The sequence below is a fragment of the Antechinus flavipes genome, chromosome 2, assembly GCF_016432865.1.
Source record: "Antechinus flavipes isolate AdamAnt ecotype Samford, QLD, Australia chromosome 2, AdamAnt_v2, whole genome shotgun sequence".
Lineage (NCBI taxonomy): Eukaryota > Metazoa > Chordata > Mammalia > Dasyuromorphia > Dasyuridae > Antechinus > Antechinus flavipes.
In genome coordinates, this window is record NC_067399.1 from 75522165 (window position 1) to 75651081 (window position 128917).

Here is a 128917-nt window from a genome sequence, read left to right on the forward strand (position 1 = left end):
AATAACAAAATTCATCTACAAGAACAAAATCAAGAATTTCAAGGGAATTAAGGAAAAATGCAAATGAAGGTTGGCCTAACTGTACCAGACCTAAAATTATAAAGCAACAGTCATCAAAACTATTTGGACCTTGCTGAGAATAGAGTAGTTGATCGGTGAAATAGATTAGCTTCACAAGACACAGTAGTCAATGACATTATGTAATGACTATTGTAATCAAGTGCTTGATAAACCTAAAGACCTCAGCTTCTTGAAGAAGAATTTACTATTTGACAAAAATTGCTGGGAAAAGTACAAATTAGTATGGCAGAAAATATGCATTGACCCAGACCTAAAAACATCCAATACCAAGATATGGTTGAAATGGGTCCATGATTAGACATAATGGTACTATATTAGAACAAAGGATAATCTACCTCTCAGATTTGTGGAGAAGGGAGGAATACCTTACTAGAAGAACTAAAATACATTACAGAATGCAAAATGAATAGTTTTTATTACATTAAGTTAAAAAAAGTTTTGTAGAAACAAACCAATGCTGGCAAGATTGGAAGGGAAGTAATAAATTGAGAAAAAAATTAACATACAAGAATTGTGATAAAAGCATCATTTCTAAAATAAGCCATTCTTTAATTGAAAAATGGTCAAAGGATATGAGCAAATTATTTTCAGTTGAAGAAATTAAAACCATTTATAGTCATGTAAAAATATTATTGATCAGAGAAATGCAAATTAGGACAACTTTGAGGTACTACCTCACACTCTCAGATTGACTAGGATGAGAGGATAATATAATCATGAATGCTGGAGGGAATATGGAAGAACAGGGACACTAATACAGTGTTGGTGGAGTTGTAAACTGATCCAACTATTCTGTACCATATAAAGAATTTGATAGATGAATGACTTCTTTTCACATTATTTCAAAGAATGTGTATATTAGAATTGTTGGTTGCTTATATGATTGATAGAATATTCTTGTAAATCTATCTGGTCCTGGGAATTTTTCTTTTACCATTGATCTTATTGGGAATGGTTCTAATTTATCCCTATTGAATATGGTGCTTGATGGTGGTTTTAAATAGATGTTACTGATCACTTTATGGAAAAATCCATTTGTTCCTATAACCCCTAGTAATAGAAATGAGTGTTGGATTTTGACAAATGCCTTTTCTGCATCTTTTAGGATAATAATATGATTTTTATTTGTTTGGTTATTGATAAGGTCAATTACATTAATAGTTTTCCTAATACTGAACCAGCCCTGCATTCCTGGTATAAATTCTATTTGGTCATGATGTACTATCTTGGGGATAACTAGCTGGAATCTCTTAGTCAATATTTTATTTAAGATTTTTGCATCAATGTTCATTGGGGAAATTGGTCTATACTTTTCTTTCTCTATTTTGACCCTCCCTGTTTTAGGTATCAGCACAATTTCTGTTTCATAAAAGGAATTTTTAGGACTCCTTCTTTCCCTATTTTCCCAAATAATTTGCATAGTATTGGAATTTCATTTTTATCTTTAAATATTTGGTAGAATTCACATATAAATCAATCTGATCCTGGATATTTTTTCTTAGGGAGTTGATTAATATTCTTTCTCATTTTTTTTCCTTTTTGATTTAATTTTTCTTGTACAGAATGATAATTGTGGAAATACATATAGAAAAATTGTGTATGTTTAATATATATTGGATTGCTTGCCATCTGGGGAGAATTTGAGAGGAAGGGAAGGGGAAAATTTTTTAGCACAAGTTTTTGCAATGATGAATATTGAAAATTATGTATGCATATGTTTTGAAAAAAAATTAATATAAAAAATAGAAGTGAATGTAAAACATCTCATAAAAAAGAGAAAAGGAACTACATGTGCAAAAATGTTTGTGATAGCCCTTTTTGAAGTGTCAAGAAATTGGAAACGGAGTGGATGCCCATCAGTTGGAGAATGGCTAAATAAGTTATGGTATATGAATGTGTTATGGAATGTTATTGTTGTATAAGAAATGAGTAGCATTATTTTTTTTTTGCTCTCCAAGCTCAGGAGCTCAAAAAGGGAATGAAAATCGTAGAACAATATTCTTAATGTCTATTGGTACAAATATTTTAAATAAGCCATTAATAAGAAGACTACAAAAATATCACAAACACTATTCACTATGGCCAAATTGGATTTATACCAAGAATATTGGGCTAGTTCAATATTAAGAAAAGTATAAGCATAATTGATAATATTTAATAAAAGAACCAACAAAATCACATGATTATTACAGAAGATATAGAGCAAACTTTGAGAATATATAATACCTATTTTTGTTTTTAAAAACACTAGAAAGCATAGAAATAAATAAAGCTTTCCTTACAATAAGTAATAGCTACCTAAAAGCAAAAGCAAGTATCTGTAATGGGCATAAACTAAAGTCATTTTAAATAAGACAAAAGTGAAATCAAGAATATCAATTAACAGTAGTCAATATGTTGCTATAAGAAAAGGCAATAAGAAAAGAAAAAGAAAATGGGGATAAATATAGTCAAAGAAGAAACAAAATTTGTCATTTTTTACAAATATTATGATAGTTTACATATGGAACCCTAGAAATAACAAATTGCAAAGTTGAAGGAGACAAAATAAACTCATAAATTCCAACAAAAGTTAGCAGGAAGAGACAGAAATAGACATTCTGTTTAAAATTACTATAGAAAGTATAAAATGTTTGAGAATTTATTTTCCAAGATATGCATAAAAATTATAAGAACACAATTACAAAATATTCTTTACAGAGAAATAAAGATAGAATTAAAAAATTATAAAAGAATTAATTGCTCATATACAGGCAAAGCCAACATAATAAAAATGTGAATATACCTAAATTAATTTACTTATCCAGTAGAACAGCATTCAAACTACCAAAGGATTGCTTTATAGAGCAAGAAAATAATAATTACAAAATTTAGTTGGAGGACCAAAAAGATCAAGAATATAAAAAGAATGAAAAGAGATCTATTAGTAACCAGTTCTCAACTATACAACAAAGACATAATCTAAAAAGTTTCTACATATTAATAAATAGATAAGTTGATAAATGGAACAAAATAAGTATAGATGGTGTTAGATGAATCCAAAGATCTCAGTAACTGGAGCCAAAAAACACTCCATCAAAAAATGCTGGGAAAACTAGACAGTATTCTGACAGAAATGAGGTAAAGATCATTGTCCCACACCCTTATACCAGGATAAGCTCAAAATGATTATATAATTTAGACATAAAAGGTGACATTATTTTTAAAATAGAAGAAACAAAGAAAATTTACTTGTAAAATACTTTATATGTGTGGGCAACCAAATGAGATATTAAAGATAACCAGAAAATAAAATGGACAATTTTGAATATGTAAAAGTTTTGTACAACCAAAATCAGTCATTAAAATTTTAAAAGAAACAAGCATGTAGAGACAAAAAAAAATCTTTGCATCAAGTTTTTCTGATAAAGGACTCATTTCTAAGATATACAAAGAACACTTTCAAATGCATAAGAACATCAACCAATTGATAAACGGTAAAGGGATTTGGTTTCAGAGGATGAAATGTAAGTCTTCAATAACCAAATGAGAAAAATTCTCTAAATCACAAATAATCAGAGGAAATCAAATTAGAACAACTTTGACGTTTCATTGTACCCATTAAGTTGTAAAAGTTGGCCCCCAAATTTACAAATGCTGGAGGAGCTATGGGAAAAAGAAACACTTTTAGTGGAGCTTGCTCCAGTTCAGATATTGTGGAAAGTAATTTAAAACGATGCCCCAAAAGCTACTGAACTAGCACACATCCTTTGACCTAGCAATACCACTATGTCTTACACACACACACACACACACACACACACACACACACACAGAGAGAGAGAGAGAGAGAGAAGAAAAGAAGAAAATGAATAATATATACAAATATATTTAGAGCAGATTTTTTATGTTGGCAAAGAATTGGAAATTGAAGGAGTACCCATCAGCTGAGGACTAGCTGAACAAGTTAGGGTATATGTATACTATTTTGCTGTAAGAAATGATGAAGGGGATTGCTATAGAGAAATGTGAAAAGACTTGCATCAAATGATGCAGAAAAAAAATGACCAGAACTAGAACAATTTATGCAATAACAGCATTGTAAAGAAAGACCACTTTGAAAGACTTAGGAACTTTGATGAACACAATGATCAAACAGGGGATTCAATATAGAATATGCTACATATCCACCTCCTGATAGAAATCTGATGGACTCAGAGTACAGACTGAGACTTTTTTTTTTAATTTTTATTTAATAATTACTTTATATTGACAGAATCCATGCCAGGGTAATTTTTTTTTACAACATTATCCTTTGCACTCGTTTCTGTTCCAATTTTTTCCCTTCCCTCCCTCCACCCCCTCCTCTAGATGGCAAGCAGTCCTTTATATGTTGGATATGTTGCAGTATATCCTAGATACAATATATGATGGCAGAACCGAACAGTTCTCTTGTTGCATAGGGAGAATTGGATTCAGAAGGTATACATAACCCGGGAAGAAAAACAAAAATGCAGATAGTTCACATTCGTTTCCCAGTGTTCTTTCTTTGGGTGTAGCTGCTTTTGTCCGTCATTTATCAATTGAAACTCAGTTAGGTCTCTTTGTCAAAGAAATCCACTTCCATCAAAATATATCCTCATACAATATCGTTGTCGAAGTGTATAATGATCTCCTGGTTCTGCTCATTTCACTTAGCATCAGTTCATGTAAGTCTCGCCAGTCCTCTCTGTATTCATCCTGCTGGTCATTTCTTACAGAACAATAATATCCCATAACATTCATATACCACAATTTACCCAGCCATTCTCCAGTTGATGGGCATCCATTCATTTTCCAGTTTCTAGCCACTACAAATAGGGCTGCTACAAACATTTTGGCACGTACAGGTCCCTTTCCCTTCTTTAATATCTCTTTGGGATATAAGCCCAATAGAAACACTGCTGGATCAAAGGGTATGCACAATTTGATAATTTTGGGGGCACAATTCCAGATTGCTCTCCAGAATGGTTAGATTCATTCACAACTCCACCAACAATGCATTAGTGTCCCAGTTTTCCCGCATCCCCTCCAACATTCATCATTATTTTTTCCTGTCATCTTAGCCAATCTGACAGGGGTATAGTGGTATCTCAGAGTTGTCTTAATTTGCATTTTTCTGATCAATAATGATTTGGAACACTCTTTCATATGAGTGGTAATAGTTTCAATTTCATCCTCTGAAAATCGTCTGTTCATATCCTTTGACCATTTATCAATTGGAGAATGGCCAGACTGAGACTTTTTAAAAACATAATCAAGATAGTATTTTTTTTATTATTATTATCTATACAGTGTTTATTACATGGGTTTTGTCTTTCTTGCTTTTTCAGTGAGGGAAGGTAAGAGGAAGAGATATGGATTTGTAAGTAAAATCAAATTTTATTTTAAAAATATACATAATAAATGTATCAAGAAATAAAAGTAAAGTGCTATGTTAAGTCTAGTGTAGGAGAATTTTATAGAGATGGCATTTTAGATTTAAAACCTGATGGATTTAACTGCTAGGAAAGAAAGGATTTCAGTCTTTGGGAACAGTGTGAGCAAAATTAAGCAGAGAATAATGCCTCAGGCCTCTTCAGAGAACAGAATACCAAGTTTGACTGGAATGTACAGTTTGTAGCAGAGAGTAGAGTAAAATAAGTCTGAAGTAATTGATGTTAGTATATGAAAAGCCTGAAATTCAGCTTAGGGAGTCTGCGCTTTACTCAGTGGGCAATAAGGAGGGTTAAAGAGTTCTGAGCAGAGGAGAGACATGATCAGATCTCTATTAAGAAAGCTGCATCTGGCAGCTATATGAAGACTAGTTTGGGAAGGAGAGAAAATAGGTAAGAAAACTAGCTAGAAGGTTACTGCAATAGTCCAAGAAAACGTAAAAGTGAAAATTCTTACTAGGATATTGATTGTTGGAATGTAGGAGAGGGAATGATACCAAAAGATGATGAAGAGCTAATCCTTATAGGATTTGACAACTCATTGATGGTGGGAGTCAAAGGATACAGAAGTATAAATGATATCACAATGGCTCTCCAAAACCCAGCTTCTTATCATGGGAACAGGAATTCATCCTCTGATGCCCTATTCTTGACCCAATACCTTTCACTAGACCTTCAAGGCAAAAGATGAATACTTTGTAAAGAAGAGCAGATCTCAAAGTAGCAGGTACTGAGGTAGTTTCCTCACAAAACTGCATTAAATAAACAAGTCTGGTGAGGTTATAACATATAGAAATTGCCAAGAAGTTTCCATGGCAAATTCAGTCTAAATATTTAATGGATTAGTAGAAAATTACTCAACAACTAACATCTATTCTATTTGCCTTTTCCATTCAATATACACAAAGAAATACATACATGCTTACCTGGCTCTAGTTCTAGGGACTATGTCAGGCTTTTGATCTATATGTTGTATACCATAAATAAAACATAAACTATAACATAAAGAGTGGAACTCTGGTGAAGTATACTTGAAACAAGGTGTTAACTCAGTGGAATTGATGAGATTATGGATTTCTAATTCACATATATACTTAGTACTTAGTTTGGTGATGTGATGGTTCTCTAAGTTCACACATATTCAGTATACTGTAATGATATAATTACAATAAGGTATATAAGGGCTAAGAAGGACTGAGAGACATTCAATCTTTGACCAACCTTGTGGTGGTTCTCATACCCCCTGCACTAAGATCAAGACTGGGTCAGAATAAAAAATCTAGACTCTATTCCTAACCATTCTCCTGGTATTTATCCTGCTGAGACCAAGGCCCTTCTGAAGGACCTCCAGAAAGTTAGCCTGAACATTACATATAAGAACAGAGAAACAGATGAGTATGCAGAATTCAGTTTTCTAATCTAAATTATATAAATTATAGTATAGCCCAGAGAAGACCAAGTGATTAATACTATTAGAAATATCTGAATCTAGTTCCTTTCTCTCAATTAAATAGAACCTCTTTGTAAAGCTCTACCCAAATCTATTTTCAGCTTTTTTCTAACTATCCTGTGGTCCCTAAGGGAAATGTTAGATTAGAATATGAGGATCAGGATTCCTGAATCTAAGTCTAGAAATCTACCCACTGTGCCATTTAGCAGAAGTTAAATTTGAAAACAGCTTCCAGAATCAGTGCTCTTTCTATTGTATCATGTGGCTTTCCTTGCTTGGATCATAGCTGAAGGAACAAGTTGCTAAATGGCTTGATAGACCAGAGAAATCAAAAACTCCATATTGCTCTATCAAAACCAAAGCATAAGGAAATAGACTCATGCTACCATTCCATGACCTCATATGAGGGATATAAGGAGTTATTGGTGCTTTGGGATGCAACTTAGAATAGACAAAAATCTCTTTGGTTTGAGGGTGTAAATTTCAGCAAATCATATCATTCAGAACCTCAGCATGGGAGCCCTTTGGGAATCATTGAATCTGGTTTTCCTTTCTCTGCTTTGTGCAAAGAAATTTTCAAAACTGGGATATATGGCTCTTTCTTCAGTATTTAATCCATCTCTTTACAAGTCTGTCATTTTAAAGATTTCTGTTATTTAGGCTTTAAATCACCATATACCAATTAGCTCAGATTTTGGGTAAAGGGTGACTAAGTTTTCTTGGCCTCCTTTACAAAGATTGGAGCACAAAGATCATAGCCAACTGATGAGAGAATTTCTATCCTGGAAAGTTGTGATATGAGGCTAATTTCCGCTTTTCTCTTCCTTCATGTTTTCTTAAGTCACTGATCATCCTCTGAAGAAGCAAACAAAAAAAAATAAAAATTATGTTATGGATCCTGAATTCTAGAGAGCCAGATTCAAGGTGAGTTATGGTTTCCTTCAACTCTCTAGAAATTTCCCCTGTGGTCTCTGTGGATAGAAACATTTCCCTTCCTTGTCTTGGAGCATCTTCATTTATATATTCAAAAAGTAATTATTAAGATTCACTGTGTCCCAAGCATTGCATTAGGGAATACAAAGACAAAAATAAAATACTCTTTATCCTGAAGGGCTTACATTATACTATAGGAAATAAGATATATACACACAAATACAAAGTATATTCAAAGTAATTACAAAACATTTTCAAGGGAAGGATAGAAAGGTATTAACAATGCATAAACTAAGGATGATAAGCATAGCTCTCACACAAAAGGTAGCATTTGATCTGGGCCTTGAAAAAAAAGATGGGTTTTCTAAAGGGTTAAGCTAAGGATGGACAGATTTCCAGACATAAGGGAGATAATGTGGTAAAGAATGATACAAGGGTAGAGAAAGTGGAGGTAGAATTTTGTTTTTAAAGATATTAAGTGAACCAATTTGGCTTGATTGCACAATGTGTGAAAGAGAGTAATGTGAAATGATTCTGAAATTATGGGCTAAAATCAGATTATAAAAGTTTTACATGCCCAATGGAGAAATTAATATTTTATTGCAAAGACAATGAGGACCCACTGGTGCCTTTTGAATAGGAGAATGACATGGTCAAATCTGAGCTTTAAAAATACCAATGTAACTATAAGGAGAATGAACTGGAGAATGAAGAGACTAGAAGCAGAGAAACCAATTAGATAGATACTTTAATGGTCAAGGTGAAGAATAATAAAGCTCTGAATTAGGTTGGTAGCTATGCAAATAGAAAAAAGAAGAGAAAATCTAGAGATACTATGAAGATAAAATCAAATTGATCACTGATGGGGGTGGTGGTAGAGGTGAAGTGGAAAAAAGAAACGGATGTGAAGAGCCAAAGACCTAGGAAAGTGGATCAAAGGCCTTCAGCCGCAACTGTTTTTCTTTGGAGAATGGATTTTATATGGTTGATAACAGACTCAGGAAGTGTTAACAACTTTCAGTTCTCTATTTCAGCATCCTTTCCTCTGTATCTAATATCTTTTTATTCATTTGACAGGTTATTCTGGCCTATTACATACTTAGTTTCATGCTAGAAACTGCTTCTGAAACTAAAAAAAATAAATAAATAAATGTGGCAGCCTTTACCAATGATGAGTTTGCATTATTGATGTCTTTGGGAAATAATTATAAAAGAAATAACATGGCATAGTGGAGAAAGTGTTGATATTAAAGTCAGAAAAACCTGATTTCAAGTTTTATATCAGAAATACACTGGCTGTATAGTTAAGCTTAAGTCACTTAATGTCTCAGTGCTCCAGATGACTCTCTAGGACTGTAAATTATAGAATAATGACCAGTTTTAATCAATTCAGAGTTTTCCAACTGGGAATTTCTTAAAGCAAGGAAATCACAAATCTAGACAATCATAAATAATACATGTGATTATTATTTTCAATTGTACCAAAAAAATTTGCTCCAACGAAATATGATGATAAGGAATAAAACTAATGACATAGACATTAGTCAAAGTGTTCAGAAAATAAAGAGGTTCATGCTAGAGCATTTATAGAAAGGCTTCCTGGAGGAGATAGGATTTTACCAGATCTTCTGGTTTGGAGAGTTGGAGGGGAGAGCAGAGTTAATTCTAGGTAGTAAGCATACCTTGGACAAAGACTTTTAAATTGAAGTAATATCTCATCTCTAGGAACAAATGAATGATTTAAGCAGGGAGTTCACACTAGAAAGAATTTGAGAAAATAGCCCCAGATGGTACAATGAGACTATATTGGGAGAGAACCTTTAATGCTATCCTAGAGGTAATAGGTATTTTTTAGAAAAAGAAAGAGAGCAACATGATATACTTGCTAGTATTTGAAGGGAATATATATATAGGAGATGCTTAATATCTGTTTATTAAATCTAAGTAGATCAATTATTGATTATAAATAGGGAAGGAAAGGAAGGAAAGGATCAAAGGTGACCAGGGTTTCCATACTGAGAGACTGGCAAGATGACCTTAACAATCCTCATAATATGTGAATTGATCTTAAAAATTGCTGAATGACTTGAAAAAAGGTATGTCATAGCTTCATCTTAGAAGAATGGTCAATTGTCCAAAAATGTAATTCAACATGATCATAACTATCTGAGAAACCTGAAACTTGTTGGTATATTACTAGAAACTGAATATTTACACTTTGCCAAATAAGCAACAAAATGCCAGGAAGCAACATCTCAAAGGTGAGGTTAAATATATAATTAAAGCTTTTGTAACCTTATTGTCCATAATGAAACATAGTGTGTTCATAATTTAGATTTTTCATAGTTGAACTTGTACATTTCTATTGCTGCTATGAAATTATAATATGTATGTGTATATATCACTGTCATTCTGTTAGCCAAAGGCCTTGTGCTTTCAAAATAGGTCTGTTCAATTTTTCTGTATCTTAACTTGATTTTAATTAGATACAATATGTACTTTCTGTTAGAAACACAAGAGTGGGCAGATGTTATACAGATTGCAAATTGCTTGAGTCAGCTTAACTTCCAGTGTTGATATAATTTTTCCCCAGAGAATTATATTTTATTAGAGTCCAAATCTTTATATCTTGTCATCTTTTTTAGGTTTAAGGAGATAAAGCTAGAGAGAATAAACACAGCACTATTCATAGAAAAACATTTTTCTTCATGAACCAATGAAAGTTTTCTTTTGTAATTACCATTCTCCAAGAGAGGAATAATTTTTGTATTAAAAGAATTTTGAACTCTTGTTGACAAGACAATTAATGAATACAAAAGAATGTACAAAGAGATATTTGTTGAATACTTACTATGTGTTAAGCATTGAATATTGAAAAGAAAGTTCCAAAAGTTTTAGCTTCAAAACAGATAGAAAGGTTACATGGTCTTCATGGAGCAAAAGTGAATCAGATATTAATGTTTTCACAACTTAACAAAAACAAATTAAAATCTAGAAGAGCTTAGTCTATTTGGCTTTCTACCGAAATGTATGAATTTCAGACATTTATGGTACCCTATATTGATGACATTATTTCTTAAAGATGTGTTTTTTTCCTCCAAGATTCAAACATCTAAAACAGAAACCTATAGTATATTTATCTCTTTCTATGAAATTTGCATTTACCAGAACTTTTTAAAAGTGCATTGTAGATTCTCAGGGTGGAGCCAAGATGGCAGAGAAGACATACTGGACTTTCTAAGCTCCTCTCATTCCCCTCACAACCAACTATTAAATTCAGCCTCAAAAATAGCTCTTCACTGCTTAAATTCATGAAGATTAGAAGCACACAACTTATAAACCAAAGATAATCTGGAAGCTCACCAGGAAAGGTTTGTCCTGAGGAGTCAGGAACAGACTAATGCAGGCAGCAAGAGACTAGCATCCTGAGCAGATCAGGGGTGGGGGTGATCTCTATGGCTAGAGAAGTTATAGAGACGACTGTCTCTCTCTCTCTCTCTCTCTCTCTCTCTCTCTCTCTCTCTCTCATATATATATATATGAGAGAGAGAGAGAGAGAGACAGGCTAACTGCTTTGCCTTGACTACAAAGCAGTAAACTGGCAGAGAAATCAAAGCCTAAAACAGAGGGTACTCTAAAAAATGCCAGAACCTAACGAGATCTGGCTGTAACCACTCAAACCTGGAAGTGACTCAGACCCTTAACACAGCCCTGCAGCCACATCCTGCAGTTCAGGGCTTTGCAGGGGAAGTTACATATCTGCATGGCAGGGGGGCACAGCCTGGGCAGATTCTAATCTGCACAGTGGGGGACTCGGCCTGGGGCAATAGAACTTCCCTAGAAGACTGTGCTTCCCAGGGCAGAAACACTTCTGGTTCCTGCAGGGCTTTTCACTGCTCAGCCACTCGGCCCTGTAGGCCTGAATTACTTCCGGGTGGGGAACTCTTTCCCAGAGCACTCCAGTACCTCGCTGCTTTTTGTAGCCGGCTGGCAGGACAGCTACCCGTCCATACACCTTTCACTGCTCTGCAGAGGAAGCTGGTAACCTCCTAGCTCTGAAGGCAGACTCTACAGACTTTAACAAAATGAGTAAAAACTCAAAAGGGCAATTGATAGTTTCTATACAGAAAGAGAGCAGCTTTCAACCCTGAAGAAAATAATAGCAGACAGTCTCCAGACAATTGTTGGTCCCCAATACAAAAGGCTCTCCTAGAAGAGACTATTAAAAACCTTAAAAGAGAACTAGAATAAAAATGGGGAAAGGAAAGAAAAGCTATGCACGAGAGCAACAACTTCCTGAAATGTGAATTAGAAAAGGTAAAGAACTCCTAAGAAGTGCAGGGAAACAGAATTTGTCAATTGGATAAAGAAAATAACTCACTAAAAAAAAAAAAAATAGTGAAATGGAAAAAAATTCCATAGAACAAAACAACTCAATTGGACATATACAAAAAGAAGTAAAAAAATCTAATGAAGAAAATAACTCACTAAAAATCAGAACTGAACAAATAGAAATGACTGATTTATTGAGACATCAAGAATCAGTCAAGGAAAACCAAAAAAAATGAAAAATTGGAAAAAAAATGTCAAATATTTACTTGGAAAAACAACAAAACTGGAAAATAGATCTAGGAGAGATAACCTGAGGATCATTGGACTACCCAAAAATTATGATGAAAAAAAGAGCCTAGATACTATTTTACAGGAAATCATCAAAGAGAACTGCCCAGAAGTAATAGAATTAGAAGCTAAAATAGGCGTTGAAAGAATTCATCGAACATCTTCTGAAAAAGACCCTAAAATAAAGACTCCGAGGAATATTGTGGCCAAACTTCAGAATTTTCAGACTAAAGAAAAAATTTTACAAGCAGACAGGAAAAAACAATTCAAATACCTAGGAGCCACAATAAGGGTCACTCAAGATCTGGCTGCCTCAACATTAAAGGATCAAAGGGCCAGGAATCTGATATTCCAAAAGGCAAAAGAACTTGGAATGCAACCAAAAATAAACTACCCAGCTAAGCTGAGTTCCTAATATGGTAGAGAGTGTGTCATTGGCTAGTATTCTTTGTCGCTGAGTAGATTACAATGTAAATCCAGACTCCCAGCCAATGGAAAGAAGGGGTAGGAAGAATGGAGTGGGACTTCCATGTTAGGGTCTATATAATCCTGTGTTTTGCAGATTGTATTTTGCACTTATGCTGACAACACCTTGTCTGTTGGGAATTGCCCTTTCTCATCAGATTGTAATAAATCTCTTTTGCTTTTTACCTTAAGAGACTCTGATTTTAATTTGGGTAAGGATCACTATCCCACACAGTTTTGGTGGCTCACTCTGGGATATTCCCTGTTTGTGAGGAGTCTCTCCCATCTTGAATCTTTGGGCAGGTAACCCCCAGAGAATTCTCTGTTGGTCCTTGGACTTGGCTTGGGAACTCCCAAAAAGAGACACTCAGAAAAAGCAATAATAAAAGTAAATGGAGTTTTGGGACAGGGCTGTGGAAGATAGAGGATTAATTCAGCTCAGAGTTAAGCCATCAGAGAAAAGTTTGGAATGTCAGATAAATTGTATGCACAAGAAACTAGTGGAGCCAGGGAGACTCTAAGTAGTTAGAATCTGTAAGAGTATATTACCTTTGACAAGAACTGGTGAGTTGCTTGTATGACTGGGACTGGAAGACTCTAAGTAGTCTAAGTAATTACTAATGTAATTATATAACATATAATTATATATGATATATATTATATATATATATATACATATATATATAATATATAATATATATAATCCTGTGTTTTGAAGCTTGCACTTTGCGAATGCATCTGATCCTGATGACACCTTGTTTGTTGAGTTATCCTTTTTCACAAGATTATAATATATTTTATTACTTTTTTACCTTGGGGATCCCTGATATCAATTTGGTTAAGGATTGCCCCAAGGAAAGAAAAAAGTATATCTAAATTGGGACCTTTTACTAGAGATTTGGAAAGGAGACTGAAGACAGAAGAAAGAGAAGATCTGGAGTTTGCTGTTGTAGAAACTAACTCTGATGAGTAATCAGGATGAGTGAAGAGCATCTGCTTGGGAAAGGGAAAGATGGTTCATAGCAAAGAGGCAGAAATTTCAGAGTATGGCATATCAGAAAATAGGCAAGAAGAAAACATGAACTACAACGCTTGTCCTCTTCATTGTGCCTTCCTCCATAGGTTTTTCTTCAGCTCTTGACAGAAGTATTCTCATTATTACATGAATCTCCCTAACTAGTTTTTAGGGACACCTGTTCTACTCAAGGTGAAATTCAATCCATTTTCCTCTGATAGAAGGGGTATTCCATTGCATGTGTTTTTTTCATTGTGTCATGATATGGAAAAAATGCATTTACTATTTCTGCTTTTCAGCATTGATTTTAAGGTTTTTATGCCCTAATACATGATCAATTTTTGTATAGGTTCCATGAACCACTGAGAAAAATGAATACTCCTTTCAGTCTCCATTCAATTTTCTCCAAAGATCTATTACACCTAACTTTTATAAAATTCTATTTACCTCCTTAACTTCTTTCTTACTTATTTTGTGGTTTGATTTATCTAATTTAGAGAGAGCAAGGTTGAGAACCCCACTAATATAGTTTTGCTGTCTATTTCTTCTTGCAGTTCTCTTAATTTCTCCTGGATCTGGATGCTATACCATATATACATATATGGTACATATATGTTTACTATTGATATTGCTTCATTATCTAGGATACCCTTTAGCAAAATATTCTTCCTTACCTCTTTTAATTAGATCTATTTTTGCTTTTGCTTGGATCAGGATTGCCTACCCTGCTTTTTTTTTTTTTTTTTTTTTTTTTTTTTTTTTTTTACTTCACTAGAACCATAATAGATTCTTCTCCAGCCTTTTACCTTGACTCTATCTGTATCACTCTGCTTTAAAAGTGTTTCTTGTAAACAATATACTGTAGGATTTTCCCTTTTAATCCAGTCTGCTGTCCAGTTTCATTTTATGGGAGATTTCATTCCATTCACATTCATAGTTAAAATAACTAATTCTATATTTCCTGTCATTTTATTTACCCCAAGTATGCTTTTCTTTTTCCTTTCCCCCTTCTCTACTCCCCAGTATTTTCCTTTTAATGACCCACCTCCTTCAAATAGCTCTCCCCCTTTACAGCCCCTTCCTCATTTGTTACACCTTTCCCCTATACTTCTGTTTCCCCTTTTATTAGCCTTCCCCTTTCTTTTCCCATTGAAGGGGTTTTTCTATTGAACTGAGTGTGACTAGTGGAAATACTGCTAACTTATACTGGAAATGTGCATTTTGAATTTTTCTGTGGGCACTTAATAGCTATATAACAATAAACAAAGTCATTTATCTCTCAACCTAATTTTTCCTTTACTGTAAAATGGAACTATTAATATTCACACTTACTTACCTTATAGGGTTTTTCTGAAGAAAATGCTTTGCAAACCTCAGAGTTCTATATGTGAAAATTATTGTTGTGCTGAGAAAACCAAAGGAGAAATCTAATAGATAAAGGAATAGGAGTGATATATATTTTAAAAAGCAATGAATGTACTTATCTAAATGTAACTATCCAGAGGTGGATTGACTGATCCAATATGTAGATATCAATTCTCTTAAATTGTTAATTGTGTATTGAGATGAATCAGTACACCTCTAGTTTTATTGGGGGGGGAGATAGCATTGCTTCAGTGCCTACTAACAAATAAATTCGTCATAACACAAATAATCATTTTATTCCAATTATAGTATCATCATGACTATCCCTTCTAAAATAACAGGAGTATTTTTACTAGATACCCTTGGGTAAAAACAATAGAAGAAGCAGTTTGCCATAGCCTCAAAATATGGTGAGTTCAACGAGAAAGAATATTTTAATTCTCAAAGTGTATGTTCAGTATTCTTTAGGCACTCTTTCTCTGCCACTTATCTTTTTAACAATAGTTTTCTGTTAACTATTTTTATGGTAAGAAACAGTTCACTTCCTTGAAAACCCATTTTTCTAAAGATTGCTACTATTCTGTCTGTTAATTTGTGAATAGGGCTTTTCCCGTATAAAGATGTTTTGACTTGTGTTCATTCATTTTATCTTCACAAAGATCATGTTGGATTAATATTATGTTCATCTCATGGAATTTCAAGTTTGGAAAACTCTAATGAACTTTATAATTAGTTGGTGATGGAACCAGGATTATAAACCAAGGCAGCTAGATTTATTTTTCCAGACTTTCCATTAATCTAATGTACACATTTATAGGGAAACCCATGCTAAGGGGCCACCTAAAATTGTCTACTTAGTCGCCATGTTTTCCAGAAACACTGGATCTGGAGTATGCAAGACTCCCTGAACATGTCAAAGATGAAGTCATTGAACTAACATAATTTGTTGTTTGTACCCTTAGCTGAACTCCCTTTGTGTCATTAGGAGTGGAACTAGTTAGGAAGAGAGACTAAGAAATCCTATTTTCACAATCTAACAATTCCCAAGGGAAATGAAATGCTGTTTTATCATCTAACTTTATTCATGTTCTACTTCTCTTTCCTTTATCTTTTTCCTCCCCTTCAGAAGAGAATTAATTCTTTCCCCATCTCTATTGCTCTTTTCCTACTGCCATGCCACTCCTATTTGGATGGGTATTGCTGTAAAATCCACCCATCTTTGTTGCAGTTTTACAAATATGCAAGCTGTTTGATTTGTGAACTTCATGGTATAAGAAGTTCTTATATGAATGTGTTTTCTCTTGTAATAAATCAATCTATTAACCATATTCCATGGAGTTTTAATTTCTGGATGATATTATTTCCAATGGTATCCAATTTTATTTTTTTTAATGGCTTTGATTATTAAGGTTTTTTCCTGATATCAAATATGTAGAATTTTGTCCATTTCAGTCCACCCTCAATTCTGAACTTATTAATTTTTTTCTAACTATATTTACTAGTAACAAAGATAAATAAATTTTGAATCAGTATTAGTTTGGCAAATAAGATAATGTTTTGTCTTGGACATGTGCATTTTGAGACAAAAATAATGTTTCCTTCAGCAAGTAAAAACTAAGAACTAGAAAGGGAAATAAAAGGGCTTATAAGAATGGTATGAGAGTCATGTTCTTAAAGATGATAAAAGAGAGTGATTTGATAACATTGGAAAACTAAGAGGGAGAAAAAATCTAGAAAGTAAGGACAAAACCTGCTAGAATATAAATTGCAAAGTAAGCAGAAGGAAAACAAAAATAATATTATTTCGTGTAGACCAAGAGAGATGTAAGCTTTCTGATAGAAGGTATAGTCAGTGGTGCCAAGGGAATTTGAAAACTATTGGAAAAAGTAATTGGATTTGACTAGAAGAGTAGTCACTAATGACATCGTGAGATTAATTTCCGTAAAGTAGAGATTATAGAAAGTAAATGAAGAAACAGGAGTACAGGTTGCTCATTTGAGGATAAAAGAAACTAATAGAAGAGGGAAAATATATTTTTATTGATTTCTAAATATGTTCAGGCTGAAGGAAGGAAGATCTCATGAAAAGGAGAAGGTTGAATATTATGAGAAAAGCAAGGAAGTTTAGGGACTAAGATATAGGAGGAAAGGGAGAATTGATATAATACAGAACACGGGGGAATTGTTAATTCTAGAGAGGAAGAAGATATTTTCTCTTCTGCTGAAGCATGAAATACAGTAGTTATCATAGTTGAGATGAGCATCTGAGGAAATTCAGGTCTCATGTCTTATCTTCTCTGCAGAGCCAAGTATCTTTGAGAGAATTCCATATCCATCACATCACCCACACACAGTACAACTAGAATGTTTTTTATGATTGAATCTTTCTATCTATTCCTCACCACCTACACTATTATCTCATACTACCTCTCTACCTTCAGTTTCCTAGAGTCCTCCGTATTCTCTTACTGGATGAGGGAAGAACCAGGCTTGAAATCTACAAGACCTGCTTATGGAGAAAAAAGGGAGAATTGGCTGTTTGTTCTGAGAATTAGTTTCATGATATTCCATAGATCCCAAAAATTTGAGATGTCCATCATAGAACTATTTTCCCTAGTCCCAATCCCTTGGTCTGTAGGGAACAAAAAAGAAATGTGAAATGTTAAAGATGATAAAAAAGAAACCATAAGTATGCAAGTCCTACTTTCCTTTAGCTTTTGTATCAAGAGAGAACCTCTTGGAAGGGGTAGATCAAACAAGGTTCGAAAGTATATTAAAAGAATGACTACAATGCATCATGGAACAGCAATAGTACCAGACCCAATATTTCAGCTGATAAAAGGTTAGTGTAAGAATTGAAAGAAATCTGCAACTGTGGAATTAAAACCATATGCATTGTCTAAGCTGATGAAGATAACTTATTGATTTGGCATTAGCCTATTGTTCCTGACAGCCCTCCATCTAATCAGGAAGCCATCGACATATAAATCATTTTTCAGCAAAATATCCATTCAGGCTACCCAGCTTCACATTAAACAACAACAAAATCTTCACCTTAAGATGCATAAGAAAAGGAGAGATGAGTCTAAAAGCCATAAGTCAGTAATAAAAAATAACCAAGTAATTTATTCGCTCAAAGCACTGGTGTGTGAACTCTCCACCCTCTCCCCACACACAATCTGAATATACTCCTGACTCACCCAGCTGAAGAAGCTATGAATTGAATCATGAAAGAATTCTGATGAGGCAGCTAAAGTACCCAGTAGATAGAGCACTGGTCCTGGAGTCAGGAAGACCTGACACTTAATTCTGTAATCCTGAGCATGTCATTTTACCCCATTTGCCTCAGTTTCCTCATTTACAAAATGAGCTGGAGGGACAAATAGGTGGCATAGTGGATAAGAGCACCGACCCAGAAGTAAAAAGGCCCTGAGTTTATGTCCAGTCTACTTCTAACTGTGAAACCCTGGACAAGTCACTTAATTCTGATTCACACACACACACACACACACACACATGCACAATTAAAAATGAGCTGGAGAAGGAAATGACAAATCACTCCAGTATCTTTGCCAAGAAAATTCCAAAAGTGGTCAAGAAGAGTCAGACACAACTGAAAAATGACTAAACTGAATAAAATAATTCTGAAGAATTTACAAATAAATATAGGGGAAAACTTAGAAGTAAAAAAGCGATCTATGGACTAAACTTTTCTATGATTAATTCCAGGAGACCAGAGAATCAGAATAGTGTTTCAACTATAGTATTTTCCAAATATTGAGAGATGCTGCCACCTGGTGTTAATTTATGGTAATTACTAAATTTCTCAAATTTCCTTAAAATTAAAATCCTACTGAAAAGGTTTGCAAAAATAAAAATAAAAACAAACAACAAAAAATATGTTTGAATTCTGCTTTATTTGTTTTTAAAAATCTCTGCCTCATTCAACATCAAAGGATAGTGTTTTCATTTCTTGCCTGATTCATTTGAAATAAATTTTTATTAGTAGATTTTTCAAGGTCTATTTTTTCAGTCATTTTGCTTTCGGTTTATTTTCATTTCCCATCCACTTCACCCCATGTCAGTGTCTTAGGAGTGCTTTATTCGACCTACTCACTTTACTCAACCCAAAACTGAAAAAGAAAATTGCTTAATTTCCAGCAATTATGTTTGCTTCTGTAATTTGCGGCATGTTTTTTGGACCACGAATTGAGAGCTTGTAATATTTTAAGAGATCACTTAAGTATAAACACAAAGATAAGAAGGATGAGATAGGAATGAGAAGGAATTTGGCTATTATATAATTTTTGTTAATATTACCACAAAAATGTTAATTAAATGAACAAATACTATGTTATATGCTGTATGGAAAGATTGGCACCAGACCCTACTGGAGATACACCCAAGGTATGGAGTGGGAAGAGACTGTCGGTACTATGGTATGCTTATTTGTAGTTACAGATGTCCAGAAGACATGTTCAATAAATAGATGACCATTCCAATAGCATCATTATGGATAAGCTTGAAGCACCTACAAGAATGAGGAAATGAACAGAATCATTCATAATCTTTTTTCAATTAAAATGCATAATACTCTTTGAAGATGTTCATATGAAAATTGAAAGTGGGTGTCCAACAGTTCCCCAGTAGACTTATAAAAAGCAGCATAGGATTAAGTTTCCATGTTTAACTCTCTGAGATCTAGTGATCTAGGTCAAGATCAGTCCCCCTTCCTATTTTCACTATCCTTAAAAAAAAAAAAAAGAAAAGAAAATTGAAGGAGTCCACATAGATATGGAAATCATCTTTTCCCTATTGACCCACTTTTATAGAAACAAGATAACTAGCCCTCTTTAGGGGCAAGAAAACCCTAGTGTATAAGTTAAAAGTTACTTCCAATTTCAATAGTCATATAATTTAAGTATTTGGGGACTTTTAAAAATCAATTATTGTTCTTGTGGAGGAAAGAAAAAAAGTAATTAATTATAACTCTATAAGTAAATTGGCTAATAAAGATTAAAATGCTACTATTTGACATAAATGGGTCTTCCCCATATTACACACACACACATATATACATACATACATACATACATACATACATACAAAATATCCTTTTTGATGCTCAGGCATCAATTTCATGTGTGACATTAGATTGACTATTTTTAAAAATTAACTTTCCCCCAAATTATCTTAAATATTTTAGTCATTATGGGGACTATTCTATGAGGGGGAAAAATGAGTCAAGAATTTCAGTTTTGTTTTATATTCAATTTTCTTCCTCCTGGAACATAGCAACATGGAAAACAGGCTGATGGTTTTTCTCTGCAAAAATGAAATGCATGCATAACTTAAAGAAGCAAACTGGATAGAGCCTTGAGTATGGAGTCAGAAACATCTGAGTTCAAATCCAGCTTCAGAAACTTATTAGCTTTCTATGTCACTATGGATGAGTCACTGAATCTCTGTTTAACTCCTCATCTGTAAAATGGGTAAAATAATAACACATACTTCCCATAGTTATTGTGTGGATCAAATGAGATGATAATTATAAATGGGCTTAAAAAAGTGACTGACACATAGTAGACCCTATCTAGTGTTTATTCCCTTACCTTCCCCTCTTAAAGTGCATGTGAATTTTTGATGAATCTACTTGTCTAGCTCATAAATATTTCTCTCTCTTTTTTTTTTTTAGCTTTTCAGAAGTAATGAATATACAACTGTTTTCAAAAAAATTTAGGGATTTTAGTGGGCTGCTCAATATATCTCAACAGTATTATATGGCAAACAAAAAAAAAGTTAATTGAAATTTTGTTGTTTTAAGAAGGGGATAGCTTCCAGGAATAGAAAGGTCAATTAGATTAAATTTATACTGTACTCTGCTCTCACTTCGGCAAAATTGCATTTTGTTTTCAAACACCTATGTTTTCAGAGGACAAGAGAATTTGTGGTGAGTGTGTATGTCTTTATGTCTGCTTAGAATTGATATGAAGAGAGAACTGATTGATTCTAGAAGAAATTCCTTTTTTTAAATGGCAGGAAGTAAGAAGGGAAGAAGAATTAGTAGAATCTATAGATCACAGTATATTTTTTCTTTATTTATTTCTCTTTTTGTCAGTGTTTTCTTTCACAGCATGACTTACACAGAAGTGTGTTTTGCATGACTTCACCTGTATAATCTATAACAAATTGCTTACCTTCTCAATGTGGAGAGGAGGGAAATGAAATGCAAAATTTGGAAATGCAAATTTTGGGGGGAAATTAAAATTTATTTTTACATGCAATTGGGGGAAAATAAAATATTAAATTTATTTATATTATATGTATAATTTATATAATTATATATTTATATAATTTATTATATAATATAATTATAAATGTATATATTATATAATTTATGTAATAAAATAAATTTAATTTAATTTAAAAGAAAAAATCTTTTGTATTTTTCTTCTTTAAAACAATTTCAATGTGAGTGAGATTTAAGCATTTCCCCCATTACCACCACTTTCCCCTCCATTATAAATGACTTTCCTTGAACATATCTTAAGTGACATAATTTTCCCTATTCTTCCTCTCCCCTTTCTCTTCTCCAAGAGCATTTCTTCTTTCTTGCCTGTCTATTGTTTTTAGTATCATTCAAAAAGATTGACTCAGTTCAACTCTTCTGTATTTTCTTTTTATATAGATCCCTTCTAACTGCCCAAATAATGATACAATTCTTAGATGATATATGAATCATCTTCCCATGGAAAGAAAAACAGTTTAACCTTCTTGAGTGCCTTGTGATTTTTCTTATTTATCTTTTTAGCTTTTCTGAGTTTTGAATTTTAATGTGATATTTTCTATTCACCTCTAGCCTTTTCTTCCAGGAGCACCTGAAAGTCCTTATTTCATTAAATAGCCATTTTTACCTTTAAAGGATTATACTCAATTTTGCTAGGTAATTTTTTTGGTTGAAAATAATGTCCGGGCAAGCTCTCTGGAGGGCCTCAGAATGAGTCAGAGTCAGGATCAGTCAAAGTCCTTGGTCTTTAGGAGGAGAAGTGAAGGAGGCAGGCAAGCTGCCACTTGGCTTGATAAAGATGAATCCTGGACTCTGGAGCCTGGAGCCTGAAGTCTTCCCTCCTCAGCGTGCTGTGGCAAAGAGTCTCTGACCCTTACTTTCCTCCACTCTCAAATCCTTGCCTCTGATTACCTCCTCATAACACATTCAGCAAGTGCCAATCCTGAGAAGAGTCATCACATCACCATATGCTTATAGAACCATTATCACATCTTGTGTATGTAATTAGCCTTAAGTGCTCTGCTGTCTTGATTCAAATACACCTTTTCAGAGTTCCAACTCTCTACAGTTGAAATTCCATTTTTTTTAACCTTTTGGATTATTATATTCCAAGCCCTTTGCTTCTTTAAGATGGTAGCTGTTAAATCCTGTATAGATCCTAAGTATTACTCCAAGGTATTTAAATGCTTTCTTCTTGCTGCTTAAAGCATTTTCTCTTTGACCAGGGAGCTCAAGAATTTAGCTATAATGTTGTTGGGAATTTTTATTTTGGTATCTCTTTCAATTTTTATTTTACCCTGTGGTTCTAGAATAACAGAGCAGTTTTCCCTAAGAATTCCTTGAAATATTTTGCTTAGGTTCTTTCTTTCATTGTGGCTTTTGATTACTCCAATAATTCTTCACTTATCTTTCCTTGATCTATTTTCCAGATCAGTTGTTTTTTCCCATATATAAAATTTTTTTTAATTCTTTTTTATTTATTTTTATTTTTTTAATTCTTTTAACTGATTAACTCCTTAATGTCTAATAGAATCATTAGCTTCTTATCCAATTATAATTTTTAAGAAATTACTTTCATCAGAGTATTTTTGTACCTCTTTTTCTATTTGTCCAGTTCTATTTTTTAAGGTTTTCTTTGCTTCAGTATTTTTTGCGTGCCTCTTTTACCAGCTTGAATTTGGATTCCTCAATATCCTTCAAATGGGCAGCATGAAATATTTTAATGTTTTAGATGAAATCATCTGTGAGGTTCTACTTTCCTATTTAATTATTTAAAACATCATTACCACTCCCCCATGTACTAAAATAGGATATTAGGTACTGAAGTTTGATAGAAAGATAGATACATAGATAGGTATATCTATATCTATAAATAATATATATTAGCCTAGCCTGTAATATCATTGGTAAAAGGAGCTTCTGCTCAAAAACTTTTACTGATGAGAATAGACAGCTATTTTTAAAATATAGGTCAGATCTTCAATAGCAAATATGTGGTCATTAAGCTTGCTGCCTTTTATAGTGAAACATCAGAGCAGGAATTTAATGGATGCATAATTTTTAATCTTGTCACTTTCTTAATTATGGTTTGGCTATTTCTAAGTAACTTGTTAAGTTTTACTGTCCAACAAACATCCTCTACTTCTGTTAGTCTTTTTAATATTTCCTTAACATTATCTTGCTTTTTCCTGCAACTATGCTTTGGGGAATGTTCTGTGTGCAAGAGAATGGCATAAGTAATAAATTAGTTATGAGTTCAATTAAACAGATGTTTATTAAGTAAGCACTTACTTTATATAAGGCCTAATGCAGTAGTTATGAGAAATACAAATTAATACAACAATCTTGGCACTCATGTAGTTTGTTGTCTAGAATGGAAGATGATGAACAGAAATAACTAATTAAAGATATAATATTTAAGGAAAGAGTAGAATGCTCTCAATGTAAGTGATAGGAAGATTTCCTTTAGAGAATAAAATATAAACTGAGCTTTAAAATATGTAAGGATTTGGATTTTTGTTTTAAGTTCATCTTTTTTTCTGAAAAATTTTAATTCAGCAGAACAATTTTATAAAGCATACTACCTAAAACCCTTAAGCAAAATAATACTAAAGAGTAACTACAAGTAAAATTTCAAGCCTCTAATAAAATAAAAGGAAAGTTCTACTACAAGGTAGTATTACTGCGTTGATTGTGAAGAAGTATCAGATAAATAAAGTACCCAAATACCAGATTGTAGGAGAATGTTTGCCATGTGACAAATTCACAGGAGATATTTATCACAGTTGCAAAGAATGCTATTTGGTAACATGAAACAGCTCATGAACTAAATAAAATATGATTAAGTACGGCCAAATTATATATGATTAAGCAAGAGTCTTCCAGGTGACATGGCTTTTTATAATTGAAGAGAAGAGGAAGAAAGTAAGGGCAGAGTCTAGGGAATTACAGATGATGAGCCAACGAGGGGCTTAGTTAAGAATAAACTCACAAATTCAAAACTTACAAAAAACAAAATCACATGACCAGGGACCCAATGAGACAATAGGAACTAGGAGTAAAAGTATGCTTTTTACATATGCTAGCAAGAAATGTAAGGTATTCAACCTTTTTTGTATATGACAGTGGGAGCAGGATGGGTGGTTAAAGTTCTGACAGTGGAGATAGAAAGTACTAAAAGTTCTTATTCTATAGCAATTTTGTTGAATGAATCTTAATTTTGTTGCCTTTTTTAATTAAAGTTTTGTTTTTTTTAATTAACAAGAATCTATTTACTCTTCATTTAATTAAAAGAAATTGATAAAACAAATTTCATGTAACAAATATACTAGCCAAGCAAAATAAATTCCTATATAGTCCATTCTTTAAAAAAAAAGTCTCATTCTATACCCTAAATCAAACAGCTCTCTTTCAGGAGGTAAACCGTATGCTTATTATTGCTTTCTATAGAATCATTTGTGGTCATTATGGTGATCATAGTTCTTATAGCTTTCATCGTTGTTTGTCTTTACAATGCTGTTGATATGGCTAATATAGACACTAAATGTTGGGGTCTGGTCAGATGAAGAATTCATAATGGTATTCTCTTTGGAAAAAAGACAGGTTTATTGAGGAGGGGATTACAAAAATAGGGGATACAATAAATATCAGGAATGGTATATATGAAATACAATTAGAAGAGCATAGAAAGGGATATTAATAATTAATAACGGGAAGGACAAATTCCCTAGTGGAGAAAGGAAATGTCCAATGAGGTTAGGGCATGTTCCTTAGCTAAATCCTGAAAGGGATTTAATACCACAAAAAGAATTAGCTATGAGAAGGAAAAGAAAAAGTGAAGTCAGGAGCACAGCAGAGTTAGGAGAGATACCAATATTTTGAGACGGGAGAGAGGTAAGAGGAAAGACATCATGAGACAGAATGCTGTGGTGGAACTGACCTAAAGGAGAGTAGTGGCCATGGCATGGACCATAAATAAATTTTATGGAGAAAATTTAATCTCAGGGATATGACTGGGATTTCTGATAGGACATGACAAGGTGATGCTGCCCAAACTCCTTCCAGAGAGTGGACCTAGGCATTTGACATAACTTGGATTTCTGATTGGATGACCTCCACAGAGAATGGGATCATGGAGCTAAACTGATCTTTGTCAGAGCCTTTTCTCTGTATGCCCCAGAGATCAGTTTTATAAATTCTTCAGTTTCTCTCTGCCCACCTCACCGACTGCTCAAGACTTCATCAATTGTTACTGAATAATTTAGTCTGCTTCTTATTTCATTCTTCAATAATTTGTAAAAATATTCAATATTGTTTACTTTTATACTATTAATATTACAGTACAAATGAGGTACAATATGTTCTGATCTGTTCATTATATTTCATCATATTCATTTACCACAGTTTGTTTAGTCATTACCCAATTGATGACCATTCCCAAAGTTTCATATATTTGCCACCAGGAAAAGAATCACAATAAATATTTTGGGGGATATAGGACCTTTTCTTCTTTCTTTGATTTCTTTTGGGGGCATCCCTAGCAGTAGTATAGCTGGATCATAAGATAAGCATTCTTTAGTAACTTTCTGTGAATAATTTCAAAATGTTTTCCAGAATGGTTGTACCCATTCACAGGTCCAACAACATTTTATCAAAGAACATATTTTTCCACAACCCCTCAGCATCTGTCATTTTTATTTTTGTCATCTTTGCTAAAGGGTTGGGCATGAAGTAGAATTTTAGAATTACTTTAATTTACTTCTATAATTAGTGATTTAGAGCATTTTTCCCTATGACTCCATAGCCTTGGTTTATTCTCTTAAAAATTGTCTACTAATATTCTTAGGTTACATGGCTTTTCTCAATTCGAATCAGTTTCTTAAAGATCTTGACAATGAACTATGTCAGAGAAACTTGTTCCCTGGTAATTGTGTTGATCTTTTCCTTTTCCTCTTTTTCAATCCCTCCCTTGCCTGTTCTCCTATAGGTTCATTTCCTTCTGAAACTCTACAGGAATTACTTCCCCTTCATTGTAAAGTCTTTGACCTAATTAAAATACAGTATTGTCCTCTTTCTTCTTCCTCTCTTCCCTCTTTTTATGTATTCTCCCATTTTGTAATTTAGTTCTGCAAAAAAAAAAAAAAATGATTCACCCATAAATAGTATTAAAAGGTATAGGTAGTTCATGATGTTTCAGATCTTTTTCTCCACCATCACCTCTATTTGATTTTTCTTTTCACTCTTACCTCCCTGTATATGTTATTTTGTGTGGTGTTTTTGTTGTTGTCATTGCTGCTGCTGCTGTATTTGTTTACACTTCTTGTATTTCAATTTTCTGGAGTGTTTCAAAATCCAATATTTTATGTCTGGTTTTCTTTCTTAAAATGTTTCAAATGTCTCTTTACTTCTTAGCATTCATCTTTTTTTTTTTTTTCATTTGTGGATAAGCTCAGATTTGTAGAATACGCCAACTTACACTACATCTTGAGCTTTGTTGTTCTTCAGAAAGCATTATGTCATTCCGTCTTGTGTTTTTGATTTGTATTATTTTTTTTAAATCCCTTCCCTTTCTATTTCAAGATATCTTTTCTGGTCACTTTCTGAATAGCCTTAGTGGAATTGTGAAATATAATCACTGTATGTCTTGGAATTTGTAGCTCAGGATTTTTTTTTTAAATTTTTTTCCTGAGGGCCTATGTATTCTTTCAATTGGCACCTTGTTTTCGGTGTTCAGAAGTTCTGGACATTTTTCCTGTATTATTTCTTTGCATTGTGGTATTCATTTTTTGACATGTACTTCTGAGAGATTTATAATATGTGAAATTAATAATTGTATTGAACATTTATATAGTGTTTCCTATTTGCCAGTACGGCACTGTTTTACAATGATTTTATTTGGGCTTCACAAAAACTCTGAGAGGTTAAGGGCTATTATTATGTACATTTTATAGAAATCTGTGGTAAAAGAGATTAAGTAACTAGCTAGAATTGTAAAACTTGTGTCTGAATCCACATTTGTATTCAGATATAGATTATGTTTTCACAATTTTTATTTTTATTTTAAACCACTTTGGAACAGTGTGTTGTAGTTTCATGTTTTCAAAATCTATAGGATTTTCTGCCTCATCAGGCAGTTGATTCATATTTTCTTGTGTTCTGCAATACTTATTCAAAGAAACTTGAACTAATTCATTAAAGCTGAGACCATATAGTTTTTTGCTGTTAACATGTTCCCTATTGGTTTATATACTCATACTCAAATTCTTTGGCTTTTATTCCTCCTGAGATTTTTAGTAATGTCATTCTTCCTCCCCATCCTTTACTTTCCCTCATTGCTCACTTTCTGACTCCCTCTCTTTTGATGATGATACCCTGAAGGCTGCATTTCAAAGTGACTCAGCCTCCTTCCATGCTGGGCAATTCAGAGCTTACCATCCTTGGTGTGACCGTTAAAGAGAAAGGGCTCTTTCCCTCAGGCTTAGCGGAATGCTACCTAGCCTATATATATACATCCTATTTCCCTCTGTTCCATAGTTCTTTGGCCTAGCAACACATACCCCTGTCAGACTACAATTGCTGCCTGAAGGTATTACTACAATTTAGCTCTCTAAAGTGAGGAAAGGATTGGTGGTAAGGATAAGGAGGTGTCAGAGTTAGATTATGTTACAAGTATATGTGTCTGTTTGAGCAGACCTACTACTGAGTATGTGATTCATGGTCAGGGAAGATGCTTACCTAGCACTAGGTAAGCCACATTAGGGGTTATGGATTGTTGGTCATCTTTACTGTAATTGTTTCTATCTTTTACCCCACTTTGCTTTTTGGTATCCTACATAGCTAAAATTGCTTCATCTCTGGCTTTTAATTGCTATTTTGGAGAAGTTTGAGAAGCTGTAAGGATAAGAGAAAAATGTCTAGTTCTACATCTACTGGATCTAGTATTTGTTTCACTTACACTCATTGAATTTTCTATTTCTCCTTATCTACTGACTCATTCCCTACGACCTACAAACATGCCTACATCCCCCCATCCTTTAGAAATAGTTCACATTACCTTCCCATCCCCTCAAACTATTATCCTATATTCTTCTTCCCTTTAACAACTAAAAATGTTTTCTTATCTTTTCTCCACTTCTCCTCTTAGGTTTCAGCCTATTGCAATGTCTTCTAATCTGTCTCATTATTCAACTAAAATTGATTTCTCTAAAATTATCAGTAATATCTTAGTTGCTAAATCTTGTAAGACTTCTGTAAGACTTCTCAATCTTAATCATTCTCTGCCTTTAATGTTGATGACTTTCCTCCTAAATTCTCTCACCCGTCTAGGTTTTTATAGCACTGCTCCATATTGATGTTTCCAGCTATGTGGCTACTCATCAATTTTCCTTATTGCATCATTCTGATATCTAATTGTGGATATATTCCAAGACTTTTTCTTGGCCTTTCTTGAGGACTTCATCAACTCTAATGGATTTATTTACCCTTATACAAATGATTCTCAGATATGTCCTCTTGGACATTTCTAACTTGAATGTTCATAGGTACCTCAAAAATCAACATTTCCAAAAGAGAGTTCATCATCTTTTTTTCTAAACCCTACTTCTGTTCTTAACTTCCTGTTCCTAGTGTGGATATCACCCAGTCACTCAGCTTCCCAACCTTGAAGGCACCTCGGATTCCTCATTCATCCTAACCTTATAACAAATCAATTGCTAAGTCTCATCCATCTCCACAACATCAGTGGAATCTGTCTTCTGTTCTCTCCTCTTGGTCTTTTAGTTTCTAGTGTCTTATCTCTCCAATCTATCCTATACACATCTGCTAAAAAAAAGTCTAACAAAAGCATAGGGAAAGAAGCTTCACTGGCTCACTATTGCCCCTAGACCAAAATACAAACCCCTCAGCTTAGCATTTAAAGCCTTCCACATATAATCCAGCCTCCTATCCTATACACACTTCACATTATGTCCCTTCATATACTCTCCTGAACTTGTCATTCAAACCCCTTCCCCATGCATTGGCAGAGGCCATCCTACCATGCCTAGAATGCATTCCCTCTTCATCTCTGATTCTTAGAATTCTTAATTTCTTTCAGAGATCATCTCAGGTCCTAAATCCTTTTGGAAGCTTTTTTGGTTCTCTCTCCTCAAATTATTATGTATTTACTTAGAGATGCAGTATTTTCTAGATAGAATGTAATCTTCTTGAGGGCAGGGACTATTTTTCATTTTATCTTTCTATCCCCAAAGCCAAGCATAGTATCTTGCATTATTTGTTGTTTATGCTTATTGAATTGAATTGACCAAACAGAGCACAAAATTATATATCTGTATTTATATCTATATCTATATATAGATATACCCATATACATCTATATCTGTATCTATTTCTATCTACATATATATGTTGTATTGTGTCTATGTGTGTAGATCTCTCTAAATAGATAGGTAGATAAAAGATAGATAGAGATATAAAGATAATCTCCATTTTACACAGAGATACCTATAGGAATGTATATGTGTGTAAAATGGAGATCATCTCAGAGGAAAGGCATTAGTGTAATATTCTTCTCTAAAATGTAATGTTCTCTGGGAGCAGGTTCTTGGGGGGCTTCTAGAGGCAGCCTTAGTTTCAGTTCAACCTAATCATCCTGAATGTAGCCAAATCCTTTATCATCTCCTTCAAAGTCTTATCTCCTTCACTTGGGGCTCAGCTAGTTTTTCTTAGAGGCCTTCTGTAGTCTTAGTTCTGAGAGCTTAAGCTGCCTTCTCTGGATTATGAATCTCCTCAACTGAATCCTGGCTGAGGCTCTGAGAACTTCTAGTGGGCTTGTGTGTCTGGCCCTGAGAGCTTCTTGCTTATATGCTGTACACTGAGTATACATCAATCATTATATCGCTAGGAAACCATTATTTGTTGTAGGATTAAATCAATGCTAAATTAGATTTAACCATTGTCTCCTCAATTCCACTTAGTACCTTGTTTCAAGTTCTGGCCCATAACATCTCCTTGTAGGATCAGATCAATCATACTGAACCATGCTAAATTAGATAATTATTGTCTCTATCAATTCCAGTGACTTAGTATCTTGTAAGAATCCTAACACATTAGCATTATGGGGCATTGAGAAAGGCTTTTGTAAAAGGTGAAATTTTTATAATATATTATAATTATGGCCATCAAAAGTCTTGGCTGAATGTGATTAAAGTTTAGAAATTTTTTCTCAATTTTTTTTTAATTCTTAATTTGCCAAACACACCACCCTCCCCATGAACAATAGCATGAAAAAGGATTGTTTGTAAAAGTGAGGTGCCATTGGTATAGCTTACTATTTTAAAATACAGATATATACATATATATATGTGTGTGTGTGTGTGTGTGTGTATATAATAAGTTTAAACATGTTACTTTCAAAGCTATCCTGATTCTTTTGCTTCCTTCTGTATTTCTTCTCATTGCCTCCACATTTTTAAATGCCTCAGAACTCATATTTTTTCCTCAGCAATAGTATTGCTCTTTTCCCAAATCTCTCCCTTAAAGAAAAAAGAGAAAACCTTATCTCTAACAATTTACCATAGTCAAGCAAAAAAAAAAAATCACATATTTGTCATGTCCAAAAATGTATGTTTCATTCTGTTCCTTGAACCCACCATGCCTTCCTCAGAATATGGTTAGTATACTTCATCAATGGTCCTCTGAAGTAATGCTTAGTCATTGAATTGCTAAGTTGTGAACAGTTTTAAAATATTGCCCACAGTTGGTCTGTCACAGCAGAGACAGAACATTGTCCACCAAGCCTTGATAAAAGAAATATACAGGAATTGCACGAAGTAGCAAAGGAACTCTCAATCAGGCACAGGAGTTATGCTCAATTGGAGAACAGACATTTATGTTTAGGTCCAATTATAATTATCTTATGCCTGCCTGTTGCTGGTGATCAGTTTTAGTAGATGATCAAGGCTTAGTGACTATCAGATTTAAATTATGAACCATAACGGGTAAAATAATGTAGGTGATGATAAAATTGAAAAATAATACTCTAAGGATAGTGAATTGTGTGGTATGATACACCCTCAGAAAGTCTATCCATGCTCCAAATGTTGTATTAACTGTTGATAATTATTTTCATTTCTATTCATATTTATTCTCCCATATAACCTCAATTTCCATATTTGTAGAACAAGTATAACAAGTATAATAATATACATACCATAAGTCTATTGTGAGGGAAATGCTTATAATTTAGGGAGTTGAGACCAATTCGTGAAGATAACTTTAACACATTTTATTGCTACTAACAAGAGAACAGTTGTCATCATAAACAGTGTCTCTGTGTGACCTCTATGCTCACAGTAACTCAAACTTATGTATCACTTGACATTTTAGAAGAGCTATTGTCCAAGCTGACAGCTAGAGTGCCTTCAGCTAACCTGGAAGTGTAAACAACACATGCTACCATGAAGTGATACTTTCTGAGGCTGCTTCTTTGAATGAAGCAAATCATTATGCTTTTTCATGCTATATTTCTTTTGTCATATTGTTCTTTTGGATTGACTCTATGAGAGTATAGTACCTCACCTCATCTTACACTTTCCTGCTTGGCCCTTAGATGTGGTAAAAGGCCTTTCAATTGTTCATATCCTGAATAGATAGATGCCTCATATTCTACTACTTGTGAACTTTAACTTGTTAAGTAAAGTCATCTACTGGCAGTGGGAGAGGTGAGAGACTTTTTTAATGATCTAAAAATTACAAAATAGGAATTTTTTTTTTTTTATCAAATGACTTGATTAATTGATTCTATTATTTTTGTGTGCCTTATAAAGAGAGACCCTTGGAAAAGAACATCATCTGGGAAGTTTAGTTGATGAAAATAGAGGTGAAAAAGAGATTAAGTTTTACAACCAAGACATCCAGATTTGGAGATGACAGGTATTTTTGTGGGGTTCAGGCCCACACTCATAGTAGGGTGGAATATTGAGGTATAATTGACTTTGGTATATTAGCAATGTACTATGGCAACAACAACAAAAAAAAAGATAATGGGACCTTGGGGATTAGAGGTAGTTTCCAGATATTTTGATATATACTCTATCAGTAAAAATGAAAAAAATGTTGAGAACACACCCCCATTTACACATCTATATGAATTTATTTATAAATTACGTACATGCTCTACTGTACACACATTACAAAACATATACACAAATACAAATTACAATAAACAATAGCTTATAATAGTGTACATAATAGCTCCTTTAGGAGTCGTGTTTTCTACATGAAAACAATCATCATACACAATGAAAAAACATTAAGCAAAAGTGAATTGTCTATGAATTCAACTCAGCAGAAAGTTTCTTCTATAAATGCTCTTTTTTCATGGTTCTTCTTAATGCATGTTTAATTCCTTATAATATCCTTCATATTTGGATATTTGGGATTTTTTTTATAAGGATGAAGAAGAGCAAGAAGGCCAATGTGGTTGGATTGTACAATGCAGGAAGGACAGAAACATACATATAATAAGGTTAGAAAAGTAGCTTGGGGGTATCTTGGGTGCCATCTTTAAATGGCAACTAATGAAATTTATATTTGATCCCAGAATGAACAAGGAGCCATTGGGGTTTCTTGAATGGGGGAGGGGAGGTGTGGTGGAGACAGGAATATTGTCAGATCTATTTTAGCAAAATCACTTTGATGATTGTCTGAAGAACAGATTAGAGTAGAAAAATACTTGAGATGGGAAACCAAATAGAAATCTAGTGCCACAAACACAAATTAATCTGGGGATATAGGGAATGCATTTTGGATTGTTGGGATTGCTCTTTACCAAAGACATCTTCTCAGATGTTGCTGTAGGCACTAAGTAAAATTTGCATTGTAATTACCCTGAAGGGTTTTCCCCCCATTCCAAAGGGGAAGTTAGAGGCCTGTACCAATGAGAGGATTGAATGAAGAATTGCACAGAGATAAAGCATAAAGAGAAGGTTATAAGCCATCATTGGCTATTACAGGAAGGGTGAGCTGGAATTCTCACCAAAAGCCTTCTTTCCCATTCTCCCACATACACATCAATTTGGGTAAAGGAAGTAGATCCTATATAATCTATTGTGAATCTATGGCGATAATGAATGGCAGGATGGAAAAATCTAACCAGAGGCATGAGCCAAATTTACCAAAAGTAGTATGATCCTCACACTTTTAGAGGAGATTCTCCAAGGTAGAGAGATTGGTAGAACTGGAGATGAGCAGAATGTTCAAAGTAGTTGAGACTTGGCAACTCGTGAGAAGCAGCATACCATCAGGCAGAAAACTCTAGGCAAGACAAACTGGTGCTTAGCCAGGGAAGTACCTGTGGGTAAGAATGTTTTGGGTTAACAACGGGACTGAAAAAGATAGGAAAGAACTGGGAAGTGGGTTGTGAGGGGAAAGAGGCAGAGAGGAGGAATCTCCTGAGTTCCACCAATAGCAATTGCTTAAGATCTTTTTTTTTTTTTTTTGTCCAATCTGGAAGAAACAGCATGCTAAAGGTTCAGTGGTTTGCAAGAAACAAAAACAAATTTCACCAAGCTTCAAGGCTTTTTTTATAAAGCCAATCCCAAACCAGATTTTCACGGGGATGGGTTTGAGTACATCTGCTCAGATTTTTAAAGAAAATTTACTTCCATCTAGGCTCCACCCTAATCCATATCCATTAGTATTGACTTTGGTAAATCACAATAAAGTCAAAGTGATTATGTGGATAGGAGAGAAGAAACTGGGGGAAGGACTTTGATTTTGCAGATAGGGCAGAGTGTTTCATTTCATGTCTTTCAAGAGATGGAATCTATGGAAGCCCAGAAAAATCACTGCTTCCTCCCCTCTTCCTTAAAATGTCCCTATATCTTAAGCCTGGAAATGTGGAAACCTGGGCTATCAACAGAGCCAATATCTGTAATAGTGGGGAGACTGAGGAATTAGCATTTTCTGTCAGAAATTATCCATCCTAAGTTTGAAAAAATCAGTTCCAGAGGATGCAGGAATTCATCCATATGTGAGAAAAGAGAAAAAAGCTAAAGTGTTGCCAAGTTGCAGATGTTGTTTACTGTCACACAAAGCACCATTGCAAAACCCATCAGGATGCTCTGTGTGTAAGACTTCACACAGTTCACAGATCAGTTCAACATATTAGTCTCCCCAAGAGACTTGAATAACACAATAATTATTACATAACAATCCCCTCTCCCTTTACTTCCTTCAAAGATAACTAGCCCTTTATGCAGCATTGTAATTAATAGGACCACTATCCAGCAAATCCTACTTCTATAAGCTTTAGGCATGAGCCTCGTATAATCTCAACATGAGAAACTGGGGGCTTATCAAGGCTGTTGACAACAGCTATTTTATCATCCCCCAAACTCAACTGTCCTGGATTCCTTATTGTTACTAACACATTCCCACTCTGAAGTAGGGAGGAAGAATTGTTTATTTCAGTTGGCAATTAAATATATATTTCAGTGTAGGACTTTAGCAATGAGAAAATGAATTTATAGTGTCTCTACCTATACCCCAAAGTGGCAAGTTTGGGCTTTAAAGAAAAGGGAGCCCAGACTAGTGTCCATCATGCACACATACTCCCATCCCTTTATAACTCAAACCCAGGAAGAGAAATTTAAAATATAGACTCTCAAGAAAGCAGAGTAGTCCAAATCCTAAATTCTAGGCTATAGAGGGTGATCCCTGAGAGAGATGGGTAAAATCTTCTTCTTCTTTTTTTTTTATTATAGCTTTTTATTTACAAGATATATGCATGGGTAATTTTTCAGCATTGATAATTGCAAAACATTTTGTTCCAAATTTTCCCCTCCTTCCCCCCCACCTCCTCCCCCAAATGGTAGGTGACCAATACATGTAAAATATGTTAAAGTATAAGTTAAATACAATGCATGTATACCTGTCCATACATTTATTTTGCTGTACAAAAAGAAGCGGACTTTGAAATAGTGTACAATTAACCTGTGAAAGAAATAAAAAATGCAGGAGGACAAAAATAGAGGGACTGGGAATTCTATGTAGTGGTTCATAGTCATCTCCCAGAATTCTTTCCCTGGGTGTAGCTGGTTCAATTCATTACTGCTCTATTGGAACTGATTTGGTTCATCTCATTGTTGAAAAGGAACACGTCCATCAGAATTGATCATCATATAAGAGTATTGAAGTATATAATGATCTCCTGGTCCTGCTCATTTCACTCAGCATCAGTTCATGCAAAGACATCTCTCCAGGCCTTTCTGAAATCATCCTGCTGGTCATTTCTTACAGAACAATAATATTCCATAATATTCATATACCACAGTTTATTCAGCCATTCTCCAATAATGGGCATCCGCTCAGTTTCCAGTTTCTAGCCACTACAGAGAGGGCTGCCACAAACATCCTTGCACATACATGTCCCTTTCCCTAACACTGCTGGATCAAAGGGTATGCACAGTTTGATAATTTTTTGAGCATAGTTCCAAATCGCTCTCCAGAATGGCTGGATGTATTCACAATTCCATCAACAATGTATCACTGTCCCAGTTTTCCCACATCTGATGGCTAAAATCTTGTTAAAAGCTCAGTAATAAAGTAAGGCAAAATAAAAAATGTTCACTTACAAAATTGTCCATAGTTACTGTGGTTAGAAGCAAGGAAGGATCATAGGACCACAAATTTAGAATAGGAAGGACTTTATTTGGAGATCATTGAATCTAACCTTTTCATTTTACAGATGAAAAAATCAAGGTACAAAGAGGTTAAGTGTCTTGCCTAGGGACATACTACTTGTGAATATCTGAGTCAGGTCTTGAACTTGGATCTTCATGATTTCAGGAATGCTACCTAATTGCCTGACAAAGAAAAGTGAGGGAGCCTGAATCTTTGGGAGATCCAATGCAGCTATTTTGTCTAAACACTAGGCCTTAAAGAATCTAATACAGTGAGGACTTGAACAGACTTCATAAATTTGTTGGTGCCAAGAATCATCATTTAATAACTCCTCCATCTCTAATATTCTTATTTGCTAAATATAATACTTGCATTACCTGCTTCACATGGCTATAGAGAAAATCAACTGAGGGAATACTGACAAAATTATTTGTAAACTGGCATGCTGGACAAATATGACCTAAAGAACATCCCCCTCTTCCTGAAAGTAAGAAATTCTATGAAGAACATAAAAAGATCCTCCAAACATCCATAAATCAAAACATATTTTGAGTGCTTAATAACCAATACATGAGAATATGGACACAGGGGAAGGAAGCAAATAAGATGTCAGAAAATATAGTTAGAGTTTAATAAATAAAAAGGCAAAAATTTATAGTTTACTTAGAAAGTCATGTTTATATATTGTGAATTATTTCTTTAAAGGAAAAGGAATCAGAAAAGATTAATATATTACAAAAAATGGTAAGATCCTCCAGATACACATTGGAAGATAATATCCTCCTGATCAAGAGCACTACAAGGGCTCTTCAGTGAGATCTATGACCTCTCAAAGAGATTGAATAATGTAAAAATCCATATACTAGGAACTAAGGAGATGAAACATACATATTGTCCATTCTGTGATACACAATTAGATAGCTTTTCCATAGAGTTAGTATAGTACCATATATATCTATGATAAACACTGCATGTGAATACTGACTCTAGTCTACAGTCAAATAGATAGAAAAAATAAGGTAGAATTTACCTGGGAATGTTCATTGCAATTTTTAATAATGTGAAACCATTACATAAAACTTTTAAAATCAATACTCTTCCAGTGGTGTTTGTGTTTGTAAATATTAGAACATTCTTTAAAGAATCAAAATCTTGGGCAACCCAAAGAGCAGTGAAGTATGCTGGGCCAACTACCATCATATACACAAAGGTAACATAATTTTTTTTAATATGCTGTCAGAATCTACATAACTAGAAAGAGGGTTATCACCAATAAATTGACTGTAGCAATGAATGCTGGGGCAGACAGGAGGGAAGGAGAAGGGAGAACATCTAAATCATATATGTGGTCATATCAACCAAAATGAAATATGTGCCACAAATTATTTAAAGCAATCATCATCAAATCATCTAACAAATATAAGATAGAAAAAAGAAGGTGAGTTGGTCATATAGCAGGAGTAAGGGATAACAGGGCATTTTAAATGCGGTACTGCTATCTAAAAAAAATGTAAAAAATCTTAGAGGAAAAACTCTGGCATGAATCATAGGCTTTATATGGAACATCTATGAAATGATAAAGAGAAGAATCACAGAGAATGAGATGTGGTTTATAAACTTGACATGTGGAATGAATATGCAAATGGATAAGATCATAGATTCACTAGTTTCAGAGTAAATTGTATTTAGAAAATAAAACTTTGTTTGGAGAATGTAGTGAAAAATAAGTAACATATGATTTTCCTTTATAAATATATATATATATATATATATGTAAATATATAAATTTAAATACATGCTTCAAAGAGTCCTTGATTTTATTATGAGCACTCTATCCATTGCTACAAAATGTTACACAGCTTTCTATTCATTTCTATTTTGAGTTCTTTCACAAAATTTTAGTCCAGGATATGCCTAATACACTCTACAGTTTTATAGTGAGACATGCCTAATTCATATCACTATAGTAATTCAGGCTCAGGATTAGAATGCAATGAAACATTCATGGACCATATATAATTCAATAAGAAATTTGCTTAAAAGAAAAGATTTGAAAAGATACTATAATTGATTCATAAAGACATTACCCACCTCAATTCTCTAACTCTGACATTCTGGTATAAGCTGGTCAGAAAGATGTAATTATTGATTCACATGTCAGTTAGGATTCAGATAAATCTGAGAAGCATCTACTCTTTATAGACTTTTTAATGTGTCAAATGACTTGAACCATATCATTGATTCATGCACTAGTTCTGTGGGCCAATCAACACCATAATATAGCCTCTTTTCCCCCTTTAAAGTAAAACTAGGCCAACCTGCATGAAGAGGAGGTCACTCCTACAACAATTTTTTAAACATTTAACATTATGTTTATTTAAATTAAGTTAAACATTAAAATAAACATGTTTATTTAAATTAAACATATGTCTTTTTAACATTGTGTTGGCAACCAAGTAATATTTGGTTTATATAGTTATTATTCATTGCTTTTATTCTCATCACACATTTTCTTGAGGATGGCTCTTACAATCCTTGTTAGCAATATGGTACAGTACATTATGCTCCTTTTGTATCTATTTATCCTATTTGTATCTATCTAGAATTCCCTCTACCTACTTAGGCTATAATAAATAAGCCTTAGGGAACTATCCAGTGACCTACCCAAAGCTACATAGATAATACATATCAAAAGTGGGATTTCAATCCAGGTCTTCTTGTCTTTCAAATCAGCCATATGAAATTACTGGAAGAGTGTAATGGGCTGAAGCTAAGCAGATGCACTGAGGCTGGAGCACTTAAGGCTAATTACCAATTGGACAATACTCTTTTAATATATGCTTGGAGAAAGAATGGCCCCACCCACTCTCTATGCAAGTTTGATCTGCTGTATAGGAGATTGGGTGGAGATTTTAGGGGGTGAAGTGAGAGAACCAGAGTCCCTGCTGGCTGGATTCCTGTGGCCATTCCCATTCACCTCCATAAAGAATAAAGATCAAGGACTTTGCTGATCCTGACTCTAGCTGATTAAAAAGTACCCTGGGTGCTAACCTGGTCATCACATTTGGCGCCCATAGTGGAACCAAGGACCCTACTTTCACTGAAGAAGTCTCCAGTGACCAGGAAATTAGGTGAGTATTTTACTAGACAAACAGGGAACTTACTTTGTTAAGGGCTAAACTAGTAACCTTTTCTGACTGAAATGGGGCAGATATTAGGAAAAGATTCTCCTCCATCCCCACTCCCATCCCGCCCTGCTTAATTTGATCAAGGGACAAGGCTTAATTATAACTTGGGAACAGATTGCTAGACTCTTAGGTACATTAGAATGCACATCCCCTTGGTTCTTAGAGGAAGAACAAATCTTGCCAAACAATTGGAAACTTGTAAGACAACAACTCTGTGAATACTACAATGAAAAAGGTCCTCATTCAATTTCCATCAAAGCATTCTATGTATATAACATAATATAGTTGGCCTTAAAGAATCCTGCAAGTTATAGAAAAAAGAAAAGTTCTAGGAACAGACAGATGAGGAAGCCTGAGGAAAAAGAGGAAGACAATGAACAGATTAATGACCATATCCCCATAGGGCATGGAGATTTAAGTGAGGTTCAAGGGTGTGTGACTTTCTATTCCACCAGGAAGCTTCAACCCTCCTTACTGAGCAGATAATTGAACCTTCCCTCTCAACTCCATCTTCCAGGATGGAGGGAGGAGGAGTAGTGGGAGGGGCAATGATGCCACCAGCACCTCCCCCCCAGCAACCACCCCTTCCTATGAGTATATTGCAAAAAGCGGTTCTTAAGGCCACAAAAGAAGGGAAGGATATAGCTGAGTTAAAACTACAAATTTGTCCTGTGATTCAATAATTTAACTCTTCAGGTCAAGAGAGTAGAAGATATGCTCCTTTTGAAATCGTCAAAGACCTGAAAAAGGCTTTCACTCTTATGGGGCTACATCAGCCTATGTTAAGATGTTATTACAGAATTTGGCTTATGAAGCCTTAACCACTATTGACTGGAAATCTATAGCAAGGGTATGCCTAGAACCTGGACAAAATTTGTTGTGGCTTTCTGAATATAGAGAGCTCTATAGGATACAAGCACAACAAAATAATCAAAGTGGAGTTAATCTTCCAATCACCTATGACCAACTAACAGGTATAGGTTCTTATGCAGACATCTCAGTACAGATTTATTACTCCAGGGACCTCAAACTACGGCCTGTGGGCCAGATGAGGCAGCTGAGGACATTTATCCCCCTCACACAGGGCTATGAAATTTCTTTATTTAAAGGCCCACAAAACAAAGTTTTTGTTTTTACTATAGTCTGGTCCTCCAACAGTCTGAGGGACAGTGAACTGGCCCCCTATTTAAAAAGTTTGAGGATCCTTGAATTACTCCATAGCAGCATATGAGCAAATTGCTGCTGCTGCTATCAAAGCATGGGCTTCTTTCCACAATAAAAACAAGAGTGAGGCCTTCACAAAAATAACACAAGGGCCAAATGAACCCTTTGCTGATTTTGGGGGACGTTTACAGACAGCTGTCATATGAACTAATGATGAAAATGCAGTAACAGACATTTTGATAAGGCAACTTGCTAAAGAAACTGCTAATGAGGTTTGCAAAAGAATTATACTAAGATTACACAAGGATGCTCCTTTAGATGAGACCATAAGATGCTGTGCCACAGTGGGCACAGATGCCTTTTATAGCCAGACTATGATGCAGACTTCCCAAGATCCCAACATAGGGAGACAGGGTCCCTACTGGCAAAGGACTTCCAGGGATACTCATCAATGTTTTCAGTGTGGTAAAGTAGGGCATCTGAAAGCTCAATGTTGGCATAGAGACAGGGTGAGAAAACAGGGTGGGAGAACAAGACCCAATACCCTATGTCCAAAATGCAACAGAGGCTTCCATTGGGCCTCAGAATGTAGACAGATTCAGGGAAATGGGATGAGGGGCCCAGCCCCAGGGCCCAAGGCAAAAAACACTTGGGGCATGATGGCAGCCAATGGTACACCCAGCGAGTGCCTACAAGTCCAGTACCCAGACATGACCAATCAGCCAGAAAGCCATATGATGGGAGAAAGGGATTACACAATCAACCAGCCAGGAAGCAACCTGATGGGAGAAAGGGATTACAATTGGGGAGAATAGAGCTGTATGCAGCTGGGACAACTGAGATACCCTCTGGAGAGGTGAAATCTGTTCCTCTCCAGCCTATGAATCCATTGCTCCAGGCACAGTAGGCTTGACCATTTCACCTCCTGAGAGTATGTACAAAACAGTGTTCATCCATATACTGATGTGGGAAACTGGGGAATGTGTAGATAATATCCTAGTCACTAATACAGGTAAATAATGTGTGACTTATCACCCAGGAGAAGTAGTAGCATCAGGTTTACTAATACAGAATCTTAATAAGCAACCTGGTGATAGTCACCTAGATTCTGACTCCAAGCAAAAAAATCCAGGAATATACTGGACAGCAGCTGTAACAGCTGATCGACCTATGCTCACTATCTATATAAATGGCCTACCATTAGAAGGATTGGTAGACATTGTTGCAGATCATACAGTCATTAGAAGTGCTAATTGGCCCAGTCACTGACCAAAGATTAAGGCAGACACCTACATGTCTGGCATAAGAGGATCAATAGTAGCTGAAGTTAGTGCTGCCCCTTTGAGATGGATTTTTGAAGGTGAAACAGGAGTTTTTACTTCTTTTGTAGTTGAAAAAATTCCCATCAATCTATGGGGAAGAGTCATTTTACAACAATTAGGGTTAAAAATGAGTACCTCGGTTTTTTAGGCAGGGCTGCTATTGAAGGCCTGCCAACACTTTCACCTGTTCCTATCCAATGGAAAACTAATACACCAGTGTGGATAGAATAGTGGTCCTTCCTTAGGTAGCGATAAAATTCAGGCCTTATTAGATATGGTACAGGAGCATGACCAAGGACACTTACAACCTTCTCTAAATCCTTGGAATTCCCCTGTATTTGTTGTAAGAAAGAAATCTGGAAAATGGAGGATGTTGACTGATTTAAGAAAGGTAAATGAACAGATGGAAACTATGGGAACTCTTCAGTCTGGACTTTCATCTCCTACTCAATTGCCTAGAGAATAGCCTCTTTGGATTATAGACATTAAGGATTGTTTTTATTCTATCTCTCTAGATAAGGAGGATATGAAAAGATTTGCCTTTTCAGTGCCCAGCATTAACGTAATTGAGCCTTATAAAAGATATGAATGGACAGTTTTGCCATAGGGAATGAAAAACAGCCCTAATATGTGTCAAATGAATGTTGCTGCTGCTCTTACTCCAGTAAGAAAAGCATTTCCAAAAGTTATGTTGTTACATTATATGGATGATATATTGGGATGAGCACCTGAGGAACAAATGTTAGAAGCATGTCTACAAAAGACCATAGAAACACTAAGATACTACAAATTATACATAGCTGAAGAGAAAATTCAAAGACATGCTCCTTTTCAATATTTAGGATATGAAGTACACCCTAAGGTGCTTAAAGTACAAAAACTGTCCTTAAGAACAGAGAAGCTAAACATCTTAAATGATTTTCAGAAATTGATAGGAGATATCCAATGGATGCGACCAGTATTAGGCTTTTCACCATTATATGACATTTTAAGGGGAGACAGTGCTTTAAACTCTCCATGCCAGCTTACAAAAGAAGCTCAAGAGGCTTTGAGAGAAGTTGAACTGAGTGGTTGAGTCACTCAAAAACCCTTGGAAATATCAGTTTTTGCCACACAAGTGGCACCCACAGCAGTCCTTCATCAAGGAGACAGTGTGATAGAGTGGGTGAACCTCCCGGCAAAACCAAAACAAAGCTTTACTCCTTACCCAGTGCTTGTGGCTAGAATTTTATTAGTCATTAAGCAAGCAGTACAATTATCTGGGACAAGACCTAACAAGATATACACCTTTTATACTAATATACAAATTAATGTGTGCTGTGAGATCATTCCAGAGTGGCAAATTTTATTAGCCACAGCTCCAAATTTTATACCCGGGTCTCCATTAAAGATAACCAGACTATTACATAATTGGCAATGGATTCTTGAAGAAAAGGTTTTTAAAGTTCCTCTTAAAGGACCAACTATCTTTACAGATGCATCCAAATACAATATCTGCACTGTATACTCTCGTGACTTAACTATGAAGAGAGTAGTCAGAACTCCTTTTCAGTCCACTCAGCAGAATGAATTGTATGCAATCATTCTAGCTCTTACTTATTATCCAGGAGATATAAATATAATATCTGATTCGGCCTATTCAGTAGGTTTTGTACAAAGAATTGCCTTTTGTCCACTGCTATAATTCATAAATGTCTAAGATTTTGTAAATAAATCTCAGGGATTTGGCTAATACTCAAAGAAGGTATTGATTTTCTCACTTAAATCTAATATATCAAATGCTACTGTCAGAGGCAAGATGGAAACTAATGCCCTCCTCACTATAAGCTCAGTACTCTCTCCACTCTGTTACACTGATTCTATCACTGCTGTTTTGCTGGATTCAATAGACTCCCTTTAAAGATGGATTATGAAGAGGCAACAGAAACAGCACTAGATAAATGTAATAGGGGTTTGAAAATTGACTGGCACTCTGGGATCTGTAATTTAGAGGTAGAAACATTCCCTCAAAACCTGAAGGTGATTTGAGATTTTGAAATTTTGATCCAGAATCAAAACTTGATTTATATCTAGAAATTAAAAAAAAAAAAAAACTAAGAAAAAAAGATAAGGAATGGACTCACAGGAAAGAATGGGGAGAGTTCCCTAGCTCTGCCCAGGATTTATATACTGTAGGATACTGTAGGAAACACCAGGTAATCAAACAAAATTGCTTATTAAAAAAGAGATAATAAATATAAAGTGCCTTGCAAACTTTAAAACACTTTGAAATATAGAAATGCTGATTATTTATTATTAATCTATTTTGGAAATCTCATACTTCTTCCTTTTTCTCAAACTGATCCTAAAGATTGGTGAGAGAGAAATTTCATTGAAATTGACATATGTATCAACAGGGATTCTTTGGGAAGTTTTTGGATGCCTTATTGTGAAGGGCCCCAGAGAGAATTTTTGTTTGTCAAGGAGAATCATTTTATATGTAAAAGACATTTGATGTCTCCTAAATGTTTTCCTCAAGATGTCTGGTCCAAACCTTTAGTTAGAATATGCTAAAGAGAATCATGAAGTTTTTACTGAGGACAATTTGGTTTTTTTACCTGAGAATAAGAGAGGTAACATTCAGCTGATCCAAGGGGTTAATCCCTACTGGGTAATGTTCCTCATGTTTTGAGTTCTATAGAAGTCCTTTAGGCCTGGCCAGTCTCCACTATAGGGGTGATTTAAGGTGTGCTTTTTTTCTTTAATCAGAACTATCTCCTTTTTTCCCCTTCTCTCTATAGATTTAATCAACTATATACAACTTGAGGCTGATCAATAATTAGCTAGCTTGTTAGGGTAGAGGCAATATGATTGCCCTCAAATTCATGTGCTATGATTCAATTCTGTGCTATGTTGTAGAATTTATATGAAATAAGAAGTACAACTATTAATAGCTCAGAGCCCTCTGAAAACATTCGGGCAAAGATTTGGCTTTCTTCCCTAATTTAAATTTTTATTTATCTTCAGCCAACTCCTGGCCTCTTTATATTTGAACAAGATCAAGATACAAGAGATATTTACATAAAAACAAAAACAAAAGTGGAATATTATATTCCAAAAAGTGGAATGATATAATAGTTTCTGTTACTGGACAATAACAAAGAAGGAATGTTGGAGAAAGAGCAGACTTTTGAGGAAGAACTTCTAACTATCCTTGAAAAGATGAATAAAAGTGATAAGTTTAACCAAGTTCTATGTTCTAAAACAGTCAATCATCCACACCGATTTCTTTTTTTCTGTTGTAGTTTCAGCCTCCTTTTAGCTTTTTCTGACAATTGTCCCTAGTACTGTTTTCAATAATTCTCAAAGTTTTTAGTTTCAGGATTTTTTTATACTTTTAAAAATCATTGAGAATCCACCAAAAAAATTTTGTTTATATTGGTTATAGCTATTAATATTTTCTGTGTTATAACTTAAGACATATTAATGTTATTATGAAAATAGTTTGATCTTGTGCCTCCCCCTTAAAAGATCTTAAGGATTCTTAGTGATCCTTGGATCATACTCTGAGAACCAGTGATGTAGAGTATTTTAACTAAAAACTGATTCAGAAGGAACTTTTCCCATCCCATATTACTTTTGTAGAGTTATTTTCCACTGTGATGTTTCTGATGTGCATGACATGGGCTGAGTTGGACTAAAACACTTTTTACCTCATCTATGTCATTGAAAAGGAAGAAGCATTATATCCACAAAGAAAATGGGGTGGGAAAGCTTGACTTTCAATTCAATCACTATAGTTGCCTGATATTTGACTCTCTATTCTTTATAAGTAAAGAAATCTATTCTTTAATATAGCCTATTTCCTTGTGGGTCCATTATTTATATCATCTTGATATTTAAAATCAGAATAAAAAGATGGGAAAAAGCTTTAAATTAAATTTGTTATTTTTGACTACTCAGGTCTCTACTGTCACTGGCCACCATAAACTCATTGTGATTATCTACCCACGATTTGGTAACATTCTTCCCTTGTTGAAAGACATCTAGTTCCCTTTTACCTAGAGGATATAATCCACAGAACTCAGGTTGGCAGTCAAAGATCTTTACAACCTGACCCTCTATATCAGTTGTACTTCACATTCTCTTCAATCTGATTTCTCTTCTTTTTTACCCAGGGCCATACTCATTCTGAACCCTTTGTTCAGGCTGTTTACTCTACTTGGAATGCCATCATCCTTTACTCCTACCTATTCAAATTCCAAACATTTTTCAAGATCCAGATCATATCACACTCACAAAAGAGATTAATCATGACAGCACGCACTGATATTCTCTATCTGAATTATCTTGTATTATAATTATCCATATAAATGCTTGATTTCCCTGACTAGGCTGAAAATGTAATTAAATTTGAGGCTATGTTGTTCTTTTTTCTATCCCCCACAAGATTGACCCAATGATCAATAAATAAATAGTGTCCTTTGCATAGATCTTCAATAAATATTTGTTAATTTGAACTTCAAATCATTTATTGCCTATACATTTTTAGAACATAGCCATAGGATATTGTTCTAACTTACTTTTAAAACAATGTCATTGTTAAATTATCTATTTTAAAATATTTAATAGTTTTATCTTCTTATTTAGATTCTACATTCTTAACAAGTAGTATTACGAGGGAAGGAAAAAAAAGTGGGAGAAGAAAATAAAAGCCAAGAAGTAAGTGAAAGGGAGGAGAAAGAAACAGAATAGAAGGAAGAGAGGCAAAGAAAAGTGTCCTAACTCCACAATTAATCAAGGGTTTATTTACCAAGTGCCTACCATATATTCACTACTGGAAATAAATGGAAGTGTATGAAATAGATCCTTCCTTCTAGGTCTTTAGAATCTAAATGGAAAGACAAACTAACATATATTAAACAAAGATTAAAAAAATCAAAAGATAAGGTCAAATATTGATTCTTGAGTCCAAATTTTAAGCCATAACCCGTGTTCTTTCTACTATATCATACAGCCTCTCTAATATTTTTTTTTAGTGTGGATATATATATTTACACATATTTTCATGCACATATGTGTCTATGTGTATGTAAATACAGAGACATTTATATTTACCGATTTACAAAGTTTTTCCCTCAAAATCACTATATAAAGTAGGTGATAAAAATTTCTATCCTATTCTACAGAAAAAGAAAGAGAGATTTGCAAGGTCACACAATTTCTAAGTGGCAAAGCAAAGACTTAAACTCAGATCTTTTGGTGCTAAATCCTGGGATCTTTCTACTATACTAAACTGCTGAACATAGAGGACCAAACATGACATTTAAACAGAAAGGAAACTAAATGAAAGGAAGGCAATTGAAGAATTAGAAGGAAATGTTTTATCCTTGATATAGCAGGTATTGTAGGTTCCTGATCAGACAGTGAGAAGATGAAGATGAATATTCTGTGGGTTAAATTTCATGTTTTTCTATAAACGTATTAATACCTGCTGTGGGAACAAAAACACAATGGGAAGTTGTTATTCAGTCATGAATGACGGGATTATATTGTTCATGAGGTTTTCTTGGCAAAGATATTGGAAAGGTTTACCATTTCCATCTCCAGTGGATAAGAAAAACAGAGGTTAAATAATTTGTTCAGAGTCTGAGACCAGATTTGAATTCAGTCTTCCTGACTCCAGACCAAGCATTCTGTTTACTGACCCATCTAGCTGCCTCCAACAGTGGGAAGTAGCTCCAGTGAAAAGAGGAAAAGCAAGAGCTGGAGATGTCCATCCTCCCAACTATCATGTGAGCAGAAAAGAGACAGTAATTGCTGCACTCTTTTAACAAGATTTAGGAGACTTAAAAGAGTAGAGAAAAATACAGAGGAGAATTTCAGTAGGGACTGGGACAAGAAAGCTAATTTAGACCTGAATTGGAAAAGATAATGCTGCAGCACATCCAGGGGGGAGTAAGAGGGAAAGGGACAGAAATCTTTTATTGGGTCTTTAGTGGACATACCAAGAGCACATCTTTTTTGAGAAAGAGGTGATTCCTAGGAGAGAAAGTATTTGATACCTCTGCTTATAGTCTAAAATTAAGATGGGGAGATAAGGAGGAGAAACTTCACTCCCAGAGGAGAACATACTGATCTTAAGAGAGAGGAGTTCTGTAAGCAAGAGATAGGATCATTCCTTTTGACTGTGTGACTCCTACTAGACCTAACTACCTTCTTCAAGAGCTGATATTTTTATAAGAGGGGTATATTACAAAGCCTCAGAAAATACACCAAAAAATCAAAACAGGGGGAAAAAAAACTTAATGGTGGGATATCTGAGTGGAACCATCCTGTAGCTATAGCAAAGTAAAATATTCAGCTTATATAAATGCAGGAGATTAGATTAAAAATAAGGAAGAATTTAAAAATTACTACAACTGATCAAAAAATAATATGCTCTGTCAGAAGTCAAGGGCTCTTTCTCAGATATGGTGTAGTGGGGACTACTGCACTGGGTATGAAATAAGACTAGATAACCTCAAAGGTCATTTCTAACTCCAAGAATCTGTAAATTATTTAGTTGAATTTCAGGTATGTAAGGCAGTTCAAGGCAAGTGGTCTCAGTTCTATCCACAATTATGGAAGAATTAAGAATACTTACCCAATCACTATTCCAAATTCCACCCTTTATGAGGGCTACAAAGATTTCCAAATGCTGGGTTCTCACACTTACCGAGGTGGCTGCCTTTTGGAATTTTTTTCTTGCTCCAGGGGTCTTTCCCACGCTCCAACTGAGAAATCACATCAGGCTTGGAAACTGGATGTCCTGTTTATAAGTAAAAAGAAAGAATTTGAGTGTTGGTGCTGGAAAACAAAGACTCATATCAGAAATCAGTTCCATCTTATTGTTTTTAAGAACCTCTACACATGGAAGCACTCTACAAACCACATCTCCACTGTACTCTTTTGAACAAGCATCCTTATATTATATAATATTTCCTCTATTATGTCATCCATTTTCTCATATTTTGTGAAACCCATATTTCCCCTGGCAGTTTAGTATCCTTTGCAACTTTCTCTAATTCTTTCAATTCTCTAATTCATACTCGTGGAAGCTATGTGTGGTAAAAGAGTGCTGGATTGAGAGTCAAGATCTTGGGCATTTCACTTAACATCTCAGTGCCTTAGTTTCTTCTTTTGTAAAATGAGGATAATAGAAACACTCAACTTCAAGGCTGATTGTAAAGATCAAATGAGATAATATATTGTAGAGCACTTTGAAAATCTTAAAATGATTATGTCTGCCAGCTGTTGTGATTATTACAGTACCAGAATTGTGCATACTTCATTGTAATACCTTGGTGACTATTTAGTCCAATTCATACCCAAAAGAAATCTTCAGTATAGCCTACCTGACAAGAATTGATCCAAATTCTAAAGACTTTCAAAGTGGAAGTAGGTAACCCACTTTCAAATTACTCTAATTGTTAGAAAATTTAATAATAAATAACATTTTTATAGCTAGTTAAGCTTAACAAAGTACTTTATAAATTATCACAGTTCATCTTCACAGTAAATTTGTGAAGGTTTTGTTATCATCTCTACATTATATAGGTGAGAAAACCACAGCAGATAATAACTTCCTTCAAGACTAACTTCAAATTTTACCTTCTGCAAGAGACTTTCCCATCTACCCCTCTAGTCTCTTACCTTTGAGATGACCCTCCATTTACAGTGTATATATCTTATAAATCAGTAGTCATTTGCATATTGTCTTGCCAAATAAAATATAAGCTCCAATTATAGCAGGTACCATGATTCTGCCTTTCTTGTATTCCTATAGAATAACATAGTGCCTGGCACATGATAAGTCATTAGCAAATGTTTGTTAATGATAATAAAGTTATTTGCCTAGGGTCACACAGCTAGTTTTGTCTGAGGCAGGATTAAAAGTTGGGTCTTATTGACTTAGGGAGGCATCCACGCCTATCTGAGTCCAAAATCTCCATTTCACCCCTCAGTCCCATCCTCAAATACAGAAGGAGGGATTCAGATAAGACTTTGCTGATTCCTCTTCTTCCGGCCCCCAGCTCAGTCTCTAGTGCTCACTCCTTCCACAAATAATATTTTATGCATCTTTGGACAGTAGAATGAAAGCTTCTTTTAAAAAAAAATTATATCCATCACACTCTTTCTGACACAATGCAATTGCCTTTACAGACAAAGTCTAGTTTCTCTTCTATATAACAGCTCTTCAAATGATTGATCATAATTAACATATCTTTCCTGGGTTTTCTCTTTGCTAGGCTAAATACAGACAGTTCCTTCATCTAATTCTAATATAATATGGATTCAAGGACTTTTGGTATACATCCTGGTTGCTTTCTTATGGATGTTCTCTAGACTTTTGGCGTCTTTCTTTAATCCTAATGACCAGGACTAATACAGTACTCTAATTTGGTCTGACTAAGTATATAATACAGGGATTTTTACATCCCTCCCTAATTCCTGGAAGCTGTGCCTCTTTTAATATTCTTAAAGAATATCTTTGTTTACTATCACAAGATATTGATAAATTATATTGTTTGAAGCACACCATAACCTGTATTTCTTCTTTCAAATAATTGCTGTCTATACATGGCTTCCCCCATGATATATTTGTAAAGTTGATTTTAATTCCAAGTATCATTTTATCTTTACTTCTACATATTAGGTTTAACCCAATGCAGATCAAGATATTTTGGCTCTTGACTATTTCATCCACTCTGTTACCTATCTCAGATTCACAATCTTCTGCAAATCAATGTTTATGGTATCTGTATCTATATCTAAGTCATAATAAAAACATTAAACAGTAATGAAATAAATAAATATCCCTGAACACTCCACTGGAGGCCTCCAAATACTGATCCAATAATTAACAAATACTCTTTGAATTTAGTTATACAACATGAATCTATTTAATTGTACTATCTAGTCCACATTTTTCTTCCCTTTCCAGAAGAAAAAATGTTACAATTTATCAAATTCTTTGCTAAAATCCAGGTAAATTATATCTACATTTTACTGTTTAGTAACCTTGTTAAAAAAGGAAATCATGGCCATATGGCATGGCCTATTTTCAATAAAGACATGCTTCATTTGCTTCCTTATCCTTATTGCTTCCTTTTCTTTATTTTCAATAATCATTTATTTAATGATCCATTCTAGAATTTCCCTAAGAATCAAAGTAAAACTCAAAGGACTATAGTTTGCAAAAGACAATTCTCATGTTGCACCCTTCCTCCCACCCCCAAACCTCTGTGTTCCAAGATAGGTATTCCCAGGTCCTGTGACCTGGTCCTGGTCCTGTTCACACAGAACAGTTTTGAATTCTCTCAATTTCCTAATCACCCTTCTTGAATATGCTCTTTTATTAATGCCCTTCCTAAAATGCAGAGTTTACAACTGAATGATATTATGATGATATATCCAAATAAGACAGTGGGAGGGAAAGAGGGAGGGAAGGAGGAGAGAAGAAAGTGTAATGCCAGAGAAACTGAGGCAAGACAGAAATTGGTTTTTAATCTTTAATGTGGAAAGTTTAGACTAGCCAGCCAGATGAGATTTATGTCCAAAAAAACATTCAGCTCATAGGAACTAAGGTAGGGAACTTATACAAGGTTTTAGCTAACTAAAGTTTGCAGAGCACATAACCTGAATATATAATCTTATAGAAGAAACAAAGGCAGATAAGGGGGGAGGAGGGAGATGAGGATATACTGGATGGGCAGACAACCCATAATTCCAGGAAAGGATAATAACTTAATCCTGACAGGATAGGGGTTAAATTAAGAAGATCAAGGTCAGGAGACAGCAAGATGAGGGGCAATACTCAAAAGGAGGGGAATTATTCCAGCAAGGATTGAGATAATATGCCTGGAATTTATACAATGGTATATAAAGTGGTCAAAGTTTCAAGGTTTTTCCTGACTCAGTTCTCCCAGTCCTAAGGGCAAGGAAGGGGGGTGGCTATAATTTTATTCAGTGAATAACAAAAGGAATCAAAATGTTTTAAAAATTAAAGGAAATATCCCTTACCCAATGAAGCCAGGTTCCTATAGTTCTCCAGAATCACATCTCTATACAGACCTTTCTCAGCAGAATCCAAATGCCCCCATTTATCTTGTGTGAAGTTCATAGACACATCCTTGAATGCCAGTGATTCCTGAAACACAAAGTATTTTTTTTTAATTTTGTGTACTTATTTTTACAAACTTTTATGACCACTCCCTCTTACAATGGAAAGGAAGGAAGGAAGGAAGGAAGGAAGGAAGGAAGGAAGGAAGGAAGGAAGGAAGGAAGGAAGGAAGGGAGGGAGGGAGGGAGGAGGGAGGGAGGAGGGAGGGAGGGAGGAAGGAAGGAAGGAAGGAAGGAAGGAAGGAAGGAAGGAAGGAAGGAAGGAAGGGAGGGAGGGAGGGAGGAAGGAAGGAAGGAGGGAGGGAGAGAGAGAAGGAGAGAGAGAGAGAGGGAAGGAGGGAGGGAGAGAGGGAAGGAGGGAGAAAAGAGAAGCCCTAAGGGGCTCCTCTAAAATCCAGCATCTCTAAAAATACAACACCCCTCCCCCAATAAAATTTCCGTTGTAATAAATTCAATTAAGCAAAAACACCAGATCTGAAAATGCAAATAAAATGGTTCCCTAATGATCCTCCTCCCTCAAACCTGTATGCTGTGAGGAGAGGGAAGCATGTTTCATTATGTGTTCTCCAGGACCATTACTAATTTTTTATTTTGGAAGACAAGTCAGAATCTAATGGGTGCAAGAGTAAATTGGCAGGATTATAGGAACTGATAATATTTATAATGCTTAATATTTCAAGTCAAATAAAACCTTTATTGTATTCCATATCTGGCAGTATTTTAGACTAACTTAAGCTATATTGGGAAACAATATAACATAAAAATCATCTATCAAATATTGTTCTGCCCTCTGAAGCCATAACACAATGACTTCTAGCAGTTTAGGGATTAGGAATTTTGGAAGGGAGCCGAAGCTAGGAAGGAGGCATGAAGTGAGTCAATAAATAGTATTAAGGGAATAGTCCATTTTTTTTTTTTAGTCTTTTATGTTTTAAAGTAACTACATTTAGACTAAGATAAAATATAAATATTTATTATAGAGTGTTTTGTAGTAGAAAAGACCTGGAAGCAGTGTGTATACAGTGGGAAATGGTTGAAAATAAAATGTAACATATGACTATAACCTAATATTACTATACAGTGAGAGATAATGAATATGAAAAATTCAGAGAACCATAGGAAGATATGTATGAATTAATGCAAAGCAAAATAGGCAACACAAAAGAATAATATATGCAATGATTTCAATAAAATAAAGGAAAAGTTCATTGAAACCAAACTATGAATAATTGAAACAATAGCAATAGTTCTGGGGAATAAATAATGAAACATAACTCTATCCTCCTCCTCCCCCCCAGACACATTTCACACAGGTCTGAGGAAGAATATTATTATAAAACTAAATTGTTCACATCTTCAAATATGCTAGTTTTATATAATAACTTTTTTTTTCTACAAGGGAAGTTTGGTGGAGAATAAAGGAAGAGATAGATGCAGGACTTCCAGAAATGACCAGGATATAAAAGCAGAACACCCCAATAAAACATCTTTTAGAAGAAAGTAAAGACTATTAGTAGTAAAACAATTTTTCAATTATTAAATATAACCAGGACTGACAATTAAAAAATACTGTTCTAGTCTATGTGAAACATATCAAGTTGGACATATCAAAGAGCTATAAGACATGGTCTAAATGCTTACAAAGCATGTAATTTTGTCCAGTTAGAAAACACAGCCATGACAAATTTAGAAAACAATATAAGACAGAATATTAAATCCCAAATTATATGGTAAGCACGAAGAATGGAGTTGTTCATCCTTTGTTTATGAATAAGACCCATGATTATTATAGGGTAATACCATGACTTGTTTGGCAATTAGATTTAAGTGAGATAGACCTACACAGTCTTCAGCCTCACTCTCTCTTTCAGAATCACTGACGTTCAATAGCAAGACAAAGTCAAAATGACTGGTTATGGCTTAAGATTCAGTGGATAACCAAATTCTAAGCACTCCATAGTACCTGTTCCAGCTATCTTCATGGCCATTAGAATAAATTGTTCTTATTCACCCATTATTCTAAGAAGAAATCTTCACATGCTTAGGGTAGACATCCCCCCAACTCATCATTGTGTTTAAGTCTTGTTTGATAATCCTCAACTTAAGTTGACTCACCTAGTAAGATGGTTTTCCTGATATGTGACTATTGTACTTCTTAAGCCACAAATGTAAGTTGAATGACAGGAGCAGACCAAAGGTGGATGAGAAACCCTGAAGAAGGCTTAGTGTAAAGGGCCAGGACTCTGGAGAAGTATACTTGAAACAAAGTGTTAACTCAGTGGAATTGATGAGATGATTGTTCTCTAGTTCATGTATATACTTAATACTTAGTATGGTGATATAATGGTTCTCTAAGTTCACAAATAATCAGTATGCTGTAATGATATAATTACAATCAAATATATAAGGGCTAAAAAGGACTGGAAGATAGACATTCTACCTTTGACCAGCCTCATGGTGGTTTTCATGCCTGGGCCAGAATAAAGAATTTAGATTCTATTCTTGACCATTCTTGTGCTGTCTATCCTGAGCCTAGACATTACAGCTTAGCAAACCCTAACACCAGAGTTGCTAGTCCTCCCTGAACACTCAATAATTAGGAATATTTCATAGATGAAAGAGATCAGAATATGGTTGGGTATAGTGGGAAGACAAGCCAGAAGAATTATAGAACTTGAGACTAAGAATGCCCCCTAAATTATTACAGATATGTAGTTATCTTAGCTAGTGTTTGAATACTGCTGGGTCTAATGAAAGGAAGTCATTTTATTGGGAAAAAAAAGTTTTAATTGTCAAATATTCTTTCTTAAAAAGATCTGGAAATTTTTTAAAAATGAAATGGGATAAAGACCCCAGCCTTTGGGATGAGAATTTATTATTTGACAAAAATTGCTGGAAAAATTCAAATTAGTATGGCAGAAACTAACACCATACACCAAGATAAAATCAAAATGGGTTCATGATCTAGGCATAAAGAATGAGATTATAAATAAATTAGAAGAACATAAGATCATTTACCTTTCAGACCTATGGAGGAGGAAGGAATTTGTGCTCAAAAAAGAACTAGAGGTCATTATTGATCACAAAATAGAAATTTTCAATTATATTAAATTAAAAAGCTTTTGCACAAATAAAACTAATTTGAACAGGATTAGAAGGGAAGCAGTAAAGTGAGATAACATTTTTACATATAAAGGTTCTGATAAAGACCTCAATTCTAAAAATATATAAAGAATTGACTCTAATTTATAAAAAAAAAAAATCAAGCCATTTTCCAATTGATAAATAGTCAAAGGTTATGAACAATTTTTGGATGAAGAAATTAAAACTATTTCTAGTCATATGAAAAGGTGTTCCAAATCATTGTTGATCCAAGAAGTGCAAATTAAGACAATTCTGAGATACCACTACATACCTGTCAGATTGGCTAAGATGACAGGAAAAGATAATGATAAATGTTGAAGGGGATGTGGGAAAACTGGGACATTGTTGGTGGGATACATTGTTGGTGGAGTTGTGAATGGATCCAACCATTCTGGAGAGCAATTTGGAATTATACTCAAAAAGTAATCAAACTGTGCATATTCTTTCATCCAGAAGTATTTTTATTGGGCTTATATCCCAAAGAGATCTTAAAAAAGAGAAAGGGACCTGTATGTGCAAAAATGTTTGTGGCAGCCCATTTTATAGTGGTTAGAAATGGGAAATTGAAGGGAAGCCCACCAATTGGAGAATGGCTGAATAAATTATGGTATATGAATATTATAGAATATTATTGTTCTATAAGAAATGACCAGCAGGATGAATACAGAGAGGCTTGGAGAGACTTACATGAACTGATGCTAAGTGAAATAAACAGAACCAGGAGATCATTATACACTTCAACAACAATACTATATGATGATCAATTCTGACGGATGTGGCTCTCTTCAACAATGAGAGGATCCAAATCAGTTCTAATTGATCTGTAATGAATAGAACCAGCTAGACCCAGAGAAAAAATACTGTGAAATGAGTATGGACCACAACATAACATTTCCACTCTTTCTGTTATTGTTTGCTTGCATTTTTGTTTTTTTCTTCTCAGGTTATTTTATCTTCTTTCAAATTCCAATCTTTCCTGTGCAACAAGATAACTGTATAAATATATATACATATATTGTATTTAACATATACTTTAACATATTTAACATGTATGGGAAGACCTGCCTTCTAGAGGAGAGGGTGGAGGGAAGGAGGGGAAAAGTTGAAACAGAAATTTTTGCAAGGGTCAATGTTGAAAAATTATGCATGCATATGTTTTGTATATAAAAACTATAATAAAAAATAAAAATAAATGAGCTGAGATTTGTTTCCTTTTACTTTTCACTATTTGAACACTAACCATAAAAATCATGCAACCATGTGGCATAAAAGTGATAAAAATTTGTCTGAGATTAAAAGTACCAAAAAATTGCTAAAATAACAATAAATCAATTGTTTTCATGAAAAGAGTAATACTCATATCTGCATAGTGTTTAAATTTACAGAACACTTTTCTCAGTGTTTAATAGTTAACAAAACTACAGAATTCCTGAGTGAGTTATGTAGGATTTATTAGGACAAAAGTCCACATTATATTTTTCTATATTCTACCTTAAGTTCTACATTTTAAATAAGACTTCTCAATAATAATACCTTCGTACAAACAAATAATCTAACCTAGTTAAAAGTGAAATAAAATAGAGACTACAGTTCAAATAAAGATCTTTGAGTGACAAAAATATCAAAAGGTTTTTTGGTTTTGTTTTTAAATAAAGCTAGACAATTAAAAAAAAAAAAAAGGACAGGATGCAAACAAGGTCAGAAAGACTGACAAAAACAGGAAGAAAAAAAAAAAAGGACCTGATCTTGAGAAAGCAGGAAATCTAACTTGGGGTGCTAAAAATAGATATGTTTTTTCAAAGGTATATAAGTGGCCTCTGTTTTCACTTAGGTATATACTAGAAATCTAGTATAGGCATCTGTTAATAAAATGGATTGCTACACACTGTGTCTCAGAATTGAACACATCTTTTCAAGATGTACATCTTTTTATTTTGAAAGAGGTGGTGTCAATGCAATGATAACTTCAAGTTGCTTAAAAATTTCAAAGAGTGGGAAAGTGAGATGGATAAATAAGGTAGAGTTCCAGGCTCCTTTGATTTCAAAATCTGTGGTTAGCCTTCTTCCAAAAAAAAAAAAAAAAAAAAAAAGACTTCATGGAAAATATTCATTAGACTATTGACATTAGCCAAGTAAAAATGCATCTAATTGTAATTTCCCTCTGGCCTCTGAAATATTTCAAAATAAGTCTAAATCATCTTCTAAAAAACAACATTTCAAATATTTGGTGACAAGAATTGCTAAGTTGCCTAGTAAGGGTAATTGACTGAGTTATTCAATTTTTAGTTCACCTTACTTAAATTAAACAATCAAATACAATACCTTAGGGGAAAACAATCAAGCACAAGCATTAGAGCTAGACTATATGAGAAAAGACTTTTGATGTGGAACTGTCCCATGAAAGGAGGGTTCAGGTAGATTGAAAAAAACTTTGTCATGCCCTATTGGGCATATAAATTTTCAAATGATTTAAGAAGGGAGTCATCAGAGAGACTGGAGCAAGAGAAGTGCTCTAATAAAACTTTACATAATCTAGAGGAAAGAAGAAGCCTAGGCTTCAGCTTTGTCCTGTGACAACTTTAGCAAGGTAATGACTTTGTAAGATTCAGAGGACATGGGGGAATGTTGATTTCCCATCTTTTCCTATGATGGAATGCCAGATGATCTGCCAGAAGTGTCTGCATTTAGATCTAAGGCCAGATTAAAGATCATTTCATGGCCGCACAATGAGCTGAGTAAAGAAATTACACCAGGACTAAAGAGAAACTCAAGCATTCGCATGGGAGAAAAGGACTTCAAGATTCTAGGAACTATGAACTACCCCTTTGTTGATGATATTCTCTAAGCTTTATCCTATTTTCCCCCTGTACTTGGTACATACTTGTGGGACCATCCAGATGTTTTATACCAACTGTTTTTGTTGTATCAACTTAGTAAGTATTCCTAGAAATTATTCCTAAATAATAATCTTGAGGAGGGAAGCACATAGATGTGGGCTTGAGCTAATGACTCCCAGGGGTATCCTTAGTCCCTGAGGAGATGTAGCCTTGATTTCAGACCCAATACTTGTCTTCAAGACTTGGAATTATGATAAGGATCCCCAGAGTTTATATTGGCTACACTTTTTATCAGATAAAGATTGCCTGTACTTTCAACCATTCTTTCTATGAAATTTTTATGTACCTTCATGTTCAAGTTTCTCAATATCTCTATTAAAACGGGAAGTTCAAAATTGAACCCAAAACTTCAAAAGTGTTATAACTAATGTAGAACAGTTTGTTGCTGGTCCTCCACCTCCCCACCCCAACTAAGTATTCTTCACTCTACAGTGACTATTATGACTTATAATTATATTAGACTTTTTAGCACACACAACACATTGCTGCCTCACACTGGATTTGGAAAAGAAGTAAAAATTGTAATCAAACCGAAGTAGAAAATGCCTTCATTAGCACTAATTTTGGCTAAAATTTTAAGTACTGGGGATAAAAATTGAAAAGTAAAACAATCCCTACTTCCAGGGAACTTGCATCCCAATTATAGGAGACAACGCAACTTTGGGTACAAGGTAGATATAAAGGCCCAGTGGTCTTTAGCAAGCAGCAGAAGGGTGAATGACAAAACCCAGAAGTCCTTAGGGAAATGAACTTTCTATTTAATACTCTCCCCCTTCATATCCATTATATACTTGTATAACTGAGGCTTAGATAAGTATCACTTTATGTATTTGTCCTCATTAAATTTCACTGTTTAAAGTTTTGTCCAAACTTTCAGAACTGAAAAATTTTAATGAATCATGCTACTTACTTTTCTTCAGAACAAAAATAGCACTTTTCACCTACCCACCCTGACAAAAAAAGGCATGGTTTTACTCTGCACGCCCTACTAATTCAACCTTCTAATTTTTCCCCCTTTTTTTCATTCTTGACCTCTTCAAATAACTGGTTTATTTACCACACTGAATTTGCAAATCAAAACAACTCTGAAGTTTTACTTCACGCTAGGTAAATTAGCAAAGATGACTAAAGATAGAAACAGCTTCAAAGAACTGTGTAAAGACAGATACATTAATACATTGTTGGTGGAACTATGAATTGGTCCAACTTCTTCCAAAAAGCAACTTGTAATTATGCTAAAGGAGCAGCATAAATGTCTTTATCTTAAGAGATCCAAAGCATGTAAAAGATGTAAAAAATTTTAAAAAACAAAAAACAAAATGTATACCAAAATATCCATAACAACATTCTTAAGTGGTAGCAAAGAATTGGAAACAAAGTATGTGGACAATAACTAAACCAATAGTGACATGTGAAAGTGGTGCATATCAATCAATCAATAATTATTTATTGTTATACAAAATAAGTAGAACCTATAAATTAATTGAAATAATAACTATAACAATGTAATTGCAAAAAAATCAGTTTTGTATAATTATAATAGCCCTAGAGAAGATATAGGACAATATACTATCCTCTCTTCATTAAAAGCTGAAGAATATATACTGTCAAAATATATTCATTGTGCTAGTTTCTATTTTTGCCTTTTCTGTTATAATTTTTTGTTACAAAAGGAAATACTATCTGAGTGAGGGAAAAGAAGGGCTATTTTGAGAAAAGAAAAGATAAGTAATATTTTTTTTAAAAATTCTTCTCTCATTATTCCAGAATTTGAAGTAAATTATCAGAAGGTCCCCACAAATAGGAATTCCTGAAGAATCTCACCTTCATGGAACCATTCATTCACTTGCACTCTTCATCAATTATCCTGAATGATATTGATAAATATCTTTGATAAGCATGTCTCAATCTACATTAATTTGATATTGAAAACCAGACAGCCATTAAACATTGTCATCCTTTTGTTCCATCTGTGACAAATCATGACCTTAATCATGCAAGAGAGCTAACTGTCTGAATAATAGTCTTTAAGGTTGCACTTTGTTATGAGCAAACACTGTTTTATTATCAATAAAGAATAAAAAGTAGAATCTTGAATTCTTTGTATACTTTTTAGTAACTGGTAATGTAAAGCTGTAATACGATATATAAGATTTTATTTTAGTAATTATTCTTCTCATATTTCCATTAAGTAGACACTCAATTTATGTAAAAATGATAGTTATAAAATTTTATAAAGAAGAGAAAGTAGGAAATAAGCCAGTAGTTACTGGAGTCCTCTTCTTTACCTTTTTCCATGATTCTTCTCAGTCACTGATTTTAGCTATTTTATGAAGTGATACAGTTCATAACATTGCACTTTCCATCTCTATAAGTTTTTTGTTTGTTTTTATGGGAAAAGAAATCTATTCTGAACTTAAGCATTCCAAAAATTATTTTCCCATTGCGACTACCACAAAAGACAATTTTATGTGAACCCATGAATCTCCACATCTTACTGATTGCTTTTTAAAAGTATACTATATTCTATGTTACTTTAAAAAATATCTTGCTTATCTGTGCTTCCTTCCAAACTTCCTACTGTTCTTTATGTTTTTTGAAATACTATATTTCCCCCATTTTAATACCAGTATTGCTTAATTACCCTCCTCATCTCTCAATTTTAAAATGAAAGATAGAAGAAAAGCCCTTGTAACAAATAAGTAAAAATGAACCCACATTGTGGTGGTCATTTCCAAATGCATGCTTCTGTAGCCTATGTAGCTCTTTATTGAGAGGTGGTTAATGTGCTTCATCATAGATCCTCTGAAGATATGGCTGATTATTGAACTGATCAGACTTCTTATGTCTTTTAAACTAATTTTTCTTTACAAAATTGCTACATTTGCATAAATTGTTCTCCTGGTTGAGCTTCCTTCATACTATCCCAGATTCTTTGAAATACAATATAAGTATATTTCTTATGGCACAATCATAATTTATTACATTCATATATCACAGTTTGCTTTTTTTTTCAATCATTCACCAGTTGTCTGAGACAGTGGGAGGTACCCTTTAGATTTTGGGATCTTTTCTTTTTCCTCTCTTTAATACTCCCATCAGGATCAGAAAGTTTGGTTTGCTTGTGATTGCTCCTTGCCATTATTCTTCTGTTTATGTTGAATTATTTGCATTCTCAGGAGCAGGGAGGAGAGAGAGAAAGGGAAAGAATATGGAACTCAAAGTTTAAGATACAAACGTTAAAATTTGTTTTTACTTGTTACTGGGAAGAAATAAAATACTAAAAAATCTACAAAAATAAAGAAGTCTTTCCCAATCATCTTCAAGTCTTTCCCTCTATAGACTACCTCTAATTCATATAATGATATATATATAGTTTGTATATAATTGTTTCATGTAATCTCCCCAACAGATTGTAAGTTTCAATTAGGCAAGGACCATTTTTTTACTTTCTTTCTATCTCCTGCAACTTAATACAGTACCTGGCACAGAGTAGGTATTTAATACCTGCTAACGGAAATGGCTCCTGCCTAGTTAACCAATTGTTTACCAATTTATCAATTGTTTAGATAAATCCACTTCATTTTTTGTGATTTTGTAACATGTTTACCATGGGGTATGCTTTTTAACTCTATTTAAGAAAGCATTTATGACACCTAGGTTAGAAGTTTTTGTGTTACGTATATTTTAGCCCTTTTAAAAATCTTAATACTGAACTCTTTTCCCACATTTTTATCATCCTTTATTATACTTACACCTTTGTACTGAAGTACTGCCAAAGATCATACTGACCTACTTTAAATTTTCTTATTATTTTAAAATTACTTATTAATCTTCTTTATTGTTTGTATCACTAGTAATTCCCCAAAACTCCTTTTCTTTGGGACAATACTTAAAGCTTTTTCTACATAGTAAAATCTTCCTGATTTATTGCTTCATTGGCAAAAATTGAAAAGAACCTGGAATTACTTTCATGCCATGAAAAAGCATCAAACAACTATTTTATGAAGAAATACTATGGCATAATAGATGTAGCTCTGAATATGGAGTCAGGAAACCTAGGTTTGATTCTTATCTCAGGCATTTCTTTGCTGTATGATAATTAAATAAGTCACTTCATAACTCAGAAATCGTTTCACCCATCTGAAAATGGAGAAGTTAATGAGGAAACTGCTTTGCAAGCTTGAAAGCAGTATACAAATGAATTATTATATTAATTTGTGCTATTTTCTTCCTACCTATTCTCTTCTTTAATATTAATGACCTATAATATCCCTGGTGCAGGTTCTCCCTACAGTGATGCAGAGAACAATCACTTGCCAACAAGTATTTATTAAGCACTTGCCGTATTTTGGGCACTTGGGCCCACTATTGTATTGTATTGCAATATAATAGTGAAAACATCTCTGCTTTCAAGATTATATTCAACTCAACTTTTTTTATGGGGGCAAGGAATTGAAAATGGAAGGAATGCCTGTTCACTAGGGAATGGCTAAATAAGTTGTGGTATATGAATGTAATTGAAATACTATTTTTCTATGAGAAATAATGAGCAGGCTGATTTCAGAAAAACTTGATGAACTAATGCTGAGTCAAATGAGCAGAATCAGAAGAACACTGTACACCCTAACAGCAACATTGTGTCATCAACTATGATAGATTTAGCTCTTCTCAGCAATAGTGATCTAAGACAATCTAATAGACTTACTTGGTATGAAAACTACTATCCACATCCAGAGAAAGAACTATGAGAACTGAATGAAGACAGAAGCATATTATTTTCACTTTTTTTTTTTTTTTTACTTTCTCATGGTGTTTCCTTTTTGTTATTTTTTTCAAAACATGATTAATATGGAAACGTTTAATATGACTGTATATTTATAACTGGAATTAGGAAAAACACTTTGTATTAAGTGTGTCTGGTAAAAAAATTGATATCCAAAAATCTATAGGAAGTTAACAGAAATCTGTAAGATTAATGGACATTCTTCAATAGACAGAATCTGTCAGAACACTATTTTCAAAAGAGAAAGATGCAAATTACCAATAGCCACCTGAAAAAAATGTTCAAAAACAAAGAAATATAAATTAAAATGATCTTAATTACACCAAGAATATAGCTGATGAAATGTATTTTCTTTTTGATATAGAAGAAGAGAGGGCCTATGGATACAAGATGTTTCATATCTAGTTATTATATCAGTTGATTATAATCAACTTTTTTTCTTTGTTACAAGAAAAAGCCTGGTGGATGACTGATTGGTATAAAAACCTAAAGGTATGCATATAGCTAAATAAAATAACCCTGAATCTATCAAGCTAATAAATATGCAAAGAAATGGGAACACATTGTTTTTTGGGGGACTAGAAAAGACTGCATGCTCTTTCATTATTAATAAAGTTATAAATTCAAATACTCTGGAAAATAATTTGGAATTATACAAAATCAAAATTATCAAAAAGTGTATGGAAATAGAAATGTTCATAGTAGCATTATACATACATATATATGTATATGTATATATATATATATAGACATATATATATATATATATATATATATAAAACAACAGAGTATAATTACATATACCCAAATAAAGAGGAACAGCTGAAAAATTCTGGCACATAAATATAGTGGAATATTATATATTCAAAAGTAATGATATGAATATAAAGAATTTATGATATAAAGGGATATTAAGAATTTAGAAAAAACATGGGAATGCTTGTATGAAGTGATATAGAATAAAAAGAAAGCAGAACCAAAAGAATATAGTGTCTATTGCAATGTTGATAAAGTTAACATGGAAAGAAAATAAAATTTTGTTTAAATATAACTGTCAATGTTCTAAACATGCTGTTAAAGTTAAAGGATCCAGCTTGCTTTGCTTAACAATCAATAAACTTTTTTATGAAGTTTTATTAAATTAATTTCATAAAGAGGGTGTTGTATACATGTTTGTTGAGAAGTGTCTGCCACTGATTTTATTAAAAACAAACAAAAACAAAAACAATAAGTTTCATTTTATGGAATGTACTTCATATATGTAATTTTTGCCCTCAAGTATTTTAAGATGCATACACATAGGGGAGACTAAGTACACAAAAAATAACCATTATAATTATTGATTTTATTAAGCATGAAAAAGTTAAAATTAACAATATACAGGTATGTTTAGATTTCTGTTGGAAAGTGTCTATTGCATCAAAACATAACCAAAAAAAAAAAAAAGTATTCTCTTACCTTCTTAGACTCTCTCTGAGGCCAAGGACTATATCTCCTCTCATGCATTTAAATTAAGTAGCTGTTAAGTGTAAGGTACTCTACTAGGTGCTGATTATACAGAGACAAAAAACACAATCTCTGCTTTCAAGAGGCTTTCATTCCATTGAGGTTTCACAGTATGGGTATTCTCCTTTTGTTCTGTTCATAGCCTTACCACAATAGTGAGCACATACAGGCCTGGTTGATTAAGGCAGGGAATGTCAGTCAAAAACAAAAATTATTAAGATGATTGGCGAGTTGAGAATACTAGTTTGGAACCTTCAGCAACTAGCCTTCTCAGGAAGGACAATTTGAGCTCACATTCAAGTTTTTTGGACAAGAATCTTCAGAATTACAAAAAAAAAAAAAAAAAAAATCATTAAATTCTCTGAAAGATGATGAAATTTTTAAGGAGAGAGAAGAAACCCCAGCTCACCTGGGATGTGGATGCCAGAAGCCCAGAGGTCATTTCTTCCACCTCTGTGCTTTGTTTAGGGAGAAGGTCATACTTCTCAGGCAGAGCTGGGAAAGAAAAAAGAACCATGAGAGAACATCCCCCAGCTCTCAGACCTCCAAGGCTAGAACCTGAAACATTTCATTGGGATATGACCACTTCCTCAAGCATATACAGGTCAAAGGGGATCCAGTAGGATTCTTGATTCTAACCTGTGGTCTAAGAGGTTCCAGAGCACAGAATTCTATGCATTTTGAGAATCAGACCATAAATATAAATTCAAATCTCTGTTCCCAAGTGTGCTGATAATGAATGTGTTATATACCCTCTCTGCTTTCTAACTTAAGAAAAATATTACCATTTCCCTCCCAACTTCAATTTTACAGTTTCTTCAGAGAAAGCATGCTTTAATTTTATTGTTAATGAAATAATGTCACACAAAAGAAAGAATACAGAACTGGTCTGATTATAAATTGGGTTCTATCACTAACTAACTACAGGTATTAAAGCAATTATCTTTATTTCTCCAATAACAATTTGCATGTTTGTAAAATAAGCACTACCATATCTATCTACTAGTTTCTCTTATTCTTGTGGAGATAAAAAATGAAAATAAAACCAAAAGCTTTTTGTCAAGTAAAAGGCTTTATTCATAAACACACTACAAAAACAACCAGTGTACAGAAACCAAATGAAATAAAAGTTTATAAAATAGTTGGTGATTGGGCTATTGTTTCTCAAAGGAATAATTAAGAGTAAAAAGAATGACTCTGGAGTCAGAGTACATGAGTTCAAATCTTACCACCAATATTTTTTGGTTGTTACCTCAATTTAAAAAAATCTAACTTTATGATTCTAATATTGACTTCCAAGAGCTTTTTTTTTTCCTCTACAAAAACGCTAAAAAGTGAGGCTAAAGGCTAAATAGACTGGAGGGAGGGGGGAGCAAGGAGAAGAGACATCTAAGACTATAAATATACTCACTTATACCCTAAAGCCAAAAAGACCTTCCTCTTTCCAACTCTACACAATTTCTGATAGAACCAGAGCTATTTAGCAGAAAAAATTTCCATATAGTTTCAGAAAAAGCTGTGCAATGGTATTATAAGCCTGCTTCATATTCTCAAACTCTGATTTTTTTTTTAATGTGTCCCTACTGAAAAACTTTTCTCCTGCCACTACTGCAACCATTGTCCAATTAACAATGCATTATCTTACCAACCTAGGACTCAAATTCTTAAGCCAATCCTTCCCTAGGAAAATTGGGGTTCATGAAGGAGGGATTGCAAAGGTAGACCTTAAAGATTCAGATGGTGTTTAAGAGATAGAAAATAGCTAGGGCCAGGCATACTCACAATCTGGGGCAGTCATTCTCCTCTGCATCAGAAAACTCCAATCAGGAAATTCATCATTTTAATATTTTTGTACACAATATATTTTTTTCTTTCCTCTTCTGTTTTCTTATAATGAAAGTCCCTTTTGGAAAAGCTATAACCTGTCTTGGCTGAATAAAGAGGACAGTGGTTTTTGTTGTTATTATATGGGTTTTTCCCCCTACATTTTGAACAATATATATTCAGGAATCAATGTACCCTAGATAAAGATATATGTTAGTGGCTAAGAGATTAGATCAGATTAAGAATGAAAAAAAAAAAAATATATATATATATATATATATATATATATATATATATATATATATATATGAGGAAGATGGAGAGAAAGAATGAGGAACCAAGGTAAAAATGGAAAGTGGGAAGAAAGAACAAAGTAGAAGATGGAAACTAGGATCAGCTATGGATTTTGATCATGTTCTTCCTGACCTATTCAATCCCATACCCTCCCCCAAGTGCTATTTTGCCTTTGTCTGTCACAGCAGATATTTCTCCCCTCTCACAATATATGATCCTTACCTTTCTTCTCAAACATATTCACTAAATCTTCCATAGTCACTCTTTCTTCGTTGTTCACTGGATGCTTGGTTTTTTTTCCAAGTACTGTTTCCTAGGACAAAATGGTCAGAAAATGTTCCAGCATTCTCCAACTATACAAAGGTTCTAAAGAAAACCCTAATATGAGTCCCTCTAAGAGAGATCCTTTTTTATATTAATATCCTCACATTCTTTTGAAAAAGACTCTATAGAAGGAAAAATAAGTTCCCTTTAGATGGAGCCTTTTTCACTCTGGGGTTCATATCTTACTCCCCTACAGAGATTATATTCCCTGGTATCTCAAGTTAGATTCCTTAAAACTCTACTTGGACTATTGCTATTGTAGAAAAGCAAAGGACTGAGTCACAGGAGGAAGCTAACAGTCTCAGTCTCACTGACTTCAGGCCTTTCCAGAGGTAGCTAGAGACACAAAATAAATAAATCCAAAACAATAATTTCCATTTCCTCCACAATTAACTCATTGCAGGGTGCTAGGCATTAGAGAAATTAAAGATTTCACAAAGAATATGAAGGTTTTCCCTCAAGAGGTTTACAAGATAAAACTGTAAGTCACAGGACAGTCAAAAAGTTACACACACAAACAAACACCTGGAGCCCTTTAATAACTGGTGTGCACACAGTGAAGCATCTACACACAGATATATGAGGCTCCTCTTCCTTTTTTATCCAGAGACAGAACTAGAGATGCACAGAAATAGGGCTCCTACTAATGCAGAGAGAGAGACATAGAGATCAACTACTCTCTATTTCTCACACTTGAAGCATGAACACAGGGGCACAGTGACACAGGCTCCTCTCTTCTGTTACAAGCACCAACACACACAGAGCTCCTCTGCCCTCTTATTTCTCACATACCCAGATCTAGGGTTTATCTCCTCTCTTTCTCTGCTTCTCTCTCTCTCTCTCTCTCTCTCTCACACACACACACACACACACACACACACACACACACACACACACACACATATACAGACACAGAGCTTCTCTATATAGACATATATATCACAGGAGTCTTCTTTTTCTATTTTCACACACAAAGAAGCAGGGATGTACTATTTTTTTCCCCAAAGAGAGACAAAAATACAGAGCCCCAGTTCTCTGTCCCTTTTATTTCCCCACCCTACACATGGCTCTTCTCCTACCAGACACACACATTGATTTCCCCCCCACTTTTCACATACAGACACATGGACACAGAGCTCCTCTCTCCTCACACACTCAAGTTTGCATGTTTCCTCTCCTCTCTGCCTTTTCTATGATTCCTTGATGGCAGTTCCTTCCCTCTATTAATGATCAATAATTGCTCCTGTTTGTTTGTACATGATTATTTGTACATTATCTCCCTTAGTTTGTGAGCTCCTTGAGAGCAAGGACTGGTTTTTGTCTTTCTTTGTATCCCCAGCACTTAGCACAATGCCTGGCACATAGTAGGTGCTTACTAAATGTTACATGACTGACACACAGCTCCTGTCCTCTGACCCAAACAGGGTCACTCATATGCAAACCATATACATATACACATATAGGACTGCTTGTGCATGTACACACACAAACACACCACAAATCAAGACACCCAGAACTCTCCTACACACAATGTTTCTCTTCTTCCCTCCAATATTACTCCCCCCACAAACACGTACACACACAATGTTCCTCTCTCCTCTTCTGTTGCAAACAAAATTTCTCTCATACATGGAGACATAGGCTCCTCTCCTCTTTTTAAACAAATATGTGTACACTGAGCTCCTCTTTTTACACAGAGCTCCCTTCTTCCCCTACATACAGATACACACACACACACACACACATACACACACGGTGCACCTCTCCTATCCTCCCAATTTCTTTGTGTGTGTCTCTCTTCTAGACTTGAATGTTCTCTACATATAACATACATACAGTTACTCCATCTTTAACTCACACAGATAGGCTGACACAAAGCTCCTCTCTTCTCATGCAAACATAAACACTCACACCAATACTGCACTTCTATTTTCTCAAAGCCACAGAGGGCTTCTTCTCTCTTCACAAACACACACAGCCAGGGCTCCTATTTTCCTAAGCATACATACATAGAGTGATATTCTCTCTCTCTCTCTCTCCCTCTTCCTCCCTTTCCCCTCCTTCCCTCTTTTCCTCCCTCCCTCTCCTTCCTTCCCTCCCCCTTCCTCTTCCTCCCTTTCCCCTCCTTCCCTCTTTTCCTCCCTCCTTTTCCCTCCCCCTCTCTCCTTCCTTCCTTCCCTTCCTCTCTCCCTCTCCCTCCTTCCCTTTCCCTTTCTCTCCCTCCCTCCTTCCCTTCCTCCTTTCTTCTCTCTGTCTCTGTCTCTTTCTCTGTGGCTCTGTCTGTCTGTCTCTGTCTCTGTCTCTGTCTCTCTCTCTCTCTCTCTCTCTCTCTCTTTCTCTCTCTCTCTCACACACACACACACACACACACACACACACACACACACATGCACACACACACACAAGCATATAATATCCATGAATTCAGGGATCTTTTCCTTTACACACACACACATTCTTTCTCCTTTGTAACACAAACAGATACTGGGTTCTTCTCCTACAAACACAGGGATAAAGGGCTCCACTCCTTTCACAAACACAGACATAGGTCCTCTCTTCTTTTCATATACAGACTCCAGGGTCCTTTCCTCTTTTCATACACAAAGAAGAACAATAGCACTTGTTCTCTCATATCTGCGCATGCACCCATAGTATTCTTCTCTCCTGTCACACTCCTACATAGTGGTCCTCCCCTTTCACACACATGCAAACATATTTAAAGCTCCTCTCTCCTCACATACCTAGGTTAGCATATCTCCTTTCTTCTTTCTCTGGCTTTTCTATGATTCTTTGATGACAGTTCCTTCCCTCTATTGATGACCTATAATTGCTCCTGAATGTAGTTTGTACATGATTGTTTGCGCATTGTCTCCCTCAGTTTGTGAGCTCCTTGAGACCAGGGACTGGTTTTTGTCTTTCTTTGTATCCCCAGCTCTTAGCACAATGCCTGGTACACAGTAGGTGTTTAATAAAGGCTAGATGATTGATCCACACAACTCCTTTCCTCTGACCCAAACAGGACCACTCACATGCAAACCATGCACATGCACACATTCATGACAACACATGCATGACACACACACAAATCTACAAAGCTCCTCGCTCCTCTTTTCACAGATAATGACAGGGATATGGACACATGCTCATACCTATACATAGAAGTCTTATCTGAAACAGTGTTCTTACTCTTTTCAAGACACAGGGGCCACTCTTCTCTCATACAGATGTCTACTCTCACCCGCGCATGCACGTACATACATACACACACACACACACACACACACACACACACACACTCACACTGTCTCTAGTCCTCTTTACTCACACAAAGATACAAAGCACCTCCTTCTCTCCTTTTCACACGTAGACATCTTTGAGGTCTTCTCTTAGAGACTAGTAACACAGAGTCAATCTCTGGCACATACACATACAGCTCCTCCCCTCCCCACTCCCAGACACTATACATGGAACTTCTCTACCCTCCTTATCAATCACAGAACTCCCTCTTAGATTATCTCCAAAATATCCAAAATATCTTATATGCACAAAGTTGTATACATGTTATCTCATTAGCCTGCAAGCTCTTTGAGAGCAGGAATCATTTTTCTACATTTCTTTGTTTGCCCAACACTTAACACAGTGCCTTGTATATAGCACATAGTAAGCACTCAATAAATGCTCTGTCTCTGAGATCTCACAGATACCTCCTCTTCTTTTTACACACATAGGAAGACTCTCTCTCACACACACATATACACATCTACATACATATACAAACTCACAGAGGGTTCCTTTCTCTTCCTCTGTCATATAGTTCTTCAATCTTTCTCCTACTACATACATGTGCACACATGTGGTTCTTTGCCTTCTCTTCACACACAAACACATGGACAGACTTTCAGACCTAGATATAGGGTCCTTTCCTCTTTTCACATTCAAACCTAAAGACAATGATAGGATCACACCTACCTCCAGTACCTCCGTTTTCTATCCCTCCCCTTTCCCCTCTCTAATCCTTGGACAGGGACTTCTCCCTCTCCCTCCCTCAGTGATTGCGTCCTTCTGAGGAGGAGGAGCCTGAGTTGACTCACCAGTCTGGAGCCTCCAGAGAACAAAGGGACCAGCAACTGCCACGTAGTCAAACTAAGGTTCCTGACACCTGCAGAGCTAATGAACTACTCTTCCCAGAAACCTTCTGGTCAAAGTACTCCAAGTCCAGATTCCATTTCCCAGAGCAAAAAGCCCTTGAGGCTGTGAATCCTGGAGGGTTTCTAAAAAGCAAGAACTCTCAGCATTCTGGGAAATGTAGTTTGGGCTTCACTTTTGCCTGTGTATACTGCCCAGTCTTTACATTTAAGGAAGCCTACTATACTATGAGGCTGATCTGAGACAGATCTAAGTAAAGTTCTAGGTTTTATAACATCATAGATTCATTCTAATTCTTTTACTGGTTCATCACATACACAAACTCACAGACACAGACACAGTTCCTTTCTCCTCTTCTGTCCACAGGAAGAAATAGTTTTCTTCAGCCAATGCCATGCTTATTACCTGTGGGGATCCTGAAAGGTTCTGTCCTGGACCACCTTCTCTTTTCCCTTCATTCCATCTTGCATGGGATCTCAGTCATTTCAACTAGATTTATCTAACCATGATTTCTCTCCTGAGCACCACTTTTATCCTCAAATAACTTTTGGAACATTTCCAAAACAATTCATTATCTTTCCCCACCTTCATCTTTCCAACTTCTAACTTCCTGTTAAGGATGCAATTTTTCCAGTCAATTCCTCATTCAAATTCACCTATCATATCCAGTCTGCTGTTGTCTGTTTCGATCTTTAAATTACTTCTCATATACCTCCCCTTTTCACCAGTATCAAATTGTTTTGAAGTTTCCTATTTAGTAGTGGAGTTCAACACACACTACTGCCACATCCCCTTCCTGCTCAAATTCTTTTCATTATTTTCTCTGAGATTCTTGATCGTTGTAATGATTTTTATTATTTTATCTAGGACTATAATGCAACTGTAGTATTTTTATTGATATGGCACTGAAACTATAAATTAATTAGATCTTTTTATTATGTTAGCATAGCATAACTATGTTCAATTAATATCTCTTCAGGCAATTTCATATTATCTTGCCTCCAGTGCTTTTCCAGTGGATCCTGTCGACTCAAGATCCATACATTCTTCCTCACCTCTCTATTCTCTCCTTGGAATTCCCAGAAAGTCTTCCTTTAACAGCCCAGGACATAGTCTTCACTTGAGGCCTTCTCCAATATTCCAGAAGACATCCCATATCCAGTTCCCCTCCTACCTTTTGAACATACTCCCCCAGGCCTTACCTTTGCCCACTTCTACTTGCTATTAAGTGCACCTCCATGGGACACAGTATTATCACTTGGTCATGAGTTTAAATCCAAAAATCATTTACCATCTTTAATTGCTCCTTCTCCAATCACAGATTTTCTTCTTGGACTCATTTTTCATTAGCTAACATACTTTTTCTCATGCCAGTGATTCTGAATCAACCCTCCCTTCCCCCTGTGAACAAAGCTAATTCAAACAAACAGTAACAGTAACACCAATACTGTGAATGATCAACAGACTTGGTTCTTCTCAGTGATTCAGTGATAACACCAAGAATGTAGAATGATCAACAGACTTGGTTCTTCTCAGTGATTCAGTGATAACACAAGAATGTAGAATGATCAACAGACTTGGTTCTTCTCAGTGATTGAGTGATCCAAGGCAATCCCAATAGACTTTGGATGGAAAACACCATCCTCTTCCAGAAAGAGAACTATGGATAATGATTATAAACAAATACATGTTCTGTTCCAAAAAAAGATAATTAAAAATACTTAGCAATATGATTCATGAAATAGATGTGACTGGCGATTATCACTTTAGAAGTATCCTTGATGTTGGAATGTGTTGGTTACTGTGTAGTTAACTGACAAGGAACAAACTGTTTATGTTTATACTATGTAGGGTATAATTTATTTTACATTGCTGGAAGGCAACTTGAACATAAGAAGTAACAAACACTCATTTGCACAGGCAATCCAACTTAGGCAACAGGTAAATGACCATTGTAGTTACTCAGCTAATTGATGGTTCACTTGAGAGAAGATGCCCTAACAGAGTTTGTCCACAAAACTATCATTCTCCCACCTTTGATACAAAATTTGACACAGCACCAGCAGTGATAACCACCAAAATGGAACTATACAGGCTACATGACCTGGAAATGTAGGGATGGCCTTTCAGATTCAGAATAGCCTCTATAGCCACTTAAACTTTCTGCTTTCTATGATAACTCTATAGTCTTTCAACAATTATAAATGTAATGTTTTTAAAATATTAGATCAGGTTGTAGTAGTCACAGATTCAAAGAAACTCTTTTTGGACCTCAGGTACCAGTCACTCCAATTCATACTTGAAAAGAAACCCCTCTGCAACATCCCCACCAAAATCATCCAGTTTTGCTGAAGTTTCTAGAGGGGGAGAATTCACTCTTTCCTAAGCAATCAATTCCCTTTTTTCTAGCGCTCCAATTGTAAGTTCTTGTTTAATAAAGTTTAAATTTATCTCTTTGGAACTTCCACCTTTTGTTCCTAGTACAAACAATTAGGTTCAAGATGTATTTCTATGTTAGGTATTGGAAATATCAAAACAAAAAAACAAAAAACAGTACTTGAGCTTAAGAGGATTAAATTCTACTTGATGAATGGGGATGCAAAAGTAACAAAGATAAAGCTATATAATGGAATTTAAGAAGGGAGAACACATTAATTAGCTAGTTCAAGAAAGACTTCTTTCAGCAGGTAGTAACCTTAGATGAATCTTGAAGGAACCTAAGGATTCTAAGAGGTCAAGGTAATGATTCCTACATTCTAGGAAGAGAAAACAAGAGATGGAATGCCAAATTTGAGAAGGAAAAGCAAACAATTCTAAGTAAAGGCAGCTAAGTGATGAGGTGAGCCAGTTCTGGAATAAAGTTCTGAGTTCAAATTTGACCTCCGATAATAAGCTGTGTGACCCTGGGAAAGTCACTTATACCTGTTTGCTTCAATTTCCTCATTTCTTAAAAAAAATGCAGAAAGAAATAGTAAATCACTCCACAAGTCAAACATAACTGAACAGTCCATAAAGCAGTATGGTACAGGGAAAAGTAGAAAGAGCCTGGGTTCAAATCTCACCTCTGTCACTACCTACGTGTATGATCTTAGGCAAAGCACCTAATTTCCCTGGGTCTCAAATTTCCTCTTCTGTAAAATGAGTGGTTTGGCCTATATTCACAATTTTGTAATTGATTTGGCTAAAAGATAGGTCTAGAAGAGGAGGCTGGAGCAAAACTGTACAGAGTTTTAAATGCCATACTAGGAGGTTTCCATTTTATCCTATAAATAACAAGGAGGCAATGGAGTTTCTTGAATAGAAGAATGGCATGACAAAATAAAGGAAAACAAGTTTAATTCCTCTTCCCTGTGACAGTGCTTCAGATGCATAAAGACAGCTCTCATATCCAAATTGTCTTGTCTTTTCCAGTAGAAATGCTCCCAGTTTCTTAAAAGTTTCTTCATTTATTCTTCATGTGGACTTTCCTTCCTACAGACATTCTCTAGTTGATCAATATCTCTACTAAAATGTAGTTCCCAGAAATATGAAATTACAGATCTGGTCTCACCAGAGCAGAGAACAAGTGGGTCTGTTGAATTACTCGGTCTTGTTAACATAGCTTCAGATCACATTTTGTTGTTCCCAAAAAAACTCCTTCCAATTATTTGAACAAGACATTCCATCTTCTGACTCTGAACCTTTTTCTCTGACTGTTCCCTCTGCCTGGAATGTTCTTCATTTCTACTGACTAGTTTCCCTAACCTATTTCAAGCCCCAGTTAAGATCTCCTCTCTCCAGATTCTTCTTAATAGTAGCATCTTCCCTTAGTTGATTTCCCCCCTATTTATCCTGAATATAGGTATTTGCATAGTTGTCTTTCCCATTAGATAGTAATCTCCTTAACTACAGGGAGTGTTCTTTGCTCTTCTTTGTATCCTCAAGATTAGTCGGCTGACACATAGAAGACTTCTTAATAAATGCTTATTGACTGATATTTCTGATTCATACTGAAATTGCAGTCCACTAAAACTCCTGGCTCTTTTTTCACACATAAAGCTCCTTAGCCATATCTCCTTTATTTTGCACTTGTAATTTATCTTGATGCTATCCTCCTACATTCCCAAAATCCTGTCCAGCATGCAGAATTTATCTAAACCATCTTCCACTATCTCCACAAGCTACTTGCAAAAGTGAAACAATTCCAATTTAAGGCAAAATGGAGTGCCTGAGTCATCCAAAATTTCAGTGGGGAGTCCTAATGGCTACCTTATTGCAGAGAGATGATGCCCATCTCTGCCAACTATCTACATGGATACTTTGGCTTTATGTGTGGAAAAAAAGCCAGGAGTTTTAGTGGACTGCAATTTCAGTATGAATCAGAAATATCAGTCAATAAGCATTTATTAAGAAGTCTTCTATGTGTCAGCCGACTAATCTTGAGGATACAAAGAAGAGCAAAGAACACTCTTCTGTAGTTAAGGAGATTACTATCTAATGGGAAAGACAACTATGCAAATATGTATATATTTTATTCCTAAATTTGCTGCCTTAATAGTGTTATTCCCAGTCTTTCTTTTGACAAGTGGATTTAATAATATAGAAAGCAAATTTAATGACCTAGAGAAATAGTTCACCTCAGATCCTACTTGTACAAACTTTGAGGGAAAGTGCATCACGGTGAATAATGCATCATTCAGCTTTCCCAAAGAGCCCTCTTCTCACAGACCAACACTACCATCCCTACATCCAGTCTCTACACATACTTCTTCCACAAGCTGATGGGGCCAGGAAGTAACAAACAACAAACAACAAACGAACAAACAAACAAACAAAAAACACTTTATGGTACCCAACAGACGAAGATGCTCATAGCTTGTTTCTCTCTTCTCTCCTCTCACTTTTCTCCTCTTCCCTCTTCCCTCTCTCCTTCCTCCTCCTCTTCTTCTCTCTCTCCCTCCCCCTTCCTTTTCCCACTCTCTCCAGTTGCAAGAGAGACCAAGACGTCTGTGACACGTTCTTTGTCCTCTCTACCCCGGGACATCAACACAGCCATCCCTTCCTCCAGTCCACACCCCACTCCCCCCAAAATTAAAAAGCGGATCCAGAGTCAGAAGGCCACACGGCAGAGGAGCACCACGTCGCCCGCAGCCGAAGCCCCAGCTCTGAAGTAAGCGCAGAAAAATGCGAATCTCCAGGCGCGTAGGATGCCGGGAGGCGGGAGAGGCGCGTCCAGGGGCATTCTGGGAATGGTAGTTGTTGAGCGGCTCGGCGCTAGTCAAGCTTCTGCGCAGTTTCGTTTCCTGCGGGTTTGGTGCATTGTCCGTCAGGTCAGCTCTGAGTTCAAGGTGAGTCCTGCTCAACCTCCCTTTCCCCCCAGTTTCTGTCTGTGCTCCAGCGCGCGGGGAGGGACTGGCTGGCAGCTGGGAGAACGTTTTGCGAGGCTGCGGCAGCACATGCCCCTGGGACTCCCCGGACTTTCCATCCACGCGCGCTCCGACTTGAGCCGCTCAGGCTGCGCCCGATCTGAGGACCGGACGGCCCATCCAACCGGGCGCCTTTGCATGGTTCAGAGACCCCCGGATGGGCTCCTAGAGGTCTTCTCGTCCAAGTCTGTCTCTAAACAGGAGGAAACTGAGGAGCAGGGAAGAGGCTTGTGGGGCTTTTCCCGGGTGGTAAACGTCAGAACTCAGCTCGAAACCCCAACCGCTGTCCCATGCTGCTTCAGTGTGCGTTACCCGCTGTGAGTGACCATCTCCGTGCCTTCTTCCTTGTGTGACCCTATGGTGCAATTCGCCCTGGGACAGTGTGACAGTCCGATCCGTCTTCCGCTGTGTGTCACCCTGTTGTATGACTGCTTTCCTCGTGTGTGTTTAGACAGGACAGGGTGAGCTCTAGGGGTCAATGCTGGAGACAGAGAGAGAGAGGGAAGGGTGTCCTGTATTCAGGGCCTTTTATGTGTTTATATATGTGACCTTACATGCATAAGTGAAATCATTTTGTGTGTGTGTAGTGACTGTGTGTATATGTAGTTGCCTGCATGCATGACTCTGCTGTGTGATCCTCTGTATTGTCCCGGACGAGTGCCCCTGTTATGACTGTTTATATTCATCACTTATATGTGATCATCTTTGTATCGTTGCCTGTTCGTGGCCCATGTGTGTGGCTGTGTGAATGACTGTAGGCGTACACATAGGAAGCCATAGATGCCAAATCATGTATTCAGGTAACCACAAGTCTGTGAGTGACTTTGTATAATTATTTCTGTGTGGTTCTGCAAGCATATACATGCTTGTGTAAGGTCACCTATACATGATCCTAGATGTTTGTGTGTTCACTTTGTGTGATTCTCCAGGTGTATACAAGTGTAGTGTTCTAAATGCCTGACTGTGCTTGTGAAGGAATGACTATATGTTTGCTTGCTGTGTGTTTTTGGTAACTTGTGTGTCATCTGTGTGGCCATTACCTTTTGTGTATGTAAGCACTTGTACATGTGACCATATGTGTTTCTTTGTGATTATGTGTGTGTTGTTGCCTTTGTGGTTATTTGTGGTCATGTGTATGTAATTGTCTCTTTGGTTGCCCGTGCACACACGTGGGTATGAGTAGGTCTAACATATGAGGCCATGTATGAGTATCATTATTTATATGTTACTGTGTTGGGTGACCAGCAGATTGTTTGACCCTAGGTGCATGTTTATCTGGGGGAGGAACGTGACCTAGTTAGATCACAGTGTTCATAACCCTAGTGTGGATCTAACCTTCTAGATATGGTCATCTATTGATTCCCATTGCATGACCCTTCTCTTTGATTGTTTTTGACCTGTGGATGACCAACCAACCACACTCCAATAATGTCAGCACTATTTCAACAACAAGCTCTGTGTGAGTGGAGCGCTATGGGGAAAAGAAGGGTTATCTAGTTCCTGATTCTGAATACATAGTAGGTGGTGGTAAAGTGAGAAGTATGTATTTGATAAAGAGTTTCATGCCCACCTGTTTACCTAAAAAGTCGTAGAATGACACGGATTATCTCGTGTAACCACTTTATTTTACAGGTGAAGCAAATGAATCCTTCCTAGAGAAAGGAAGGGACTTGTTGTATCAGTCAGATTGAGGGATCTTTGCTAGGAAGACTGAGATAGAGAGAGGTCTTATGAAGTAAGTGTCTTGCCTAAGAAACATACCTGGCCTGGTCTCTGACCTGAGACCTCGAAAACTCAAATTCTCTTTTATCAGGAAAGATGCAGATTAGTCAGGAAAAAACAGATTTTGGTAATGGAATAACTTTTGAGAATCCTCAGAGATAAGACTTAAGAGAAAGTCCTATCCTGACAAGCCCAGGAATTATTCCTAGATCTTCTGATAATGTGCTCCTTCAAACTATACCAGATACCTTCAAAAGGAGTTTAGAGTTTTCTTTGACCACTCACAGGTGCTTCTTTGCCTTATATTATTGAAAAACTTTGTTCACAGGCACCTTTGGTCATTTATGTATCTGAGAGCAAACCAGGAACTCTCTTTAGATTTTTAGGACCACAGAATCCCATTCTCCCTAGTGCTCACTATTGTATCATAAGCACTAGCTTTCTGGCTTTTAAGTTGTTATGTGCAGCAAATCTTTTTTTTTTTTTTTTTTTTTTTTTTTTGGTGCAGTTGCTACACAAAACTCAGCTTCACAACCCCAAAAGGAGTCCAGTAATAATGTGGGAGTGGCAGAATTATAATTTATTATCAGTAAATATTTGATTTGCATCTATATACTCGGGGTCATATAAAAATTTCTCAGGCATAAAGAGTCACAAGTGGGGAAAAGTTCAAAAGGCCCTGTACAAAAACAACTACAAGAAGGGATTTCTCTCATCTATACCCACCCTCCATTGGCTGCTGCTCTGCTTTTTTTTGTCTTTTTCTCAGCTTCATATTCTCAGGACTCAGCTTTTCCCCCAAATCAAAGAACAGAGGAAAGAATGGCCAATAGGCCTTTGACAGCCAGATGCCAAGTAAGTTGGGGTCTCCTCTCTATCTAATGAAATCATATCACATGATTCTTAGTGTAGACCTCTTTCTTTCTGATTTCATGCAATGCTTTTTGTCACTACTGCTCTGCTCTAGAAGAACGGACACATTCATATAGATGATTTTCATAAGGAATGTGACTTCATTTCTTTTTCTTTTCCCTAGAATAATCATTTAGACAGTAGGTCATCTATGTCTGCTCTTTTCTCAGTGCTGTTATAGGGGCTATTAGGGAAATTAAGAAAAAAAAAAGTTCCAATCCTATCCTGGAAGGACCTTCGCCTCATTGTAAAGATAAGAAAAGGACTCCAGAGAATATTTTAACAAAACAAGAAAATAATAGAATGTGAGAATAGTATTAAAAATTTAAAGAGTTCATGAAACTCTAAAAAATTAGTTGCAGACCTAAGTGGGTTTTATGTTTTAAAAAAATGATTGCCTAAGAAAGAATGTTGCATATATTATATCAATATATCACTCAATCACTGTATCAATTGTTGTTTTACAAATATTTTCTTTGTTACAAGGGAGAGTTTAATGTTGCAATAGCAGAAAACCTGTATCCAGAAATGTCTGTGATGTAAAAAAAAAAAAAAAAAAAAATTGATAAAACAGTTAAAATTGGGATAGCAATAGTTTACTTCTAAGGCAAGTAGGGGAATAGAATGATGTTTCATGTTGAGAAAATTTATCTAAAATATCAGAAGCAAGAGTAACTAGATGGTGCAGGGGATAGCCCTGAAGTCAGAAGGATCTGAGTTCAAATGTGGCCTCAAACACTTTATACTTCCTAGCTGTGTGACCCTGGGCAAGTCACTTAACCCCAATTGCCTCAGCAAAAATGAAATAAATTAATTATTTAAATAGAATATCAGAAGCAGGCATGAACATATCATTTGCAGAAAATATTCATTCAATAAACATTAAGTACCTACTATATGCCATTGCCATTCTAGGCACTGAAAATACAAACTACAAAAAAAAAAAAACAAACCAAAAAAAAACCTCAAAAAGTTCACACTATATTAAAGGAAACAATATATACATGTACAATAGTGAATAGAGTATCTTTTTAAGAGTAAATTATCTGTGTTCACTGGAACCATTAGCTTTTTTAGATAATACAAAAAATTAGCCTATGTGATATCAGTAAAATCTGGATAAAAATATTTTCAAACACATGCAAATCACAAAATATCATAGACAGAAGAAACCTCAATTCTAATACAACCAATATTTGAATCCCTTTGTAACATTACTAATGTTTGCTTTAAAGACATCCAGTCATAGAAAATGTTCTGTCTCCTGAGGCAATAACTCTATTGGTTCCCCTACAGTGACAAGATTTTGTATTAAAAGTAAATTATTACAAAAGATGTAAACTCTTTAAAATGTTCAAATAACTTACATATGAGGGATGTTCAAAGTAAGCATGCCTTATCTTTATTATAGTAATTATATCTTTGATTTTTCAACATGAAGTATGGTGTTTAAAAAATTGGCATGTTAAATAAAATCAATTTACTTAGTGTCACTGTCATTTAGTTTTCCACAAGCAGAATAATCTGTTTATATATATGTGTGTGTGTGTATATATATATATATATATATATGTATTCCACTGCATATAGACTGTACTATTGATTAAAAATCATAAGAAATAGGCCTTTGTTTTATATATAGTAAACAGCATGAATCAGTACACTTACTTTTATTATCCCAACACATAATTATATTCTAGTGAGGGCCAAAACTTCACCTGAATTCAAACATAGCCTCATACACTTTTCAACTGTATGTTCTTGTTGGATAAGTCACTTAACCTCGGTTTGGCTTGATTTCCTCAGGTATAAGTGGAGAAAATAACACTATGCTACAATCTTTAGCATGGTACTAACTCATTGTAGGCACTATAAAAATCTAGGTGTTTTGTTTGTTTGTTTTGTTTTGTTGGGGGGGTGTATTATTCTCTCTTATTTAGAGAAGCAAAGTATGGCTCAAAATTCTCAGAAGTAAATAAAGAGGGCTGGGATTTGAATTTTAGTGATATCACTTCTCATCACAAAAATGAGAGCTAATTGAACTGAATATCTCCTAAGATCCAAATACATAGATTCCTAGACATCACAGCTTTACTAATTGAATTATCTTCAGCAAGTGACTTAATATCTCTGGATCTCAGTTTCCTTATCTATAAAATGAGGAGGATGGATTCAATTTTTTAAGATTAGGTCATAAAATCTCTTATAGCAGCAATAGTCTTAAATTCTATGACTTATGAGCAGAAGTTGTCCTTTCTGAGCTAACAGAATTTTGTTCTGGTTCTAGTTGAACAAATATTTATTAAGGACCTTTACACACAGCAGTGGGACAGATAAAATGTTTATATTCAACAGAGCCATGCTTTCATTGAGTTTATAGTCTAGGAATAGGATGGGATATATGTCACTAAATGTGATACATGTTTGTTTTTAAAGTTTAAATGAGGTGTATAAAATGGATTTTCAACTGGAGGGATTGGAGAAGGCTTCCTGAGCCAAGTGGCAGCTTAGTTGAGCTTTGAAGGTTATGTAAGAATTCAGTGAGCATTACAGGGATAGGAAGAAATTTGAGTAAAGATCCAAAGGTAAGAATGCAGGGTGTATATAGGGGTTGGCAGTAGTCCAGTTTTTCTGGAGTTTAATGTAAGCAGGGATAGAAGTAGATAAGGTCATAAAGGCAAAGTCACATCAGATTTTGTGCCATGATAATTAGTAGGGAGCAGAAGGGACCTAAGAGTAGAAGCAGAAAGGTCACTTAGGGAACTTGCAATTGTCCAGGCAAGTTGTAATGAAAAAGTCTGTGTGAGGGTGATAACACTAGGGTTGGAAAGGTGGGGACAAATAGGCAAGACAAAAATATGTAGATAGAATCAACAGATTTAAGCATGGAATGAAGAAGCTAGCCAAGTATTAAGAATTACCTGGAGTTTTGAAAGAAAAGAGAAAAAATGAATAGCTATATGTTATTAAATGGACTCTGAATAATGTTTGAATTTTTTTTTTTTGAGCCTCACAGAGACAGAGCAACTCTGAATAATAAGATTGTACTATTTAATAGTGGAATACAACTAAACATGTCATATCACAATCTGATTTTTTTTTTAAGCTTCTAAATATATTATAGTTATTCAGTCATTCTAGCTCTTCATGACTTCACTTGGGATTTTCTTGGCAAAGATAACGAAGTGATTTGCAGTTTCCTTCTTTAGATAATTTTACACATGAGGAACTGAAGTGAACAGGGTTAAATGACTGTGTGAGATCACACAGATAGTAAGCATCTGAGATCATATTTGAAATCATGAAGATTGAGTGTTGTTTACTCAAGGCCCAGCCCTCTATCCACAGTGTCACTTAGCTGCCCTCCAATATACTACAGATAATTTAATTTAATTTTTTCATAAATAAAGTAAAGCTCCCTCACAGGTCCCTTAAAGGTTCTTTGACCTGTTGCTCATCCTTCTTTCTCAAAGAGGACCAGTGACATCATAGTTGACTTCTTGACTTGTTTGTGAATTGGGTTTAAGTGAATCAGAGTCACACAAAGTCCTCAGACTTATTTTCTCATCCTGAGTCATCTAGTGGCAAGACAAAACTCCAGACTACTAGCAATGTTCTGGGATGCAGTAGATGACCTTGGTGTCTTTAATGCTTGACCAAGCTCTGAGCACTCCACAGTGCTTACTTCAAGCTACCTTTATGATCATTGGAACTAATTGTTCACATTCCACCAGGGAAAGTCTTCTTATGCTTAGAGTAGATATCCCCCTAATTCACCAATAGTTTTGAGGTCTGTCAGTTACCTTATACCTAGGTTAGCCTATCCATCAACACTGTTTACTGAAGTATGACAACTGTGCATTCTATAGTTATATGTAGCTACAAGTGAGAACTGGGTGAATCTGGTAAAGATCAAAGGTGGCTATATAGTCCTGAAAAGGGAATGGCAAGCCTTCATATCAGAGAAGCTAGTCCTCCTGACTAGCCCATATACTCCAAATGACAATTACATGGCAAATGAATAGCTTGCTATGGGAATTAGCTACAAATTTTACCCATCAAAGTTGCCAGTAAGAAAACAAAGGATTTAAATTTTCCTCAATTGGAGATGTGGCCATCTGAAATTCTTCAGGCTTAGTCTTTCTAGCATTTCATTGTCTTTGCTGTAGACACGATTATCTATTCCTGACTTCCTTCCTTCTGATTATGGCCCTTTTCTTTTCTGAAATCATCTATGTCTACAACCTTCTATCTTAAAATTTTTGTAACATTTATAACAGTAACTCTTGAACTTTGACATCAAACCTGTTTGGCTATTCCTGGTTGAGCTTCTACCCGCATTTCCATGTTAGTATCCCTGATTGTGGAGCCAGGAGGAACACGTTTTGTACCTGGAAGATGTGGTGACAATATAGCTTCTTCAAGAAAGAGTCATATTCAGAATAAGAGTTATTTCTTTTTTTTCTACAAGATAACTAGATAATGGTGGAAGAAAGTATATGAACTATATCTAGAATTCAGAAAATAATTTGTTTCATATATTCTTTGGGGAAAGGTGAAGAAATAAGGCCTGGATGGTAGCACCAATAAGTGGATTTGGAACTGGTACAATGGCCAGATAAAAATGTTATTCATTAATGGTTGGATTTATTCTACTCTGATGTTTCATTGTAGTATGGAAGTAATATTTTTGGATTCTCAAACACTCTGTCAGTAGAACACAAGCTTTATCACATTCTATCATGATGGAAAGGCTTTGGATAGAAATGGATATAGGAACTCAGTCTATTTCACTTGGCAGAAAAAAAAAAGATTAAAATTAATATAAGATTAAAAGGAAAATAAAAGTGAGGGAAAATAATCTTGGCAATTAAAGCAACATTGAAAGGACTACAGATAGTTTTTCTAAGAATTGTGAATTTATTCATCTGTTATGGAAAATGCCTTGGAATTGGGCAAGAAATTTTATCAAGCTATTCATTTCCTTTTATTCCAATGACCTCATTTCCAGCTAAATACACCAAGGAAGCTATTTATAAAATGCCCAAATATTCACAGCAGCAATGTTAATGTCAAAGAAAAAATAATGGAAATGAATTGATTATCCATTAATTGGCTAAATGGCTGAATATATTGCAGAAATAGATTATTATTGCACTGTAAGAAATTACAAATGTAATGAATTTGCTTCTTCACATTTTCTCCCTATGACACCTTGTTTCTAGTTCTACTTAATGTGTTGGAAAACAAATAGGTGCTTAATGTTAAGCATTAGAAAACAAGTAGACACATTATGGACCATAGGTCAAAACCAGCCCACTACCTGTTTTTGTACAGTCCACAAGCTAAGACTGGCTTAAGTTGTATTGTAATATAGCCATACACATTCATTTATTTGTTATCTATGGCTGTTTTTGTGCTACAATGGCAAAGTTAAATAATTGCAGCAGAGATCATATGTGATGCTCTCATCAATTGGTGGTTCTGCTCAGCATATTGCAATGATAGTCATAATTCAACAACTTTTGAGTGCTTAACCTATTGCCCTACTGTGGCATTCTATTTATTACCAATGAATGCTTATATATGGGGGGAAAAGGAGGGAGGTGCTGAGGGATTTATTATGATTTTTTGCCCTCAGAGCCAAAAATTGACATTTTTTTCCTAAACAAAAATAACAACCCCCAACCACTATTATGGAAATTAGCATTTACTGCATACTTGATAATGTTTCTTAATGAATTCAGCCTAAAATTACAAGACAAAACAGGGGTTTTGTGGGAAACTTACACTGTAATAAAGCCATTTCAGACAGCTAATTGGCATAATGGATAGAGCATTAAGCTTGAATTCAGGAAGACTTGAGTTTAAATACAGTCTCAGACACTTAATAGTTGTGGAGTCAGTCAGACACAACTGAAACAAATGAACAACAGAAGTCAATTCAATAACAACTAATGTTGTTTAAATCATGTCGAGCTACTCTTCATACCTCCCGTGCTGTCAAAAGTTAAAACAAGAAGCAAGATCTCCATTAGCAGATATGATTTCCAAGCTCAAATTATAGTTCCAACAGTGCTTTTTGGACCTTGATGCAAATGTAAAAGAATTCTTTATTTCAAAATCTGTTAATTTGTACATTTGATGACCTTCCACCTTTTTCAATTGGAAATGATTAATCTGAAAAAAAAAAATATCAAGAGAAAAATCTAGTCTAAGCATATAAATGCCTTCTAAGCAATACATATTATCAACCAAAATTGTATGTTTATTATATCAAAATTGTATCAATATTTCACAGTATTTAAAAAACATTTATAACGATGAACTGTAAGATCTCATACATATCAACATGAAGAAATTCAGAGTTTTCAATTGAATTCAATTATAGGAAATCCTAACTTTGAACCCTAATAAAATGAACTATTGTTTCCTCCAAAAAAAATTCCATTCTTCTCACTACCAAATCTTATATAAAGTACAAAAAAAAATTTATTTTATATTTTGAATTTCATCATTAAAATTATAGAAATCTGTTTTCTCTCTCTCTCTCTCTCTCTCTCTATATATATATATATATATATATGAATACTATATTTAGTACCTTGTGTAACATCCTTGATTTTGCCTTTTGGCCCTCAAAGCCTAAAATATTAATTATCTGGCTCTTTTTAGAAAAAAAATTGACTAACACTTGCATTAGAATATAAGCTTTTTTGAAGGAGGAATATCTAGCATTTATTTGTAATACCAAAATTTAACACACACATTACATGGCAAATGCTAAGTGCTTGATACTTTACCTAGTTCAAAGAAACTTTACAAGATTTTATGAATAGATGCAAAGGAAAATAAGATGATTTAATAGAACAATATATCATTACTATAATGTGTAAACAAACCTATATTTACCTCTTAACTTTCTCTTAACCCATAGTATTTCTTGTATGTATTGGGAATTTTCTTACTTATTCATGTATCCAGTCACATGCTCTGCCCCCATCTGTATTCTTGGATTGGATGATAAGGCACTGGCCCTATACTGCTACACTGTGACTGCTCCTGTCATTGCCATAGTTCCAGATAGGATGATTCCTCCCCTTCCCTGCTTTTTTCTCCAATCCTTATCTGATATAGCTTGAACTCTCTTACTCAATCCCTGACTTTTTGCCTTCATCCCTGGAGATACACTGTCCTTATCCCTTTTCTATCTCCTCCTACATTTGCCTACCAAAAATTGGCTTTGTTCTAGAAGACCCAGTGCATGAACTATCTTGCTAGCATCTCTGCCCTTTCTCTGCCCTATCTCTGCCCTTGGTCAGTCATCTGTTGGGAGTTGACTTTGACCTCCATTGATTTAAGATTCTGTTTGGTTGAATTTAAAAAAAAGAATACTTAGAATTACCCTATCTTCATGAGATCACCTCTTTTGTTTTTATTCTTGTACAGAGTTGTAGTGAAAGAGGGAGCTTATTTCTATGTCTTTTGGGTTTTTTTGGAACTTGTGCTTATTAGATCCTCTTTTTGCTCCTTGCTCCAATATTCCTCAGGGAAGCTGGATTATTAGATACCTTTGATATTGCCATCTTTGCCCAAAAATATAATATGATTCCCCCTTCCCCCCATACACACCTTTTTTCTTTAAGTAGCAAAAATTTCTACAAAATCATTCCTGATCTCCAGACTTATGAAAAGAGAGAGTTTCAGTCTTTTGTCATTCTTCCTAGCAACTTCTTCTGGAGAATCAGGGCTTGATCATAATTCACTATCATTAAAAACTTCTCCTTCTCTTAGATCTTAAACTCCTCTTTCTTCTGTCTTTCTACTTATGCCACTAGACCTCACTCTTCCCAAATCTCTTCTTTACATTTATTTTGAGAGCCAATTCTTCTATCCATGTCTCCTCTACCAGTTTGCCATTTGTCATGGCTTCATTTTACTCTTACTCATCTTTAATTCAATTATGAACTTTTCAGTTCTGTAGTCCTTTATTGCCTTGAACATCCCTTATTTCTGTCCTTCAGAACCCCAACCCTGGGTAATTCTCACCATCAGCCTTTTGTACTTTTATTATAAAATTGCTAAACACTGCTTGAAAACCTATAAAATTCTAATTTAAAAAAAAAAAAAGAAAACCTATAAAACTGCTGAGTCCATTAATATTATAATGTGTATGTGTATATAAATATATATATATGTATATATACATACACATATATATAATAAATTAATATTATTTAACTCCTAACTGATCTTTCACTGCAGTACAATTATTTTGCTTTTTATGACTTACTGTTGCATTTCCCATCTTAGTTGCTCCATATACTCTCTTCAAATTTGTGCTATAATTCTGTCATGTTTCTCTTTATTCTTAGCATATTGAAAAGACCAAATACATCTCAAGTAATATCAATTCCATTCCATGCCTCTTGTTATTTATATCCATGTTTTGTTCTTTCCCTTTGTTTTTTTTTCTTCTCATCTTTCTCAAAGTTAGCTTCTCCATGCAACCCTTGATCCCATCTTCTCCTATCTCTTCCTGACTGTTGCATCATACTCTTTTCATGTATATTAATTATCCTCCCATTTCTCTCCTTTCCTCTACTGAAATCTTTCCTTCCTATAAACATTTTTGGTTCTCTCTTGTTCTTAAAATTTTTTTTTAATTTCTTGTACCTATTTTTCACTACCAAATTTCTAGAAAGAGTAATCTATAATTGATCTCTCTGCTTATTTCCTTTTACTCCTCAATTGTTATTATGTTCACTTTATTGAAACTGTTCTTTTTAAGGTCACTAATAACCTCCTTTTCAGTGAGTCCAGCTGTCTCTTTTTTGTATTTGTGAACAACTTTCTACTTCTAGATCAGGAGTACTTAGCCTTTTTTAATGGCCTGGTCACCTCTGGCAATCTAATAAAACTCATGGATTCCTTCTCAGACCAGCTGCCTGCTAATTATTGCCACTTGTTCCATCCTGGCAGTTCAAACTTAACATTCTCAAACAAAGCTGATCATCTTATACCCAAAATCCACATCTTCTCACTACTATTTTAGTAATGGTATCATGCTCTTTACCAGACTTTAAGAAATCTCAGGGAAATCCTTGACTCTTTACTCTCCCTTATTCCCCATATTTAATCAGTTGTTAAAAATTATTGGTCCTTTTTATGTAATATCACTTGTTTCCCTCTCCTTTTTTTTAAACTGTAACAGACACTACCCTAGCTAAGGTGATGCTTATCTCACTCTTGAATTCTTATCTGATCTTTCTTCCTTCTTTATTTCCCTTCACTAAAACATCTCTCACAGTGCTGTCAAAATGACTTTCCTAATGCTCAGATCTGATCTAGCCATCCTCTTGGTCAAAAACTTTTAACACTTCTACCAATAAAATATCAATTTTGAATCCTCACATTCATATTCTTCAATAATACAGTTTTCCAGTACCTTTCCTACCTTTATATACTCTGTACTCAGCTCAATTAAACTAATAAGTGCTTTGCTTTAGTCTATTCATAGCTTTTTTTTTTTTCTGTCTCTGCTTTTGCTTATCCCACTCTCTGTATTTATAATATTCTCCCCCTTCATTCCCCTACTATCTTATCTCACTGTGTTGAAAGCATTCCTTTTCATTATCTATCATCTAAGGTGCTTTCTTCTTGTGAAGGCTTATCTGAGTTCTTCTGAAAATGACAGCTCCCTCCTCATCTATGGCTCTTTGTGTGGAACTTTTGTATTCCTTTGTATTTCAGCTTGTTGTTGTTATTGTTATTGTTTCGATTTGTAAGCTACTTCTCAACAGGGTCTCTGTCCTTGTTCTTTGCATCTTTTTATCCCCAGGGTCCATTTGCTGTAGCTTATATGTATATGTAGCTTATATGCAATAGTCTTCAATGTTATCAATTTGATTATAATTGTATCCTAAGAAAGAAGAGATTTAAATTCCTTTCAGTAGATATTTAGTAGCAAAAATTTCAGTCTTATGGTCAGCATGATGATATTGTCTATTTCCTATTTTGTGAAGAATATGAGGGGCTAAAAATAAAGGGAAACTTCATGGGGGACACATTGGTTTCTGTGCTCTGATATTTAAAGGATTGTCATGTAGAAGATAGAGTCGATCCATTCCATTAAATCCCAGAAGTTAGAACTAAGACCAGTGGATGGAAGTCAGAGAGAGACTGATTTCAATACAGTATAATATATCTAAAGCAAAAATCAACTACCCATACCCACATACCCATACACAAGAAACCAGCTCTTCTGATTTCTCTTTATACCAGTTGACTATGGAAACCTCAGGAACACCTCTGTGTCTCTCTGTCTTTGTCTATCTCTGTCTTTTTGTTCTTCTCTCTCTTTCTATTCCTCTTTCCCACTCCCTCTTCCTTTCCCTGTCTCTGTCCCTATTTGTCTGTCTCTCCACCCCCTCCCCACCCATCCAATCATGTAGATCTTTGTTTTCTACGCTTGAACTATTTATGGAATCTTTCTTTTCCTTTCTTTTTTCTACTGCTAGTTAGTAGATACAATCCCTAAGATATATATATATATAGATACATATCTATATATATATATATCACTAATATAATCATATTATATATATATATATATATATTAGGAGTGATATTCAGAGATATAACTGGGTTTTACCAGGAGTAAGAGCAATTGGAATATTTTATTTTATTTTTATTTTTTTTTTATTATTATAGCTTTTTATTTACAAAACATATGCATGGGTAATTTTTCAACATTTGACCCTTGCAAAACCTTCTGTTCCCACTTTTCCCCTCCTCCCCACCATCTTCCCTAGATGGCAGGTAGTCCAATACATGTTAAATATGTTAAAATATATGTTAAATACAATATATGTATACATTTTATACAGTTATCTTGCTGCACAAAAGAAATCAGATCTAGAAAGAAAGTAAAAAATAACCTGAGAGGGAAAACAAAAATGCAAGCAAACAATAACAGAAAGAGTGGAAATGCTATGTTGTGGTCCACACTCATTTCCCATAGTTCTCTTTCTGGGTGTAGCTGGTTTTCTTCATTACTGAACAGTTAGAACTGGTTTAAATCATCTCATTGTTGAAGAGAGACACATCCATCAAAATTGATCATCATATAGTATTATTGTTGAGATGTATAAAGATCTGGTTCTGCTCATTTCACTTAGTATAAGTTCATGTAAGTCTCTCCAGGCTTTTCTGAAATCATCCTGCTGGTCATTTCTTATAGAACAATAATATTCCATAACATTCATATACTACAATTTATTTAGCCATTCTCCAATTGATGGGCATACATTCAATTTCCAGTTTCTAACCACTACAAAAAGGGCTGCCACAAACCCCTTCCCTTCTTTAAGATCTCTTTGTGATATTAGCCTAGTAGTAACACTGCTGGATCAAAGGACATGCACAGTTTTATAACTTTTTGAGCATAGTTCCAAATTGCTCTCTAGAATGGTTGGATCCATTCACAATTCCACTAACTACGTATCAGTGTCCCAGTTTTCCCACATCCTCTCCAATGTTTGTCATTATCTTTTCCTGTCATTTTAGCCAATCTGAGAGATGTGTAGTGGTATCTCAGAGTTGTCTTAATTTGCATTTCTCTGATCAATAGTGATTTGGAGCACCTTTTCCTATGACTAGAAATAGTTTCAATTTCTTCATCTGAAAACTGTTTGTTTATATCCTTTGACCTTTTCTCAATTGAAGAATGGCTTGATTTCTTATAAATTTGAGTCAATTCTCTATATATTTTGGAAATGAGGCCTTTATCAGAACCTTTGACTGTAAAAATGTATTCCCAATTTATTGCTTCCCTTCTAGTCTTGTCTTGCATTAGTTTTGTTTGTACAAAACCTTTTTAACTTAATATAATCAAAATTTTCTATTTTGTGATTAGTAATGATCTCTAGTTCTTCGTTGGTCACAAACTCCTTCTTGTTCCACATGTCTGAGAGGTAAACTATCCTATGTTCTTCTAATTTATTTATAATCTCATTCTTTGTGTCTAGATCATGAACCCATTGACCCTATCTTGGTGTACAGTGTTGTGGGATCAATGCCTAGTTTCTACCATACTAGTTTCCAATTTTCACAGCAGTTTTTGTCAAATAGTTAATTCTTATCCCAAAAGCTGGAGTCTTTGGGTTTGTCAGACACTAGATTGCTATAGTTATTGACTATTTTGTCCTGTGAACTTAACCTATTCTATTGATCAACTAGTCTATTTCTTCGCCAATGCCAAAGGGTTTTGATGATTGCTGCTTTATAGTATAGTTTTAGATTTGGTACAGCTAGGCCACCTTCATTTGATTTTTTTTTTTCATTAATGAAATTCAAGTGAAATTCTTGACCTTTTGTTCTTCCAGATGAATTTTGTTGTTATTTTTTCTAGGTCAATAAAATAGGTTCTTCAGAGTTTGATTGGTATAGCACTAAATGAATAGATTAGTTTAGGTAGTATTGTCATCTTTACTTATTCACTTGACCTTCATTCCCTATTTTTTCAAATAGTTTATATAGCATTGGAGGTAATTGTTCTTTAAATGTTAGGTAGAATTCACATGTAAATTCATCTGGTCCTGGGGATTTTTTCTTAGGGAGTTGATTAATAGCTTGTTCCATTTCTTTTTTCTAAAATGGGACTGTTTAAGCAATTTACTTCCTCCTCCCTTAATCTGAGCAGCTGATATTTGTTTTTACTTTCAATTTTATTAAATCTCTCCTTTTATTTTTAGAATTTCAAGTTTAGTATTTGATTGTGAGGTTTTAATTGGCACTTTTTCTAGCTTTTTTAGTTGCAAGCCTAATTCATTGATCTTTTCTTTCTCTATTTTATTCAATTAAGCCTCTAGAGATGTAAAATTTCCCCTTATTACCACTTTGGCTGCATCCCACAAATTTTGGTATGTCCTCTCATTATTGTCATTCTCTTAGGTGAACTTATTAATTGAGTTTATGATTTGTTGTTTCACCCACCATTCTTTGAGATGAAATTATTTAGTTTCCAATTACTTTTTGGTCTATTTTCCCCTGCCTTTTTATTGAATATAGTTTTTATTGTATCGTGATCTGAAAAGAATGCATTTACTATTTCTGCTTTTTTGCATTTGAATTTGAGGTCTTTATGTCCTAATATATGGTCAATTTTTGTATAAGTTCCATAAACTGCTGAGAAGAAAGTGTACTTCTTTCTGTCTCCATTCAGTTTTCTCCAAAGATCTATCATATCTAACTTTTCTAGTATTCTATTTACCTCTTTAACTTCTTTCTTGTTTATTTTGTGGTTTGATTTATCTAGTTCTTAGGTTGCAAGGTTAAGATCTCTCACTATTATAGTTTTGCTGTCTATTTCTTCTTGCAGCTCTCTTAACTTCTCCTTTAGGAATTTAGATGCTATATGCACTTGGTGCGTATATGTTTAGTATTTATATTGATTCATTATCTATGGTACTTTTTAGCAAGATATAGTGCCCTTCCTTATCTCTTTTAATGAGTTCAATTTTTGCTTTTGCTTGATCTGAGATCAGGATGGCTACCCCTATTTTTTTTTTTTTACTTCACCTGAAGCATAATAGATTCTGCTCCAGAATCTGTTTCACCCTACCTTAAATGTGTTTCATGTAAACAACATATTGTAGGATTCTAGCTTTTAATCCAGTCTGCTATCAGTCTCCACTTTATGGGAGAGTTCACCCCATTTATATTTATGGTTAAAACTACTAATTCTGTATTTCCTGCCATTTTATTATCCCCAGATTATGCTTTTCTCTTTCCTTTCCCCTTAACCCCCTCCACAGTATTAAACTTATGGGCACTACTTGCCTCATGCAGCCCTCCCTCTTTAGAATCCTTCCCTTCCCCTTAGAGTCCCTCCCCTCTTTCTTAAACCCTTCCCCTATTATTTCTGTATTCCCTTTTATTGAGTGAGGTGGGAGAAGTTTCTCTGTAAACCAAGACATATGTCTAATATTTTCTCTTTGAGTCAAATCTGATGAGAGTAAGATTCACACAATGTTCATCTCCCTCCCTTATTTTCCTCAGATATAACAGGTTTCCTTTGCTTCTTTTGAGATGTAGTTTCCCTTTTTTTACCTTACTTTTCCCTTTTTCTGGTACAATATTATTTCCACCTCTAGTTCCTTTTTTTATATTATAACAGTAAAATCAGATTATACATGTATTCTCAATTTATTCCTCAATATTTGAATTATTTTTTTTTCCTGGCTGCTTGTAATATTTTTTCCTTGATCTGATAATCTGATAGTTCTGGAATTTAGTCACAAATCCTTGGAGTTTTAATTTTGGGGTATCTTTCAGGAGGTGTTTGATAAATTCTTCTGATTCTATAACATCTGGGCAGTTCTCTTTGATGATTTCCTGAAAAATAGTGTCTAGGCTCTTTTTTTCATCATGATTTTCAGGGAGTCCAATAATCCTTAGATTATCTCTCATAGATCTATTTTCTTGGTCTGTTGTTTTCTCAAGTAGGTTTTTTTTTTTAATTTTTTTTTCTATTTTTTTCATTTTTTTGGTTTTGCTCGACTGATTCTTGATGTCTCCTTGAGTTATTCATTTCCATTTGTTCAGTTCTGATTTTTAATGAATTATTTTCTTCATTTACTTTTTTTTTCTTTTTGTATTTGTCAAATTGAGTTTTTAAATGAGTTGTTTTGTTACTATGAAATTTTTTTTCCATTTCACCAATTTTTTTGTAAGGAGTTATTTTTTTTTCCAATTCACAAATTCTGTTTTCCTGGGAGTTCTTTACCTTTTCCAATTCACATTTCAGGGAGTTGTTTTCTTTTTCCACTTTAACAAATCTTTCTTTTATAAGTTATACTCCTTTTCCAAACACTCTTGCAAAGTTTTCTTTTCCTTTCCCCATTCTTTTGGTTCTCTTTTAAAAACCTTTTTAATTTCTTATAGGAGAACCTTATGTGGTGGGGACCAGGTTATATTCCCCTTTGGGCCTTCATCTAGAAATAATCTACTTTTAGTCTCCTCAGGGTTTGATATCTGTTCTTTTTCACTATAGAAACAGTCTATAGTTAGAGCTTGCTTTGCCTTTTTACTCATTAAAAAAAAAAAAAAAAGTTGGGATTTGCTTTTGGGGCAATGAGGGCTTCCAAGCTTCCTCAACAGATGCCAGAAAGTGGCAGAGAAGCTTCAACAGCTGCGCTGAGATCACGCTAAGATCATGCTGAGTCATTCCCAATGCTGAGTGGGTGTGGCCAGGTCCCATGAGACTCCGTCACTTTGGGGTTCATCTTTACCTTTTATGTTTGTGCTGGAAGTTGTATAACTTCTCTGCTTTCCTACTGACTTGTAACCTGAGCAGAGTAGCCAACATTGCAGTTGAGTCCTCCCATCAGATTTTCTGACTGCAGAGACCACACCCCACGTCCAGTCTGCTCAGCATGTGTGTCCTCCGTGCTCTGCCTGCCTGTGCCTATACTGCCTGTCCTCCTGTGCCCGCGCCTGACCAACAGACCTTTTGTGGTGATCTTTGAGATTATCTTCTGTTGTTAATGTGTTGCACTCCCAACATCTGTGGGTTCTGACAGTCCAGCATTCATTCAGAGGCTGAATTTCATAAGTAGTTTGAGGGTAGCAGGAAAGCTCAGAAAGAAGCCTGTGAACTCTTCATCATCTTGGCTCTGCCACCCCAACTGGAGTATCTTAGAAAGGACTATAAAAGGAAATAATGCTGAGGAATTGTAGGAACCTGGTCTCATTAGGTAAGGATGGTTTTCACATGTCTCCAAATCTGCATTTTGGGATGTTCTCCTTTCCTGATTCCTGGGATGGTTTGTTTTTCCCAGTAAAAATATCAGATTTCTACATATTTTCTCATAAGCAGATCATCAGATTTCAAAATCAGTGTAGCATCATCTCCTCAACTTCATTTATACTCACCCTATGTGTCCCTTCTATTGCCAAATCTTCTTGTTTCTATTTTTTGCAGTATATTTGTGTGTGTGTGTGTGTGTGTGTGTGTGTGTGTGTGTGTGTGTGTGTACCCTTCTTTCCATTTATATAGCTACTGCTCTAAAGTCGGCTTTGCCTCACACCTGGACCCTTGAAATGATTTTCTGGTTTGTGTCTTTGAGCCTAGAATTCTTATGGCCCAGAAGAAATGAGAACATAGGTACCTTAGGTTCATAATGTATGAAGATGGAAATCTCGGTGTCCCTAAGGACCTACCTGGACTGAGTACTGTAACATGTCACATTTATTACCTGTAACCTCTAGGGCTAAATTCCTAAGCTCATGTTAGACCCATAACAGCTAGCTGGAGGGGAATAATTTCTACAGTGTCACTAGGTATTTTACCAATGGAGAACAAAAATTCTCTGAAGCCAGCCTATTGAACTTAGAACATTGGAAGATGGGAATTGGTGTAGTTATAGCCTCTATGCTTAGAATCCATATTTTCTCTTTTTTGGTTATGAAATAAAGATTGCACTGGGAATGTCCCAGATGAGTGGGACAATATTCATTCATATATTTTTCTCTTCGACTTCCTCTGCATTTGCCACAGGCACTACGTGTTGGATTTCTGGAGGTGCAGAGAGGTCAGAGTTTGTTGGCTTTAATATCTTTTCATTGGTTACCATCCAGCCTGAGGTGAGTAAAGTTAAGGGGGGATGGGGAGGGAAGAAGGAAGGGAAGAGAAAGGAAGCTGAGACTCTTAAAGAACAGTATCAGGAGAGGAAAGGGAATCTTATATTTCTTTATTTTAATTTTAGACTTAGTATACACCAAATAAAATGAATGTTTCTATATACCAAACAAAACAACAACAACAAAAAAGATGATTGTTCATGAAACTATAAATCTCTTATATGCAGCTTGTTTTTTTTTTTTTTATCTATATATGATAATTCAGTATGTAACTGTAAAAGTTATGCTGCTTATGTGTTTCCTTTTGGCCTTCTTTTCTCTTTTGTGCATTAAAATGTTTCAATAACCATCTTTTCTTTCTTTTTGGATAATTTTATTATCAACTTTTCTGTCCTTTCCACTGTTAGAAGGGGGGGAAATCTCTTGTAACAAATATGCATAGTAGAGCAAAACAGATTTCCACAGTGAAAATTTATGTCTTTTCAATTGGAAATTGAGTAAACATTCCAGCAGATCCAGAAATAATCAACTTCTTGCTTTGGTTGGATGATCACTGTTAACTATAGTTAACTGACTTTCATCCTTAAGATAAGGAGAAAAGGGAAACAATATCTGCTGGACCCTCAAAAACTATGGATCAACTTCTTGATCTTTGACTTCTAAAAGCTTTTACTCAAGTGTGTATTAATTTCATAGTTTACCATTAGTTTTTTCCTTATTACCTTACATTTTTAGAGAGCTTTAGAATTCACGAGGCAATTAGTTCACAAGCATTTTAGTCCATAGTTTGAAGTCCCTCTGTCTTCCCTGCTATTTTCACACCACACCTTCCCTCCTATCCCATGCCTTTTCTACTTTAATTCACAGTCAAAGCTGTTGTACTTTCCATTTCTAAAAAGAAAATAATAGGGATCCACTTGAGGAGCCTTTTTATCTACCATTTATATGTAAGAATTGAATCAAATCTGAAAGCACCATATATATTAACTTTAAAGCACACCTCCATACTACTTCCTGAACTGCATTTTGTCATTTTCTCTGTCTCTTGAACAAAATCTCTTGACAATCTGTAAGGCCTTAAGTACTGTTTGTGTCATTGAAACCTATAGAATCTTCCTGTTAATTCTGATCTCCCTCTGCCCACAGCACTACTCAGTAGACTGTAGATACTCTGCCTGAATTTGAGTGGATTTGGCCTCCTTCCTAAGGAGACAGATTTGAACCCTACAATAGAAAGCCCAGATGAGGAGACATTATCCCTGAATAAGGAGATGGCCACTTCTAGGAATACCCATAGTCCATGTTTACAAGAACAAGATGAGGTCCTGAGAATGTCTTTTTCTGAGGAAAATGAAACCCATCTAAAAGGAAGTACATTTGATGCTGCAGTCTCTCATCGTAACTTCAGGCACTTTCAATATGCAGAAGCAGATGGACCCCATCAGGCCTTAAACCAACTTCGAAAGCTTTGCCATCAGTGGCTGAGACCAGATATTCACACCAAGGAGCAGATCCTGGAGATGTTGGTATTAGAACAGTTTTGGGCAATCTTACCCGGAGAGATCAGGACTTGGGTAAATTCACATCGTCCACAGACTGGGGAAGAGGTGGTGAACCTGATAGAAGATTTGACCCAGATACTAAAGGAGGAAGGTAAGACTTTTATAAAAGACAGGGAGAAGACTCAAGGATGTAACAATGGCATTTGTTACATGGGTTAGGGTGGCAAGTACTTGGAAAGAAAATAGTGGAAAGGAAAATATCTAAAGGATAGATAAAGAGGCACAAGAGATTCTACATGCACAGGTCAATATTCAAATGCAATCCAGATATTTTCTTGGTCCTCTAGAGCAACAATGTATGTGAAACCACAGAGGAGAACATTTTTCACTTGATATTCCTATTTGGGTTTTGGTAATGGGGGACAGAGATCCATAACCTACTATAATGAAAACCTTCCACAGAGAGTGTATGCCCTCCAAAGGTTAATGCCATTCAACTTATAAATAAAAACAAAACAAAATGATCATTTGATTGTACCAATCTTTTTTATGTCTTGCTTGTGTCCATATTAAAAGGACCATATAAATCCTCTGACTTTCATCTTTGTCTTTTTCATTAGATTACTCAGCTACCCATCTGTGTATGGCAAACTTATCCAGTTCAAAAAACTTTTATAACTTATTTCTTAAAACATAAAAATTTTATTCTTTATTCTTCTCCTTCTTCCTATACTGTTCTCCTTTCATACCTGCTCCATTTTATTTTCCTCCTTGTACTTGGTGCCTGCCTTGCCTTTTCCATCTGATCTATCATATTGAAACTGCAGAGAGCAGAATGGTCCTTGATCAAAATCACCTTAACACTGATATTGAAGTCAATGTTTTGTTTCTTTGGAGCTGCTTTCTGCAAAGAAGATGACTAACTGATCTGTCATATTCTTTAAAGTAAGATAGGAACTTGAAATACATTCCTTCAGTAATTAAGGAAACTATTATATTGGAGAGAATTTGAGTTACATTCTTTCTATCACATAGGAACTTGTACAATTAATGCTTCCAGATGCATAAACTAGAACTTTATCCTCTGGAGTCTTCTATAATCTCAAAGATGAATTTGGAGTTGTAGTTATTTCTGCCTAGGGTCCTTTGTTCTGATCCTAGCAAAATCAAGTCAGTCTTGGGGCTTTTGTTATCTTTTTGTCCTGAAAGAAAGTCTAATGGTATATGGATCCTTCTAGTGTGGAATTTGACCCACAGGACTAGAGTCCCTCATTTCTTCATTTTTCTTTCCTAGTTTTGCCACCTCAGGACTCTGTCCTTCCCCAAGAAGAAGAAAGAATAGGCCCTGAATTCATGACAGTCAATTCCCAGGTGAGTGGGAGTTTCCTCTTTTTCTTAGAGTTTTAAGTGGCTATTTTTCCTCCATTGTTCCAGAACCAAGGAAGTTTGGTCAACAAAAGATTCCATAGAAAATGATTTCTATTTATCTAGTGCTTTCCTTCAGGGCTCCTCACCCATCTACCTAGCATTCATTTATTCAAGAATGGGAAAGAAAAGTTGCTAAAATTCTTTATTTTCCTTGATGATAGTCTTATGGTTCAAAAAGTAGAATATACAACAAAGGAACCTTCTGGACTTCATTCTTACCAGTAAGGTAAAGAATTGGTCATTGAAGTAGGAATGATGAGAACTTGGAGACAACTGATCATATTCATCTCAACTCATCAAATTTGTGATAGTGCAAGAGAGACATTTCAGGAATAGTCTGAGGTACATGCTACATGGGCCAAAATCCTATAGGGCAAATCATCTTTTAAAAAGTCTGTAAACACCAAACAGAAACAAAAACAAATCTAATGAGAAAAAAATAGTCATCTTTCTAAAGATACCAATGTAAATAAGCATTACAAACTTAGATTTGTTAAAAAATGTAGAGAAGATGGAAGCAAGGACAGGTAGGAGAGGATGATTATAAAAGAGAATCCTAGAAACTGAAAATCATAGCCTCAGAAACTTTAAATGTCAGAATGAGTAAAGCTAGTAATAAAATAAATGAAGAGGTTTTTTTGAACAACATTAAATGATTCCCAAAGTCTTACTCATCTGACCATTATATGAAGGTGACCCTGAATTTTTAAGGTTTATGCCAGCAGAACACAAACTCTGGTTCTACTAGAACGAGAACCAGAAAGACTTTCCTGATCCCTGCATTACATAGTTTTCTGATGACTCTCCTAGCTAAATATAGAATCTCAACATCAATCTATTTCATAGTAATGAAGGCTTTAGCCATGGCAACCCAGAAACAAAGAAGAATACAGAAGGGTTTTAAGGACTATATGGTATTCCTCTTTGGCATTTATAATGACAAAGTAGAAGGTAATAAGAACCATGCACTATTTAGGGCACTTGATTAACTTGATTGTGTAGTAACCAATGATTAGACATACTAGAGAAACTGACATATTAATCTTGATATTATCACTATAAATAAAAACAGAAAACAAAAAGGAAGTTATGACTAAGTGGGAGGATGGTTCACAGATTCTCCTTGGAGAAACAATCAAAGGACTTGGCAGAGTTGGTGTTATATCACAACCAAAAACAACAAGGAGCATCACTTCCTGAATCATTTGGTCATCTGATAATACAGTGGACATGAAAAGTATTTGAAAAAAATCACCAAGAAAATAAGTTGCTTTATGCATGAAATTCCAAAGAATGAAGTAATTGATTAATTCCTTGAAGATTTTGATAATACATTGTAAAGTCAATCGACATATATGCTTTTATACTTGATTTCTTCAAGACAAATATGAGCCAAAATGACACTGTTGAAAAACATCTTGGAAAATATGGTTCTGGAATAAGGACTAAAAGAGGCCAATAGTTTATAGATTACATAGAACCATTATATCTATATATCATAAAGCTTCTTCTGAAAAAAAGAATTGAGATTGGCCATGGGAAGCCCTAGAAAATATCACCAAAATGAAATGAATTATTTTTAACAAGAAATGACCCATGGATTTGGGAACCATTCTGAAATCAGTTGTCTATTTAGAGCAAAGATAAAAATTAATATAAAAAAGAAAAACGAGAAAAAAGATATCATATACAATTAAACTTCAGTATGATCTATTTAAACAAAAAGATGGTAATCATATACAGAAAGGATATTGACCTAATTATTATAAGAATTTCATACACCAGTTTCACTGATGAAAATCTATTGCTATTGCAAGAAAACTAAAGAAGCCTAAAACTTCCTTATTCACCAAACACTTTATTGATTTGCTCAGCACAGACATATAACAAGTGATAATAAAGTCAATTTAGACTATGAACACATATGTTAAGTCTTGTAGGCTCTTGGAATATTATAAGTCATATTTCTTTCTAAACTAACTGGAAACTGAAGAGAAAGTCATAGCAAAAGACACAATTAAGCAGAATCACTCTGAGAGAAACTGGAAGGCTACAAAAACAATCAAAGCAAAAGGAAGCTTGGAATGACTCAAGTTGAGGGCTTGCTTCTGACTTACACTGGCTATATGCCTTTGAATCTGTCATTTAATCCCTTTCTCTCCAAAGCAATTTTATAAAATAATACTTTACAGAAAAGTTGCAGATCTATATTGGTAGAAGGAACTTTCTCACTGAAGATACCTACATGAATAAAATCACAGATCCAGCTCCCAAAAATAACTAAATAAATAAATAAGATTTGAATATGAATATGAACAGACAAAAGAAAGAAAAAAGATACCAAGAATTTTTTTATAAAAATTTTTACCATCCAAGATAGTGAAATTGCCACATTTGAGTTCTATTGTCACATTTCTAGCCATGTTTCTAGAAGAAGAAAAAAAGTGAAGTTGAAGAGAACAAAAGTAGAAGAAAGAAGCTGAATTAGAGCAGTATGCACCAAGTAAGTTCATGCTGGAGGTGACAACATTTTTAAGTCATTGAGAAATCAATTTTGGCAGCATCTGAGAGAAGGTACCAAAGGTGTTCAAAAAATCTCAGTTATAATTATAAAAAAAAAAAAAGATAACTGAACCATATGGTTACTTTCCCATCTTTAAAAAATGATTTAAGAATCATCTTCATATATATTGAAGTCATTATTAATAGGAGTATTTGTAGGACATTTAGGTCCTCCAAAGTTATCTAACACAATGGATCACATATTTGCCATCAAATAATGAAAAAATGGACACAAATTAAGGTTCCATTGTGTTTGTTGTTTAAGTATAAAATAGCATTTGACAAAATGCTTCCTCAAATAATATCTTCCCCAAAGTGCTACCACAAATGTATAAAACTACCTTATAGTCTATGAGACATATAATAGAAATAACCTAGACCTTGTGATCATTTCTGTCATGGGAAACAAAACAAGGATATAAAAGCTCAATTATTTCCTACTGTTATATAGATCCAACACAGAATTTATATTGAAGAGTAATACCCCAGTAGAAGGGAAGTTCTCCAGATGTCCCCATTTGTCGATGACATTGTGCTATTTCAGGCCATAGAGCAATAAATGAGATCCATAGCTATTCAAAAGAGTTTGGCTAAGGTATACACATAGGAAAAAAAAATGAAGGATGCCTACTATACTATGATATATAACTGGATAGACAATAGAACTCATCCATCAACATTTATCTTATGCAGAGATAGGGCTTGGGCCTGGAATTATTCAAACCTAGCTTCACACACTAACTAGTTATGTGACCATAGGCAAGTAATTAAACTTTCTTGTCTGTAAAATGAGCTAGAGAAGAAAATGGGGAACCACTCTAGTATCTTTGTTAAGAAAATCCCCAAATGGATTTAAGAAGAGTCGGGCATGATATAACTGAATAACAATGATGTTTAACAGGTGTCAACAGTATGGTTTTGCAACTTAAAAATCTGATTTGATCTTAGACTGAATTAAGAGAAGTAGAACTTCTTGGAGTAAAGAAATGATAGTCTCCCTGCCTAAATGAGAACATATCTGGAATATTGTGTTCAGTTCCACAGTTTAGTACTTATCTTGATGTGTTGCAAATTTTCCAGAAGACGACAATCAGATTTGTTTAGTCTCTTGAACCAATGAAGTCTTGAGGACAATTTAAGTATCCTTTAAGGAAAAGAAATAGTCCAGTCCACATTGTGTCAGATAATCCTACCACACAGACTGGACAATAAACACAGTGAGATCTTCTATTTCCTAATCTGTCAGAAAGATTGTGTACAATAAAGATGTAGTTTCTTGTCCCTTACCTTTTCATACAATCATCCAAGGGTAACCTAGGTAGATGATTCTATGAATTATAAAATTTTCTATTAAAAAGGAGAAAATAGGCCTATGAGTTGATACATACTGATGTTCTCTACTTCAGTTTTTAAAATAAGATTTGAGATGTATCTTTTTCTCCTTCATTTGTTTTCTTCATTTCTCCTGAAATTTGTCCTCAAAATTGTTGTCTTTACCACAGACTTTTGTGTACTTTTGATCTATTCCATCTTCTTTTGTCTTCACTTTCTACAATGCCATTTTTACTTCTTTTAGAAACATTAGATTGTAAAGAGAATCTAAATGTGGTCTCACGGTCTTTAGTGTAAAATAGTGTGTTAACAAATCTTCGCAGATTAAAAAAATTGTTTTTCTCCAAATTTTCTCTTGTAATACTATTATATGACTTTATTTAGTTGGCTCAACTACTTTCTAGTTTTCCCAGCAATTTTTGTCAAATGGCAAGCAAGTTCTTGCTGCAAAAGCAAACACAAGATTACTATGGTCATTTACTACTGTATATTGTATACTTAATCTATTCTACTCATCTAATGCTCAATTTCTTTTCCAATACCAGATTATTTCAATGATTACTTCTTTATAATATAGTTTAAAACCTGTCACTGCTAAGTCACTTTCCTTCAATTTTTTTTTATTGATTTCCTTGATATTCTTGACCTTTTGTTCTTCTAGGTGAATTTGGTATTATTTTTCCTAGCTCTATAAAAAATAATTATTTTGGTATGACACTGAATAAGCAAATCAATTTTGATTGAATTTTTAGCATATTGATTCATCTTACCCATAAGTAATAAATATTTCTCCAATTGTCTAGTTCTGCCTATATTTTATTTTATTTTGTTTCTTAAAAAAAATGTTCTGCAGTTGTTGTACATATAGCCCCTGGGTTTTTCTAGGCAGACTCCCAAGTGTTTTATAATGTCTGTAACTATTTAAATGGAATTTCTCCTTCTATTTTTCATGGGGTTTGTTGGTAATATATAGAAATGCTTGTGTTTTTATGGGTTTATTTTACATACAGCAATTTTACTAAAGTTGTTCATTGTTTCAAGTAATTTTCCAGTTGATTCTCTAGGATTCCCTAAATATACCATCATATCAGATGCAAAGATAGATATTTTGTCTATTGTTATTCCTTCAATATCTTTTTCTTGTCTTATTGATATAGTTAGAATTTCTAATACAATATTGGATTTTAGTGATGATAATAATGGACATCATTACCTCATCCCTGATCTTTTTGGGAAGGCTTCTAACATTCCCATTACAGATAATGCTTACTCTCAACTTTAAATAAACAATTCTTACCATCTTAAGAAAGGTTTCATTTATTCCTATGTCTTCTAATCTTTTTAGTAGAAATGTGTTTTATATTTTGTCAAAAGCTTTTTCTGCACCTACTAAGATAATTATATGATTTCTTCTGGCTTTATCATCAATATGGTCAACTATGGTTATGGTTTTCCTAATATTGAACCAGTCCTGCATTCCTGATATTCATTCTACCTCATCATAATGGATGATCTTTCTGATATATTATTATTATCTTTTTGCTGTCATTTTATTTATTTAAATTCTTTGCACCAGTATTCATAAGAGAATTTGACATACTTTCTCTATTTTTTATGCTCTCTGGTTTAAATATTAAAAGAATATTTGTGTCATAAAAGGAATTTGATGGAACTCTTTATTTCTTCAATTAATTTATATAATACTGGAATTAAATGTTCCTTAAGTGTTTTAGAATTTATTTCTAAATCAATATGGTCTTGGAAATTGTTTCTTAGGGAGTGCATTTATGACTTGTTTTATTTATTTTTTTCTAAAATAGGATTATTTAGTTACCCTCATCTATTAATTTGGGCAATTTGTCGTTTTGCAAACTTATCCATTCCTGTTAGATTGTTAGTGTTACTGGCATATAATTGGGTGAAAATGACACCTAATAATTTCTTTAATTTCCTCTTCCTTGCTGGCTAATCCATCCTTTTCCTTTTTGAAACTGGTAATTTAATTTTCTTCTTTTTAGAAAATAATTAATTTAACCAATGGGTTATATATCTTATTAGTTTTTTTTTTTTTTCATAAAACCACCTCCCACTTTTATTGACTAGCTTGATTAAGTTGATGATCCTTTTTGAAATCTTCCCTTAGGGAAGATTGTGGGAAAATGGCATAGTAAGTCAGGAAATTCCAAGATTTCCCTCACAAACAAGACAAATTAGTACCCCAGGGCAAACATAGAGCAGTAAAAACAAATATAGGGCAAAACTGTGGTCCTCTTGAAACAATCAAAAAAGATGCAAAGAAAGATAACTATATCTGAAAGTTTGACCAGTATAAAGTGTAAACAGTCCTAGGTTAGGTCCTCTGAAACAACAAGTGGCAAGCCCTGAAGTTAGTTGGGTTGAAAGTCAGCCTCAGCTCCAGTCACAGTCATTTTTATCTCTCAGATAGATTTGGGAATCTGAGTAGGGGAAGATTGAGGAAACCTCTACTGATAAGGCACAACAGGCCCATGTTAGCAAGAAGAAACCAGCACAGGTTAGGTGAGTGCAGAAACAGTGGAGAAGGGACTCTGCAAATTGTGTTCACTTATAGGAACTCTACTCTCATCAGGAATGAGTTAAAGAGGGAATAAAAAATACATGGGGAGAAAGGGAGAAAATGAAGGAGGGATTTTTAAAGGGAACCCTACCCATATCCAATCTGGGTTAGAAAGAATAATATAAGAGAAAGAGAGAGAGAGAGAGAAGGGAATACTAAATTTATAAAGAAATAAGAGAATAAGGAGATACAATGGGAGTATAAAAGGGTATGTAGGTTAATGGGAATGGTATAGAGAAGGAAACACTATATATTTGGTAGGCTAGAAAAGTTCTGACTCAGATATAAAAAAGAGGACAAGGGAAAGAGTAATGAGAGTGGTTAAGAAAGGGATTCTTGGAGAGGGTAATGTAGTAGTAAAAGGTCAAGATAGTAGATAGAAGTAAAGCAAAGGAATCAGGAGGGATAGGAAATAAGATATATACACATATACATACAAACAAAATAAATATCAGTAGTCAAGTTTATTATGTAAAAAAAGCAAGGGTACTAATGATCTCAAAGTCAAACTAAAACAGATTCAATCAAAAGAGAAAATGGGGGAAACTACATTGTATGTCAGCCATATCAATCAATATTATTTTAGACTATTTAAAATAATTAGACCAATCTAAAATTGGAATATTGCTGTGATATAGGAAATGATGACTTGATAAGATTCAGAAATATGTAGAGTTAGACTTAGGAAGGAAAATGTTTTCTACCTTCAGAAAAACAGGACAAACAAACTTAGTACAGTCATATAGATATAGATAGATAGATATGATATGTGAAGATATGGTTATAGATATCTATATGTATTTACATGTGTATATGTGTGCATATATGTATGTGTATATATGTATATATACACATATATAATGACTGCATACATATATATATCCATAGTCAATTGTAGCCTTCTTGGGGGAGGGAAGGAAAGAAGGGGGAAAAAAGAATAAAGTAAAAAGTACAAAACAAAGAACAAAAGAAAATATCAAGAAAGCAAAAAAAAAAAAAAAAGATGCACAGCTCTGGATACAAGATGTAGTATTTATTATATAGGTTTTCTTGACATAGAAATCTATTACTTTATATTTAGAATACTCTCATGTTCTGCTGTGGACATGGAAATTTTTCCCCTATTTTTATTTAAATTTATTTTTTAGAAATTTGTTTGTAAACAGTGAAAAAAAGTTAATCTTCTTTAAGTACCTGAGCCCTATTTGATCATTTCTTTTTGAATCCTCATGACCTTATACTTAATGCTTGTTTATATACTATTTTGTATTATTCTGTTTTGCATATAAACATATACAGGAACTATGTCTACTGTCTTATACTTCTTTCAAAATCTAACACAGTGCTAGATAAACAGTAGGGAATCAGCAAATGTTTCACAATAAAATGAATCCTGTATTATACTAGAATCTTGAACATTTCTAAACCATTTTGTTTAAATGTTTCTCATCTCCTATGATTCTAATTTTTCCTGGGTCTATGTGGGTAAATAGTTACAGATTGAAGAGAAATGTATTTGGCATTCCAGAAATCAATAGAGTTCAAGGATGTAGCTGTGGATTTCACCTTGGAGGAATGGGACCAACTACAGTTTGGTCAGAAAGAGCTATACAAGGATGTCATGCTGGAGAACTATAAGAATCTGGTCTTCCTGGGTAAGAATCTTCCTTCCTACTCCACCCATAAAATAACTCAGATCTTCCTCTTTAAGACATCTTTGCTTCCGACACTTGCTAAGTGCTATAAGATGTCTGAAATACTTAGCTGAGTTTTGGTTTGTCATTCAGAGTATGATTTTTTTTCTAATCTCTTTTAAGTCAAGAGATGGGATTCTTTGGTTTCCTGTCCTCAGAAAAATCTCTGTAGAATTGGAAATTAGTATCTTCACATATTCCTTAGGCTGGACTGTCCCCCTTTAGATCAAAGACTCCCCAAGGTCCTTCCACAGATTCTTGAATACACAGAAGTGTATTCATCAGTCTTTTCCTGAGAATATCAATATAAAGTATCCTGCAAAAGTCCTTTATCTCATCATCTGGACCTTCCAAATGTTTCCTTTCTTCCCAAATGAGGAAGAGGGTAAGATTGAATTCTATGATAACTTTTCATCTCTAGCATTTTCCTATTTCTTTCCTCATGAGTAGGGTTGTCAGTTTCCAAACCAGATGTCATCACCCAGTTGGAACAGTTGCAAGCGCCTGTAATGCTGGACAAAGAAGTCTCAAGATGTAAATCTCCAGGTGAGTCACTGCAAGCAATAGTTTGCCTCGTTAATTAGGAGAATATACCTTTGAAAAGTTGATTGGGGAATTCTCCTCAAAGTCTGTCACTTGCTGAAGAAAAAAATGATAATGTGAATTACATCTTGTAGGCCTCCAATATATATATATTTTTGACAAATTACCTTTCTGATAATATCTTCCATACTTCTCTTTAGTTACAGAAAATTACCCCGCCCCCCGCCATTTCTAAAGACAGTCCTTACACCTGTATCTTGAATTTTGTCCATTTCTACTCCCATCTTTCATTTCTCTTCACTCTGAAATCTTTATCTCTTTCTTTTTTTCTGCCTTCAGATATGCATGGCTCTGCCTTATATTCTTTTTTTTGAAAGTATACACAGTTTATACACAGTATAAACATATAGATAGGTTAGCTATGCTTGCCATCTTCTAATTTCTCCATTATCTGAAAAACACAAAGGAAGATACAAATAAAGATGATGACTCTTATAGCAACACTAAGAAATGTTGTAATATAGAAAGACATGCTGTCTAGCAATACCAACAAGTAGGTTCTGTCCTTGCTGGTTATACCATTTGTATTTATTATTGTTGTTATTGTTATTTTATTATTAACAAATAAATAATTTGAATTTACTTGTTGATAAATAAATAAATTGAATTGATGATGGTGGTATTTAATAGCACTCAGTTCAGCCACTATGCTCAACCCTTAAAAATATGATCTCATTTGATCCTCACAAAAACCCTAAGAGGTAGTTGCTATTATAATTCCCATTTTATGGTTGAGAGGTTAATGACTTGCTAAGGGTCATATAGCTAGTGTCAGATGCTGCCAAATTCAAGTTTTCCTGAATCCTAGCCTAACACTTTATATATGCACCACCTACCTGCCTAGTTTTTAGTTCCCTGTAGCTTTTCAGTGTGGTAGCACTAAAACTGGATTCCTGTGGTATTTTGTACTTGGACCATGATTGTGGAATTGGCCTGATACTCCCTTTCGAGTTTAGGGTCACTGATCCCTGTTTTTCCTGTTGCAAATTTCTGTGCAAATTTCCTGTGCAAAGTCCCCTTTACAAAGTGAAAAACTCATTCACAGACTGAGTGTTATTTGACTGTTCTCTGGTGAGCCAGATTCTACTGTGGGACCCTACTGACCTACATATGATTTTCTGTGAGAAGTCTGAAAAGGTAGTCTTAGATTAGTACCACTATTTAGCCTTGGTCAGTAATCTCTGATGAGGTTCATCTCATATATTTTCTAAGGTAGGTTTATTTAAGAACTTTTCTTATTGTCTAGAAGCATAAACAACTCATTTGAGTCTAATAGGAAGGATTTTCTTTTTTAAATACGTTATTAATGTTACTATATTTTCATTACAGGAACTCTATAGTACGCTATAATTTATAGAGCACTTTTATCAATATAATCTCTAAGATAAATAGTACAAGTATAATTATCCCCATGTTGAGAAAGAAACTAAAGTCCAGAGACTAAAAGCCTTGCTCCTATCACAGAAAGTTGAAATTGGGAAAAGTGGACATTTACATTTTTTTCCTCTTTCAGATAGAGAGACTACTTCAGAAATCACGGGGTTAAATCCAAACCAAGACATTGCTTTGAAAGAGCACACTCAAGAACAAGTCACAATGGATGATTCCCAGATCAACAATTCAGAAACACCTAAAAAATGTGAAATCAAATTAAAGAAGCAACAAGACAACCCAAAGAAACATTGCCAGCAAATAACAGTTAGCCACAAAAAAACTTTTAAAAAGGTGAACAGCCATGAATGTAAAAAATTTGGAAAAAACTTAAGTATGGGACAAATCCTTGCTCCCCAAGAGAGAATTTCTTCAGGAAAAAGTCTCCATAAATGTGATACACACTTAAGAAACTTCAAAGAGTATTCTGTGCTCAAACCAACTAAATGTAATCAAGTCCCTACATCTGGGAAAAAACTTTGTAAGTTTAATGAATGCAAGAAAATATTTATTCCCCACTCAAACCTTAATGAATATCATAAAAGAACCTCTGGAGAGCTACCATATAAATGTGACAGATGTGGAAAACTCTTCCACTGGAAGAGACATCTTGTTCAACATCAAAAAATTCATACTGGAATAAAAACCTATGAATGTACTGAATGTGGGAAAACTTTTAGGCACAGCTCATCTCTTCCTGCCCATCAAAGAATTCATACTGGAGAAAAACCCTATAAATGTAATGAATGTGGGAAAGCTTTTAACTATAGTTCATCATTTTTTGAACATCAAAGAATCCATACTGGAACAAAACCCTATTCATGCAATGTATGTGGGAAAGCTTTTAACCACAGCTCATCACTTACTGAGCATCAGAGAATTCATACTGGAGAGAAACCCTATGAATGTAATGAATGTGGAAAATCCTTCAGCCAGATGGGACATCTTACTAAACATCATAGAATCCACACTGGAGAAAAACCCTACACATGTAGTGAATGTGGAAAATCCTTCAGTTGGAGTGCAGACCTTACTCAGCATCAGAGAATTCATACTGGAGAGAAACCTTATGAGTGTAATGAATGTGGGAAGGCCTTCAGGTGGAACACATACCTTACTCAACATCAAAGAATCCATACTGGAGAGAAGCCCTATGCATGCAATGAATGTGGAAAAGCCTTTAGACAGAAGGGTCACCTCACTCAACATCAGAGGATTCATACTGGAGAGAAACCCTATCAGTGTAATGAATGTGGGAAAGCCTTCAGTGTCAGTTCATCTCTTATTAAGCATCAGAAAGTTCATTCTGGGGAGAAACCCCATAAATGAAATTAACATGGAAAATCTTTCAAGTGTAGTTCAGATTTACTTCATCTATCAGAGAACCATGGAAATGTAATAATGTAGGTAAAGCTTTAGTCAGATTTGGCACTTAATAAATACTTGACAGTTAAGGCTCAGTTCAGCATTTGAATCTTTTTTAAAGTTTTCTAATACCTTTTTTGGAAATATACTTTGTGAATAACAAGAGGTGAATGGGAGTGTTTGTGCAATTTGGGGATTTTTCTAAGATTTTTGAAGTCATGGAAAATTGTCCTTAACTTTTTTTTTTCCTTGACAATCATGTTCTCTTGTCTTTTTCATATATGAGTGAAGAACATGATTACTTAATGACTAGTAAAACATGGTTTCCCAACTTAGATTAGCTTGTCTGAAAAACCTTGCATTCAAGTAATCCTAATGAATTGAAAGTAGAAAATACTAATTACCCAATAGATATATTGTGTTTTTTAATGTGAGGGAATATTGGACTCTGGAATCCTTGAAGGAAAATGGGAGAACCAGCCTACTTGACAAATTAGCTTATTTTTCTTTAATGATTTTTCTGCTTTCATTATAAATTTAACATCAAGGAACATGAATATTTCTACATGCAAAGGATAACAAAAAGGGGATATCATATCCTCTATTAACTTGACTTATTTTTTAAAAGGAGTTATCTTCCGTGAAATTTGGGGCCATTTGTTTATAGACTTAATTATGATTTTTTTTTAAACAATAAGAACACTTTATTTTCTATTTCCTTTGTTTTCAAGTATATTTGAGGGGATCAGAAAACTCTATTAATGAGACAAATCTTTCTAGCTCTAAAACTTTAAAAAAGAAACTGATTCCTTGGCCCTCAGTTATTTTAACAGATAACTAAAGGCATAGCAGTGGTATAGTAGAAAGAATAACAGACTTGAAATCAGAAGATCAGAATTCAAGTTTTGGTTCTGCTAATTACTGCATGTGTGATTTTGGGTAAGTCACAAAGTATATCTCTGGGCCTCAGTTTCTTTGTTTGTAATATTAGGAAATTAAATATCGTGATCTCTAAGGGTCTTTCCAAATTGTTTTATATAATATATTTTATATTTATTATATACACACATATGTATACATATATACATATGTGTATGGTGATTATATGTGTATATATGTATATGCATATATATATGCATACATACATATATATAATCTGTGTACAATTCTATAATTCTAAAGAAACTAACTATTAGCTTCTTTAGAAGTATTAGGAAACAACATTTGGAAAATAACTCCAGTCCACAATATCATTAATATTATTTAAAATGATTCCTGGTTGATAGAAATTGAAACTGGGATTGGAAGAGTAAAATAATAAGCTCAATCAAAATAGCCCAGATGGATGAATCTTAAAATCAACTTGTGTGTTTCTGAAAGGAAAGGTATCATTTGTTTTTCTTAAGACATAAGTTGTAATAAGCATTCAACTTAAGAAGACTAAGAGCAGGTCAAAGTACTCTTGACTAGTTTTATTTAGGTATTGTTGTTTAGTCATTTCAGTTGTGTCCAACTCTTTGTGACCTCATTTGGGCTTTTCTTAGCAAACATACTGGAGTGGTTTGCCATTTCCTTCTCCAGCTCATTTTACAGATGGGGAAACTGAGGCATAACAGGGTTAAGTGACTTGCACAGGGTCACATAACTAGTACATGTATAAGGCCATATTTGAACTCATGGAATTATGGATTAGGTTGGAAAATTTAGGCAACAGTTAGTCGAGACTGGTAGTTTTCATTTGCACTTCTAATTGCCATACCTTTGTATATTCTGAATTTTACATTGTTTTTTCCTTTGTTACTAAAGTCTAGAATGTATGAAGATAAAAAATAAAGGGGGCAGAAGGAGAGAGAGCAATCATTTTTAGACCAAAGCACTTGGAAATAGTAATAGTGACTAAGGAAGTAGAATAAGTAATTAATTGGAACAGAGCTGTGAATTCAAAGCACTAAGCCATATCAGGGACTTAGGAAGGCCCTAGAAATTGAATAATTTTTTTGAATTTCAGTGATCAGAGAAGTTTAATAAAAAATGAAATCCTTAAGAACTCAAGATAACTCCACTATATTAATTGCCAAAAGAAGGAGTTCATATTTGAGGAACCAGATCAATAGGGCTGAGGTCCTAGATATGGTTAAGATATATCATTAAGGAGCATTCTCATTTTATATTAGATAGGGGAAAGGATGACCTAGTGGAATCATGGGGACTAAGAACTCTGCTATGAATTTTTAGGTTAGAGTAAATTGAGAATTTTTTAAACCACCTAGTCACTACTGGGTAGTATTCATTTATATGCACTTTTAATTACCTGAACTTTCTTCTTGACATTTCTGAAGTTATACTTTTTCCCTATTAATAAATATCAATACTTAAACATAAGATGACTCTTGCATGATAAATGAAAGTAGAATCATGGGAACTATTCATACCTTATGATGGCACCATTTGGTTATAGTATCCTTGATTTCTAAAGAATGTAGTTCCTCTCCCTCCTTCTGCTGTGACCCAAAGAGCAGCCCAGCTAGGATTTTTGGCAGCTCTCCTAGGTGTATTGTCCTTGTACCCCCATGCTCATTGTCTAGACTGTTTTATTTTATGCCTTGAGCCTCTATTTATAAATTAAAATGCCTATAATAAAGGACTATTTTTAAGGAAGTCTATGAGATGATCAATTTGAAATATCCAATGGAAAGTTAATGATTAGAGAGGTCAGCAAAGACTAAATTTAGATATAACTTTTTCAGAGTCTTCTTTGCATAAAGATAACAAATCCATAAGAGTTGACAGTCAATAAGTGAGAATGGATAGAGAGAGAAGGAAAGAGGGAATAAATCAGGGTCTTGAAGAATACCTACCTTAAGAAGAATGAATTGAGTGAATTTGGGCTAGTGAGAGGAACAAGACCAAGGCCAGAATACATAGTAGGCAAATCACTACTTAACATAAGGTATTCTGGGACAAGATATCTAGTGCTTATTTAGAGATGTGGAAAGGGAGCTCCAGGTCAAAAGAGAAGTTTGATTAGTTGAACTATACTCAATGCACTTTTAATTAGATCAGTTGGAAAGTTTGACCATTTATTCTGAAACCTAGGCAGTTTTCTTGACAATTATAATTACTTTCTTTACATGAAAAGGTAGTATGCTGTACTAGAGAGAGAACAGGTTTGAAGACAGGAATATTTTAGATCAAGTCCTAACTCTGATATATATTGTCTATATGATTCCAACAAGTTACTTAACCTTTCAATACCTTTAGACAACTTTCTGACACCATAGGTTACAGAAAAAAAATGTCAACCTCCATTGGTAGAGGATTTGTTTCACCAAAGTTCCTTACACTAAGGAAATCTCAGGTTCAGCCATTATTTTAGTACATTATATCTTTTTTTTTTTCTTAATAGATAAGCCCAAAAAGAATAATATGATCTGAGGTATGTGGCAACAAGATAAAAGGGAAAAAATAATATATGCCAAAACCAGCCATTCATTGGTTATGTTTGGAATAGAAAAAGAGACAACAGTAAATTAGTGATTGAGAATGACATCTGAATCTAGGGACCACAAAAGTCCAAGAAATTCAGCAATTTGGTCCAGAATTCAGTAATTGGGAACCCTTAAAATAAAGCTAAGGCTCAAAACCCTGAAGATTCTTGGATTTAAAACTTGGATTAATAAGAACTCCTCCAAGAATGAATTCAACTTGGTTCACTGAGACCCAAAAAGTCCAGGGCAAGATTTTTCAGTGGTGTGGCCATAAACATAGAAATTATTCATGTTCTCATCTTCCATTTGGTGGAAACACGCTAGTTCTCCTGGAACTCTGAAGCATCTTAAATTGTCTTTTTGTACTTTCCCAGAACTTTGCCTCAAATATAGGTCTGACAGTAGATCTTAGAATTGGATCATATGTAGTTAATTTTTTAGTAAGGATGGCAATTGGTCATTTTTTCCACATCCTTTTCCCAAGGCAGTGATGATAAATTAAAAGGGTCTAGCAAATTTAAGTCACATGTATGCTTGGATTCTAAGACCCTTATGTCTTCTTCCCAAAATCCCAAAGTATACATATCTTTGACACTTAGTACTCCCCTAGAGTACTTCATAGCTGAAAATTTTATCTTGTTCCCCTAATGAAAAATAACATTCTCTCACCCCACTTTAATGTGGATTAATCCAACAAGGTCACTTCCTAATAGTATAGAATCTTAGTTGGAAAGATTTTTTTAAGTTATCTCTTTCAGCACTATATCTGATGCATAACTCTCTTAGTACATCTTTAAAAAATTATCCCACTGGTACGTGCACAGCCCCAGGGCTATGAAGCAGACCATTCAGATAGCTTTAAAACTGTTAGAAGTTGAGATTATCACTCTATCACTTCTACCCATTGATCCTATTTTTCTCCTATCTTAACCCCCTTTCTTCCCACGAAGAGCAATTCTAATCTTTTCTGTATGATAATGCTTCAAACTTTTGCAAGTAATCATTTTGAATCCTCTAAATCTGAGGCAACTAGGTACTGATAGATATACTACTGAGCCTGCAGTTATGAAAATCTGGGTTCAAATCCAGACTTAGCCACTTCCTAACTCTGTGGCACTAGCCAAGAAAATTTGCTTCAATATCCTCAATTCTAAAATGGTGTTAATAATAGCACCTACCTCCCAGGGTGGTTGTGAGGATCAAATGAGATATTTGTAAAGAGGATAGGAAATTCCTTGGCACATAGTAGGCACTTAATAAATATTCTCCCTTCCAGATTAAACATTCCTGGTGCCTTCAAACAATTCTTATTGTTATGCTTAGTTGCCTCACTATCCTGGTCACCTCTCTCTAGATTTACTACATCTTTTTTGTTATTCTTTTTAAAATGTGTGGCTTAAAACTGAGCACAACACCTTGATATGATATGACTAATGCAGACACAACAAAGCTCCATTCTGGCTACTCCTGTTTTTGTTAATGTGCTCTAAAATTACCTTTTTTCACAGCTACATGTCTTTGTATTAAGCTTGTCTTTTAAGAATTCAGGTTTAGGGTTTGTTCATTTGGGGTTTTTTTACATTAATTACTGTCAAACTGTGTGTTTCACATCTTGTAATTGTAGAGTTGAAGGGGGGAAAGATTGTTTGTTTTCTGTTTTTGAAACTAAATGTAGGACTTCACATTTATTGATATTGGATTTCATATTGTTAAATATGGCCTGTATCAGCATTGAGGTATTTGTATCATGTTTCTGTTAGATAACATTCATATATCTCTTAGATTTCTGTCAACTGCAGATTTAAAAAGTACACCATTTTTTGGTCTTGATCTTTGGTTAAAATATTGATCTCAGGTTCTAGAACAAAGTCCTGTTCTTTTCAAGACACCTCTTTTCAGATTAACATTCATCTATGAATAAATATTCTATTAATTCAAAATGTTCCAGATTCATGAACTATATTATCACACTACTCACAATCAATCTTGTCCACAAAAGCAGCAGAACTTGTCAAATACTTTGCTGAAATTCAGATACCATCCACAGAATCACTTTTACCATAGTCTTATAACTATAACAGCTGCAAATTGTCTGATAAGTAAATTTGCAAATCATTAAAGACTTACTGATTTTCCTATCAATTTCCTTGATCATAATGCTCTTGCAAATTACACTTCTCTTATCACCCACATTAGCTTTTTTTTTTTTTTAACCTTTTAACCTATTCCCTACTTATGAAGTCAGAGATGGGAGTTGGGGAGGAGTGAGAGCTAGATACTCATTGACCCAGGGCTAATATTCACCTCTGATGCCTGACACAAAAATAATTTCCCTTATCTATAAAAAACATAACCATTATAGTAGGAAGGGGGAAAAAAAACTCTACCCGTAAATAAAGAAGGATGATGAGAATTTGATGTAACTTAGATTTGCCAAATCCAAAAACAGTCTTTCATAAAACCATCTTTGATCCATTTCTTCTCCAAATATGGCCTGAGGCTGCATCATATCTAAGACCCAGCCATCCCCCTCCAGCTATTGAGACCTGGTTTATTCTTCCATTTCTGGTAACTGAAATATATTATTATAATTTACTTTAAATCCTTTTCTTTTGCTCTCAACCCTTACCATCCTGCCCCTGAATACTTTGTCTTAGTTTTTGAATGTCCCCTTGTGTAAGTTGAAATTTTTATCATAATAAAAGGCATTATTTTATAAGTTACTCTGTCTGATTCTTTGGTAAAAATCTCCAAGTCTTAAACTAATTGGAATGGACTAGTACATCCTGTCATTGACAGAAATTAGGTTAGTCTTAGTTCTTAGTAAAACCATGAATTCTTAGTGATCATCACCAAACTGCCCAGAAAAAAATCCATTCTAGAATTTTGTAGGAGGCTAGCCTCAAATTATTTGTCTATTGTTTATAAACCAGTCCTGCACCCCTTAAAAAAAATCAAGGTAGAGTCCCAAGTAAAATGGATAGAGATAGCTTAAAAACCTATTACCAGTTCTATGGTACTGGGTATTTTCCATGCTTCCTCAAAAATCATCATTGGTGGTTCAGAAATCATATGAGCAAGTTCTTTCTGAGATGTTAGCTATTTAGGTCAGTTGGCTTGAATTCATGTAGAGAAGTTAAGTGCTCTCTCTACTCTCTTCAATTTCAGTTAACCTTTTGTCCATTTCAGTCTGATAGTTCAACTCAGAAAAGAAGGAAAATAAGCTAGTATTCCTTTTTTTTTTATTAACCCATTAATATTCCCCCATATTTTTATTAGCAATAGGCCTTTTTATATCTGTTGCCTTGGAAGTAATTCCTCAAAAGAAGAACAAAGAAACTAAGTCCTGTATTTTTACAGGTCTTAGTGTATTCTAGGTTTTAATCTTTCTGGCAGTCTTATAAGTACTTATAAGTTTGGTTCCTGCTCCACCAGTGTTTTGAGAATGTTCTTTTAAAATTTGAACTCCAGAAGCAACTTCTGTAGCAATATCTGTCTTTTTAGATATCTCTTAACTAAGGGAACTGAAAAGATTAGACTAGCAAGTATTGGAAGGAGTTGAGTGAACTACAATGACTCCATCTTATGATTTAGTGCTGGAGCTAGCTCAGTACCTTTTCTGTTCAGTTATGGATTTAATTCAACTTTGATCTTTTAGGAATTGGGAGAAAACCTTATTGTATTCTTTGAACCTCACCATGCATGGCTGGGAAGCTAAACCACCTCTGCCTGATGTTTAGAGACCCTTAACTAAAAACCTAGATTGACAAGAAACTTAGTCATATCCAAAGATTGGTACAAAGAGTTTCTCACAATTGTGTATCTTAAGTAATCCTTATGTATTATTTGAAATTTGGTCACATATTGATCAATTAGTTATTGTTTCCATGTTCCTTTGATTGTTTACAGACACAAGCAACCTGGGACAACACTTTTTCTGATTTCAGGGAATTGCACCTGTGTGCTCTTCCCCTCCCAATTGAGAAAGTTACTAATAATTCCTCCAATTAAAAATCAGATTACCTAATTTTTGTATTCTAGTTATTTGTTTCCTTTTAATTAATTGGTTTTACTTCATTTTTTGGGAGAGTGGTTTGTTTTGAGTTTTAGGTAAAAACCTAAAAAAAAAAAAACATTTCAGCAAAAATGCTGAGGCAATTTGGTTTAAGTGACTTGCCCAGGGTCACTCAGCTAGGAAGTGTTATATGTCTGAGGTCAAATTTGAACTTAGGTTCTCATGACTTTTGGATGAGTGCTCTATCCACTGTGCCATTTAGCTTCTCCCCAATTGTTTTTAAGGTATAAACATCTATCTCCCCTTGTATTCAGAACTCAATCCAAGATGAGGACGTATTTGTCCCATTTTGTTGAGCAATTGGCATGCATTGCTTAATCAAAATTCTCAGAAGCTGAAAATTTTGTTTCCACAGTCATTTCATCTTTTTAATTTTAGAGTTTGGAGCAGGGGCTTCATTTCTTTTCAACAAAAAATTTATGAAGCATCTACTACAAATTCTAAAATGACATGGTCACTTTCCCTCAAGATTCCTGTTATTTCTCAACTATCCATATAGGTCAGAATTAGCTCCTAAAAGTTATTTTCTTCATTTCTTTTTCATCAAAAAAGTTTCTCATGTGCTCTGAAGAGTGAGGGATAGAGATAGAGATAGATAGAGTGAGAAATAGAGACTAAGATAGAAAAAGAAATGATACCTTCAGTAGATGTCTAGATGTAGTTGCCTAGGTGCTTGAACTCACAACATATACTCACATAAAAATATCTTTTCATCTTGGTGATTCCCATTTAATTGTGTATTATCTTAACACATAATACTACTCTGCCACTTCTGTTTTATTTCATGTTACTTCTATATTCTAACCATGAGTTCTTCCATAAAAGATAGCAAGATTTCCTCTATATAAGTATGCCCTTTGCTAGTGTAGATTGCAAATCCTCCCTGACTTCATTGATGATTTTCAAGAACTACTGAGATCAAAAGAATTCATTACCTGTTAACTATTGCCATGATGACACTCTGATCTTAGTTAAGCTGGTCCTCAGACAACATACAGTATATTGCAGTACCATTACTCACAGAAACTTAACTTATGGACATGACAGGCATATACTTCAAGAGTCCAGGGTCACTTTCTTGATACCAGGAAGCCCCTAGGGTTTGCAATAAAAATTTTAGCTCACTCATATCTATACATAGCACCTTGGTGTGTTGAAATCTGGGATCATAATATTCCTACATACATCTAATCCTTTTCATCCCAGCATTACATTCCAACACAAAATATACCTGTCTTCTCTACAATACTCTTCCACTGTATGTTCCTAGAATCACCATTCCATTGTTAACTTCCCTTCATCTACAGTCTCTTAATCTACCTGCCTCCTTTGATAAAGTAAAACTAGGTTAGCCCCTGGAAACTCTAAATCTCTAGCTACCCTTTCTACTACTGACTGCTTTTTCTACTTGCCCTGCCTCATAGGTCCTAGAAGTGAAATTCTCACTGAACTTACATCCCACTGAATTTTTTTTTTTTTTTTGGTGATAAGCTTCTCACTTAATCCTTTTATCATTATCATCATTATCATCATCATCATCATTATTATTATTATTATTATTAAAGCTTTTCATTTTTCATAACATATGCATGGACAAATCTTCAACATTAGCCCTTGCAAAACCTTGTGTTCCAATTCCTCCCATACACACCTCCATGCTCTTCCCTAGATGGCAAGTAGTCCAATATATGTTAAACATGGTAGAAATATATGTTATGTCTAATACTTATATACATATTTATACAAATTATCATGCTGCACAAGAAAAAAGACAAAATAAAATGCAAGCAAATAACAAAAATAGTGAAAATGCTATGTTGTGAACCACACTCAATTCCCACAGTCCTCTCTCTGGGTGTAAATGGTTCTCTTCATCACTGAACAAGTAGAACTGGTCTGAATTATCTCATTGTTGAAGAGAGCTCGTTCATCAGAATTGATCATCATATAGTCTTCTTATTGTTGTATATGATGATTTCCTGGTTCTGCTCATTTCACTTAGCATCAATTCATATAAGTCTCCCCAGGTCTTTCTGAAATCATCCTGCTGGTCGTTTCTTACAGAACAATAATATTCCATAACATTCATATCCCTTAATTTATTCAGCCATTTTCCAATGGATGGGCATCCATTCAATTTCCAGTTTCTTGCCACTACAAAGAGGACTGCCACAAACATTTTTGTACATGTGGGTTCCTTTCCCTCCTTTAAGATCTCTTTGGGATAAAAGCCCAGTAGTAACACTGCTGCATCAAAGGGTATGCACAGTTTGACAACTTTTTGAGCATAGTTCCAAATTGTTCTTCAGAATGGTTGAATCCATTCACAATTCCATGAACAATGTATCAGTGACCCACTTTTCCCACATCCCCTCCAACATTTGTCATTATTTTTTCCTTCATCTTAGCCAATCTGAAAGGTGTGTATTCTCGTTGAAATTTAATAGCCCTAGTTCTAATGTCATTGAGTCACTTTTGAAGATCCTGTTATATGACCATACTATATTCTTGTTATCTACCATCCTTTAGGATATATCCTACCTTTATTTATGATTTTATTCACTGTTATACCTGTGCTATTATCCTTAGAGATTTTATTTTCAAGATCAATCATTACTCTTAAAACCTGCTTTCACAGTATTTTTGAGTGTCAAACATTCATAACCTCCATCCATTTCTACTTTATCCCTTACTATAAAATAAACATACTCTAACTTCAGGATTCCAAATTCAAATGCCTCTATTTGATCACAACTTATTTTCTTTTTATTTCTTATTTTTACCATATCCATTGCTTATCTTCAATATGCTTCAGCTCTTTTTTATTCTCCTTATCAACTCTGTTCTGGACTCCTTTTCCTTCCTATCCATTTGTAATCCTATGCCTATTTCAATAATGTCTTTTCCATTCTTAAATACATCTTTGTTCCCCAAACTTTTGTCATTCCCAACTGGAAATTTAAAAAAAAATGATTCCATTCTCCTTTGATAGTTTTATGTTTCACATTTTCTACATTCCAGTTGGACTCGATTTCTTACTGTCTCTACTTTTAAGATACCTTTCCTATTTACACATCTATGCTTTTATCTACCTTCATACTGAAATGGTCTTCCTCCAACTCCCATTTCATTCTATGTAAGTTTTTCTCTTCAAAGGCCTGCTCAGATGCCAACTCTTCCACTAAGCCATCTTTGGTCTACACATAATTGAAATTCCTTACTCCCTCTTCATATTCCTCATATACTTCTCCTAGATTCTCCAGAATTATATCACAGCCCTTTATTTCAAAAATATTTAAATGCATGTCTTTCCCTACTTTTCAAATGTAATTGCCCTGATATATCATATGTGATTTAAGTTATTATGTTGGTTTCTTTTTTATGCTTTGATACAGGCTGGTTAGACCATCAGAGGGAAGAAATGACACACACGAGAGAAACAGCAAGAATGACTTTATAAACCTCCTGATGTCAGAGGAACTCTCCTTACCTCTTTCTGGGTTTATCCTTATATTGTCATGATTATATTCAAAGATGTTTGGGATTTGCTTTTCCCATATTGGTACATATACAAAAAGATTCCATCTACCTCTGTGTTTTTAAGTATAAAGTTGACATTAATCCTAACTATGGCCATTATACTTCATCCTAAAAGTCTAAGCAGGACTAATTTCCTGGGTTGCAGTTATATACACAGCTTTAATTCTTAGGATCATAATAACACAAAAACCCGGAATTACGTAAAGTCCTTTTTGTATATGATTTTTTTAATGCTTTATATCCTGTTAATAAATAAGAAGGTGAACCTATGTATGAGTTTTATAAAACAACAAATTCTAGTAGTACATTGCTAAAGCCTAGCATAGTGCCTTTCACATAGTAGGTCCTTACTAAATGTTGCTTAAGTTGAATTTTTTAAAGATTTAATATTTTATTGATGCTTTAAAAATATATTACTGCCATTTCCCAATGCTTCCCCAGTAAAACTCTCACTTATTAGTAACAAGTTAAGCAAAAACCTAAAACCATGACTAGGTCTCATACTAGGAACATTTTTTTCCATTAGTGCATAAGAGTCAAATTGACCATTGACCTGATCTAGATTCTGAGATATTTAGGCATGTTCTTTTCCATGTTTGTGGTCATTGTTTTGTTGCTTCTGTTTATTTTGCTCCACATTTACTTCAGCTTAAATATGTAATTCCAAATTACTGCAAATCCTTATATTCTTTATAGTATAACGATATATTTTACATTCATAAATCACAATTTGTTCAGTCATTCCTCAATTTATGGATACACACTTTCTTTTCATGTCTTTTTTTTTGTACCACAAAAAAAAAAAAGATACTATGACAGTTTTAGTATATTTGGGACCTTTCTCACTGTCTCATATTCTCTTGACCAATAATGGTATTACAGGCACAAAGGTTATTAATTAATATCTAGTCACTTTTCTAGTACAGATGAATTCATTTTTTTAAATATTGTAAAGTTTAATATCATCAGCAAACCCAAAATTCAATTAAGCAAATAAGAATAAAAAATTGTACATTAATACATATAGTTTAATTTAAATTTGTTTGAATATTCAGATTTAGCAAGATAGTCACAAAATCATACTGATTTTTCTATGTTCTTTTCTAAACTTTTTTTGGGCTTCTGTATAGTTTTCTAGGTATTTTTATTGTTGTTGTATTATATGCATAGTCATAGTTAGGGTGCCTTTTCCTTTGACTTATTCTGTATCACTTTTAGAACTTATTCTTTATTTCTTCATATTCTTCCCATATAAGAGTGTGTATGTGTGTATATATACATATACATATACATATATATAATTTATATAGAGAAATATATTACTGTGAAGTAATAATTGGTTACATTCATATACTAAAAGTTTATCTAACTGTTGTATTTTAGGTTATTTCCAAAGGCTTTTACTATTTTGAATATGATACTACAATTTTTTAAAAAATAGGTCATTTTCCCCATGCCAGTTACATTTTTTAAAATATAATTCTATATTTCTTCTGTGTGTTTCCCAATTGTATGAGATAACATTATCTTCAAGTTGTATGCTATTGTCAACTTCAAATAAAGAGGGCTACCAAAGTAACGATAACAAGAGTCTTTAATTGAAGCAAGGAAATTTCAATTCTGGACACCACGTAGCACAGGAATGCCAAGAGCTCCCCTGAGCATCAGAAAGGGGCAGGATTTAAATCTACTTCTACTGGAAGGAATGCATCCAAGAATCAGGAACAAAAAAAGAGTTTAAGTTATTTTATAAAATAGCCAAAGACTAGGAAGTGGTAACCAGTTTGTTTTTTTCAAATGGTTTGGACCAGCTTGACTATTCTTAAGAGACCCAAGCTGATAACAAAGCCCTACACATGGCACTCCTGAGTGCCCTGAGTTTCTTTTCATTGTCAATGTCAAAAGGCAATGACAACCTCAAACTTACGTGAAAAATTAATTATATTATAAGAGAAATAAACATGCATATGGAACCTTATGCAAGTACAAAAAGTTTATAATCCAAAAAGTTTGCTTATGTATGAAATTGTATCAAAGAGAAGAAATAAAATCTCTACCTAAATATGAATGAAAAGGGAGGCCTTAGATCTCAGACCTCACTCATATTGATCTGCTGGCATTTTTCTTGAAGCAGTGAATATTGGCACAAGGACACAATGTACCTCAAAATAAAACTCAAAAAGAAAATTTAGTCCCAAAAGGTTTCACCTGAAATAGCAATGTTTGACTAATCACAGTAAAGTTGGACACAATTGCTATCAACACTCAAGTTATTATACTAAATTAATTAGCAGGTAAAAATTCATCAGACCTTCAAAAATTATGAAAAAAATCATTTGACATTCTTTTCTACTAGTATTTCTCCTCAAATATAGCTTAAAATTAATCCAGATTCAAAAAGATAGCCATTAGAGGTTAATAATCATATTTTTTTAAGTTCACATAGATACTGAATATGATAGCTTACTAACTTCTTCAAAACCAAAATATTCCAGACTGGAGTCTTTTAATACTATGTTAGTTCAATATTTATGATTAATATATATATATATATAATATACATATATATAATTAATATAATAATAATAAATAAAATTAATTTAAGTACAGATATTCCTAGTATAATTTCATAAATTTTAAATCATAACTCATCCTATAAACTATTATTAAACTATAAACTGTAAAGGAGTGATCTCATTTTCTCAGCAACCATAGTCTGCAGTTTTACCAAATATGGGAAAGAAAGCCTTGCAGCAGGAGAGCAAATCTATGAGTGGAGGAAGCAAAGAGGTACGTCAAATTGCCTGGGACCACCTTTCACCTCTGTTCTTAATATAAAATTTACTAAAGCCAATATGGGCCAGCCTTATGTCACAAGGCACTTGTTAAATTTTTGTAATGGTTGCACTTCAAACCTCCAGAAAACTTTATGGTCTTTGTTACTAAGTTAAGATACCATTTTAATACAGCTAAATAAATAAAATTAAGTGAAACTTTCCTATTGCTTTCGATTTTCCCCCTAGCTCTCTATTATTTTCCCCTATATACCTCTAAATTAAGCTATAGTATTTATTACTGTTTACCCACTATAATAGGCACCTGCAATTTCACATTATCTTCCCATTTAAATAAACCCAAAACTTTCTTTGAACTTTTCTGTTAATGCACTCAAACCATTTTTTCTTTTCCTTAAACTTAATTTTATTTTGTGTCAAATCTGCTATTCCCTAAAAGATGAAAACATCAAAAATCCTTTAAGACACTTTCCAGAATTATTTTACAAAAATTTGTTTTTTTCAAATATCAATTAAGATCTAATATATTATTCCCAGAAGTAAAACAAAGATTTTTTTTCTAAATAAATATCATATATGCACATATATATGTTTATATAGTTAAAGTTGCTTTCTTAAATAAGCTCTTTTTGTGGGCAATAACTAAAACAGTTCTCAAAAAATGCAAATATATAATCCATTATAAAAATCAATAGGAGTACAACAAACTAATTTCAAAACAAACACTAATTCAAAAAGTTATTCTATTTTGTTTAAATTTATAAAAGTCTCAAGTATCCAATTAGATTTTTAAATAAAACTTTAAATTACATAAACTTTTCTTTTTTCCATAAACCAGGAAAGAATTAACATTTGCAATAGAAAACTTCCATTTTAGTCATAAACTTATTTTCTAATTTAATCTATGATGGAGTTACTTATTTTTTCTGCTCTACACTCCTCAAACTTTCTTCATATTTTAGGAATATAAAAAAAATAGACTTGGTCTGAACACTTAAAAGAACTAAAAAAAATTGCAAAGTACAAAGAAACAGATTTGGCAGCAATGTTTTGTTTTTTGTTTTTTGTTTTCCCTAAACTCAGTGTTCATAATAGCAGCTTTGTGAAACTGTGAGACAATGGCCCCAACATTTTCTGACTAGTGAGGCATTTCAGTTACCAGCCTTTTACATAAACATGGAGCCATTCTGTGTGATCCTTAGTAGTATCCAGAGGTCATGCTATCTCAACGTATGCACTGGCACACACATAGCACAGCACATTTAAAATTTAAAATAGCATTCCACAAAGATGGACAAAAGTCAATACAAAACATATACTCAGCAGCATAAAATCAGTCAGAGTGATCTCAAAAGCTCAATACTTGCAAGTTCTTTGTTCATAATTACAAATCTAAAAGTCACTTTAGGGAGACTTATCAGAATGAACCCAAAATTGCCCATAAATCTTTTAACAAACCCTCAGTCAAAGAATCAGAAAGAACCAAAGGGAACTCAGAAATTTGAAAGATCATGTTCCCAAATTGGACAACCAAATCATATCTGAACTGGACACAAGAGGTTCTATGCTAGTACTGGGTGCCCAAAGTAAAAAAAAAAAAAATGATGACCAAATGATGACCAGTTAAACAAGAGTCTTCAAATGACATTGCTGCCAAGAGTTATGTCAATCTGAAATAAAGAAGACCACCAAACATCAAGTAACTCCAATTTATTAAAGGGAATTGAAATTCAGGATGCCACACAACATTAGAGTGCAGAAGTGCCTCCTAAGCACCAGCAAATATAAAGAATAATATTGTCAATAAATATATTTGTTGAGTCTTTTTCATTTGTTAAACCATCATATGAATAGTATATTTTATAAATATGAATATTAAACTTCTCTGCGTTTTTTTAAGACTTAATGTCATTTTCTTTGTTGCTATAGTTAGCAGTTCTAAAAAGATATCATAGTAATAGTGAAAGTAAACAGTTTTATTCTGCACGTTTTTTAAAGGGAAAACTTATTAAAGCTGGTCAGCTTAAAGATACTGTTAGTTTTTTTCATCTCTACTACCTACCAAAGGCAAGGGATTTAAAAGAAATAGGTAGATTTGATATAAAGAACTGTTTAAAGAAATTTGGAATTTAGATTTGGGGACTGTACCTTAAAATGTGGAAATGACAAGTTCCTCTATAAGATATCTACAAGATAAAGAATATATTTGTCCAGATTCTTGCAAATCTAATCAAAAAGATTTTAATTAACAAAGAAGAAGGGGGTAAGGGGTAGACTTGCCTGAGTATATATACCAAGCTACATAATGAAATACTGAAATGGATCTTTGGCCTTATTGTAAGAAAGATTATTCCCCCAAGAATGCAGATTAAAATCCATCTATTCACATCATGTCTATACCCTTTTGTCATTCTTGTCTACAGATCTTGAGCAAATAATTTAAACTCCCTGAGTCTCAGCTTTATTTGCAAAATCAGAAAATAGAATTGCATGATCTCAATTCTTTCTATCAATCTATGATCCTAGGATCATCCCATAAGTTAGGGGGTCCACCCAACATGTTGAAGGCCTTGTTCACTTTTCATATCATGAGGATATTAGTGCAGCACCCAATCCATCTATTAGTCCTTAAACATTAAATACCTATTGTATGCCAAATATTCTGCTAAATGCTAAGAAAACAAAATAAAAAAGGCAAAAGGAACAATTTAATGGGGCAGACAACAATCAAATAGTGAACCAATTACCTCATAAAGAAAACCCAAAATGGGGTGGCCTCTGGTGCCAAGCTTTCAAAGTGTGGCAATAACTCCCTGAAGACCTCCAGCCAAACAAAATGTCTCAGAATTGATTTAGGAACAGAGAAGAAGCTTACTAACTGGGCAAAAATATCTATTTCACTCCGGGGAGGGTTATTTTTTTTTCTTGCAACATCTACTTTTCCCCTTTTCACCTCCATATCCCTCCCAGACATCCATCCTTTATAACATTTTTTTTGAAAGAATAATAGGAAAGAATCAGCAAAACTAAGAACTATATCAGAAAAATACAACACACAGCATTCCATGCCTGTGGAAGTCCATTTCTGCAAACAGTGGTGGTAAGCTCTTTTTTGGGATCAACCTATCTTTATAATTTTTAAAAATCAGTTTTTATTTTCTTTATAATCTAACTTGTAAAAAGGAAAATGTGTTTTTTATTGAAATCCACTATTATAAGGTAACACCAGAGTTGTGACTGAGATAATAAATCTTTTTTATTTTTTAGATTCAGAATCAAACTTCATCCCAAGATGTTTGGAGTTTGATTAAATTCAAGACAAAGTTTTGAAGCCTGTTGACATTCTAAGAATACAATATGTTTAAAAGATTAAAAGCTGAAAAAACTCAGCCTCAACAAGGATTGGTTCATATATTCTAAAAGTAGATCTGCCCTTAAAAAGTTAGGAATCAAAACAAAGCTATTAGTGGAAATGAGATGTTAAGAAAGTCTCTTTTTAAGAATAGTAGAAAGACTATTATATGACTTTTAATAATCATGTATATACACAGCAACAAGATCAGTTCTGATGGATGTGGCTCTTTCAATGAGATCATTTAGGCTAGTTCCAATGATCATGTGATGAAGAGAGCCATCTACATCCAGACAGAGGACTAAGGGAACTTGAGTGTGAATCACAATATAATATTTTCACACTTACATTTTGTTTTCTTTCTCATTTTTTTCCTTTTAGATCTCATTTTTCTTATGCAGCACAACAATTGTTTAAATATGTATAGAAAATATTGTACATGTTTAACATATATTGGATTATTTATCATCTAGAGGAGGGGATGGGGAGAAGGTACCAAAAATTTGGAACACACGGTTTTGCAAGGTCATCACAAAAAATAAGCACGTATGTAGTGCTGGCTATGTGCCCACCATATCAAGTGTTTTTCCAATTACCTCATTTGGTCATCATAACAATTCTGCATGAGTGGTGTTATTAGCCCCATGACACAATTTAGGAAACAGATTAAATGACATGTACACACACACACACACACACACACACACACACACACACACACTTGAACACTTGAGATTCCATCACCTTGAAAGAGATCTTTCACATTCTGATTTTAGACTATTCAAAAATATGTCAGGAATTTTGGAAAATGCAAAAAAATGGATATGCACCGTGATACTATACCATATTAAATTACTGACTTGTTATATAAATTTTATGGTGTTAAGTAAGGTGAGGATTCTGTCTAATGTCTTCTCTCTCTCTCTCTCTCTCTCTCTCTCTCTCTTTGTGTATTCACTTTGTGCTATATATACATGTATATATGTGCATGTGCATATGTATGTATATACATATATCTGTGTGTGTGTGTGTGTACTGTTACTTAAGATTCCCACTGAATCAGAACAAGAACTTAACTAAGACAAAGGATAGATGTACTTACCTAGTTAACTTGGCTCAGAATGACTGGTAATTGATGACCTGCTTTCACAGGAAAATGATAATATGTAACACTGTTGATCTGCCAATAATACTCTCATTTTTACCATATAAAGTGTTTTTGTGTATATGGTTATTTGATGTGGACCTGTAGTTTTATCAAAGTGAGGAACTTTCATATTTTCCTTCTATGCATATCAGCAACACTTCCATGATTAAAGTTTAGAGAACTACACAGGATTACTGAAAGGTTTAATGGTTTACCCATAGCCTCACACATAT

At 34.5% G+C, this 128917-nt stretch overlaps 2 protein-coding genes across 2 annotated transcripts; one reads left to right on the forward strand and one right to left on the reverse strand.

Annotated features, from left to right (window-relative positions):
• Positions 1-32800: 32800 nt before the first annotated feature.
• LOC127547957 (zinc finger protein 69 homolog) lies at positions 32801-71114 on the reverse strand. Its single transcript, XM_051975089.1, has 6 exons — positions 71037-71114; positions 66844-66934; positions 64913-64998; positions 52072-52198; positions 48725-48817; positions 32801-34020 (listed from the first exon to the last, which is right to left on the reverse strand). Exons 2-6 carry the CDS (start codon positions 66875-66877, stop codon positions 33926-33928), a joined length of 435 nt encoding a protein of 144 aa, XP_051831049.1. The 5' UTR covers positions 66878-66934; positions 71037-71114; the 3' UTR covers positions 32801-33925.
• Positions 71115-77554: 6440 nt separating this feature from the next.
• LOC127547958 (zinc finger protein 287-like) lies at positions 77555-111297 on the forward strand. The gene is made up of 7 exons (XM_051975090.1): positions 77555-79073; positions 95692-95777; positions 96921-97427; positions 98571-98647; positions 106723-106849; positions 107339-107434; positions 109005-111297. The coding sequence occupies exons 3-7, from the start codon at positions 97046-97048 to the stop codon at positions 110249-110251; spliced, it is 1929 nt and encodes a 642-aa protein (XP_051831050.1). The 5' UTR covers positions 77555-79073; positions 95692-95777; positions 96921-97045; the 3' UTR covers positions 110252-111297.
• Positions 111298-128917: the final 17620 nt, after the last annotated feature.

What these genes read in the sequence shown, in the direction of transcription:
- LOC127547957 (XM_051975089.1), bottom strand. Translation starts at nt 66,877, where the DNA reads ATGGAAGATTTAGTGAATATGTTTGAGAAGAAAG. An exon ending in GAATATGTTTGAGAAGAAAG is followed by an intron (nt 64,999 to 66,843) that starts GTAAGGATCATA and finishes TTTCTTTCCCAG; the next exon opens with CTCTGCCTGAGAAGTATGAC. An exon ending in TCCAAAAGGCAGCCACCTCG is followed by an intron (nt 34,021 to 48,724) that starts GTAAGTGTGAGA and finishes TCTTACCCACAG; the next exon opens with GTACTTCCCTGGCTAAGCAC.
- LOC127547958 (XM_051975090.1), top strand. Translation starts at nt 97,046, where the DNA reads ATGGCCACTTCTAGGAATACCCATAGTCCATGTTTACAAGAACAAGAT. An exon ending in CCAGATACTAAAGGAGGAAG is followed by an intron (nt 97,428 to 98,570) that starts GTAAGACTTTTA and finishes TTTCTTTCCTAG; the next exon opens with TTTTGCCACCTCAGGACTCT. An exon ending in TCATGACAGTCAATTCCCAG is followed by an intron (nt 98,648 to 106,722) that starts GTGAGTGGGAGT and finishes TTGGCATTCCAG; the next exon opens with AAATCAATAGAGTTCAAGGA.